Source organism: Gopherus evgoodei, chromosome 2, assembly GCF_007399415.2.
Source record: "Gopherus evgoodei ecotype Sinaloan lineage chromosome 2, rGopEvg1_v1.p, whole genome shotgun sequence".
Classification (NCBI taxonomy): domain Eukaryota; kingdom Metazoa; phylum Chordata; order Testudines; family Testudinidae; genus Gopherus; species Gopherus evgoodei.
Genome location: NC_044323.1, coordinates 138,154,925 through 138,299,103, shown reverse-complemented (window position 1 = coordinate 138,299,103; position 144,179 = coordinate 138,154,925). Strand labels below are relative to the sequence as shown.

At 41.8% G+C, this 144,179-nt stretch overlaps 1 protein-coding gene and 1 long non-coding RNA gene across 4 annotated transcripts; both read right to left on the bottom strand.

The window, feature by feature from the left end:
- Positions 1 to 26,595: 26,595 nt before the first annotated feature.
- Positions 26,596 to 42,901, bottom strand: LOC115644946. The gene is made up of 4 exons (XR_003998643.1): positions 42,891 to 42,901; positions 42,417 to 42,419; positions 32,184 to 32,189; positions 26,596 to 26,868 (listed from the first exon to the last, which is right to left on the bottom strand). It is a non-coding gene; the product is annotated as an uncharacterized LOC115644946 (long non-coding RNA).
- A 26,513-nt stretch (positions 42,902 to 69,414) lies between these two features.
- On the bottom strand, positions 69,415 to 142,931 carry BASP1 (brain abundant membrane attached signal protein 1). Of its 3 annotated transcripts, XR_003998961.1 has the most exons (3): positions 142,368 to 142,931; positions 142,151 to 142,153; positions 137,283 to 137,292 (listed from the first exon to the last, which is right to left on the bottom strand). XR_003998961.1 is itself a non-coding variant. In XM_030551746.1 (2 exons), exon 2 carries the CDS (start codon positions 70,992 to 70,994, stop codon positions 70,257 to 70,259), a length of 738 nt encoding a protein of 245 aa, XP_030407606.1. In that variant the 5' UTR covers positions 70,995 to 71,004; positions 142,368 to 142,571; the 3' UTR covers positions 69,415 to 70,256. The 3 variants fall into 3 exon arrangements, 2 of the variants coding, with proteins under 2 accessions (XP_030407606.1, XP_030407605.1); XM_030551746.1 differs by lacking the exons at positions 137,283 to 137,292; positions 142,151 to 142,153 and adding an exon at positions 69,415 to 71,004 and having other exon boundaries at positions 142,368 to 142,571; XM_030551745.1 differs by lacking the exons at positions 137,283 to 137,292; positions 142,151 to 142,153; positions 142,368 to 142,931 and adding exons at positions 69,415 to 71,004; positions 136,763 to 136,827.
- Positions 142,932 to 144,179: the final 1,248 nt, after the last annotated feature.

Here is a 144,179-nt window from a genome sequence, read left to right as displayed (position 1 = left end):
TGTGGAGGTGTGATCGCTAACACACACTAGGGTGTTGCTCTTTAATTGGTCCACGTAGACCCTGCTGGTATGCTTTAACATAATGCTGTTCTAAATAGTAATATACTAAGGCCAACTAGGGAATCCTTAGTGCACACTAGCAGGGCCTACACAGACCAATTAAAGTGCAATATATTAGTGTACTTTAGAAATCACATCCCTATGGAGTGGATCAGCCCACTGTGGAGATAAGCCTTAAAAAATAACTCATGCTGATTGCACTTGGTACATAAGTGACAGTGGTGATACAGCAGAGTGCAAATGCAAAACGTCTGAAAGCCTGCAATAAAGCCTGTTTTGCAGTTTTTCTGATAGTTTGTATTTCTTGGGTAATTTCAAGCAAAATCACAATGGGTTGCTAATCTTCACTGCCAAGTTTTTAAACTCCTAAAGGAAACTAACACACACACCTAACCTTGTGGCCTGCTCTAAACAAGCAGCAATCTCTTCTCTATCACTAAATGAAGCAAGTAAATATAGGAAGCTTTTTAACGATTTAATTCAAAAATATTACTGTATGATATAGCAGACATGCCTCATGCCATTTGTAGGACTTTCCAAAGCAATTTAAGATGATCTACCCACATTTTCGCTGTTTCCTTATTGTAAGTTGCTGAGCAATAGTGTATACATAACTCAAACACGGTTCAAATAAGCCAAATCGAACAATGTTTAGTCAAACTACAGTAAAATAAAGACAGATTCTCACTTGCACCAAAATATACTCAGCATACTCATCTCCCTCATTTAGTTAATTGTATGGGCTCCTGATGGTAAACAATTCACACTATTATCTTACTAGTGCTTACTGTGATTATGCACAGAATGGATGAAATACCTTAAAAAAACAACCTAGGGCCCTGGGCCCAATCCTGCTTCCACTGAAGTTAGTGTAGGTTTTGCTATTGACTTCAGTGGGAGCAGGATTGGGCCCCTTGACTCTTTAATATTAAAGTTGTTGTCTGTGTGGACTGTTGCAGTGAGTCAAAGGGTAAGGCATTCAAACAGTTTTCCCACCTAGAGTCTACCAATCTGATCTTGTAATTCAAAATGAAAGTTCAAGAGTATGTATTATACAAGAAAATGCTTAAAATAAAAAAAGAGAAAAAATAAATGCTTTCCACTCAACACAAAGAATGCCCCTTACCAGAGAGACAAAGCAGTCTGCTAGCAGCTGAACAGCATGTAGATCAAAAGCTGTGATTTGCATGGGATTCAGCAAAGGGTATTTTTGGTTTCAGTTCCCAGGGATTTGTAGCGAGAGTTTCAGATAAAACTAAAGACTTTGAATAAAACCCAGATAAATAGACAAATTTCCCCTAATTTTGGTAGAAACCATGATAAACCACTGGGTTTTACATCAGTCAGCATCCTTTAGGCTTTAGTGAGGAGGGAAAAACCACCCAGGCCCTCGGAGAGGCCAGCAGGGGGAAAATTAAGGACTGGAGCTTCTTTCCCTCAGGCCACATTTTGAACAGATACATAATAGCTTAGTCTCCTGTGGGCTGTAATATTTTGGTCAACTTTTGGTTGTTGGGTTTAATTTGTGAATGTTAGGTAGCGTTGGAGGCCTATGACATACAGGAGGCCAGACTAGATGAGCTGGTGGTCTCTTCAGGCTTTAAATTCTGTGACAAGCTTCCCCACTCTTACTTTTGCTATTTCCGTGGGGAAGATCCCATCATCTCCAGTGACTTTTCACTTCCTCCTTCATCCTGCTTCTTGGGTAACTGGACTCACTCTTTTCAGCTTCCAGTCCCTGGGAGGTACTTAGTGAGTGGGGCTACCTCGGTAGCTCTTATGTTAAAAAGAAGCGAGATGGAGGAAGTCAGGTATCCTACCATCCATTTAAAATGCTAGGAGTTATGAGTCTCCTCCCCCAATAACCTCCTTCTGAACCCACAAATTAAAAAAAGACTGAAGAATTCTTTCTATAGAACCCCCAGGACACATTGGCTGACTTATGACTTTGTACCACATGACATGTTGATTACAAAATTAGAATATGAAATTAGCCTCCATTGGTGAGAGAGGCAAGCTTTCAGGCTATACAGAGCTCTTCTTCAGGTCTTGGAAAGGTACACCTAGCATCACAGCAAAATGCAGATTGTGGAACAGATTGTTTAGCATAAGTAGTTAAAACATATTTAAGGGACCATTCACAGGTGTCAACAGGCCACTCTGGCAGTCATAGGACAAGAAGCGGGGATTAGTGGGTTACAGATCGTTGGAATAAACCATAAATCCAAGTCAGGGCTATACTACAGACATAAATCGTTATAACTACACCACTCATGGGTGTGAAAAATCCACATCTCTGAGTGACTTAGTTATACCTCACTATATGCTCACTAACCTAAGCCCTGGTATAGACAATGGTATGTCAACAGGAGAGCTTCTCACATGAATATAACTACCTGGCAGGTGGCTTAACTATGCCAACGGGAGAAGCTTTTCTGCCAGCATAGTAGCATCTTCACTAAAGCACTACAGTGGCACTGTACATGAAGACAAGCCCCCAGTGTCTATGGGCTTGTTTACACTTACAGTGCTGCAATGGTGCAGCTGCGCCACTACAGAGCTTAATGAAGATACTATCTGCGCCAACGGGAGAGCTTCTCCCATCAGCGTAGGTCCTCCACCTCTTCCAAGAGGCTGTAGCTATGTTGATAGGAGATACCCTTATGTCAATATAGCACTGTTTACACTAGTGGTTAGGTCCTGCAGTGACTTAGTTATACCGACATACGTTTGTAGTGTCGATCAGGGTTATTTCCTATGACTGCAGAGGTGTAAACAGGCCACTGTACTTTGAATGATCCCTTAAAATATGTGCTAACTACTTATGCTAAACAATCCATTCAACCTTGCATTTTTCTGTGACGCTGGGAGTACCTTTCCCAGACGTGAGGTAGAGTTTTGTGTAGCTTGAAAGCTTGTCTCTCTCCAACAAAAGTTGGTCCAATAAAAGATATTACCTCACCCACCTTGTCTCTCTAATTTCCTTGGACCAATGCAGCTATAACTACATTGCATACATAAAATTAGCATGGCAAACATTACATGGATTAAAAGCTGGCTAACTGATAGGTCTCAAAATGTAATTGCAAATGGGGAATCATCATCAAATGAGCATATTTCTAGTGGGGTCCTGTAAGAATCTGTTTTAGGTCCTAAGTTATTTAGCATTTTTATTAATGAAATGGAAAGAAACACAATTGTTGATAAAGTTTGCAGATAACACAAAAATTGGGGGAGTGGCAAATATTAAAGAGGACAGGTCACTATTGCAGAGCATTCTGAATCACTTGGTAAACTGGGTAAAAGAAAACAATGTGCTTTTTTTAATATTACTAAATGTAAATGCATTACATCTAGGAACAAAGAATGTAGGCCACATGTACAGATGGTGGGGTCTCTGTCCTGGGAAGCAATACATCTGAAAAAGATTTGGGGATCATAGCAGATAATAAGCTGAACCTGAGCTCCCAGAACAATGCTGTGCCAAAAAATGGCTAATGTGATCCTTGGATAGATTAAAAAGGGCAGTCTTGAGCAAGAGCAGAGAGGTTCTTTTATCTCTATATTTGCCACTGGTGTAACCACTGCTGGAGTACTGTGTCCAGTTCTGGCACTGAGAAATCAAGAAGGATGTTGATAAATTGGAGAGGGTTCAGAGAAGAGCCACAAGAATTGTTAAAGGATTAGAAAATCTGCCTTATAGTGATAAACTAAAAAGATTCAGCTTCTGGAGTCTAACAAAGAGAACGTTATGGGGTGGCTTGATTACAGTCTATACGTATCTACATAGGGAACAAATATTTAATAATGGGCTCTTTAGTTTAGCTGAGAAAGGTATAACATGATCCAATGGCAGGAAGTTGAAGCTAGACAAATTCAGAATGGAAATAAGCTGTACATTCTTAAACACAGAGTAATTGACTGTTGGAACAATTTACGAAAGGTCATGATGGATTCTCTCTCTTTGACCATTTTTAAAATCAAGATTGATTGTTTTTCTAATAGGAATGCTCTAGGAAATATTTTGGGGAAGTTCTATGGCCTGTGTTATATTGGAGGTCAGACTAGATCAGCAGTGGGCAACCTGTGGCCCGCGGGCCACATATGGCCTGTCAGGGTAATCCTGAGGCCTGCGCCACTTCCCGCAGCTCCCACTGGCAGGGAACGGTGAACCCCCGCCACTGAGAGCTGCAGGCAGCCGTGCAAATGTAAACAAACTGTCTGGCGGCCCACCAGCAGATTAGTGGCCACGTGCGACCTGCAGGCCGCAGGTTGCCCACCACTGGACTAGGAATCTATGAAATTATAAATTTATGATGGGGCTGCTTTTCTCACTGATTCGTAAAAGAGAAAAAACTTAAATTCTTTCCAATGGCCAAGCTTCTAAAGGATCCAAAGTAATTGCCTCCAAGTTCAAATTTGCTTGGGGATTCTGGGACCTATTAGGAGGGATTGTTTTTGTATACTTTTCCTTGAACCTCTTTCACTGCACTTTCTCACAGTTCTTCATAATTTAAGGCCCCATTTGTTTAGATTAAATTGGAACGTTGTGTTTATGTCCATACAGTGCAGTACTAAACAAAAGCAGAGTCACATGAAAGCTCTTGGAATAAGAAGAGAAAAAATTAGACCCCTGATTTAACTTTGCTGTGTCACAGAATGAATTTATCTTAAATCTCCAAAATAGCAACACTACTTCAAACTAACCAAGTTATTATATCAAAGAACAGGCATTCAGAACATATATTGGGAAAAAGTTCCTCCTCTACCTTGGTGGATCCTGTGCTTATTGGCAGATTTGCTCACTTCAGTTATCTTCCCCTCTGGTGGAACCCAGAGTTTGGGTCAACTCCTCCTGTGTCTGATCAGGAGTTGGGAGGTTTGGGGGGAACCCGGGCCAGCCCTCTACTCCGGGTTCCAGCTCAGGGCCCTGTGGATTGCAGCTGTCTATAGTGCCTCCTGTAACAGTTGCATTACAGCTACAACTCCCTGGGCTATGAGCCTGAAGCCTCTTGCTCCCAGCTCCTCACACCCACACCTCACTGACTAACTAGGAGGCTTTTAACTAGTTCCAGCCACCCCTTGATTGGCTTCAGGTGTCCCAATCAATGTAGCTATCTCCACTGCCTTCTAGAAAGATCTTTATTGGCCCTAGGTGTCTTGATTCAGCTGGAGCAACTGCCATTTGGTTACCATGGTACCAGGGATTTGTTTAGCCTGGGGCTAACATACCTGTTCCTCACCACTGTACTGTAGCCATCTGGCCTTGCCCCATCACAATATGGAATGGATATATTCATTCTACTGAGTATTTACACTTCTCATTGTCTGACAATATGGTCACTGCTAACCCCAAAGCTGAGCTCCTCACTAAGGTCTTCTTCATACATCCAAACAGATTCAGCTAACTGAAATGAGAGTGTCTACCCAAACATGCACTGGTTTAACCAACACAGTTTAAAACACGCCATGCTAAAGTGGTGCAAGTTCATGTCTGTACAAGGTCTTAGATGTTGAAATTGGGGTTCCCAATTATAATAACTGATCAACATACTGGTTGTTCCCTATCTATTAACTATACCTTTCAACTATGCCCATCTGTAAGCACCGGTCTTAGAGGAAAAAGTAGTATTCAAATAACCATTAGCTGCACATTCATGTTTTTGTATTAGTAGGGCTCTAGTCTAAACATTCAGAAACCTGTGTAGTGGCAGGACAAGGAAGTGAAGGTTGAAAAATGAAAATCTATTTTCACAAAAAAAAAGTACATTTGTTTTCACGTCACAGGATTTACTGTGGAACTGTTTATCATTTTTGTGGACTTAAATTGAAGAAAAAAAATATTTTCCACTAAATACATTTTGTGAAAAGGACATTTCTGATTAAAAACCTTTCAGCCAAAAAAAACCCCAGCTAGCCGTAAGCAGAAGGTGTGATGAGTAAACTGAGAATAAAACAGAAAATAAAATTATTACCTTTTCTCTTTCCCCGTAAGCTTCTCCTCTAAATTCCTTTAACCAGGGCAGTTTTTTCCCCAAACTGTGGTCTGTACACCACCAGTGGTGCACAGAACAGTTTCTGGTGATCAACAGAGATATATGATCACACATGGCTGAGTTTCTTCCTCATCATGCCCAGCTGCTAGCCTGCATTAAAGGCAGCTCAAATACTAAAGCTGGTAAGAAATTTTCCATCCAAAAGGGTTTTTTGCCCAGCAGAAAATGTAGTTTCTGCAAAAATTGAGACTTTCCAAGGGAAAACATCAACTTTGCCAAAATGTATTAATTTTCCTTTGAGAAAATCAAAACAAAATGTTTAGTTTCAGGCTGGTTCAACATTAATCTGTGCCCCCAGGACCTGCTGCACTGTGGAGCTGTAATTCAGGTGCATTTTTATTCTGACTTTTTGTCCTAATTCAAGCTAAAAAGAAATGTCAAACTATCAGATTTTCTCACAGGAAGAAAATTCTGATTTTCGATCAGGTGTAAATATTTTCCTAATACTACTTTTGCGTGGAAGCCATTGCTGTAGTTGCCACAGGGATGTTATCTGAGCACCAATATAAGGCCTAGTGGCCCACAAAAGAGTTTCTTGATTAAGATGTGGTTCAAAGTTTTAAGCTCCAGCACTAGGGTGTCACATTTCATATATTCTAACTTGTTCATTGAATTCTTACAGCACTGTGTAAACTATGCTTTGTATATTCAACCTTCTTTTAGCCATAAGGTGTCATCCATTGTGTACATGTCTACATGAGAACTGGAGGCACCATACAGCATCACCAATAACCAAGCTCACTTGCCAACCTACAGACAACGTTACAAAAAGAGTTAATGCAAACCCCAGCATCATGATCCAAGTGTCTCATACAGATTGGCTCACACCTAGACAGACCAGTGTTATGTGTACCTGAAACTGCCTAGAAAAATCTAATACCATCATAGTATTGAAATTCAACCAGAATCCGTATAATGGTGTAACATATTTGTGTGGGAAATATCAAGGTCAGAGGATTTGGCAATATGAGATAAGAAACCTTTCTCCCGTTAGCACTAAGGTCAGTGGTGAATAAGAACTTTCACTACCTGAACATTCTTTCATGGCCTAGTGGAAGTGAGCAGGCAATATCAGTTCAGTCCCTAATAGGTATCCAAATCACTGAAATCTCAGCTGTTGGCAATTTCAACAGCATTCAGGACTGAATGGGCATAGGGCCTTTCCTACCCTCCCACTCCAAATGGTCATCCAAAAGACAAGTGAGTCACACTGATGGGATAGCAGAAACCTTCATGTGTCACTATCTGCACTATATCAGTTACATGGATAAAGAGAGAACTTTGGTTTTCAGGGCTGTTGATCTAGCTGCCAAGAACTTTCCAATTCTGTACTCACTGGATGGTTTAATGGCAGACAGCTTATGGCACTGCTATGTTCCCTTCAAAACTATGCTGCTTAGTTGTGCAAGGTCAGGTTTCAGGTTTCTTAAGGTCAATTCTGTTGTGCTCAGAAAAAAAAATAGATAGAAATCAAAATAATCTAGGGTGGCATTGTAAGTGACCATTCCAATCCTCCCTCTTATTTGCTTTAGTTTTATTAGAATTATTTATCTATATTCCATGACTGCATTTATATTCTAGTTTTACAATGTTATGTTATAAATCAGAGGCTGGTTCCTTGAATGCTGAGTAGTATTCAGAGCCCAATTCATAAGCATGCCTTGCACAATCATTTCTGGACATAGTTCAAGTTAGCTATGCCATCTATCACATTTCTTAACCAACTTGCTAAAAGCTCATGAGTGACCATTTTATTAGCCATTCTGTATGCGCTCTATTTGTGCAATTATACAATATACATATGTATATTTGAACTGCTTTATTGAGGAAGCAAAAATCTTGTAATTTTTTCAAAAGAATTGTTTGGATTTTCCCCCCACATCTGATGCAGTAGTATGTATTGTGCAGTATCTGACCTAATATTTTAGTATTTAGAACTTGGTAAAGCTATAATCCTAACAAACAATTACAGTGCTCACCCTTAAAGTCTTACCAACTGGTTTCAAAAGTAAATACATTTACAGTAGTCAAGGTATTTCCTGTAGGAGGTATGGGAAGTACAGGGAAATAATATAGATGCGGAGATAGCTTTATGAATTCATCCAAAGTAAAATGGGCAAAGTTTTAGGGGTGACCACTGTATATTAATGCCAGTGAAGCTGCTCGGTCAGCATCAAAGACTATAAGCCCAGTCAATGGAAAGAATCAGTGGGCATTGGCTCAGGCCCTGTGAGAACAGCCAATAGTTGCCTCTTATGAATCACTACTACACTAGGAAACAAAGAAAAAAAGCTTGACAACTTTGATTAAACATGCTTAAAATAACCATTGTGGGGTTAAGGCAACTGTTATAAGCTAGTTGAATATCAATCCAATGAAAAAGAACATTTGCTGAGAGTATAAAAATGTAAATCATTGTACAGTTTAGATAATGGACGTATTCTAATAAATGAACCCTATATTTTCAAAGCATTGCACTAGGGTTTAGCCAGTCAGTTGTTATGGAAATTCATGGGATCAACATGTCTAAAACCCCCATGTGTCTCTTTGAAAACATGCCCCAACGTGCCTAAGCATGTCTCCAACTTAATGAACATTCCCAGAAAACTGAAAATGTAAGTAGTAGTGCATAGGGTTGTTCCTGTTATGGACATTTGGATACATGCATGCACCATAGTGACTGTTTTAGACTTTAGCTTACCTTGGAAACAGGAAAATAGTGTAGACTGTAAAATGAAAAAGCTAAAATATAATATATGAAGTCTGTCAAATCAGATAAAACACTAGATATAGTAATTGTCATACAATGGAGAACGGTGCATACAGGGCCCAGTCTTCTGGTGCAGATGAGCTGCATTCAGCACAAGGACTCAAGAAGAGGGAGGGCAAAGGTGATTGTCAGCCCCTAATCTCTAGGGCTACTGGGGGTTTAGTTGGGCCCCAAATAAATATTAGAACATTCCTGAAGTATCCTCTTCTGCCCAACATGCCAACTATGCTGGTGAAAGAGATGGCACAGGCCTGGCTACATTGATTCTGCACCATTTGAGAATTCCTCTTACCCTAATGGACACCTCAGCTGGCTTCTTAGGTTAGATGTGAGTCTGTTTGGCAGCCCTCAAGTGACTGAAAGCAGACTTCATATGAATCTGCCTACCCATGGGCTGTCCCCTGTAACCCAATATCTAAAAGGCCTTACCAGGCCTGCAGCCTGGGGCTTTCTTAAGCCAGAGCTCCCAGCTCCTCTGGCCGTTCCCCAGTCCTGCTCCAGTCTAAGGCCAGGTCCACACTACAGCGTTAAATCGATTTAAACAGCATTAAATCGATTTAACGCTGTAACCGTCCACACTACAAGGCACTTAAAATCGATTTTAAGGGGTCTTAAAATCGATTTCTGTACTCCAGCTAAACGAAAGGAGTAACCCTAAAATCGATATTACTATATCGATTTAGGGTTAGTGTGGACAGAAATCGAAGTTATTGGTCCCATTCTTTTACTGAGCTACCCAGAGTGCACCGCTCCGGAAATCGATGGTAGCTTGGGACCATGGACGCACACCACCGAAGTAATGTGCCCTAGTGTGGACGTGTAAAATCAATTTTATAAACCCTGTTTTATAAAATCGATTTTACTAATATCGATTTTAAGCTGTAGTGTGGACGTACCCTAGGTTCCCTTCTTGGAACCTTGCAGCCAGCCCTTCTCCCTCTACAGGCAGAGGGAGACTGACTGCGCTCCTGGCTCACAGCCTCTTATAGGGGCCAGCTGGGCCTGACTGGGGTTTGGCCACAGCTGAGCCTACTTTCCCCCAATCAGCCCAGGCTTCTTGCCCCAGCCACAGCCCTCTCCTGGGCTGTTTTAAGCCTCAGAGGACAGGAGCAGGTAGCCACCCCGCTAGAGAGGGGAAAGTATCAGTTGGCCGCTCCTTCATGGGGCCGTGAGAATGGTCGTGTATTTGGCACGGTTTACCCCTGTCCCAGACACCTGCCCCTTCTGCGGTGTGAGGGAGACCCTGCCGCACATTTACTTACAGTGTGCCAGGCTGCAACCTCTGTACCAACTCCTCACCAGTATCCTGTTACGTTTCTGGCTGCACTTTTCCCCTCACCTCCTTCTCTACGCACTCCCTATCCGTGGCCCCACAAAGTCCTGGGACCTCCTGGTCAACCTCCTCCTCGCCCTGGCTAAAGTGGCCATCTACGCAACCAGAGAGCAGAGGTTGGCCGATGGAGACTCCGGTGACTGTGGGGCTTGTTTCCGATCCTTAGTCCGTTCATGTATCAGGGCGGAGTTCCTCTTAGCGGCGTCCACTGGCTCTCTTGATGCCTTCGAGGAGCAGTGGGTGCTGCCCGGGGTTCTCTGCTCGGTGTCCCCGTCAGGCTCCCTTCTTATGACCCTTTGACCTCACTCCTGTCCCTGTTCTTTTATTAGTTGTCCCCCAGAATTAGTGGGGTTCTGAGATCCTGTGGATCCTTCCCTTAGGATGTGGGGGGGGATCTGTTAGCAATGGGTGGGCTTCTGCCCGCCCAGTTCCCAGAAACCCAATAGGTACAGGGACCCTTATAAACAAAATTCTACAGCACTTGACTAAAACACCACATTATTTTACTGTATAGCAACTTCACTGTTGTGAGCCACAACTACAGAGGGAAAGTATCAGTTTGCGGCTCCTTCATGGGGCCGTGAGCACGGGCGTGTATTTGGCACGATTTACCCCTGTCCCAGACACCTGCCCCTTCTGCGGCGTGAGGGAGACCCTGGTGCATGTTTACTTAGAGTGCGCCAGGTTGCAGCCCCTACACCGGCTCCTCACCAATATCCTGTTACGTTTCTGGCTGCACTTTTCCCCTCACCTCCTTCTCTACGCACTCCCTATCCGTGGCCCCACAAAGTCCTGGGACCTCCTGGTCAACCTCCTCCTCACCCTGGCTAAAATGGCTATCTATGCAACCAGGGAGAGGAGGTTGGCCGATGGAGACTCCGGTGACTGTGGGGCTTGTTTCCAGTCCTTAGTCCATTCACATATCCAGGCAGAGTTCCTCTGGGCAGCGTCCACTGGCTCCCTTGACACCTTCGAGGAGCAGTGGGCACTGTCCGGGGTTCTCTGCTCAGTGTCCCCATCAGGCTCCCTTCTTTTGACCCTCTGACCGCACTCCTGTCCCTGTTCTTTTATTAGTTGTCCCCTGGAATCATTTGGTTTCCAGGTCCTGTAGATCCTCCCCTTAGGCTGGGGGCAGGGGGGCTCCTTCAGCAGTGGGAGAGCTTTTCCCCACCCATTTCCTGGAACCCAACAGGTACAGAGGGGAAAGTCATAGATGAAATCAGCAGATTGGTGGGACTACACAGAGAGGAAATTGCATAGACAAATGAAACAGATAACATAAGGGCTAAAATGGGGGAGTGGAAGGAAATGTTAATAGAATTTGTTTTACTTCAAGAAATACAGCTGATTTCATCTCCCTTCTTCTCTATCCTTCACCGCAAGTAATAAAGTAAGCCATTTGAAGCTCCCATATTGCCAACACATACAAAGAGAACCCCTGTGGAAATAAGGAATGTACAAGGATATGATATGGACACAAAGGGAGACTGAAATATGAGAAAACACTGAAGGCACGGTTGTTTAGAACAGCGTTTCTCAAACTGGGGACTACAAGGGTACTCCTGGGAGTCTGCTGGCCCCACTGATCAAATCCCCTCCCTCACTCCCAGTATCAGCAACTTCAGCAGCCCGAAGAGTGCCACATGCAGGTGCAAAAGGGACTGGGTGTTGCGGGGTATGCTGGAGTTCCCTTGAGGCCCTGGGACCTGTGCTGCCAGCTGCACTACTAGTCCTAGTTGAAGTGGGCGGAGCGGACCAAAAAAAAATCCTAAGCAAGGAAATGGTCTGGTGCAGGGAGAGGGGTCCCAGTGCTGATCCTGCTGTGCCTCCCTCCTCCTTGGGGCACATGGTGGGGGCTGCTGGCTCACCTCTCCCCCCCCGAGTCTCCCCCACTCTCCTGGGGTGGTGGGGAGCTGGGAGCAGCCACGGTGCTGTGACTCCCAGATGGTGTGCAGCCCCCCAGTGACCCTGATGCCCATAAACTGCCACCCCCCGCACACTCAAGAGAGGGGAGGGTAACAGTGTGGTTTGGGGGGAAGGGACAGTTGTGGGACAAGTCCAGGTGCGATGCAGGAGCTGGTGGTGACTCCGTGGGGTGGGGGGATAGGAGAAGCAGGGTGTTAAAGTGGGGGGTGGGGGTAGGGGATGGAGGGAGGGAGAGGAGAGTCTAGGTTGCAAGTGGGGGTGAGGGTGGAGGTGGAGGGAGGTAAGGGAGAATCTGGGTTGCAGGTGGGGTTTGGCTTTGTGGAGGGGGCAGTGGGAGGGAGGTGACAGCCCTAGAATGAAAGATGGAGTGTGCTCGGGGGAAGGGTCAGAAAGAGGAGGGGAAGAGGAGAGGTGGGGTGGAGTGGGGGCAGGAAGAAGTGGGGTGGGGGCAGTCTGCGAAAAATTTTAAATCAAAGTGGGAGTCCTTAGATTGCTAAACTTTGAGAACCACTGGGTTAGAACACACTGGAAAGAACAGCGGGGGAAGAAAATGGAAGAATGAAGAATCGTATATTTGGACATATGTTTTCAAACTACAAATAGAGGGCCAGATTCTATCATCCTTGTTTACACTGAGTAGCAACTCCATTAATAGTGTCACTGAAATCATTGAGGCTGCCTGCAGAGGACGATGCTATTCAACGTAGAGGTTGCAGAATGTGTCCCAGAGAAACATTGGTTGTTATCAAGCACCTAATCAGAAGGAACCTAGTATAAGAAAATAATAAAGGTTCTGGGAGAGATTCAACAATAAGCCGGTAGTAGCAGGAGATTTCAACTAACCAACCAGCAATTGGGACACCCATTTGGAAGGAATAAGTTGAGAGAGACGTTTAGTACAGCCACAGGAAGGCTGCCTTGCACAACACACAGAAGAAGAACTGTGATAGGAAACAATCATAAGGAATAGTTTTGAGTAATACACAAAATAGAGTTACAGTGTGTGTCAAGACAGAGTGGTGGGGAGGGAGAAGCGTGTAAATATTATGTCCAAATATCAGTCCCTGGATCTCACAAAACAATATGAGGAAAGCAAAACAGAGAGGAAGGGCTAAGTGCGCTAAACAATTATTTTATTCTCAAAGGAGTTGCTCATCATCCTACAAAATATAACCCAGGGTATTAATAAAGGCCCATGAGGATGAATAAAAAGCTTCAAAAACTAACTAAATGGAAGATAGAGAAATGTGATGTATGTAATATCAGGAATGGGAAGAAGCAGGAAGAAGAAAATTTAAAGGGTAACAAGTAAAAAAGAAGACAATGAAGAGATGATTGCACAAATTAGGACAATATGTAGTAGACAGATGTATGTATGTAACAGATGGGTATGAATATTACTGAGCATTGGATCAGAAATTATGGATGGAATGCATTACTATGAAGGGCTAAACAAAAACCCCAGATCCAACGTACATTCCCTTCTCCCAAATTTAGAGAAAATTCAGATCTTGAGCCAAAATTTGCAGCTCAGACCCATCTGCAGGATTTAAGGAGGATGTACTAATAGAGACTTCCAGGGATGGTATGGAAAATTCAATGGCAGTGCTGTCATTTTAAAAGTGATGCTCTCCAGTCATTCAGTACAGCTGGCATTTAGCCCTGCATTCATGACAGCAATGGTGATGGTGGCAAATTATGCCATGTCCACTTGCCAATTTAAAACAAGTGTCACTTCAGAAAACATGGATTTTGAAGGTGGAACCTTCAGCCCTTTCCATCAGAGCAGTTAGAGGTATTTAGGCCTCAGCTAAGCAAAACTACTTAAGCCCATGCCTAACTTTAAAGCCCATGAGTGTTGCTGTGAAGTCAATACAGTATGCCCATTGAAATCTTCATGGTCACAGACTTCAAGTTAGGTATGTGCTTCAGTGTTTTATTGAATCCAGGCCTGTTTGGGAGGAATGGGGAGTGGAGAAAATGACAAAAAAAAAAGACCAAAAAAACCCAACCCCACCTCATTGTAAGCACAGGAACAATGTTTCACTTCTTCCCAACCGCCCACCTCCCCCCCCCACACACAAAATTAATAATACACCTGCAGTCAGGGAACATTGAAATGGGTGGATGGTCAAATTTTGAAGCTACACTATACTTTGACTAGGAATGCACTCTACATATTGCTGAAAATTCAATGACTCTTTACCTTAAATGTTCACAGATAAAGAAGGAGGACAGATAGTTGAAAACTACATGTTTTCCAGGAAAAAGAAGGTGAGAAAAAATGCTTTATTTAAGTCATACCAAAGATAATAGTAATAAAAAATTGGGAACATCTAAGGACTGTCCAATGCAGCAATTTGAGCAAATGAAAGAAATATTTTAAAGGAATTCAAATAATATTTGAAGGAAAAAGAAACTAGAACTGCATGATGTTGGCTGTTGATTCGTAAAGTGTGATAGACTGATGGGATATGTAGTTTCCCATCCATTATTATATTTCCTTTTTCTCTCTCTCACTATACACAGTGTTACTATAATGCTTTATTGGCTACTGCCGCATCCAGCAGTCCTTTGGCATGCACAACTAGCCAGATACTTCAAAGAGAAATATGCATGGAGAATAATGACACAATCAAATTATCAGAAAATAAGAAGATGCCAGTAAGGCAAGTCAGTATTTGTTTCTATGATTACACGAATACAGCCTATTGTGAGATCTCAGAGGGTAATATAATGATCACACAATGAATGTGGTTATCTTGTCATTATAGCTCTGGTATCTTGCTCAATAACAAATTGTTATCTAGAAATTAGGCTTTTTTCTCACTAGTTCAGATTTCATTTAAGTTGGACAGAAATTTCATAGAATGATCCTTCCATCTAGCTTGCATGGGGTGTGCTACGCCTCAGTATGTAAGCAGAACTCACGGCCAACAAGTAGGTGTTGATATTGGGGAAGCAAAAATAGAGAAGACAAGTGGAGGAAGAAGTAATGTGAATGAAACAAATTAGAAAGATAGGAACAGAAGATTTCCAATACTAGATCAAACCATTTGGCCATTCAGTCTGCTATTTGGTTTCCCTCTCAGAATCCTTCACCCCCTCACCTCACCCTCCTACCAACAACATCTGGAAATTAGATTGATTACCAGGGGTGAAAGTAACTTTAAGGACTTACCGGTACTCCAGAGTCCTGCAGATGGGGAGGGGCCTCAACCGGAAGAGGTGTGTCCTCTATCGGAAGAGGTGGGGCCTTAAATCCCAGGGCTTTCAAATCAGGATTTAAAGGGCTCGGGGATTCAGCTGAAGCTAGAGGCTGGGCCCTTTAAATCACCCCCAGAGCTACCAGCCGCAGAGGCGGCTGGGAGCCCTAGGGTTTGGGCAGGAGTGAAAGTAATTTACATTTCTTACCCATATAGTCTAATTGCAAGCAACCCAATTCTCCTACGTACTTCATGGATCCCTACCATTGCATGACATAGATAGAGAAAATAAAGCTATTATTACTATTACCAGAACTGTCTGTAATAAAACTTTACTATTGGAATAAGCCTGAAAAAATGAAAACTCATTGTCACATTTTTCTCCATGTCTTCCCTCCTCCTCCAGCCAGGCTGCTGACACTAGACTCCATGATTTCTCTCTGCCTGGCACTGAGCAGCAGCTGCAGGGGCCTCCCTCTAGCTTGCAGCAAGGAGCAGGGAGACTGGCTGAGGAAGGGAGAAGCCTGCCTCCTGCATAAGAACAATTTAAACTCAGCTGTTCCCTGTGCGGTTCAGTGACATTTCAAAGAGGATCTGCGAGCAGTTTGAACATCACAACCATGATTCTCTGCTGGGGAGGGAATGAGATAGATTTTAACTTGGAAATGGTTCCTGATTTTGATTGTGTTTTTTGTGTATAGGAGATCCCCTCATCCCGGGGGCAGAAAAGAACTGCCCCTGCCATGGTCACATACCGCCCCTCCCCACCCCAACAACAACTGAGAGTGAAATTAAAGGATGCCAGAAATAGCTTCTAACCCTGGGGGCTGAACTGCACATGGAACAGCTGAGTTTAAACTGTTCTTATGCAGGCAGCAGCAGCAGGCATGTCAGCCAGTGTCCCTACTGCAAGCTAGAGCCTAGGGAAGAGCCCCCTGCTGCGGGGTGGGGTGAGGAATGCAGAGCCTTGTCTGCAGCCTGGCTGGAGGAGGGGGAGGGAGGAGACGAGAAACCAATGTGACAGTGAGTTTTTCCCTTCCACCTGCTTTTATTAGCTCTGGATTTAAGCTGTGCGGCCAAATGCTTGTATTTGTTGTATATATTAGTACTGGAGAGATCCCCTCATCCCAGGGACAGACAAGGACTGCCCCTGCCATGGTCAAACACACCCTCTCCACTCCCCCCAGCTACTGTGAGTGAAATTAACAAGGATGCCAGAAACCACTCCTAACCCCGAGGGTTGAACCACTCAGAAAACAGCTGAGTTTAAACTATTCTTATGCAGGGGGCAGGTTTCTCTCCCCCCCTCAACCAGTCTCCTTTTCTTATCGGTCCTCCATACCGGCCCGTACCAGCTTACTTTCACCTCTGTGATTACCATTACCTTAGCTAGCATAATTATTGATGGTATCAAGAGTTATGCAGCCAGGGACACCCAGAGGGGCGGGGCAAGTGGGACAATTTGCCCCAGGCCCCGGGCCCCACAGCGGCCCCCAGGAGAGTTTTTCAGGACCCGTGGAGCAGCGTCCTTCACTCACTCCAGAGACCCTGGAAAACTCTCATGGGGCCTGGGTCCTTGAAGATTCTTCCACTCTGGGTCTTCAGCAGCAACTTGGCAGTGGGAGGTCCTTCCGCTCTGGGGCGGAAGGACCCCCCACCACAAAATTACTGCCGAAGCAGGGCCCACTTCCAAAGTGGAGCCTGGTCTTCGGCGGTAATTCAGCGGCGGGGCGTCCTTCCATTCCGGACCTGCTGCCGAAGGGCCTAGAAGACCCACAGCGGGGACCCCCCCCCACCGAATTACCGCTGAAGACTGGGATGCACTTCGGCGGTGGGTCCCGCTTCAGCGGTAATTCAGCAGCAGGGGGACCCTGCCGCCAGTCTTCGGGGCACTTCAGCGGTGGGTCCCGCTTCGGCGGTAATTCAGCAGCGGGGGGACCTTGCCGCCGGTCTTCGGGGCACTTTGGCGGTGGGTCCCAGAGCGGAAGGACCCCCCCGCCGCTGAATTACCACCAAAGCAGGGACCCCCACCGCTGAAGACCCCAGGCCTCCGGAATCCTCTGGGCGGCCCTGTATCCAGCCTCTTTCAAAATCCAGCTAGAATAATGATCATGATGATTTCTGTTAATGAATCCTCTGGGATGACAATGAATGTTTTTCTATTGACTTCAGTGGGGCCAAGGTTTCATCCTTTGTGAGAGCACATGTAGCTTTTTTATTTCTTCTACTTTACTCCCTTTTCATTTCACCACATGATCCTTGATTTTCATATGGTAAAAAAGGTGACAATTATCCATTTTCACTCTACGTTTTAGAAATGAGCAAAGCAGGTTGTTGGACTGATGTACACGTCAAAGCAGCCCCACTGCTGGTCTAACTTTAGCAGTTGTTAATATCTGTGAAGTTTTAGTGTAACCTTTCAAAGCACCGCACTAGGTTTCATTGAAAAGACTCTCATTGATTTTCATAGGAAGTCGCATGGATATATACTTTGCTTAGTGCTTTACAAATTTAGGGATAAGTGTTTTATGAGAACCAGACAAACACTGAAATTGAGTTTTGTGTTATGCAAAATAGAAATCATAAAGAGAATAATCGAGCTTGTTTTCTGAAATTGTTGTACCTGGAGCTAAGAAAAGCTAACTGATTTTAAGAAGACGCTCAGCTTGTATGCCTTTTCAATCAACACAGCGTTATTAAAATCAAACTTTTATACCTTGACCCGATATCTCTGTGATATTCCCCAGGGTGCAACTTGAACTGCTGTGTCCCCTTAACTCTCTAGCTTGGGATGCCTTTTACACTTGTAACAGGGTGCTGGCCAGGAGAGCCTGAGCCAGGCCTCTGTTAGCCTAGCTCCAATTAAGAGGAATTAATTGGAGCTGACTGGGTGTGGCTCACATAAGGGCTTAAGAAGAAACGCCTGCGGACCTTATTAGCAAAAGGGCTATATAAAGCTGGCAGGAAAGAAGGTAGGGAGGGGGGAGAGAGAAAAGAAAAAAAAAAAGCCTATGGCTGTAGATCCCTGCTGGCTGAGGAAGCTGGCCGCCCCCCATGTGCTGGGTTGAAAAGACTGTATATAGATAGTGGTGGGAAGTGACACTGCAAATAAAAGGGTACTGGTGCTTGCACTCTAAGCGGTCACCGGCTGATTTGTGGCATGAGCAGCACAAGGCATCATTACACACTTCTTCACTAGTGAACAGCAAACCCCTCCAGACTCTATTCACTCACAGCCGCCAGCATGTAATCCATACAAATGTGATGAACTTGGTCAACAGGGTGTCACATGGGGTACAGAGTGTCACAATCTCCCTCTGTGATTTCAATGAAAGAATCTAGGTGTTCACTGCTATGCACACTTGTGATGCTGTCTGATTGAAATATGATCATTTATATCATTGATATTGCCAGGGTTAGACAATAGCAACAAATGTTATACGAAGTATATCATGTAAGGTATCAATGGAAAAGAAACAATCTATCAAAAATGATTATCCTGTTTGTATGCATTTATCATCTTTGTATCTAAAGTTATGAATATTGACTATGTAAAGTGTTTGCTCCTGGGGTAAAACCCACAAGATAGTTTACATCCAGTCTCGCCAGCACACTGTGAATGCACCATTCAAGCTGATGGCCATAGAACACTTAACTCTCACAATGGGTCGTAGAAGCTTGTCCCCAGCTGGTGAGCCTACCTGTGGATGCCTTAGCCAGAATACAGGTAATGTCTGCTCCTATACCTCACCAAAGCATGTAAGAGAATTTGCCTTGTTCAGGTGATCCTGGACTCCATCTTGTACCTGTAATTTTCCACAAACTAAGACTGAGAACATTCCTTCCACAAGGGAGAAGGTATAAAGTATCCTGGAAGCATCTCCATTTTGCCTCTTTCCTGCTCTGATGTCTGGACTATGGACTTACTCTAAAAGAAGTGTATTGACTAACGTCCTTCCAATCGTTTGGAAGTTACCAGAAACAGCTACAAACCTGATATGTATATGATTTCTTTGACCATTTTAACTCTCTTTCTTTTCTCTTATAAATGAACCTTTAGCTAGTAGATACTAAAGATTGGCAACAGCGTGATTACTGGGTATGATCTGAGTTATATATTGACCTGGGTATGTGACTGATCTTTTGAGATCAGACACACTCTCTTTGATGAAATTGGTTTTCAATAACCAGTCATCATAAAGTCTAGTGTCTGGGTGGTGAATTAAGGTCTGGAATGCCTAAGAAGACCACAGTTTGGACTTCTTGTTAACCAATGTGATGAGACAGAAGTTTACTTTTGTTTCTGGCTTGATTATCTAATAATAGAATGACCACCGGTTTGGGGTGAATCTGCCCTATTTTTCAGCAGTTTGTCCTGAAACTGCCATCCTCATCTGTGACCCACTGAAGCACAGAGACAATCATATAATAAAAAATTGTACAGGAAAGCTGAGACACTGGACATATCAAAAGGTTCAGTTGCTTGTACAGACCTCTTTAGTCAAGAAGTCAAACTGAATCTCACAACCGCTTGTCCAGAAAGGCTTTTAGTACATCCATGTTCTGAAAAAGTTGAAATGATAAACACTGTAATGACCACATTATGACTTAGAGCCAAAGTCCATTAAAGTCAATAGGAATCTTTCCACTGAGATCAGTGGCTTTGGATCTGGCCCTCTGTGTGAAGCAAGAGTCAAACAGATTATGATCACATCCCATAAAAGTCAGTAGGGGCTTTGCTTTTGACCTTTATGGAAGCAGTAGCAGGCCCTAGAAGCCCAAAGGTGAAACAAACTATCAAGTTTAACTACGGCTTGGTTGAACAACACATGGTGGGGAGAGACCACCTGATTCTCCACTACCTTGCACCTCATGCAGTTACTTATACCTGTGCAGAATGTTGCCATTCTGATTTGGTAACATTTTACACTCACTTTACATTGGTGTAAATGACTTTAGAAGGTGCAGATCAATGGGAAAAAAACAATCTTCTCTGAGTTTCCCACAGAAAACACCCTAAATCCTCCAACAGGATATCAAGTGTCAACATACTCACACTACCAAGTCATAAGCATTGTGTTATCAGAACAAATTCTCATTATCCGATCATGCCCTAATGAGCTAGACATTAGAAGATTTCAGTCTTTTCCAAATTAACCCTTCTATCGGTATCACATACAGCACAAACCTCCACACAGTTTGGCAGTACTTCCAGTTCTGACGTTAGCTGGAGCCAGGAAGTTCAGAGACTCACAAATACAAAAGAAGAGTGTCTATCAAACTTCTTAAACCCAAAAGGAAAAGTGTTCATTTGGATTTGGTTCAAATTTACAGTGAAGGCTCCAGTTGACTCATTTTATCTGAGTTTGTTCATCCAATGCCTAATAATTATAGAACCTTTGAAATCTAAATAATAGTTGATGGCTGAAAAAGGGTTAGTGCCCTTCGCTAAGACCTACATGCTTAACTGAGAAAACTATTAACAATTATCTGTTTCACCCTGATCATAATGCAGTATTATACAGAACAGTAAGGTAGCACTTAGGGTATTTTTTTGGTTTTAATAGTGATTAAGTATGCAAGAGGAAAACTCATTATTATGGGAAAATAATGAGCAGTCATGGGTCTTCAACCTCTTTTTATCTCTGGCTGACATGCCCCACGTCATATTGCTTTATAAATTCTTACTGATCTCCACCAACATGTCCCATTGATGTTTTAAGTCTCAGCTGGTGTCACAATTGTAAGCCAACATTGCCTTTCAAAATACTTCTGTCCTTTAATATGAGGCTCAAAAGCAGTAACAAGACAACATTCAAAACTTTTTGGCACATGGCTTGGAGCAAAATCAGTATTTCTGTTATTGCATGTTTTTTTCTAGAATACTTTGCACCTTATATAGTCATTTGCATCTATGCAAAGCAAATATTTAACTCTCAGGGGGATAAGGCCCAATTCTCAACTCATACTAGTATAAATCAGAAATAACTTCACTGAAGTCAATGAAAAATCATTGATATGAAACTTGTGTAAGAGAAGAATCAGGTCCATAATGTTTTGCACAGTGTAAATGACTACATATGATGCTAGGTAGTGGAGAATCAAGCCCTATGTATATTAAATATACTCAAAGATAGTCTTATGAAAACTCCTATGGAATTTAGGATAGGACTCATTAGAGATTAATCTAAAAGAATGTAATCTAGAATGGCATCCTTTCTATAGAATTTATTAATCAATCTGTAAAATTCCATAGCAGAGGATAAAGCCTTGCATTAAGTATTATAGGGCTTTTCAATAAGATATGCATATTATGTATATCATCATAGAGTTTGTTTCACAAGAGGATGTGACACTGTTAAGAGGTGCCTGTGTACAGTGTGAGGCTGGTAGCAGCCCCCAGCACACTGTCACCAGGTCTTCTTGGAGTCAAGTTGCTTGGGAATGCAGCCCAAAGCTCGTGATAAACTCTATCTAAGGCTAAATACTGGCATGAGACCAATAGTCAACAAGTACCGTAAGGGAAAGTTGAAAAGAATTTTGAAGAGAGAGTTCAAGAGGGCGTGAAACTGTTAAAAGGTGCCTGGGGACAGTGTGAGGCCGGTAGCGGCCTCTGGTGTACTGAGACTGCATCTCCTTGGAGTCGGGTTGCTTGGGAATGCAGGCCAAAGCTGGTGGTAAACTCCATGTTTCACAAGAGTTTTCCTCTCTCCAAATGGGCAAATGCTCTGCAAACTCCACTGACTTCAACAGAGTGAAGCCAATTTACACCAGCAAAGAATTTGACTTCACATTTATGGTCCAGTTATCACATGGATATCCACCCAATTTGATGCTGAAGGGTTGTTAATTGGGAAGAGAGACGTGAGTCCTTCCAGCACCATCAAATAGAATGGGGGCATGAGTAAGAAGACAGACAGACACAGAGTGCTACCCCAGAATAGCCAATAGGCCAGTGCTTAGGACAATCACCTTCTATGTGGGATACCCAGATTCAAGTCCCTAGTCCAGACCTGGGACTAGAACCTGGCTCTCTCATATCTCAAGTCAGTGCCCTAACCTATTCTGGGAGATGGGGAAAGGAGTCTCTCTCTCTTTTTTCCTGATATGTTCACAAAGATCTCAGTTTCATTCTAAAACCTCAAATTATCTTTTTAATTCTTGTTGTCCAGCCAGTCCTAATTGTGACATAAGAAAATAATGCCTGCTAAACAGTCAGGACATTTACTTTTTATTTGTCCCCTGTGCCATAAAAGCCCCACCTATATTCAATCTACAGTTCACATATATAGTCCATTATTATTCTCTTTATGTAACAGAAGACAGGAAGAAATGTAAGTGCCCTAAAATTTCCTAGACCTGCTATTTTCTTCCTTCAGTTCTCCCCAGGTTCTCCCTCAGAGATTCAGCTTCCCAGCAAATGTCTTCCAGCACTCCAATTTGTAAAAATGACCATCCACTCTGTAAGTAGACACAGTACCATGTGACGTTGATGACCAATCACACAGTTCAAAAAACAAATCTCAAACAATTTGCAGCACTTGCTATGAAGAGATTCCTAAACAATATGTAGGCCCAAATAGGCAGATAGAACCTGCTGGAGAACAAATTAATAGCAATTGACACATCAAATATAGAGCCAAATCCAAAAAAAAATAATCTGTACACAATGAAAAGTCTGACCAGCTCTAAGTACAATACAAAACAAACATTAATTTAGATGGAGTGTGTTTTTATGGCTTAAATTCTTTAGTCTCACTAACTATAGGAATCAGAGCATTCTCCCATCCCCCAAAACTTTTGCTTAATTCACTCATCCTTAGGTCAACTATTTGGCTAATTAATTTATGAACAGCTGAAGAGAGGATTTCCTGACATTTAAGATAAGTGCCAGCCCCTTTATCTCACCTATAGTTGTGGTAGTAATTTCACTAGCCTTATATTGATGGCTTCCTGCTGTGATGGAAAGTTCCAGATAGGAGTTGCAGAATGGGTGGCCAGTTGCAGGACAGAAGAAGAGGGACATGATCCAAAACATTTGAAGGCAATTTTTTCTGACATTCAGGTTCTAAGGTACAGCTCCATACATATCTCAGATTAACTATATTTAAATTCTGATTAATTCTTCATTAGTTATTAATTCCTTAACAGACAGCATAATAAAAATCCCCTTCACTGCAGAACTCCATCCAACACTTCACCTCAAAACATGCATTTTGCAGTGTACCCTGGAAATGCCCAGATTTTTGCTATTTTAGACCAATGAGGAAAGTGAAATCCAGAGTCTGGGGAATCCCTGCTGAAAATACCCAGCAGCTATTTTGTAAGGCTGTGGCTGTGAAGACATCAAAGGGTCACCCTTCATCTTGCAAGGGCCCTGGACCACAGAATGAGCTGATGGCGATGGTGAACATGAGGCGGTGTTTTCCATCCTATTAGAATAGAGATAATCCTTATATAAAAATCATAATAATAATCCAGCTGTTCAATACAGTCTTTCACTGCGTTAACTGAAAGAGAATACCTACCAGTCCTGACCACTCACCCAAAGCCAGCCCCAAAACAGAACTTCCTGTTCTGCCACTCAAAACTTCCTTTATTCTAACCATTCTGTCATGCCTGAAAAGATCTATAGAAAAGTTCCATGGTCAGGACAGGCTTCCCCCTAAAATATCTCACTCTCCTCTTGTGACATTCTCATTCTCTGAAGGGAAGTGAGTATAACAACACTCCCACAGCATTGCCACTTTTGTTTGTACACCAAAGACTGATTAACATGTTGCACTATTTGGAATTCCCCTCCACCACAAGTTTTACATGACTTCTATGTTCTTCTCTATTCACTAGTATACAGCCTCAGCAGTCTGTCCCATGAGCAAAATCACTTTAGGAAAGTGGTCTGTTGTAGCATAATCTGCTCCATTTTAGATGGCTCCCTATTAAGGTACCAGAGATTCCCATCAGAATGCCCAATAGATTCAGATTAAAATGTCAGCAGAGTCATCTAGACTCATGCCAATAGGAAGTCTCTAACTACCTTATGGAGAAAACAGCCAAAGAGTTATTCCTTCCTTCCTGTGTTACTACACTGTACAAAAATGGCTAGGAGAGAACTTAGCTGTGTTTGAGGTAGACAGAGAAACAACCCAGGGTGCCAAGGGAGATTCATTCCTCCACCCTGTCCTAATCCTGTACTAGGTTCATCCTGTTAGTCTTTAGGGACTGATCCAAAGACAAGTGAAAAGATTTCTATTGACTTCATAGGCCTTTGGATCAGACCCATAGCCCCAGTCCCACTAGCTGATCTGCATGGCTGGTCCCTTGCACCCACAAGAAGCCCCATTGATTCCTGTGCAGACAAAGGTTCACCAGAATCAGAGCATACAAGAGTATTTCATACTTACTGTGGCTTGTATTTATAGCTTACAACTCCCTCGTTCCCACTTTTTGGGGATGTGCTTTTATGCTGAGCTTGCCTGATTCCTTTTGCTGTGTTGTTAGGTGCTCAGATGAAACAGTGATGGGGGGGTTATACAAGTAGATCTGGATTAGATAACGTTAGACTCTAACAAGCATGGGAATAGGTTTCTATTCTCTTAGTGTGGCCTTGAACCAAGTCCTCAAACCCCAGCTCTCCTGCAAGTCATGAATCTCATTAGATTCCAAGTGGGGAGGAGAGGAGAAACACAACATGATACTAGTTGGCTACAATCCCAATGAAGGGATTTATTTTGGCTTATCGGGCCTATTTATTTTGTATGGATTTTTGCACACATTTATTTCTATATCCATGGTATCTTTCTTTTGCTGTACAGTGTATGGCCTCTTCGTAAAATAATAAACACTCTCCTGTTCTTACATAAACTTTCTTAAATAAGCAAGACTCTTTTTGGTTATAACAATACCTTTCAGACAAGGCATGACCTCCACAGTATCCAGCAAATTGTCACATAGATAGCTCACCATGAGATGTGCCTGTGTATAACATATTGCAATGACCCTGCTGGCTCATTACTGGGAAACTCCAATCCCACTCCAGAAATGAATGACCCACAGGTCACTGTGGGAGGGGCAAGGTCCCAAATCAGTATCTAGCAGGCCTAATCTTGCAAACACTTCTGCGTGTCAGTGACTTTACTTGTCTCATGGAACTGTACTCATTGAATAAATCTCATGGAGCAGGTAAAGTTACATGCAGAATGTTGGCAGGATATGGCCTTTGCCTACTAGAAGCTCTATAGCACTTTGACTTCTGGCCAGATTTTCACAACAGCTCAGCACCCAATGTACTGAGCTGTTGTGAAAATCTGGCCTAGTTGTAGGTTCTGAGCACTTTTGAAAATCTGGCCACATATGTCTTGAAAGCAAGGAATGCCCCAGTCACCCGGAACAGTCCTATTGTACTAGTCAGCTTCACCAACAAAAGCAAGGTGTTGTGACCCAATTTTCATAAAGCCCTGCAGACACTAAAGTGGGGGTCAGCAACCTATGGCATGCGTGCCAAAGACAGCATGTGAGCCGATTTTTAATGGCCCGCTGCTGCCTGCTGGAGTTCCAGGAGGCAGCAGTGGGCCATTAAAAATCCTGTCCAGCCCGGCCCGGACAGTTCTTTTCTGCCCTCCGCTCCCTGCCCCCATCCCACAGGGACAGGGGGCAAGGGGCAGAAGTTTGGTCCTGCCGGCTCCCCTGCCTCTTCCCGTAGTGTGCTGGGTTCCTGCCCCTCCTCCGCCTCTCCGTCCTTCCCTCCCTGCCAGCCGATCAGCTGATGGCCTTTGCGGCAGTAGGGGGGGCAGGTTGAGAAGGCACAGAGTCAGCATGCTCGCTGCTCCTGGCAGAGGCAGAGAAGAAGCAGAGGCAGGGCCTTGGGAAAGGCGAGGGGTGGAATAGGGGCATCTCCTCTCCAGCCCCCTGCCCTGACCTGACCCCCCCTCACACACATCCCAGCCCTCTGCCCTGACCCCCCTCACACACACCCAGCCCCCTCCCCTGAGCCCTGTACCCCCCTCATACATACCCAGCCCTCTGCTTGACTCCTTCAACCCCCCTACAACCCCAGCCCTGACTCTGGCACCCCCACACATACCCAGCTCCCCCTCTGCCCTGACACCTGCACCCCCTCATATGCCCCCAGCCCTCTGCCCTGACTCTTGCACACACCCCATGCACACCCCACATCCTGAATCTTGCACCCCCCACTCCCACCCTGAGCACCAAATGGGAGCTCCTGCACACATACACCCCACATTCCCACGTGCATCCCTCCCACCAAATGGGAACTACCCAGATAAATGCCCCACACCCAAACCTCCTGTCCCAACCCTGAGCCCCCTCCCTCCTTCTAGCTCCTGGCCAGACCCTTCATCCCCAGCCCTGTACTCTGTGCCACTCCCACCCTTAGCTCATTGCAGAGAGAGGAAGAGAATGGGCCAGAACCAGGTAGAAGGTAGGTACCCACTGTATGTGGGCAGGGCCGGGACCCCAGACCATCAGCAGCTGAACGGGTCCAGCAGCCGGGATCTGGCGTTCTGGCTGACAGACCTCTGCCAGTCGGGGTCCTGGCCACAGGCCCCGCTCAGCCCACTGCCAGCCTAGGTGAACAGAATCCCAGACCAGCAATGGGCTGAGCGGGCCAGCAGCATAAGATCAACATTTTAATTTAATTTTAAATGAAGCTTCTTAAACATTTTGAAAACCTTGTTTATTTTACAATGCAACAATAGTTTAGTTATATAATATATAGACTTATAGAGAGAGACCTTCTAAAAAACATTAAAATGTATTACTGGCACATGAAACCTTAAATTAAAGTGAATTAATGAAGACTCGGCACACTGCTTCTGAAAGGTTGCCAACCTCTGCACTAAAGAGTCTCCCTCATAATCCTCCTCTGCATAATTCCTTAAGCCAGCTCTCTCTACATACACACAGAGGAATATTCGCATCATACAACATTTTTTCATCCAAAAGTTCTTCATGAAAAAATTCTCTTTCAAAATACTGACAGTTTCAGTAGAATATTTCCAGTTTGAAAAAAATGTGTTTGTTTTTCAATAAATTTCTAAATGTAATATTACAAAATTTCATTTTGGTGTGGAAAAAATCCCACTGCCTTTTTTATTCTTCCTTTCATTCACTGGGGGGGGGGGAAGTAAAAGTGAGGAGGAGAGAGGAGTCCAATGAAACTAAACAAATTCGTAAAAATGAAAAATTTCCAACAAAATAAAAATAGTTTTCATTTCTTCTGATTTTTTTTTTTTTGGTGAAATATACTTTTTATGATCAACTCTAAAGGTGGAGAAGGAAAGGAACAAGTATTGTGTGGCTGAAAAGCAGAAAAAGGGATCATTTGCTCACCTACCCCTTTTTCCTGACTGTCTAAGTAGTCTGTGCATGACTTCATGTACTATTCCTTGTGCCCGTAACAAATTCTGTCCCTTTTTTCATTTTGAAAAGCCTCACCACTCTGTGCTTAGTGAACAGGAAAAGAAGACACACCAAGAAGAAATAAATATCAAGATCAGGAGAGAACCAGAGGACTGTGTGTGAGTTGCAGGCAACAACCTGGTACCTGGCTGCAGAGGGAAGGCCAGGTAGCAGGCAGCAAGAACGAGAAGGCTGGGTGAGAAGCTGAGAGTCAAGCTGGTTGTGTTTATCAGGATCCAACCAGCAACTTGTTATTAGAGGAGCAACCTGTACATGGGATATGGGAGGCAAGTGTCACAGGACAATAGGGGATCTATTCAGGAGCGGTGCCAGAGTTTCTGGCGCCCTAGGCAGAATTCGGGGGGCGACATTTTGTTCTGCTCCCATCGCGCCACCGAAGAAGGGCCCTCCGCCGAAATGCGGCAGGCGACAGCGGCAGTCATTGAGCTGCTCAATTGCTTGCCGCTGTTTTCCGTGGCACGTCAGCAGAAGGTTCTTCTTCGTCAGTGCGATGGGAGCAGAACCGGAAGCTCCCGCACGCCCCATGGGGAGTGCACAAAATGCCGCCCCCCGAATCCTGGCGCCCTAGGCGACCACCTAGGGTCGCCTAATGGAAGTGCCAGCCCTGGATCTATTCAGTGAACCCAGATATGATGAGACAGGACTTAAACTGGCAGGATTTATGGGCCAAGACTAAGTTACAATTAAACACAAAGATAGATTGAAAGTGGCACCCTAGTTACTAGGCCTCAGGAACCTCCACAGACAGTTACCCTTGTATTCTCAACAGGCTGCTGCCTAGTGATAAGTTAGGAACTAGTGTGTTCTTCTACTGAGTACTAAAACTTATACCTAATGTATGTGCACCCCCTCTTTCCTGTCAGCCTTTCACAGGCATCCCTTCAATTACCCTATAAGTATCACTTTCTTGTGGTATCCTAACCACAAGCATATGCAGGATGTTTCCCCTTCACCATGCATGCTTTTAACATTCGGCTTCAAAGCACAACGGAAGGAACCACAGGTATGCAGCAGGAGGCAATTTCCACACAACTTATTCTCCTCTTCCCTGCTCACTCTCTGAGCACTTCCCTTTACTTCTCCCAATTACTGAGCCAATTGCCTCATGAACCCAGCAATTGCTACCCAAGTGTCAATAATCCCAAACAGAAACTGGTTAATTGACTTCAGTAAAGCCGGCAATCTTCTCAGTGCTAGGACAGCCTCAGTGACCAGGATGCTACAGATAGCACTCTGTCACACAGCCCTAGAAAAGAATCCTCCTATACTTACTAACAGTGTGAGAATGACCATTGGGAACCTGCTAAGGTCTACAGCCTAGTGAACAGACTGCCTCAGATACTTGCCTGTGAGCTAGGGTTGCCAATCCTCTAATCGCACAAACCCAAACACCCTGTCATGCCCCTGCCATGCCCCTTCCCTGAGGCAATGCCCTGACCCACCCCTTTCCCAAGGGCCTGCCCCCACTCACTCCATCCCCGCTTCCTCCATCGCTTGCTCTCCCCCACCCTCACTCACTTTCACCAGGCTGGGGCAAGGAGTTTGAGTGCAGGAGAGCATGAGGGGTGCGGGCTCTTGGAGGGAATTTTGGTGCAGGAGGGGGTGATGGCTCTGGGCGGGAGTTTGGGTGCAGGAGGAGGTTTGGGGTGTGGGCACTGGGAGGGAGTTTGAGTGCGGGCTCTGGGCTGGGGCAGGGGGCTGGGTGCAGGAGGGAAAAGGGATGTGGGCGGTGCTTACCTCGGGTGGTTCCCGAAAGGGACTGGCACATCTCTCTGGCAGTGGTTCCAAGGCGGAGGGGGGGGCAGGGAGGGTCTCCCCATGCTGCCCATGCCTGCAGGCATCACCCCTGCAGCTCCCATTAACTGCAGTTCCCAGCCAACTGCCCCTCCCACCCCAGGGGCTGCAGGCACATGCTGGCTGCTTCCAGAAGGGGCACAGAGCCAGGGCAGGTAGCCTGCCTTAGGCCTTCTGTGCCACCAGACTTTTAGTGCCTAAAATCTCCAAGTTTGGCTTCAGTAGCCTCTGGGTGATAGAGCCTGATTCCAGGAGACTCTTGGTGAAACAGTGAGGGTTGACAACTCTACTATGAGGTCACAGGACACAGAGCACAACACCAAATATCTAAAAGTGTGTGTAGTACTCTGCTATACAGTGATACTTTGCAGTCAGTGGCACTCTTTCACTCCACTCATATCTCAACAGAGCTGGGGGGAAAATATGTAAAGAATTAGTTTTCAGCTGTAACTCTGTTGTAACTATCTTTAAAAAAATAGTCACTTTTTTTCTTAACTAGAGATTTACCATGTCTGTCATGAAGTGAGGCCCCCGTGAGTGCAATTTCTCAGAAACTGTATTGCGAGCCTGAAAGCATTTAAAGTTGCAAAAGCTATAAATATATCCAAGCCCTGGATGTTTCAATGAACTAGAGTTTTATTGGGAAAGTAAATGAAAACCAAAGAGAGCCATATAAATGTACATGCACCTTTTACATGGCTTCTGGTCTTCTCCATGTTTACTTCTGGTTGATTCACAATGGTTGTAATTAGGCAACAGAAAAACAAGTGCCCACTATAAGGCAAAAATAAAGGGAGAAATGATGGGTCATATTTAACTTGGATGTAACTTCAGGGAAGTCAATAGAATGACACCAGGAATGTGACCCCTCATAACTCTGCCAGCTATTATTGTACTACCTGCAATATGGTGATACTTTGCTGTCAATGGCATTCTTTTACCACAGTTATATCTTAAGAGCTCTAGGGGAAAAGATGTAAAGACCTATTAAAGCTGCAGTTCAGTAAAGCACTGTCTTAAAGAGATTTTGGCACATGCTCATATGTTTTCTGACCTGTGACCTAAAGATGGATAAACAAAATTAGTAAGAGTTGACTCTGCTTGGCAAAAAAAATTGAAGAGAAGAGCTAGGGAACATAGGGAAGCTAATTCAGTTATTTGCTCATTTGACAGGGTTCCTGATCTACCATATACACATCAAGTTTCATACATTAAAACAAAAAAGTGCCGAAACACACAAATGGGTTTTGGCAATCTCATCTACTTCTTTTCATGGAAAAAATGCATGCAGTAAACCGCTTCCTTCAAAGGGCTTATTTGCCTTGCCTTTGTTAAGTAATTTCAATGGAAATTGGATTGGGCCAAATGAATCAGGTGATTCATCTAGAAGTCTAATTTCAGACAGCTAGCTTTCGATGTCTGAAACAAAGCTCATACTTGTCATTGAATATCTGCAAGCTTTCTTTAAATAAACAACGAAAACAAATAAAAAGCATAGTAGGTTTTGACCTTTTGTGTTAAAAATAATATATCCCACCAAAGAGATTCTTAAACGGCCAAGGCTTTGACTTCTAAAGATACTGCAATTAATATAATTTATTAATTAATATTTTATATTATCAAACCTCATCCCATTTGACTAAACTTATCCCAGAGACAGTAAGTAAAATAAAGTTAATGTATTATTAACACGTGCATTTCTAACACATTCATTACTTCAGAATGTGGAAACTCAATACAAAACCAGACTGGGGGTGGTGGAGATTACTTTAGTTTGAAGAATAGAATATTTCTATAGATCTAAAAGGAGTAATTTTAAGACTGCATCTATTTGAAAATAAGAATTTGACTTGAGGCTTCAAATTCAAAGTTAGAAATCAGACATGCTGCATGCTAGTGGTGTTCCCACCCTGCTCCTTACATACTGGATCTAGTCCAAGCTTACCCCTTACCTTACTGGACTTTATTGTTAGCAAAATATCTAGAATCAAACAACTTGTTCCTTTCGGCGCTAGAAACCTGAAACAGCATGAAGATAATGAAGATTAGAAGATGTCTCACCATTTATCCTTATAATCTTAATTCTCACCATTCCTCTGCTGTCAGCAAGGGTCTATGAAAGTCACTGGCAAAGTGTGCATCTCATCTCCTTCTAATTTTGTCCACATATAAAATGACAACCTACTATTGCTGTCAGTTACTTTGTTAGCGCAAGGGGCAGAGATCTGTGCCATTGATCTAGTTTCCTATCCTGATTATGACATATAAAGGTGTCAACATGATTCCACATTGAAAACCCCCCAGAAATTCCATCAGTTTTTTTTAAACCTAGTGAATTGCACACAAAAATCCTTGTTAAAAATAATTAAGAATGAAAAGTCAAGCAAAGTTAGAAAATATTGGAATTAAGGTTGCCTGTGCAACCTTCCTTGAGCCCCGTTGTGTATATGCATTATGATACAGACTTTAATTACTGTAATCATTACGATCACGTACTATTTTTCCATAGGACCCTGCCTCAGTCAGTACACAGGATAGAGCAGCTCTGGGGATGAAACGCAGTTGTATAGTAAAGAAATTATTGCCTGTAGAACCCCGGCCTCACTGACTGTACAAGTAACACATATTTAGGTGTTTCTAACTAATTTATTTTTGTTTCACTTTCTCTCTAATCTTATCTAACCAATCTGTCTTTTCCTGTGGTTGTACTTTGAAGTGTACACTGAAGAAACTTTTCAATAAATAATTTGCTTACCAGTTTGTAGAAGCTTGGCTGTGTGAACCAGCTCTGTGAACTTTGACCTCGTGAATATGAAATTCTGCAATCTTTCATTTTGCCGTAAGAAATGGCATTTTGACCTACTTCTAGCCTCAGTACTACCTAATTACTAGTAGCAACTCCACAGTTAAGCCTGCTCAGCCTTTTCTATTCTACTGGGAGTGAAGCCAGAGAGCTCAGTTACTCCCAAAAATGTAGGCCAAATTCAGTCCTGAAGTGTGATCGTGTGTAAACTTCCCATTGACTGCCGGGGCAGGCTGCTGGTGTGAGCAAGCACAAAGCTATTGAGTTCAGTGGAATTGATCCTGCCTGCACTGAGCCCTGGTCTACACTACAGAATTACTTTGTTATAACTAAGTTGCTCAGGAGTGTGAAAAATTCATACTTCTGAACAACATAGTTATTCCGACCTAAGCACTGGTGTAGACAGCACTGTGTTGGAGGGAGAGCTTCTCCCACTGACATAGCTACAGCCTCTCGTGGAGATGGATTAAGTGTAGAAGTGTAGCTGCAGTAGCATGGGCAGAGGTGAATGGTGGCCAGGATACTCAGGGTGGCTACCCATGCCACTACTCGGCACTGCCCATGCTACCAGGGCTATACTATTATTTTTAGCATACTAACTCAGTGGGAACTAGCACAAACATGTCTATGTGAGCTAGGAATCATATCCCCAGCTCCAAGTATAGATGTAGCCTCAGAGTAGTATTTTGCATTTGTCTTCATTGAATTTCATATTGTTGACTTCAGAATAATTCTCCAATTTATCAAGATCTCTTTGAATTCTAATCCCATTCTCCAAAATGCTTACAAATCCTCCCAGCTTGGTGTCATCTGCAAACTTTATAAGCATACTTCCCCATCCCATTATCCAAATCATTAATGAAAATATTGAAGAGTACAGACCAAGAGAGACTCCTCTGGGAACCCACTAGTTACGTCCTCCCAGTTTGACAGCAAACCATAGATAACTACTCTTTGAGTATGGTTTTTCAACCAGTTGTGCACGCATCTTACAGAAATTTCATCTGGATCACATTTTCTTAGTTTGCTCATGACAACGTCATGTGGGACTGTGTCAAATGCTTTAGAAAAATCAAGATAAATCACATCCACTGCTTCCTCCCAGCCACTAGGCCAGTAAATGTGAGTTAAGCATTTAAAGCTGTAAGAAAGATTTTCTTTGCTAGACTTCATTCCCATAGTAGCTCAGACGGCAGTAAATTAAGTATCTTCACTCAGGCAATAAATACAGAGCCTTTTACATGGTAACCAATAGTCTAATTACAGGAAATACTGATGGGTCCTTTATTTCTGTTCATTTCAGCTTTTGCTCAACTGACTGGAAAACACTGTAATACTTTGAAATATTGCAGAAAGTTCAGTCATTTAGGATCCACTGTTTTATCGCTAATGTGTCAGTGTGAACTCACTGGGCCAAATTCAATCCTGGTGTAACCACATTAACTATAGCTGATATCAGGACAGAACTAAGCCCTCAAATTTTAGGGTAGTGTAAATGAAAATATTCAAACAGCAGTATTGCAGCAACAATTTGGTGTTCTGTGCATTTTCAGCATCTAACACAATGGGATCCTGGTCCTTGACTGGGGCTGACAGACATTATGATAATACAAATAAATAAAATAATAAATAATAATTAATACAGTCACAATCCTGCCAATGAGAAAGAGCAAAATTGATCCCTCTAGATTGTCTAAGGGGTCATCCAGGACACAAAGAACATGTGTGAAAATCAGTTCTAAAGGGCTCAATACTTTACTTGCAATATATATTTTAAAAATTATCCAATTAAAGATGGGTTAAGCAAGTTCAGAAAAGGTTCCCTGCCTCTCTGTGCTGGCAAGTCAATTACACACCAATTCTCCACCATCAACAGTTTGGGTCTGTGCACCCAATTCAAATCTACAGTACTTTGTGTGTCTTTTCTTTGGCTCAGGGGGTTCCTTTGTTCTCTGACCTCTTTTAGATTTTCTGGCACTAGGAGTAGCAATTTCAGTTGGCCTTTAAATCTTTGGGCGAAGACTGGCTTTTGGACTGGTGAGAAAACTGTGAGGCTAAGGACCTCCAAGGGCATCGGAGGTTCACATTCCTAGATCAATATTCCTTTGCACCCACTTAAAGTCCACCTCACCTCTTTCATAAGCCCTCAGTTTGCCAACAAATGAGTTTGGGTACCCCATGTCCTTAGTCACTTTAACCTGCCTCAGAAAGAAATAATTGCAGAGCAGAGGAAAAAGGGAAATGAAACAACACATAAATAGAAATAGATTTGTTCTTTCTCTAACCTACAGTGATTACCATTATATTGTCAACCACATGGAGTGGTATTTGAGATGCCACAACTTATTTCTATTCTAAGTACAGAGGAAATATTGTGATTTTTTAAAAGCAAGAATGGTACCCCTCAAGACTATGCCTTAAAAGCAATATCAAATGATTAATTTCTATGGGAATGCTGGATGGCTGGCATATTGCGAATAAAGAAATATGAGCATACTTTTTCCTAGACATATCACCTTAGGAATTAAAGGAATTAAAATTAACTCTTTTGAAAAGACGGCATGCAAATTGTAAATACTAAAATCAACTTTTGTTGAAACTTTGGGTAGAGCCCGGTTGCAAGTTGGTTTGAAGATGGAAGAGATGGTTGTCTCTTCAGCTTTGATCCTTAAACTCTAAAGCTGTTTAAAAATACCCCTCAGCAAGCAATATCCAATACTTCCCCGCAAAGCTAACAAGCTGTTAAGCTCAACGGTCACAAAGAAGCTTACGCCTCAATACTGCGAAAACCTATATGCGTGGTTAACAATGTCATGTATTGTTAAACTCTATGTGTGATGCCAATGTTACTAATACAACTGGGACTATTCACAGTGCATTAAATTAAGCACATGCATGTATCTTTGCAGGATCTGGGCCTTAAGTAAGACCAGGGGTACTGGATGGGAGGACATATGTTTCTCTGATGGTGTCTCGTCTATCATTTTTTCCATGTATTTATTGGGAAATACCCCCATTTCAAATATTTCCCCTCCTTGAGCAGATTTAAATATTTAGGGGGTTTGTTTGTTTTTTGAGGGAAGCCCAAATAGAAACATACAGATTGTCCTAGTGCCAAAACAAACAGGTCCCAGTATTTTACAAGATTTCAAACTGTAATCTTGTTTTAAAATGAAATATGTTTGTATTGTTATGCATGATTGTTAATCACCTTGACACAGACGCAGTTTTTGCAAGTTTGAGGGTCAGGACCTCTGCAAGTTTCTAATATTTACAATTTTCCCATAACAAATGCCTGAATGGAATCCATAGATCTTAAAAATTTACTGCTTCCTTCAGTTACTAAATTGCTTGACCTCAGTTGGTTTAGTGATAAAGAGTCAGATGGCCTCTTGAGAAAAGATCCTCTTAAAACTCAACCACACATTAAACAAACCCTTCTAATAGGATACTGACAGACACTCTCTGAAGTTTAGAAAATACAAGACGTTTAATTAGCTACATACCTTAAAGCACGGCTTAAATTCAGCTGCAGTCCATCACAGCAGAGCTCCAGAAAATATTTTCAAACCCGTAGAAGCCCTGGTGCGTGCCATGTACCAATGGGCTGAATCTCCAAGCCCTGGTGCCTACTACAGGGTTAAATCCCCAAGCTCCTGCACCTCTTCCCCCCATGGGGCTGAAGTCCCAAGCCCCCCACACTCACCCCCACCCCCATAGGGCTAAAGCCCTGAGACCTCCCACCCTGCAGCTGAAGCCCAGATTCCCAAATGCTGGGGGTGAGTGGGCTCCATGAAATAATCTCTCAGAATTTGAGCCCTGTCTTAAAGTATGCCTCATCCCTTGGGAAAGGAAGCACCAGCAAAGGGACAGGATTTCAGCCCAAGATCTAAGATGTTTAAAGAACTGCACATGTGTATTGTTCATTTCATTTGGTACATTACCCTCACCTCTTTATTTCCTCATTTTCTAAGTTACCCCATCACACACTCACTCACTCTTTCTCTCGCTCTCTCTCACACTCTCTCTCTCTCTCCCCACCTAACTCCAGCTCCTGTCTCCTCCATTTCCCTACCCTTACTTGGTCAAGGAATATGTCTTTTGAATGCTTAGCCTCTCCCTACATGCAGCCCATGTTCCCATGGATAAGGTACTGGAGCATAGAACCTTCAAGCTGGATGTTTTCGGATGTCCTCCCAAATCCCCATAGACTACCTTTATTAATTCCTACTCTAATCTTGTTATATATATGGCTGGATTTTCAGAGATGCTGAGCACCCACAATCACCAATGAGGTCAATAAACTGAAGATCACTAGCACCTCCACAAAGCAGCTCAGTTGTTCAAATGTGCCTCTCATCAATTGCTCAAATGGAACCTTGGCATGAAAGATACTTACTGTACAAGTGCCACAGCCATGCTTCAAAATTACAGGCCTGGAAACTGGTGCGTAAAACAATCATAATCAGCAAGGGTTTTTCCTCAAGAAAGTAAACATAGAAAGGAAACAGAGACGCTTCTCAGCTTGGAGTTCATTTCATTGCTATGATCTGCTAGGATCTCTCCATTCCCCAAACCATACCCCTTCCTCACTACAATAGCCATCTCCCTGGGCACCTGTGTTAGGGGAAATTGAGCTGAAGTTAACCCCTTGTTCACCAAGGACAAGGGAGTGCCCCAGAGTCTTATCTTACCATGAATTTTTATGCAAAATTTTCAAAGAGAATATCACTCTTCTAATAATGACAGGGGAAAATAGTCATTTTGTTAATGCACCAAATCAGAGTGCCCCCTTCCTCCACAACTGAGGTGCTGCATAACATAGTAAAATGGAATTAAAATACAATAAAAAATATTTTTAAGCATCTTTATTAAAATTCAAAAAATGTAGAGGCTCACAAAATTATATAATTGACAGTAAGACTTTCAGACAATATACAGCACACTCTGTGAGAACATGGTCCAAAGAATATGGTTGACATTTACCTGCTAATTCTGACTAATTCTTCTCAATATCGATAATCCAGGACATGAAAGAAGATAAAACATTCTCATAACAGCTACTTTTCCCCATCAAAACACAATTTCTGTTTTCCTATAAGTGAGGACAAGATAGCTGTATTGTATACAGCTGGAAATATTGTCAAAGCATTTTTCCACAACAAAGACTGAATTAGTAGAGTCAATGAGACCAAAGAAAGAAAAAGAGAGAGATTAGGATATGTTATGGATGAATTGTAAAACTTCTTATTTAAAATCAAAGCAATTTTGACTTCCAGAAACACAAAAAAAGAATCCTTAGCTAGTTAAAGGGACACTGACAGAGCAAATCTGGCCCCAAATTTGTAACAGAAATCTTTGCATGCTTTTTATAAAAATAAATTACCACTGGGAGGAAAAATAAATATAAGAACAAACCAAATATCTCCATTAGTATAAGCAATCCAAACTTTACAGCACAGTGCTAATAGGTGAAACTCAGAATCTTTTTCTGCCCCCGCCCCCAAAGCAAATAAAACTAAAACTAAAACTGACTAATCTATTCTCCATGTTCAAAAAGTTAAGCATACAAAATAATAATGAAAAGTTTAATCAGAAGTTTAAGTTTATTAATCTAAGGTTCTATTTAAATGGTTAAGAGTATTTTTAAATCTATTATTCTTAACCTTTAATTTTGTATTGACATCTCTCTTTTTATTTACATTGTTGTATAATTTTGAAATTAACATAAAAAATATGGGGAGAAATCCTGGCTCCACTGAAATCAAAACAACCATTGACTTCATGGATTTTACCCATTGTGTTTTAATTAGATGGGATAAAAAGAAAGGAAAAGTAGCTCTCAGATGACAGTATCATAAGTGTAGTTTCATCCTAAAGTGAAGCTTTACTCTGAATAGACTGACTTTTATAATGAAAACATCTACACATCTTAATTCTAATTATGCACATTGTGGGTATATACCTGATGAAAAAATACCCATTTTATTCTTCTGCTAATTTTTCAGTTATAACATCTGAATAGCTCACAAAGTATTTACCCTTCATAGTTAACAGATAAAAAAATTATTCCATCCCTTAGTCTACCCTCTGCTCCTCTTCCAACCCACGCAAATGTCTCATACTTTGGTATCTGGAGCGCTCTGTCATTCCTCATTATGATGGTCCTGCCAAAGAGTGGACTTTTTTACTCAAGTAATAATACCAAGACATCATTGGTTATCATGGTGTAATACCATTGGGTCTAATAACATCCTATGAGTCCTGTGAGAAGACAGAATTGATGCTCGGTGGTCAGTGGCCTCCCTCTGGTGCTAGAGTCTGGGTATCCACAAGGGAAGAGGGAATGGAGAGTGCACAGGCTGGGATGAGGCCTGGGTTACCTCTAAAAGGCCTCATGGAGATTACTGAAGGCTCTATAAACAGGGCTGAAATATTCCTAGAAAGACAATTCTAATGGGATTCCTGGTGAGGCAGAACCAAGAAATTACTCAACAACAGCCACATTTGCCATTTTTATATTTTAGCTTTTATTAATCTATAGGAGTTTTTTTAAGTTAAGAGAACCAAGTTACAACCAAATTAGGTGTAAAGAACTATGAACTTCCCATACTGAACTTTGCATATATCACTGAGTGAAATTCCATGGCCTGTGTCATGCAAGAGGTCAGACTAGAGAATCCTAATGGTCCCTTTAGGCTTTAAAATCTATGAAATTGAATTTCAGCCCAGGAACAGTTCTCCAAGGGTCACAGATCACTCCCTGTAAAAAAAAAAGAGCGCTGGTTTGGGTATGCAGCAAACCCTTAATCACAGCAAAGTAAGAAGACAGCTTTATAATGAAGAGTGCAGTAAACTGCACAGCCCATGACATTTACCCTCTTTTGTTGTTAACATGCTGTAAATATTAAACTCAAAAAAGGACTGCAACAACCAGGGGAGAAAGCTAATGATGATTTGGAGTATTTTTCTTCCTTCTTTCTCCAAAACAGTGATGGAAGCATTTTTTCTATCTGATAAGAAACTTGAATTTGTATCTGTGTCATTATCCTGTCAGCCTGTACATGTATTGACAGGAACACTTAAATAAATAAAATATGCCCAAAGCTCTAATGTCCAATTAAACCTGAAACTTCAGCAAACTTCAAAGTGGAGGTTCTACTCCAATCTCCAGTGCATGTGGCAATTGCCCCTGTTGGAATGTTGAGATATTAGGAAAGAATGATACTGGGGCGCTTTAGTATCTCATATTTGACTTCAATCTGCTCTAACAAATACAGTTTTTCATTAGCTAGGACAAAAAACAAAACCACCCAAAACACCTTACTCCACATTGTAATAGCAACCAATATGGGTGGATGTTTTTTTTCTCACAGACCTTTTTCATTCAGAACACTTTATCTCATGCTAGTATTCCATGCTGCAAAACCTGACTTCAAAACTACATACATTATGGAAAGCACAGGTAGCTCTGCCTATACTTGAAGTTATCAGACACTTTTTGTTATAAGGTCATGTTTTCAGTTCCTTAAAACTTTGCCAGATGTTAACCATTGGCTGAAATTTTCCATGCCGTGTGTCTGTCTCAGGTTGAATATTAGTAATTATTAATTTATGGATTATTAATAATTATATTATTATTATTGAACATTTCAGGGAAAAGTTTGTTTCTCAGAACCAAGTTAATAAAAAATACATTGTTTTGCCCATGATAACAAATTCTCCAAGCTATTTCATTGAGAACTCTAACACCTTCATGCTTTGGAGCAGTGACTTAATTATCTGGCAGATGGGTCACCCTGGTGTCAGGGGTTCATACCATCCCCATGAAAATCCCCCCAAATTTGACCAGTTTATAAGCCTTCAGTTCACGCATGCTCAATAGAGCCTTGTTACTGTTTGAGTGCTAAATTCTCAGAAGATTGCATCTGCACTGAGCATGCTCCAACCGAGGTCTACAGGGGCTGAGTGTGACTTTCTCTGCAATTGTACCTTGCAGGGCTACTGTGGTGCCAGCCATGGGAACTGAGAGGAGGGAGCCTGTCTTTCCTGTGCTCAGTGACCTTCCTACTGTCATCTAGGCAGTGTGAAGGAGGAGGAATCATTCACTGAAATGCAGAGGGGTGAGGAGCTAGGACTGGGAGAGTGGCAAGGAAGGAGACTGACATGAGGACCCATGAGGTGGAGGAGGCTGGAAAGAGAGAGGGCCTGGGACAAGAGGGTGGACTGAACAAAGAAAGTGCTACAAAATCATAAGTTCTCTGAAAAATCAAGTCCTAAGCATTGAAAACTGGAGAACGCTTTTAACATTAATCTGTCACAGGAACTCAGTTCTCCAGCTGTAAAATGGGGATAACATCATACAGGTTTGTTGTGAAGATCATGTCATTAATATTTCACTCACTCAGATACTCTAGTGATGAGCCCCTTAGAAAAATCCACGAGGAAATGAATAATTCTGTCTTCAGAACAGTGTTTGAATAGTGTGCAGTAAATAAGACCTAGGGCCACACATTGAACGAGCATAAAACAAAATACTGAAAAGCTGCTCATGCAAACACTGTCCTATCCCATGCACAGAATGACGCAGGGAAAAAATAGTATGTGATCATATAATTAAAGAGTGCATCATAATGCACATGCACAACGGGGCTGAATCATGGCTGCACAGGCAACCTTCATTCTGGTCCTAGCTTTAGAGTGCTTGACGTTGCAACCTTAACATCCTTTTAAGGTAGTTTATATAATAAATATGTAGGAAATGTGTTGTGGGGGAGTGCTAAATTTGACCCACAATGTTCCAACATCCTCCACTGAGAGAGCCTCAAATGTGTCTTTCCATCCTACAACTTCATTATTGTTTAATTTCTCGCCAGTTGTTACAAAGTGTAAAACCACAACTGGATAAGGGAGTATTTGAACAGACAGTATTTTCAGAATCTACAACAGTCTTTTTTAAATGCAGTGCATAAGCAACAATGTTGAGACTCCTTAGTTTTATCTTAATGTTTGAAATGTGTTGTTTTGCTATTCCACTGCTTGGAGGTGACTTGCTGAAATTTACCAGCTGTTAATCTTAGAAATAGTTGCCACAACAGTGTTATCAGTTTACCAATATTAATGACAATTTTCCACGTTATGTTATTTAAAATCTGACATGACTGTAATGCCAGAAGCACACATTCCTTCTAAACCTGTCTCTAACACCTGGCATTATCATGTGATATGTTAGGGAATCAAAATCTCTGCTACACATGGTTTAAAACAAATAATTATATGAGGCTTGATTCTGCATCTCTGAAGTCAGTGGAACCTTTTGGCATCATTAGGCACAGTAACAGGCCTTTGAAGAGCAGAAATATAAAAATGCATCAGTCCTGAACAGAAGGATCCATGTTTCCTGCCTAACGGTGGTATATGTAGTTTGTATCTGTCATCATTACTCATTTTCTGTGTATTGCACCTTTCCGTCTCTGGCAGAGGCGTGATCCTGGCCCCTTTACACTGCTCTGGTGGAAAATAGGGCTGTAAATGAGCCACAAAGGGCCAGGGGATATTTCCCCTGTGTGACGGGGTGTGCATACCCCGAGCTAATGGCGATCTTACTTTTCTTTTTTTTTAGTTTTGTAGTTCTCTTGATATATATAATACAGGCCAATCTGACTACTTATAACGTTGCACTTAGGAAAACATAATAAGATTAACTCTGCCCAGGAAACACTACAGCACCTTTCTTATCAGCCCCCCTCAACTCCTTCCTCTAGCAAGCCTATCTGATCTGTTAAGGCTTCACTCCATTCTTTATGTAAAATCCCTCCTCATTTGCCACCACCAAAAGAATAGAATCTGAGATCTCTAGCACCAAAAGTATGGGTCTGCACTTCTTGAGTTAAAGAAGTAACTCCACTAACTGGTAGCAGTAGTAGGCTTAAGATCATTTCAGTTGAATAAGAGATGACATCACTTCATTGGTGGGTATAAAAGCAAGTGGAGAGTCTAAGCCTGAGCCAGCTTTTTCTGACACTGGCTTTGCACTTATGTCAAGCCATTCACCAGTGGACCTACTACCAATTTACACTGCTGTAAGTTAGAGCTGAATCAGGCCCTCCTTAATTTTCTTGTTACTCCTAAGAGTTTTGCCTTTGTTGGGATGGTTATGGATATATGCATTGAACAGGCTTCAGTGTATCCCTACAGTTAAGTCCAGGACCAGCTGCAGGCACCAGCTAAGGAAGCAGGTGCCTGGGGCAGCCAATACAAAGAGGCAGCTCTCTGTCCACTATTGGGGTGGTCCGTCCAGGTCTTCAGCAGGAATTCGGTGGCAGGTCCCTCTCTTCCTCTTTGAGCTGCTGCAGAAGTGCCACCAAAGAGGAAGAGAGGGAGTGAAGGACTTGCCGCCAAAGTGCCGCCCATGAGTGGAGTGGCGTGATTGAGCTGCTGTTGAAGTGCCGCCGATTGGCTTCTTTTTTTTTTTTGGCCGTTTGGGGTGGCAGAAAACCAGGAGCCAGCCCTGGTTAAGTGGACATATTATAAATCCCACCCCATTTAGAATAGTAGAGTCTTCTGTAGTAGTTCCTCTCTGTTCCAGAAATTACAGGGAATGTGTAAAGTAACAGCAGTAAATTAAAGTAAAACCATCTGTTTATTTCATATTTTTTCACAAACCAGAGTACTAATGACTTACATGCTTTATTGTATTTGTTGCACTGAGGGTTTTTCAGATGTATTGGGCAGGGTGTTAGTTGGATTGTTCACATATAGTTTAAATTCTCTACTTGTGTAAACTGGCAGAGCTCCATTGAATTCAGCCCGTAATGTTATATGCAGATTCAAAAAGAGTCTAGTTAATGAACCAAATTCTGCTCTGTTGCAATAATTCCGTTGATTTCAAGGGATTGTACTCTGGATTCATACCAGTGCAATCAAGAGCAGAACATGGGCCAAGGACACTAAGGTAAACAACTTTTCAAAAACGTTTGACTAAACCCTTAGCTACAACTCATCACATTTCAGGCTAATTCAAAATATTTCTACACTGCACACAATTTTCTGGAAAATAGCTCTGGTATTTCCATGGTGTTATTTGCAGAACACCATGAAATCAATGGTCCAACAGGTCTTATGAAAGTTAAGCTTTTCCTTGTAAGGTAAATACCATCAAGTCTCTTTAATCTAGTTTGACAGTCCTATATTTATCCATTTCATAGTGCACTGAAGGTATAACTCTGACGGGATTTTTCCTCATTTTTTATAAAAGTTTCAGTGCTGCTGTAAAGCTTGCCGATTTTCTCTTTCCTTGGAAGTGCAATTCTTTTATGGCCTCTGCCCTCTTCCACCCACTGCCGCTTCTTGCTGGCCATTGCCATCTCAGGTGAAAGTGAGAAAGTGCCTCTTCTAAACTTAATAGGAGAATTCTGTGCCTGCCAAGTCTACAGGGCTCCCACAACTTGAGGCTGCATTTTGAAGCTGATGTCAGGTTCTTAAAAAGTACCACAGGACAGCCATAATTAGGGCAGTTCTTTTTAAAGAGGCAGGGTGGTCTTGTGGCTGAGGAACAGGAGTCTATGTCTGTATGGAAACATATGTACTATTCTTAGTCTGCCACAGACTTCCCGTGGGAATTCAGGCAGCTCACTTAAGATCTCTGAATCTTAGTGTCCATCTTTAAAATACCTCTCAGATAGGGCTGGCTGAAATTTTTCTATCAAAAACTTGTTCAAGGGAAAACTGTTTTTGACTAAACTAAATTTTTCGCTCAAAGTATTTGCTTTCCTAGAACAATTTTGATTTTTTTCTTTGGAGAACTGAAAATTCTTTTTTATCTTGTCTCAAAAAAGTTCCTTTTTTTGGCAAAGTCAAAATTTTCCAGGAGGTTGGAAAATTCCGTTTTCCTACAGCTCTATTCTCAGTTGTGCTGTGATGTGAACCTCAGTATTTGTAAATTATATTGAACGCTTCAGTTGAAAAGTGTCATATAACTTAAAACATTATCCTGTAATTAAATACTGCTAGTTTTTTGGCCTGCCTCCACCAGCAACCAGTTGAGATTTAAAGTGGTGCAGCCCAGACTAATTAAATTAGTTTTTCAGGTGGAGTTGATAGCCAGACCACAGAAAGGAGTGGGTAGAAGCTACTGAGAGACCACTGCTCCATATGTTATGACAGAATCATTAGGAACCAATCAATGACTGCTGGGTTCTGAGAAGAAAATACTGAGGAGTTTTAATGAAAAAGTTTCAAAATGAATTTCATTTGGCAGATTTCAAAGGATTGATTTTTAGATTTATCCACATTTTTCATAAGAATTTCCACTTTAGGAGAGTTCAAGTTTTTAATACTTTTTGGTTTGTTTTTCCCCCTTCCTCCCTTCTACCACAGAAAAGGGATTGAAAATAGAAAAAAAAATTAAAAAGATGAATGTAGTTTTAAAAATTGGGTTTGGGTATCATTAAAAAGTGGAAAATAAAATAAAATTTTGCAAAAATATCTTCTTCTTTTTTCCAAGCAACCATTTTTTCCAACACAGGTCCCATGAAGAGAAAAAGAGACAAAAAAGACTTAGGAGCATAGAAAAAAAAAACACCTCTTAATTTTAAGATCCATGGGAACGGAAATAGTTCAGGTTACAAAAATGCCTATACAAGTTAATGACAGTATAGCTCCCAGGTAAAGCAAAAATAAAAAATAAAAAAATAAAATAAAAACCACTCAGACTTAGAGCAAGCCTTTTCCAGGCTAAGCAAAATGTTTTCAGGCCAGTACAGGCATCTGCCTTAAATCAAGCTTCCCCTGGTAGACTAGAGCAAGCTTCTGCTTCAGTTAAATCCCCAGGTTAAACTGAATCTTAGGTTAAATTCTCAGGTAAGCAATGTTTCATAACTGGAGCAGGAGTCCGCCTTTGCCAGATTTCCCAACTGAAGCAGGCTTTATAACTAGGGCCCTACCAAATTCGCAGCCATGAAAAACATGTCACAGACCATGAAATCTTGGTCTCTTCCCATGAAATCTGGTCTTTTGTGTGGTTTTACCCTACACTATACAGATTTCACGGGGGAGACCAGCAGTTCTCAAATTGTGGGTCCTGACCCAAAAGGGAGTTGCAAGGGGGTAACAAGGTTATTTTACGGGAGTCACTGTATTGCCATCCTTACTTCTTCACTGCCCTCAGAGCTGGGCAGCTACAGAACAGCAGCTGTTGGCCAGGCGCCCAGCTCTGAAGGCAGAGCCCAGCCAACAGCAATGCAGAAGTAAGGGTGGGGGTGGCAATACCATACCATGTCATCCTTACTTCTGTGCTGCAGGGCTGCCCAGAGGATTCAGGGGTCCTGAGGTCTTCGGCAGGGGGGCCCCACTGTCAAATTGCCACGGAAGACCCAGCACTTCAGTGGCGGGTGCTGGGGCGGAAGGACCCCCTGCCATGGGTCTTCAGGGCACTTCAGCGGTGTGTCCCAAAGTGGAAGGACCCCCTGCTGCCGAATTGCCACCAAAGACCCGGAGCAGAAGAAGCTTCAGGCACACTGGCCCCATGAGAGTTTTCCAGGGTCCCCGGAGCGAGTGAAGGACCCAGCTCTAGGGGCCCAAAAAAACTCTAGTGGGGTGCCTGGAGCAAATTGCCCCACTCGCCCCCCCCCAGGAGACCTTGCTGTGCTGCTGCTGGTGGCAGCTATGCCTTCAGAGCTGGGATCCCGGCCAGCAGCCACCACTCTCCAACAGCAGCACAGAAGTAAGAGTAGCAGTACCACAACACCTCCCTACAATAACCTTGTGACTCCCACCCCACACAACTCCTTTTTGAGTAAGAACCCCTACAATTACAACACTGTGAAATTTTAGATTTAAATAGCTGAAATCATGAAATTTATGATTTTTTAAATCCTATGACCATGAAATCAACCAAAATGGACCATGAATTTGGTAGGGCCCTATTTATCACACCTAGTCCCTTCCCTTCAGGCTCTGATCAATCAGCCCCTTCCAACCTACTCAAAATGGAGTCTCTCTGCAGCCATCTGCAATTCCAAGGTGCCAGCCTGGCTCCTCCAGCATAAATCTATTAGTTCCAAGAAAAGGAGAAACCAGTTCTGCAAATCACATCCTTCATTTGGTGTGTACCTTTCCATTTCTCTTAGAAACGAATAACCATTTAGCTTTAGACAAACCAACACCCCCTGGTTCTCCCTGCTCCTAATGACAGAAAAGCTCAAACAAGGTCTCAATTCAGAGCCCCACTCAATTCTGTGGGGGTTCATATCTGAAACCCTAGATTAAAACCAATCTGCACAACTTTGATTCTGGTTCAGATCCAAAAGCAAAGTCGTCTAACTTTAAATCTGATTATGTTGTGGCCAGAATAGCAAAGATCTTGCACGAACATTGATCTCACAAGAACTTTGCCACTCACGAGAACAGAGTGGAAGATTTTAGCACTGCATAAACCTAAATTCAAATCTTAGCCCTCATTCAAGAGCCAAGCATGAACCTAATTAAGGTTTGACCAATGCCTTGACCTTAGCTTTCATGTAGAATCATACATTATCAGGGTTGGAAGGGATCTCAGGAGATCATCTAGTCCAACCCCCAGACATATTTTTGCCCCAGATCCTTAAAAGGCCCCTCTCAGGGATTGAATTGACAACCCCAAGTTTAGCAGGCCAATACTCAAACCACTGAGCTATCCCTCATGCAGAGTACAGCACAAAACTTTATAAATGCGTAATTATATTTGAGGGTAGTACCTGGGAAAGCTTAGGCTCTGTATTCAAACTCTCCTTGTAGAAAGGCTGTTGCTGAAGAAGGAAGATATGCCTATTCTCACTATTCCATCAGTGTGCCTCATGCATATTCTGGAGGGTCTACCTATAGATGAGAGGATCGGTCAGTTTCTATGTCCAGTCACTCCTTAGAATCTCATTTGAGACTGCCAAGAAGATTCTCTCCAGAGTGTAAAGGACAATAACACTGGGAATCTCTAAACACCCCTTTTCCAGTAATGCAAACCTACAGCTGATTTATTTCCATACAAAAGTCCACATATCACTGCTCTCAATCTGTGCCAGAACTTCCACTGATGATACTTGGACTTCTGTGCACGATGGAAGAAAAATATAGCCATGGCTTGCTAAATGATCTTTGCCACTGGAAGCTGTTAATAGTCTTAGCCTCAGTAATGCCAATTAAAACATAGCAATGAGTCCAAAAGGGAGCCAACTCTTTCCAAGCCAAGTTTTACATAATGCTTCTGAACCTTGAGTCAGTATCAAGGTTCTGGTTCAGAATCCTTGTGTTATAAGGTCTGGTCCACAATTTGGCTCCAGAGGTAAACTTTTCCTCTGACCGAATAGTGTTCAGAGCTAGGAAATATGAGTTAGCTACCTGCACATAAAGACACACAACTGGGACATTAAGATATTCTTTTAAAACTGCAGTATTTTAAGTGAACAGTTTCCTGTAGTGAAGAAAGAGAGCATCCATTTAACTTGTTTGTTCTGCTAAGAGTTGCCTACCATTTGCCACTGGGGTATCTGTATGAACATGATGCTCTCCAAGGGTTGTAATTTAAAACTCTGAGCAATGCATTCATAAGTCTGATGAATCACACAATGAACACTTGGGAGCTGCAGCAAATGCTGGAAAGCTGATGTGGCTACAAAAAATGTCTCATGACTGAATTGGATTGCCCTTTAAATGAGTCACCTGACCTCAAAATGAGAGCCTGCCAAGGCTGGATTTTTTTAATTCTGGGTTTATTGTTTCTTAGGTTTTATATTGCTGAACTGCCATTCTAGAAAATGACAATAACTGATGGCAGCTTCTTCTAGGGGATTGCCAATGGCTCATTCTGGGTGCTGTGATAACATTGCATAAATGCTTTTGTTACTAAATAAATAGGTGACTGTGCTTGCAGAGTTATGTAACATGGTGCTGGGAGATCCTGTTGTATATTTGTGTTAATGCTTAATCTGTAAAATGACTAATTTTGTCACACACCAAAAATGCTTGCACCAGAACAATGAGTCAATACCACTTGAATTATGAGAACAAAAATTCCTCTGCTATCAGGAACTGGCTTTTTTGCCCAACAGATATTAGCAGTAATAGGGCCCTGGCGGTAATCAGACATTGTGCTAACAGAGAGCAGGAGTCTTTCAAAGCAGCTTGAATTATCAAGAATTTAATTTGCTTATCAGGGGGATATATTTCACATGGTCAGCATATTGACATGCCTAACTCAGAAGGACATGAGCCATTAGGAAAGTCTTACTGCAGTCCAGAAGACCATCTTGACAAATGGCAGCAGAAGGCATAAAATAAGCAAAAAAAAAACCTAGGAGTAAAGGGAAAAACTCATCCATATCAGTCCCTTTTATTATTATTATTTCCAGATATGAATTCTGGCTCAGCCTGACTCACATTTATACTAAGGGACCGTCTGCACAGCGATAAAAGACCCACAGCATGGCTGCAGCTGGCCCATGTCAGCTGATTCAGGCTTGCAGGGTTTTGGCTATGGGACTAAAAATTACACTGTAGATATTCAGGCTCAAGCTGGAGCTTGAGCTCTGTGGTCCTTCATGCTCACAGGGTCCCAGATCTTGGGCTCCAGCCCAAGTCCAAATATCTACACAGCAATTTTTCAGTCCCAGAGCCCAAGCCCCATGAGCTTGATTCAACTAACCCAGGCCACGGGTTTTTATCCCCATGTAGATGTTCCCGATGGGACCTTTACACAGTTCTGTCAGTCTAAAGGCAACCTAAAGTGGGGGTAAATGTAACTTGCATCCACTTTAAGGCCCCTTTCATGAACCAAAACATAACAGATCTGAACACTCCCAATATGGAACATGAAAAATACAAATACAAACCTTCCCAAACTGCAGCATGTTCACATTCAGCCCATTCCAGATTGGTTTGAAATGTAAACTCTAACCCTGAGCTGGGATTTTGTTTGGTCCCATCTCTACTTCCTGTTAACCTTGTTCCTATTTTTCCTTTCTTTTTCAAACATATCCCTTTTTAAAAAAATGATATGTTTGTCCCCTGGAACATTTTCATTTATTTTAGCTCAGTGAACACTTTGCTACTCACAGCCATATGAGCTGTATTTTGCTTAAGCACTCATTCTTTTTCCACTTCAACAATTTTGCCCCAATTGATGTTTTCATAGTTAGTTATTTTGCTTGGGGGCGCGAGAGGGCATCTCTAACTTCTTGGGTCTTTCTCGGGTATAAATGTTTCTGTGAAATAGCCACAACTCTGTTCTCTTCCAGGGCAGAGATACTTTGGTCAGATCTTTAGCTGATGTAAAAGGATATGTGCTAATTCACGCCACCTGAGGACTGACCTTTTAATTCCTGTTGCACTATAAATTTAGATTTAATGCATTGAAAATCTGATATTTTCATGGTCACTTTTTTACATTTTGCTCCTCACCTTTTACCACCTCAAAAAAGAACCTAAATTATTTTTTCAAATGTCCGGGGACAGAGAGTTCAAGTGAATTTAAATATGATTTACATGCCAAAAATAATATTATGTGTTTTTCTTTTCAATGGTTCCTTTAAACAGTGTAGCTCAGTACCTTCACTTAAAGCTTTCAGCTCATTGTGCAATTGAACTAAGGATTTTTCCACCACTATGCCAAGAATTTTTCTTATCATTGTCCTGCAGTAGTTAACCATTAGATAGACCCTCATTAAGACTCTGATTCAGCAAAACTTCCCCGTTCAGAAAAGCACTGTTCTGAGTACAGGCAACAGTTAGTGAAGTTAATGAATTTTGTGAGTGCTCAGAATTTCTCTTGGCCTTTAGTTCTTGCCCTAAAACATGCTCTTTGTTTATCTACTTTGCCATCTATTAGCAAAGGAATATACAACTATCTAAGGGATGGAGCTGGTTGAAAAACTTTCAGTGGAACTCTTTTCCATGGAAGAAGAGTTGAATTAAAATCTAAATGTTTCACAGAGATGTGTTGATTTTGGCAAACTTTTGATGAGGGGGAGAAAATAAACTAATCATTTGGGCTCTTTTTTTCAATAATGTCAACATTTTGCTTCCAGTTTCTTGTTTCAATGAATTTTGCACCTACTTTTACATTATATCAAAATAGTCATTCTAAAATTGTATCTCCTCTAATATGCTGACAGTATCAAAATGAAACATTGATGTTTCCGTATCAAATTTTTTCAGAATTTTCTTGTCTCTGGGAATTTTTTGTTCTGATTGAGCGCAACAACAAATTTCAACATGTCAGAACTTTCTGCAGAATGGAAATTCTGTTTTCCAACCAGCTCTACTAAGGGGTTGCTAGGAAGAAGCTATGCAACTAATATCTGCTGGTCCTTCTAGTTATTGTCATCAGCAAACATGGAAATCTAATTTTCAACACCCTCATTTACAACATACACCCGTTGTGTAAATACAGTCCCACCCTTGCCAGGTTTCTCAGTGTTCACAAACTAATTTTGCCTTTTAAAGGCAACAATAATTTCCTGTGTTCAAACAAGATATGGTGCATCAGATATTTGTGTTCAATGGAAACTCATAAATAGGGATTGATAAATCTCAAACTTCAGAGATTGGTGGTAGGGCCATTTGGATGATTAATAATAAAGTAAAAATATCACTTGTACAGTGTCATACATCCTCAAAGCACTTTAGTAGTTTTCAAATACCTCTTACAAGGTAAGTAAACAAGTGGTATTGCCACGGCTCTGTGTACAGTGTGGCAAGCCAAGTTAAATTCTTCAGGAAGGGCCCCTGTTTCTGGAGCCTAATGGTAATTTTGCAGCAGTTGAATTAAAGGTCAGATTCTGAGCTGATGTCAACTGGCATACCTCTGAACTCAGTGGAGCTACATTGATTTACAGCAGTTGAGGATTCATTTAATTAAATATGAAATTACATGTCATGATACAAGATTCAATTTCATTTGCACTGTCCACACATTTTCAATGTGCCAACTTTTTTTTTCTTGTATAAATAATGCATTACCACATCAGAGAAGTTGTCAAGAGGAAGCTAAAGGTTTTGGCAGTTGGGCATGGGGCAGTTGGGGCTTTGCATCCAAAAAAGTGTGGGAGGTGGTTTGAGATTGAAGAAAAACCACAGTAACTGAATACTTCTGCTAAAATGATCAGTGAAATATTACACTATTCTGATATTTAAATTGCCATTTTAGGGTTTCACTGTTAACATATCACTGAAATGAATGTGGCAATTCTCAGCTCTCAGAGTAATTGTTGAAGGCTGTTTGCAGAAAACAACTTTGCTACAATGCACATTAATTCACATTTTTAAGATTTTCTTCAGAACCGTGAAGGCTAGAAACAATTTTTTTAAAAAAATTGAAAGATGAGATTCTGGATCCTAATTCCAAATTGATAAATGGATTCCAGTCCTGCAGAATACATGTGGTCTTGATCATCTGATGGCCCAGCGTATGACAGACTGTAATAAGTAATCAAATGACAACTGTGGTTATTCTGCACATTAATTCAGATTTCTACATATCATTGTCCAGGCGGACATAGCACTTATCTATTTGTTTTGCCTTTCATTGTGACAATGAAATGAGCATCAGCTATTACCTCAGGTAAAGGTCAAAGGAATTTGGCAATCAACTCTTTTAATCCCTCTGTCCTCCTCCATTAACCCTTAGTGCCCTCCACTTTTTTTACAACTGTAGCTCAACTAGACTTCGCTAGCAAATAAAATATGGTGCTTGTAAAATTCCTTATTTTATGAGACTTAGGGATTGTTCTGCCACCCACTAAAATTAGTGGCTACACTTCCACTGGCCACCATGGTGAAGAATCAGACCCTAGTTTATAAGGACCTCATGTTGCTGTTGTTGAAAGCAATGGCAAAACTCACATGGATCTTAATGGTTGCAGGATTAGGCCACTTAGTCTTTATTCACTGTACAAAGAAGTACCACATAATACAGAATAGGACAAATATTGACAGTTCAGAGAGTAATGGATCATATAATAAGTACAGTGGATCCTTCTAGAATGTGAAGCAGAACAACTTAACTGAAATCTTATAATTGTCCTCACAAAACCCAACTACTCCTTTTTCATGCAGAGAAAGCAGTCAAGTCCCCATATTCAAGGTTTCGTGGAAAAGGCCATACAATGAGAAATCAAAAGAGAATACCCTCTCCATCAGTTTACCATTACGACCTTGTACTTCCAAATATTTTCATTCCTTTTCTAAGAACTCAGTAAATGTGAGCCATGTTTCTAAACCTCTGACTTATGCCTCTTTTGTTGACTTTGGGCCTAATACATCTATTTCGCCCTTACAACCACTTCCCAACTGTCCCATCAATAACTACTGACCAGGCATCTAGCTAACACCAAAAAGATGTGCTATTCACTTGTTCTTTATTGGCCTCATTTGTTCCCATATCTCTCTTATTCAGATCTACTTTTACTGAAAAAAATTTCTCTCCTCCCGACATTCTTTCAATACCTGAGGTACAAGAGTCTGAAATGATTATGTCTTTGCTACAGAAACATAAAGCGAACCAGTAGGGACACATGGTCAGTGCGGGGAAATGAATATTTCAGTTGTGGTGTATTTGGAGGATTCAACTGAAGTAGAAAAGAATTGTCAATCAGGAAGGCCAGGGAGCGGGAGAAGGGTATGGTACAAAACCAAAGGCTGAACTAGGAATCACCCAACAGTGGATTTTAGAAATATTATAGAGGGAGAAGTGTCAAGAATTGATGAGAGCCTACATGTGAAGAGAGAGAAAAAATAGGGAGTTGTAGATAAAGTAGCATCCTTCTCTGTTTCCTCAGTTTATCTTACACCTTCTGAGACCCTGCTGTTCATTGATTTTCCTGATACTCCCTATCCTCCCAGGTCCTCAGCAGGCAAATTAAATCAGCAGACATTCATTTACGCCAATGTAATTCACACCACCACTTACGTCATTCCTGAATTCAACCCAATCATTTAATCTCTATTCCAAATATTGGCTTATATTTTACAGATATGTGCAGGAACAACGTAGGTACAATAGAAAAAAAGGTTGACACAGTAACACGTACATAGACACAGTAAATTCCTACATATGGGGAGAAATCAAGGGAATAAATACTACTAAATATGCAAGAAAATAAATATCTTAAAGCTATTCGAGTGCAGCATCTCACCATCACGGTTTCTCTTCCAGGATGATGCTTTCCATGCCAAACCATAGGCCAGACCAGAAATAACAATCTCTTTTTTTTTCTCTCTCTCTAGACCAATTGGTTTAGCCAGACTGCTGAATCTTAAAACCAGAATCCTCTTGGACTCTAAAGATAAGGTACACTCAGAACAGTGCACTATGGGATGGGGAGTATGTGGATGAGAGAGAGTAGAAAGTATTCCTGAAGAACTTCTGCTTCCCCCACCCTAGTATTCAGCCAAAGAACTTCCCTTTGGTTCAAAATGGCTGATCTCTCATCAAATGCTGTGCAAACACTGGATAAACTAGTATTAACTGGGGTAACGGTTGGCAGAACATCCTTTTATTTTTCCTGCTATCCAGCTCTTGGCATTCTGACCTTTCCTAGCCCTCAGACCTGACTACTTCAGTGATCTGACAATATGGAGGACTGGTTATATGCTCTTTCAGAATTTCACAGTGTGCAGTGATCTGAGGCAACTTACAGGGTTTTATAAAAACATGCATAAAATTTCTCCCGATATCTGTAATATGTAATTAGACCAGTCCTTCCTTTTATTATTCATATGACAGTGTCCCAGAATACACCACTTTTGTAAAAAGTACTGAATAATATTACCAATCTGGCTCCCATTGAACTCCAAGCTGTATCTTTGCCGTACTGGTCTAGGTGAAGAGATCACACCACCTGAAAAGAAATGTATTTCTATTAGTACTAGCAAAAAGGACTTTTTTTAACTATTGTGTAGCAGCACACTGCCCACCCTTAGAACAGCAGTTACAGTTAATAAAGAGCATTTTACTAATGGAAACAATTAGGGACATTTTGTCTGACATGTGGGCCTTTTCAAAATCATGTTGCTTCCAGTTCGTCTACATAAGAGACAAAGTGGAACAGACTACATTTGAAGGTTATCTGTTGCTGCTTGCTGTAGACTAACTTCAGGTTTTCTTCTTGTATCGATAGAACTTTGCTGAACACTGGTGGTCATTTTCTGACTCATTAAGGGGCAGTTCTTACTTAAGGGGTAAGCCAAACTTAAGCCCTTAAGACCTAATAATTAAAAAGATGACTATTAAGCACAGTGCCCTTGTGAAAGAAACAATCTTTGTAAAGACACTGCCCAATGTTGAATAACCACAAAAGCATTGAAAAAAAAGATATTCCTCTTCCCTCCCAGCATTCCTTGATAGCATGTATCATTATCCGCTTGTACAGTGGTTTGAGATGTAATTGAAGCATAGGTGGGAAATACAAACTCCCATTTTTGAGAGTTAAATGCCTCATTAAATTAAACAGAATGGTAATATCTTCCATTGTGTAGGTTATTAGCTACAGCAGGGCTGGCTGTACTTGTCACATGGCAGCATGGGATTCCAGTTGCCACTTGCCACCATGACACAGGGTGCAAAATGACTAGGCCTATCATGACAGCTATTTACAATGGAAGCATATGTATTGCCATTTACACCAGGAAAGCTAGGACTTAGAGATCCTTTATATTCCATCTGCAGATGCACTGATCTCCCTGTAAGTTACCAGGTGCACCTCTTAAACAACTTCACTCCATTAAGACAATATTGTGTTGGCACAAATGAAGGATAATTAGCATTAAAGAGAGCTTAGAATCCTTCTTACTGATAAATAGTGAGCTTGTAGTGGGAGTTTGGGAGTTTTCCATTCAGCAAATTATGAGCATTTGAGGGACTACAGAGTCATTTTACTCTTCCCCCTACAAAAAAAGTAAAAGCATTGCAACTTTCACGAGAAAAAACAGGGAACAGTGGTTTTCTCATTGCCAGCCATTGGCCATTGTTCAAAGCATCAGAGAGAAAAGCAGCTCTGTCTGTTCTCTTTGTGTGCTCAGGTTTGATAATGGCTCAGGGAACACTGCTAACCCTTCCCTCCATCCAAGTTATTCAGTAACTCCTCCTGACAGGTCCAGTTGTAGAATCCGTAAAACATTCATGTTTCCTATTTGAAAAAAGATAAAGGTGTTCACTAAAGATTAGACACTTTCTGTGCATCTTCTAAATAGAGACAGACAGGAACTGAAATACTACACACCCGCTCATGTGTCCACATTTACAAAGAAAATATCTATAGAGTGATAGGGTCAGACACCCACTTGTTCAGATACTGAGTTAACTTAGTAGGAATTTGTAGCACCTAAGTATCAATGTGCCAGTGTTATGTATAACCACACAGAAAAGCCCTGCACAGTTCTATTTTTCATTACAAAACAGAAACTTGGGCCTTACCTACACACACAAAACTTGTACTTGGTTCACTAAAAATGGTTATTAAATTGGAGGGCTTATTCTAATTAAATTTTAAATGATTTTAGTTAAACCAAGACATGCTTTGCATGTAGGCTGGCCCTTAGGCCAAATTTTCCAACCTTTCAATGAACTTGGCTCACATGAGAGTGAGGCAGTTTATAATTTCAGGTGGGAAATATGCAAAAATATGGTGGCTTCAAATGTTTGGACACAAAACCAAGGAAACACATGGCTGTTCTAGCAGATGTTGCTTTGAAGTTTTGGGGCTGTTGGAGGCAAGACATCAAAGCAAATTGCAGCAGTGCAAACCCACAAAACTTTAAAGTGAAAAAGTGTTTGCAAGACTCCTCAAAAGCCCCAGATGCTGAGTTTCAGACAAATCTAATTATTGTACTTCCAGATGAATCACTTCTGAAAAGTGTGTAGCCCTCCCTTTCTTTCCACTCTACATAGTGTAGAGAGAGATACAGGTTGTTGAGAAAGTCTAACTAGAGCTCAGTCTCTTACCTCACTACTCCCCATACACAAAAATCAGAGGTTTAAAAAAAAATTGCATTTGTGTGGGGTTTTCCCCCCTGCTCTCTGTTAACTCAGCATTAATATCTCTGTGCACAGCCTAGCACAAAGAAATTGCTGTCCTGTGGTATGATACTCAGCAGTCAGCACTGTGTATCATGCAGAGATTTTCCAGGTCATTTTTATACAGTTCATCATTGCAATTTGCTGCCCCGATTGCCAGATCAGCAGATATGCTTCTTAAAAGAAAGTCTCACCCATTTTGCACAAGGCAGAGCCTGAAAGTTCACAGGGTGAGCAGCATTTTGCAACAGCTATGAACTGTGAATTGCACTGCACATAAAGCTCATTAAAATAGCATCAGGCCTTCCCCTCAGCTGATACAGATCAGCATAGCCACTTGCTGATTTATACCAGCTGATGGTCTGGCCCATTGTCTTAGTTTTTCCTAGCAAGATGGTCATTGCCAACAGCAGACTTAGAAATGCCAACTGTAAATCTAAAAAATTATTTTCAAACACGTCACAGCTAATACAAGGGATAATGTTTGTCATGCTATGAATAATCAATGTGTGGTTTGGTTGAATGTAAACAAGAGAAAACTGAGTTTGCACATTGTTCTCTGGTATTTAGGCAGAGTCGGAAACAAGGATCCATTCTAGAGAAAAAATAAAACAAGTTAAGAAGGCATTATTCTAGGTGTACAGACCCTTTTATTAAAAAAAAGTACCTTGGTATTTCAGAGTAATGGTCCAAATCTCTGCAACAATTGTAGTGGAACACGGTGATATTTATTTAAGGCTTGATTGTAATCCTCTTTGTTACACTGGCTAGTTCCTTAACCGTGAGTATTCCCACTGAAGTCAATGGAACTACATGCAGAGTACGTCACTTCTCAGTGTACAGGATAGTCTAGCCTTTCTTTATTTAGCTAATGGTAACCAGGGATCTGCAGAGTCTTTTCTAGTTGTTTTCAGAATGAAACATTTTAACGCTCTAACAATGAGAGTGGGGGGAAAAAGTTTTTAAAAGCCTCCATTTAAAATAATCCACATAATGAGGAAGTTGCAATATCACTGTTTCTTGCATGAACATTTGTCTAGGGCAAGCTGCTTCTTTGAGCAAGGATCCTCATGCAAACCTCTCCAGAAGAGTGGAGTGCTTCACCTGTGTTCCTCCTCTGCTCCAGGAATTCCCAGCTAAGTCTCAGGCCTCCAGCTGTTCTTCTCTTTGGGCAGGGACCCGCATACCATCCCCTTCTGTCCAGGGTTTTAAGGCTGCACAGTGCTCTGCCATGCAGTGTGCATACTGGCAAGAGCCTATTCTGTGCTTTCTCTCAGAGGGCTATGACCACTGTATGCCAATAGTTATAAGTTACCACACAGCTCTTCCAAAGCAAACGTGTATTTAGAGACAAAAGCGTACAGAGAAAATATAAAAAAGCAATCAAGAAGTCCTATAGAACATCAGGGTTGGAAGGAACCTCAGGAGGTCATCTAGTGCAACCCCCTGCTCAAAGTTAGACTAATCTCCAGGTAGATTTTTACCCCAGTTCCCTAAACGGTCCCCTCAAGGATTGAACTCACAACCCTGGGTTTAAGTAGGCTAATACTCAAACCACTGATCTATCCCTTGCCCCCTACACTTAAAGATATCAGAAATAGACCATCAGTCCAGGTAGGCCAAAATCTTTCTATACCTTAAACAAGGATTAGGGCCCCCTGTATGCTAAAGCCAAGTCTCTTTAAACTCAGCCTTTATACCAAAACTCTTGCTTTGTCTCCTAAAAACAGGTAAACCTTCCCTCCCCTTTATTCCACAGGAGGACAAGCTTCAAAGCCAGCCTTGGGATTTTGACTTAATTACCCCCTACTGATTCTAGGAGCACACAAATACACATCACGTGTATCAGTCCAAAGGGCTATGAATATTCTACAGCTCACACCAACTGGCACATCTCAATATAATGGTTTTTCGAGGTTTTCATGTTTTAAATATTGATTGCAATATGGTTCCCATCAAGACATTGCAGGAGGTTGTAATTCCTGTCACAGCATGCTCTTCTTTCCAGATATAAGCACTGAGCAGTTGAGGAAAGTGCTGTCTGGCATGCATAAAGCTGTGATCATCTTCAAGAGAGGAGAGAGAATAATCTCATAAAGAGTTGGAGGGAGCTGATAGAAGCTGGACTGGGGGAAGGAAGGAAGGAAAGGCAAGCAAATAGATTTTGTAGTACTGAAGCTTGGGAAATCTGGCACATATGTAGGGAGTTTGAGAGGAAAGAGCAGCATTGCTGTCACCTAATTAGGTGGGTGAAATTAGAGAATGTCTGAGGAGGAGTGTCACTGAGGACAGGGAAAGCAGGAAGCCCTTGGTCTTCCCCACCTTAAGCCCTCATCCCAACTTCCTTTCTCAATCACCGTGGACAACAGCACCGTCCTGCCTGTCACTCAGGCCCATAACCTGGGCCTTATCTTCTACTCAGATTTCTCTCTAGGTCCTCATGCCCAGGCTATGTCTAAATCTTGCCTATTCCTTCTGCATAACATCTCTAAGATTCAGCCTTTCCAAACCATCCACACAGCTAAAACTCTCATACACGCTCTCATCTCAGTTACTTCAACAGCCTTGTCTCTGTCTGTGACAAAACACAAGCTTGCCCTGCTCATGCCCATTCAGAAAGTTGCTACAGAGATCATTCTCCTAGCCCATCTCTTTGACCTTGTCCCTCCTCTCTTCGCAGCCCTTCGCTGGCTTCCCCATCTCTACTGCATTAAATGTAAGCTGCTTGTCTTCACTTTCCAAGCCCTCCACAGCTCCCCTCTCCTCCCGCCATCTATCAACCCTCAATCAGTAATGAGATGCCAGCCTCCAGCACCTATTTCTCACATTTTCAAGTGAGCACCTTTGTACGTTCTCCCAGGCTCACCCTCACACTTGGGAGGAGCGCCCCATAAATATCCACAAACAGGGCCATCCAGAGGAGGAGGGGCAAGTGGGGCAATTTATATCCAGTAGTGTGGGAGGCTGATCAACATGTGCTGCAACCTCTTTGGAGCACTATGAAAGAGCCTTGCCATTGTTGAGTCTTGGGGTTTGTGGTCTGATTTAACTATTAGTGGGTGGCCAGAGGTGTACTGATGGAATTGCTTCACTCCAAATACCATAGCCAGAAGCTGTTTTTCCATTTGGGCTTACCCCTGTTCAGTCTCTGACAGGGCATAAGTGATTGACTGCCACTGCAAAAGAGCTGCACCCAGGCCTTTCTCTCATGTATCACACTGGAGCATCAATTACTGTCTTGATTGGTATCATCTGTTACAGGATGTCCAATGTTTTCTTTGAGGACCATCCCAGTCCCACTCAACAGACTGCCTTCTGAGCTCACATATGTGTTCCACTGCTGCAGCCAGGTGTGGACAGAACTTGGACAGAAAATTTATCATTCTTTGAATTGCTATTACCCTGTCACATCTACTGGAGCTGCCCACTCTCTGACTGCTTTGCTCTTGTTGGGCTCTGCGTTCAGTCCCTCTGCTGGTGAGCTGACATCCAGTGTAGGTTGCCTCATGCTGTTTGAGCTGTGCTTTTTCTGAGTTGAGTTTTATGTTCTTGTCCCTGTATCGCTGAAGAAAAACTTGTCGTTTTCTGTCATGGTCTCGTTCAACTGCTTTGTCACTGGTCCATTCCACTGACAATAAGACTATCATTTGTAAGTATTTTCACCCCAGGCAGTCCTTCCAGCACTTGGATGAATCTTCTCTGAAACACCTCTGGTGCTAGGCTTACGCACATTGGCATGCACAGCCTTCTGCAGTGACCAAACAGAGTTTCACAGGTTGTCAGCGTGCTGGACTCTTTATCCAGGATTCTGTGTGATAAACAATTCCTCACATCACAGACTGGATAGTGACATCTTTTCAATACCCAGTTCAGTGGCTTTGGGTCTATGCAGATATATAATTTGCTTGATGGCTTCTTTACCACCAGCATGCTGCTTACCCAGGTTGTTCTGGCCTCGATGGGTGCTATGATATCCCTGCTTTGCAGAATTTTAAGCTCCCTAAGTGCTGGATTACATAGTGCCACTGGAATTTTCCTCCATAGTAAGCACACAGGTTCCACTGTGGGGTCTACTTCCAGTCATACTTTTCCTTTGAGGCACTCATCACCTATGAAAACATTCCCATAACTTTTAAAATTGTCTCCTTTGTCCATGGGATTCCCCCTATCGCTTCTTGCACTATAGCTATAAATTCTGATGATGTGCCCTGATCAGATCCATGGCTTGTATGACTGTATTCCCCATGAAGGAACAGCCTGTTGTTTTTCAGGTTAGCTATTATGAGGTTAAGTTTTCCTATAGGCTGCATTATGCTTTCATTGTACATTATTGGACTGTGGATGCTCTTCGTAATGGGTGTGTTCGAGTCCAATTAACCCCAAGGATTCACACTGCAGAAGGCCCCAGTATCCAGTTCAAATACCGCAAGGTGTTTCCCTATTAACATTGTTGCATGCATGGAGGTTAATATTGGTCCTTGTTGCTTTCCTTTCCTGAGAGTCTGATCCTGACATGCTCTTGGAGAGAGTCAAGATGTCTGATGCGTCTTCCCCCTCTTGTACAAGTTTGACTGAATCTTCCCAAGACCTTCCTCTGCTCTTACACACTGTACTGAAATGGTTCAACTAGTCCTATTCTTTGCAATGTTGTCCTCGTGGGGGCACTTCTCTTTTCCCCATTAATATTCTCTCTCACAGGAAATGCATCTTACTATGGATATGGAACCATGGCCACCTGCTCTCCTTTACTGTTGTCTCACAACATGTACTTCTGAAGGTGAGGAGCCTCCTAGGGCTTTCATCCTCTCTCTTGAGGCTTCCACTGCATGCCTCATGTCTAAGTGTTGTCTAATATCAGCTTGCCGTACCAGAGCAGCCACTCCTGCAGGTTGTGATCTCAAGCATGGCAGACTGTCCTGTCCCAAATTAGGGAGTCTGTTCAATCCCCAGATTGCACAAAGCACTCAGCAGTAAAAGATGACTCTATACCATCCCTTCTGAATTGGTATTGAGTGAAAAACCTGTGTCACTGCACAGTTTCATTCTGCTTTTTATTTTTTATTTTTTGGAACAATAGTCCCCCAAGGCTGCTAGGACAGCTGTGTGGCTTTAGGCAGTGATGAGTTTCAGATTAGCACAGACCTCTCTTCCTTGTTCCCCAGTTAAGTAAAAGAGGAGCTTTATTTTCCTGTTGCTGTCGTCCTCCTGCGTGGCTAGGTCTGTACACAGCTCTAACTCCTCCTTCTAAGTTTGTGCCTGCAAAATCCAGGCCTCGGGGAAGTTTCAAACTGGGTTCCATAACTCACTTGCCAGATGCTGCACTGCAGAGAACTCACCCACTGCCACCAGGCATCATTCACAAAGAAGGAAGCTGAATGCAGATTAAATTGAACAAGCAGAACATTATTAAACCCCTTGGACTGTTCTGTCTATGTGGCTTGAGCTGCTTCCAGTCTAGTTCCCCATCTTCTCTGTTATCTTGCTATCTCATCACTAACAATCCCCCCATAGACACAGGCTCTCTGACTCCAATTCCACTGATAATATTACAAGGCTCAATTTTTAAAGATATTTGGTTGCCTAATTGGCTTAATAGCCTACATTTCATTTTCAAAATGATTTGGGCCCCAGATCCTCAAAGGTAACTGGCTTCTATTTATTTCATCTGATCAGTTGTCAGTGATCATTGTGCTCACTGTATGCAAAAATGACACCTCTCATCCCGCACAGATTTTCCTGAGAAACATCATTGTAATTTCATTTCTGGCATTTCATGGTGCAGAAAATTTTCTTTTTGTCAAAATGGCATGTGTTGCATCCTATGCAGCGTTGTTGTAACCATTTGTGTCACACTGATCTATTTGAATAGATGAATTCTCCTGTGGGCATGACATTTGTCAATTAAATCTCAGATAAGGACAACTCCTTTAATCAGTGTGCAAAATTAAAGTGGCTTCGGTGTGCAAAATTTTCAGATTTTATATGAAACGGTCAATTTTAGAAAATTTAAGCCTTCAACTGGAAAACCTGTTGGTAGGCTTCAAATCTGGATCCTAATGCTGCAATTGACTGAAGGTGTGAGTATATCCCTGCGTCCCTTTAGACCTCACTGGGGCTATGCAGACAGCATAGTTCTGCTCCTATGTAACAGTCATTTCTCATTCTCAAGATTGCTACATCTCTGCACCAGGAGTCCTCCTTTGTAGCATCCCACAAGATTCAATTTTTACCCTTCTGTTTTTCTCTAAGTACATTCTACATCTTCATCTTTAAGTCTACCTGAAACCTAAATCATCACTTTTGCGCTAATACCCAACTACCTATGATGGCTTTCATGATTCTTTCCTTTCTGTTCTCTGCTTGCCTTGACCAAGTAAATTTGTGGCTTCTCCAGTAAACATTCAAGACATAGAATGTGCTATTTCTCTTTCCCAAAGGAACTCTCTCCTCAGGTCAAACCTTTCAGTTACCATCACTTGTCCTATGTTTGGAGTCATCCATGTATGATACTCACTGCCTTAATTCCAGTTTTGCTGAAATCAGAATGCAGGATTTAATTTCTCATCTTAACTATTGTAATTTATTCATCTAAGGCTTCCCCAGATCCAACTCCTCTCCAGGTAGCAGCATGTGCAGAATGTTGCTTCCCATGTCAAACTACTTCACTGGCTTCTCATTCATTTCCCAGATTGCCCCAATGTTTTTTTTAAAAGCTCTCTGTGAACTTGTTACAGCATCTGAGAGACCTTTATTTCCCTAGCTCCTCCACGCATTAATGTAGTGGTCTCTTCTCTCTATCTCCATGCAATCTTACCACTATGGTGAAAGACTATTTTCTCCTGCATCTTCTACTATCCAGAACCTTCTTACTGTGCCTCTCTGCTTCATTAATGATCAATTTAATCAAATTCCCAAACACTTGTCTTTATCAATACATGATAATTTCTCTCCCGTTTCTCACAGAACCATAACTGTACCATTTATTTGAACTAAAGATGTTTTGGGAGGACAATATCAAAATTCCACCTGAGGATCTGGTCCAATACGTATTGTACAGGTAAGCTATGACAAACCATAGCAGGTGGAGTGGGGTAAAATTCAAACCTGGAGTAATAGATACAGCTTCACTGCTCAAATAATACCGCCATCCTACAACCCATGCCTATAAAAAACTTATATATCACTTTCTTCCCTTTATATTATGAATTTTCTCCCCTCACTCAGTGTGCATGGATTTGTATCCTTAATTTTTCCCACTAATTTCATAGATACATATAATTTTCAATGTTCATAAAAAGCAGATTATGAAAAGTCTTGAATAAGTTCTGAAATCTGCTATGAGACTTTGTGCACATTCATATAATTAGTACTCAGTAAACAGCTGCAATTCAGATCCAAACTTATTAGTAACTAAAGTTATCACCAAGAGTAAGAGTTTAATTCTCTAGCATCCTGTGACTGTGATGGCATATTGTAATGCAAAATGATAGTTATGAGAATATTTTTGCACAATTGTGTGAAGTAGCTCATTTAGGGTGACCAGACAGCAAGTGTGAAAAATCAGGACAGGAGTGAGGGGTAATAGGAGCCTATATAAGAAAAAGACCCAAAAATCAGAACTGTCCCTATAAAATCGGGACATCTGGTCACTCTAAGCTCATTAAACTAAAATGGAGGACAAGTTTTGAGTACAGGGGGCCCGATACTGAGCTGGTGTAATCAGTGTAGCTCCCATGACTTGATTGAAATTATGCCCATTTACAGCAGCTGACTATGTGGCTCAGAATCTAATTAGTAAGAAGCTAAATGGAGTGTCAAATGCTTAACTATGACTAATCTTTGAAATTTTGCCTTTCTTATGGATTGATCGGTACCATTGAAGCTTCAGTCAACAATGAACATGTTTTAAATGTCAGAGAAAATATTTAAATAATACATTTTAGAAGTTCTTATACTATGAAAGGTTATTTAAGTTTTAATGGGATTGAAATTGTTCCTGTGCACCATACTGATTATGGGCTACTGTAGTTTGTCTTTTGAAACACAAAAGGCTCGCTTGGTAATACTTCTTTTTATTTAAAAATAAAAATAAAGTGCAGCTGACAAAATTACGATAATCAGATAGGGCAGCGGAGCTTAAAACAACAATATGTTTAGCACACAGACGTGATATCTTTTGAAATCTATGCAGGGTCTTTTAGCTTACAGCATTCCATTTCCGAATCCAGGGCCATCATAAAACAAAAGGTTTGCTCTTTCAACCTTGTACCAATTTTCATCGATATAAAAATCTTTGACCTCTCCAGCCCACTGGATCCACTTAGCCACATCTGATTAATGAATTGTATGAGATCTCATTGGTTCCAATCCCTAGGTCACTGAAATTGTCCAAACACAATTGAGAAGCAGGGAAAAATCTAATTAGTGGAGGGCAGGTATCACGGAATTCTCCTATCACATGTAGTTGAAATATAGGACCACGAGCCTACCTTCTAGTCTAGTTACATTGAGACTTTGTGGTCTCAGGTACAGAAGTCAATCTCATTTGTAGATTTCCCCTTGGAGGTACTATAGGCAAACAACCCATTTTTCAGAGATCCACTTTGTGGATTGTATTCAAAACACTAAATATTAAGAGCCTCCACCATTCTAATGCTATAGGATTTACAGCATGGGCACCACTTGTTCCAATTTTTAGTTAGTGAATATTTTTGAGAGTTCCATTTTTTGTCCAGATTTGGGATGGGGAAAATTTTTGAAATCTTAAATTCTCATGGGATGAGAAAACTGTTTCCTGCCCAGCTCTAGCTGTGATTGTAAACCAGTTCTGTTTACCTTGATGGTCTCTGGTTCTACTGCCCACAAGGAACTGGAATGTGATCACCAACTCACTTCACTTTGGTCCCCAAGACACGTAACAGATGGTAAGTACATTTTGGTAACATTGGTGTGTTCACATTTTTTAATGTCTTCGCAATAGGCTGGGTTGTTCCTGAATTTACACCAAACTTTCGGGTAAAACTGTGTATACCTGACATTATGGGCCTGATAGGCCTCCCATGAAAGTAAATAGAAATAGTCCCACATTAACTTTAAATGGGAACTGGATTGGCCTCTAGATCTCCTCAAAGTCTCTGAGTAAATGATAGTAGCAAAGGCATGAGACTGTGCATGCTAGTGTTACTTTGCCAAGTGCCTCCCTGCCCCATAATCAACATAACCTACATTACAAAATGGCAGCACCACAGAGTGTTGCTGACGGTCCAGAAGAACTATTTAAAAATGATTTCAGGGTATAAAAATATAATTACACTTTTAAATCCTATCATTTTTTCATGTGAATGATAGCACATACTTCCCTCCCCACACCTTTGAAAAGAACCCAGTGCGATTCACTTATGTTCCAGATTGAGTCTGTCACCTGTAACTTATACCGAAGTTAATTCTGTAATGGACAGATACTGAAATACACCTTTTGTTTGCCAAAAAATTGGCACACCAGTATGAAACACAGGAGCCATTGAAGATGCAGTTGTACAGAGTATGACAATTCCAAGACCTTACTATAGTGATAAATTTTGCAGTATGAACATTTCAGTGGGGTTATTTCAGAATTACCCATGGGTGACAGAGCAGAATTTGGCCCATACATATTAAAATGCAGAGCAAGATCCAACTGGTAAGCATTAAGACATCTCAATATTTTGATGCTTTGCCAAATCTTTTGACATTTTCCCAACCCTTTTGTAAACATGACAACCCATTTTTAGGCTATGTAGGTTCTAGGTACAGCAAAGGTCTAGTTGACACGTTATGGTACACCTCTAACGTACTGCAATATAGGATTTTAATTTTAAATGAAATCTGTCCTTGAATGATGCCCAAAGTAATGTAGTGGTTTAGCTAAGAAGAATGTCACACTACCTGCAGAAGACACATCTGTAACTAGGGTGACCAGACAGCAAGTGTGAAAAGTCAGACATGGGGTGGGAGGTAATAGGTGCCTATATAAGTCAAAGCCCCAAATAATGCCCCTATAAAATCGGGACATCTGATCACCCTATCTGTAACCATAGGCATATCAATCTCTGTGCTTCAGGTCCCCAGAGGAAAATCAATTCCTTTTTCGCCACCTGATGTCTGCTCAATGTGTGTGCTCTTTGGGGCAAGGGCTGTCATCTAATGCAAGAGTACATAATGGAGCCCAGATCTCTGTGGGATGTCTAGGTGTTAGTATAATACATACAAGTCACCAAAAGTTTTGACTGCAGTGACAGAATCAATTTTGCAACCATATGTACAATAGCAAAAGAAGTGCCCAGCCATATCAGGTTAGTTAAAACACCTACTTGTGGCTGCATTTTCCTCCACCCCTCCCCATTTTTCAAGCACAAGCACGTTTGCCTTCTTTGCACATGCCTCGTGATTAACTATCTGCAAAAGTAGCTCATACCCATTGTCATCTGCAAGGTTAAGGGGGAAACAGCCATCTCCATATTGCAAAGTCTGTTGAATTTGTGGGTGGATTTACTGCCAAATGTTGCTGAGTCTGTCCAATGTGACTACTGCTGTGGAGTGTTTGGGTTTACTTCATTTGTCTCCCATCACTAATGAAGCATTAATGTGTGGAATCATCTGAGTTCTTCTAATTACTCTGTATCCCAGGGTAAATCAAAAGCTAAAGTATTTGTTCAGTCTGTATGAAGTTGGGAGAGATTAAAATGCTTTTCTATACATTATATAGAAGGTGAAAGTGTAGTGCTGGATTATGACTGTTACCAGCCATGAGGTGACACATGTTTGAAGAAGGAATATGCTTATTTGAATATCGTCATAGTCAATAAGTTACATACCTATTCTCCTTCAGCATCTGCTCTCCCATTCAAAGGCAGCAGGGTCAGAGTGCAGATTTTGTCCCAATAAATCCAGGTTGATTCACGTACTACATTAACAGAGATAACTAAGAGAATTCAAAGCTTAAGGCCAGAAGAGACCATTGTGATCATTCTGATCTGACCTTCTGATAAGACTTCTCTGAATTAATTCCTATTTGAACTAAAATATAGCTTTGGGGCACGAACGAAGACAATCTTGACATAAAAACATCAAGTGATGAAGACTCTACCACAACCCTCAGTAAGTTGTTCCAGGAGTTAATTACCTTCACCGCTGAACAATGCACACCTTATTTAGTGTCTGAATTTGGGTAGCATCAGCTTTCAGCCACTGTGTCTTTTTGTACCTTTGTCTGCTAGATTCAGTGCATTACCTCTTTCTATCTTGAATTAGTTGCAACCAAAGTAAGAAAAAATAGTTTGGGGTTCTGGTTTTAGCTTCTCCCTCTCCAGGATAGAACAAACACTTCATGACAAGATGTGTAGTCACACTGATTAATGCACTGAAGATGCTTGGATATAATGGCTATGGGCACTGGAGAGAATTTTAAAAATCTCCAAAAATGTATCCACATTGGTGCAATAGCCTTTGCAGGGAACCCTAAAGATTGACTAGGAAAGGCTGTGGCAGGTGTATTGACAGAACTTGGTGGACTAACTTGCACACTGGCTGCCTGAACTCTGCTATTCTTTAGGTATTGTCATTCAGTAGAAGACACATTTACTTTGAATTTTTTAAAAGTAATCAACAGAGAGTTGTTTGAAGTTTTGGTACATGAAAAAGCAAATCTGATCTTGCCATACTAGGAGTGAAATTCACCAATGTGCACAAGGATGCATTGGTCTTGTGTTGGCCTTAAGTTCCGCTTAGCCTCTGGAGCCAGATCAAAAGTCACTAGTCAATAAAACTAACTTCTGTTGACTCCAATGGGCTTTACATCAGGCCCATGGTGCTTTGTTCCCTCTATGTGAATGAAATACATAAACCCTACAACATGTTCCGAATGCAATTTTAAGATACTTTTAATCACAAATGAACCCCTCCTTCCCCTGTGTAAACCCTTCAAGAATAAACACAAAGGAAGCATGTTGAGTTATGATTTCTGATATTTGGATTTTTTGTGTGTGTATTATCTATATTACCTTTAAAAACAGGTGCCTGTTTAACATATCCATTCATGCATTTGGTAGGTCTAAAAGTTACTCTGTTTTTGTTTACTACTGCCCTACTTCTCTCATTATCACTGAACAGCAGATTGAGTATGGTGAATGACAGACTATGATGCCCCTGAATAATATCTCAGAGCAGGAATCTTTCTATGTTTTATGAACTTAGATTGCATATGGTAATCTTGAGCTGCATTAGACAGGGATACCTTGCCTGTGATTATCTTGCAGCTCAGACTGATTTTAAAAATGACATGAAATGGAAAATTCTATTGAAAGAAAGATTTGATAAATTCTATTCACTTACACACCTATAGCCATATTTGAAAGAAGAAGCATTTGGCTTACTGTAAGTCATGAGCTCAAGGTCATCTGCTTTATACCAGCATTGAGAAGTTAACCAAATGTAATAGTGAAAGAAGTATTTTAATGGGACTCCAACTAATCTAGGATTAAGCTCTATTGCATCATTTTAAAAGATGCATCTTTCACACACACAAAAAATGCATTATATCATTGTTTTTTCTGATGGCCTATTCATCTTGCACCAAGTAAAACTTAAAATCAAAGAGGACACCTGTAGCTGTGTATAACAGCAAGTGAGGATATTCAAAAGCATTTATTTCCTGTTCACTCACTATCTCTAAACTCTAATGGAACTCTGTGCCCCATGTGAGAGTTTATGGCAAAATATCTCTAGGGTCAGATTCAAATATCCTTACTGATGTTGAGTAGCGCTTTATACTGGAACTCATTGTGAATGTGGGTAGCTGAATCCTGACCACAGTGATTTTGATTTGCCCTCAAATAATCATCCTTTTCCTCTGAATATGTGGATTGTGGATGCCAGGCTGTCAGGGATTAATATGAAGAATTAGTCTAAATAAACTATCAATCTTTACACTTTTATTTTTTTTAAATTATTTAACTTTTATTACTGTTGCACCATTTATACAATTACATATAATTTCAATGCATCCATTGTACATTTTATTTTTCATTTATTTTCCAATGAGTGGTGTGTTGGTGTCTGTGACACAGAATGGAAGAGAAACTGGAACTGCAATGAACGCAGACTTTTTCATTTCCACTGACCAATAAACAGAACTACAGGTGCACCCAACCACAGACATGCATTAACTCTTCATGAAAAATCTAGGTAGGCTAAGTAGGATGAGAATGCTGTTTACTCCCAAAAATATTTGGAGAGGAAGAAGAATTGGAGGATTGGCATTGAGAAAAATGTGGACAGCTAAGTGGGTTTTGTCTGAAAGTTGGTATTCATCCACTGCATAAAAAATATATCAAAATAAGAAAGGCTGTAAATTAAAAAAAAAACACCCACAGAAAATACTGCTTTCATAAAGATCTGATTGCCTTGGCACAAGCCTAGCGGGCAGAATCAAAAGCATCACTCCCAAACCCCATTACAAAACGAAAAAAATATTTTGATACATTGGTGGAGTGCATTTACAGCAGTTCAGATACAAAAGATGTGCTGTACTTTCAGACATCCATATTTTTCATTATTATTTTTAAATCCTGGCAGAAAGTATATTAGATATTTCCCCACAAAAATACTATTTGGATTCTTCCCCCCCTCCCTTGCTCCCTCCCAACTTGATGGGACATCCTTTTTTTTCCCCCTGGGCAATACATATTGTTATTTCAGATCTGAAACAAGTTAGTATAGCTGAAAAAATTAAAAAAAAAAAGACACAGGTTGTTTTAAGTGGTTAATTTCAACAGGCTGTCCAATTTAATCTTGCACTGCTATGGTTTGATCCGAATTAGTCGCTGGAACTTCAGAAGATTTTGCTTCCTCTGGTGGGGCTGCAGGCGCTGAAGCCTTGGGAGTAGAACTAGGTGCTTCTGTTGCTGCCGGGGTCTCCTTGGAAGAAGGTGCAGCCTCGCTGCTGCTAGGTTTTGAGTCTGAAGCTGGGGCCACATCACTTTTAGTTTCTTGCGCTGCAGGTGTTGTGGGAGCCTCAGTCTTTTTGGCTTCCCCTTCCTCTTTGCTCTTGTCATCCGCTTTACTAGTAGCTGTGGCTTCTGAAGGCTGGGAAACTTTTGCATCATTGCTGGGCTCAGAAGTTTTAGGTGCTTCACTACTGGCAGCAGGAGCAGAGGCTGAAGTCTGTTCCTCTTGCTTAGGTGCCAGTTGTTCATTGTTCTTCTGTGGCTCCACTTTTGCATCAACAATGGCCTCTGGCTTCTCTGGTTCAGATTTCTGGACTTCTTCCTGGCTCACGGCTTTTTCTTTTTCCCCTTCTTTGTCTTCTGTCTTATTGGCAGCAACCTGGGACTCTTTATCACCCTTCTCCTCCTTGTTGTTCTCCTTCACTTCTGCGGTCTCTGTGGTTTGCTGGGCATCCTCATTCTGTTTTGGAGTCTCCTCTTCCTCAGTAGCTGCTCCCTCAGCCTTCTTGTCCTTGTCTTTAGCTTTTTCATCATTCACATTGTATCCCTTCTTCTTCTTGCTAAGTTTGCCTCCCATGTTTGGAGTTCTGCAAAAAAAGAAAAAAGATGGTTAACAAAAACCTCCTCAAAGCTAAATTCCTTACTACTTCTCACACCAGCAGCTGGAAAGTTTGGGTGCTTGACTATTCCAGCAGAGCATGCAGTAACTTGATCACTGATTAGCTACTGAACACAGTGATCCACTAGCGTGCCAAACACCTATCAGGGCACTACCTGCCCTACCCCAGAGGACCTGCAATACTTGGGCCACCGGATCCTTAAATCATCACCCCACGAAGTCAAGAAGAATCAGCTGCTAGTGCTATTTACTCCTCCACTTTCCAATTTCTGTCAGGAGGAACTGAAAAGGGAGGAAGAGTCTCAGAAAGGTATTCAAGGGGAATAAAAGAAGAAGAGCTCAGGAGTACCATTCAAGTTAGACAAATACTAAATTTGAATCCTTACAAAGCCTAGCTGCTATATCCATCTTTGCTAGCACAAAAATCCACTATTACTCAGTCTCTAACAAAACTTGCTATGGATTTACTAGAATAACAGTGGTCACTGCTTCTCAGTGATTGAAATGAATCCATCACATACAAACAACTTGACAGCACTGATCCATACTGTGGCTGCTTGGTGTAACAAAAAACACAAACAAGCAGTGCATGTTCAGTAACCAGATTTCAAATGTTAATAACTTGGCTATTTATATTTTGATCCAGAGCTTATGTTTTCCCCAACATAAAAGACTGCATATACTTCACAACAATGTCCCATGACTTACAGAGTTCATTCCCACTAAGAAGGCAGCTTGCCCAGTGGGTGTGGATGCACAGAGGACAAAAATGTGCACACAAATTCAAGTTTGATTAAGTGGACATGCCCACTACATTCAAAATTAGAATGGAATCAAGAACCAGGAAGGACTTTGGAATAAGGACTGAGCTGGCTTATTGTGCAACTTATCCTGTTGTTCCTTCATATTGCAGCACATATGGTATGTAAGAATCTCCCACTGTTTTAATTCTGTCACATAAGGAACCTTATGAGCTGCAATACTTGGGCACAGCAGGTTGAGTTAAGAAACAGCAACGCTGACAACCTGAAATACAGCAAGGCTATTACCGCTCTTCTGATAGAGAGACAAACCCAACGTGGGGATTTTTTACATGCAGGTTTATATGTAGTACACAATGTAATATAACATTTTAAACAGGTTAAATACATTATATCTCTTTCTTACAGCCTCTCACCAAGATTTTTAAATGTATTAGTGATTGGATCCCCAACCTGAGTCACCGTAAAGAGATCCAGCTTTCAGAACCCCCAAGTCCCTGCCCTTAGTCAGGTCCCTTTAAAATATGCCTCAAACTGGACATGCAAAAATGAAGGCACCCAACATCACTTGTCATTTCTGAAAATCTTGGCTTCTGTCAATAGGTGTCTACATCTGTGTTTGATGTGAGGATTTATATCTTCTTGGTAAGGAGAAAAGACTCAAGTATTAGCTAACAAGATCTTTAATCCTGAACTATACATTGAAACACAAATTTGGTCTGGTTAAAACAAAGGAAAGATTGAAAGGTGATGTCATTATTAATGGGCCCCAACTTGAAAATCTACTCTCTGTCTTAAAAATATTTACTCACTATTGTTGCCAGTAGTACTACTGTTGCAACCTGGAGATCATCATAAGTGAAAGATTAGAGCAGGGAAATTCTCTCTTTCAGTTTTATATTTAGAAGACAGCGAAATGTACTGTCAAATACATGTTCCATTTCAGAGCTTCCTCTGTAGAGTCAAATTACTAAGTTTCCCTTGTTTGGGTGGTTCTTTCACACAGCTATAGGGGAGAAAAAATATATGAATTTTTTTGTATTTTTACATTCACAGTTATTAGGGAAAATCAGGGGCAGATATAATATCAGGAATTACTCTTAAGCCATTTTTAAAAAGTGACTAGCTTTCAAGTTGATTACGTCCCTTTAACATCTTGGTCTTCCTGAAATTCCTTTTGCAAAAATATAATTTAATTTGCACCACCTATACTCTTAATCCATTCCATCCTTCTGCATGGTGACCAAGATATCCATCATACACTCAAGTCATTCATAGATTCATAGATTCTAGGACTGGAAGGGACCTCAAGAGGTCATCGAGTCCAGTCCCCTGACCTCATAGCAGAACCAAATACTGTCTAGACCATCCCTGATAGACATTTATCTAACCTACTCTTAAATATCTCCAGAGATGGAGATTCCACAACCTTCCTAGGCAATCTATTCCAGTGTTTAACTACCCTGACAGTTAGGAACTTTTTCCTAATGTCCAACCTAAACCTCCCTTGCTGCAGCTTAAGCCCATTGCTTCTTGTTCTATCCTTAGAGGCTAAGGTGAACAAGTTTTTTCCCTCCTCCTTATGACACCCTTTTTAATACCTGAAAACTGCTATCATGTCCCCTCTCAGTCTTCTCTTTTCCAAACTAAACAAACCCAATTTTTTCAGCCTCTCTTCATTGGTCATGTTCTCAAGACCATTAATCATTCTTGTTGCTCTTCTCTGGACCCTCTCCAATTTCTCCACATCTTTCTTGAAATGCGGTGCCCAGAACTGGACACAATACTCCAGTTGAGGCCTAACCAGCGCAGAGTAGAGCGGAAGAATGACTTCTTGTGTCTTGCTCACAACATACCTGTTAATGTATCCCAGAATCACATTTGCTTTTTTTGCAACAGCATCACACTGTTGACTCATATTTAGCTTGTGGTCCACTATAACCCCTAGATCCCTTTCTGCCGTACTCCTTCCTAGACAGCCTCTTCCTATTCTGTATGTGTGAAACTGATTTTTCCTTCCTAAGTGGAGCACTTTGCAATTGTCTTTGTTAAACTTCTCGCTGTTTACCTCAGACCATTTCTCCAATTTGTCCAGATCATTTTGAATTCTGCCCCGTGTCCTCCAAAGCACCATCTGGTAACATTCTACCCATTTCCTATCAGATTTTGAAATGCAAACCCCTTTAATTAGTACATTACTTGACAAGTAGCACTGATGTGCCATTTCAGTCCTCATTTCTTTAGATTAGCATATTACCACTGATCTCAATGGAGGACCATTCGTTTTCAGCAGCCTGGACAAGGGACCTTTCTTCTGAGAGGTAGATTTCCTGCTGTTGTAACAACAAGGTATATGCACAGTCTAACAGTGGCTCCCCTGTATATGTTCAGCTGAAATCGGAAATTATGATCAACAGTGACCTTTCAGGTCTCAAGCCTCAAACAGGAGAGTAATCACAAGGAAACTATTTATGTGAGTAATGGGGAAATGTGGAGTCCCACAACAGTCATGTATCTTAAGAGCCTTATGCTGAGAAGTAATATGCTATTCCCAAAGAGATTGAAAGGTGAACCACTGTAAAAGGATTCTAACCCTAGGTGAACAATACTGGAGGATTCTAAGGACTACTTTTGTTGAAGGAAATTAAACCTCTTAGTTATTTAAAAAATAATTTAAAAAAAAAAGGCCAAGGACTTTGTTTGCTATCTGATAACATCATGGCCTCTCCAATTCTCACTACTTATTAGTCTAGTCCATCAATTTCAGCTCCAGCACTTCTTATAGAAACAAAAGGCGGTTTACATGTTCGTACAACTGGGGAGCTTCAGAGGGTTTTTGCAATTCAGCAGGAACAGAGATTTATACCAGAGCTGTGTGCACTTCCAGATTTCCAATCCCTAACTAAGCCTCTGTTTGTTTTCCAGTACTAGTGTCCAAATACCATGAGCCTAATTTCATTTTCTGCACCTTCTGTATTTTTCCAGATTTTACTATAGCATGTATTGCAATTTGCCAACCTTACTTTTTTAATACAAATTATTGTGCTCTGAATACTGCTAGTCACAAAATGCTTTAGGGTAGAGGTCCTTCAAGAAGCAGAAATACATGCTTAAAAGATAAATGCATGCTCAAGAACCTATGAAATAGATTTTATTTGTTCTGATGTATTTTCTGTGTGGTTCCTATGCCCCAGATTTACCTGCAGCCAATCGGTATTATGCATTAGGACAGAAATGCCAGGGAATGATGTATAAACTATTTTCAGATCTATTTATAGATGCTTAGAGCATAAAATGGACTGCTACTTTCTAGCCTTGAGAATAAGCTAACCAAAGCAGATAAGGGTTTTTTTTAAAAAAAAGACAGATCACTCTGGAATTTGTAGGCCAGCTTATTAGACAGCTGTTTCCTTAGCTAGGAGGCATTGCTACCAGTCATGCAGTAACAGTCATTTACTTAACTGAAAGTGCTGCATGAAGATCACTCATCCTCTCAGTAAGTTTTCCAGTTGCCTTGTTTCTATTCATTTTATAACCAAAGAGACTGTTGCTTTTCCTTTCCTGGCTTATCAGGCTATAACACAAAATGAGGACATAGGAACCATCAGTGCTACCATGGAGGTGTATTTATGCTGAAGGTAAAGATGGGATTTGATGTTCTTCTCCACAACCCATCCTATCTTCCGCTCAATTACTCTTTCTCTCAATGCACCAAGTCCCCTCTCGCTTTCTATCTCTGATTTCCTCCTCCAGAAGTGGGTCTTTATTTCTGTTACCATTGTCTGAAGTAGGTGCTATTATCCCCAGAACCCTTACCACCACCCTTACTTCTAGCCATGCTTCAAAGAAGGCTCTCAGTATAGTGTAAAGAATCCTGTGGTACATCAGACACAAAAGGCTCCTGCTGCACATAACTGAACAGAATATTAAAAAAATGTGTAGAGCAGGAACCAGAGCGGAAGAAACTTAGCAAGCAGAATTCAAGACTGGTCTGTTGGTAAAAGACTACAGCAGAGCCCATGATGTCTGGTGCCATGTAACCATGTGTCTAATGTATATACAAGGCTTCCTCTTGAGATCATTCCCATACAGTATTGTACTATAGAAGGGTCAAATACTAGCTTTAATATCCACATTTGGGTCAATTCAAACCAAAGGCAAAAAATATTCCTTAAATATACCCTTAAATTTAATGACAACATCTAAAATCTTAAATTTACTGACAACATCCCAAAGTCTGCTTTATTTTTGACCACCACACAGAGTCCCTTCTGGTATGAGAGAGAAAAGGAGGAGAAAAGACTCATTTATGGAAATAATGCTGGTTTTAGACAGTCTCATTATCAGAGCCAGGAGCAAAAGGCAGCCTTTTGCATTGGTATTGTTTTCACGTTTAGGTAAAGAAAATGGTGTATGTTCAGAGACACATTCATAGCTTCCATTGACCTAAGTGGGAGCTGTGAGTGCTCAGCATTGCTAAAAGTCTGGCCACTTACTGCAATTCCTAATGAGGGTTTGAGTGCCTAAATTTAGGCAACCAGGTTCAAAAATCTAGCCCCAACTGACTATGCTGAAAAATGTGCTACATGACATTCTGGAAAGAAAAACAATCTATTCTAAAGAATAATCTATTAGAGCATGTTGACTCAAGGATCAAAGCCACCCCAAATGAAAGGTGGGAGAAAGCTGATGCACATGTACATGTAGAGGCCTTTGCCCTGAACTTTCCAGTGTGCCAACTATGTAGCCCATTTGGTTTTCTTTAATTTTTCAATTTCAGAAGAATGAGAAAATATGGAGAGCTATATTCAACGCAAGTAAATTTATTATAGTGTACTTGTATTGTGGTAGCATCCACAATATGCTAACCACTGTCTATGTATCTGGGAAGATGGTCCTTGAAGAGTTTACAAATCTACAGTGGTTAATATCATAACTGCTTGAGCTACAGTTGAAAGATATTGGTCTCAAGCCTCAAAATACATGTTTGGATCAAAACACTCCCCAAACTTTGAGGGGTACACAAAATCCAAAGTTTGGTTTTGGAACTCTCTCTAGCTGTTACCAGCTGAATGTGGTGAAATTTAATTTGTGTAATCAAAGAGTGTTGTGAAGAGGTCCCTTGAATTTTGATGTCTGTGCTCTTCCATTGCTGGAGAGAAACAGGAAAAGCAAAGTAGTACATAGGCTGGTTCTATACGAGTAGTGAACAGCAATAATTTTCTGAAGTTCCAAAGCAGTAGTTCAGCCAAGTAGAATGAAGTAAAAGACTTACAAGTTGCATCAGAGATAAAAAGCATTTCAATCCATTCAGAATTTTTTCACTGTAGTGTTCATCCAAAGGTAGAGGAAACATTAAGAAAAAATAACCCGTCTGCAGATATTTGAATGAAGATGTTCTAAAAGAAGATCAGAGTATATGTATAGGCTTTGATCAACTCCTTCTAAAAGCTTCTTGGGCCAGATTTTTAAAAATCTGGGACCTCATCACCCTGAAGTTTTCTATCACTCCCAGAAAGTAGCACCAGAATTGAGTATCCTTCACAGTTTATTTTTTAAAAAATCATTTTTATATCAGTAAATTAGCAACTATCCTTCCCCTTCCCCTCTATGTACTGTCAAACACTCCCCCAAGATGGAATATACATGAATAGCTGGATACCTAGGATGATAGCATCACAAAATGTTAAATCTAAGATCATGGATTACAGTAATGTATTCACAGAGTAGAATGTTTAAAAAATTCAACTGGTCTTTAAATAGGCCAATATAACTGACCCTGGAAAAAAGTAGAGTATAAAAATCTGACTGAGCAATTTTTAAGAGTCATAATTAAATTGTGCCTCTATAATGAAATTGCATCCTTCTGAAAAAAAGTCAATAGACTTCTCTCTTTATATAACCATCTGTTTCAGGGTTTTATCTATAAAGTTATGACTTCCTGTATATACATACATATTTTATATAAAGCATCATTCAGGAAAAGCCTTCACATTGCAGCAAAGGGTCAGATCATTTAATGAGTGACCAGACTAGGATTGACCATTACCAATAGCCTTAATAGAGAGAACTGTACATTTCCAGGATGGATGAAAGGCTAGAAAGACTACAGGCTGGAAAGGCTATGACCCCATAACTAAGAGTCTGCTTCTGAGAGAAACTACACACCCAAAGTTCCCACTCAACTTCAGTGGGAGTGTGAGGTGCTCAGCACTGCCAAAAATTAAGCCCCAAATCCCACTTCAGGAAAGCACTTAAGAATCTACTTAAATCTCATTGAAGTCCATGGAAAATAAGCATGTGCTTAAGAAACTGAGGCTTAAACTAGCATATTTGGCATACCATAGAAGAATGAAACTAATCTTCAACAGATTATTTGGAGGAAGTAACAGGTCAGTTTCAGTCATACCAACTACAAAAATCAGCTGCCAAGCTACCTCAGCATCAGCTACTTCCCATCTCATTCCCTCCTTTAAGTATTGTACAACAAAAGTTTACAATTCAAAGCAGAATTTCAACATTGCAAAATAAATAGATAGGTATCCTTCCTGCAGGTTACCCAGCCAACTGCCATTTAATAAAGGCATTGCAACAAACTGTAAGTAATCAAACATTGATGGAGCTCAGTAATTCAAAGACTTGCTATACTCATGGTTTTAGAAAAAGCCATAGATGTTTAACATAAAAAAGTGCGCATATTAAGAACTCAGTTCTAGTGTTTAAAGCATTTAGTCAAGAAGCAGAGTTACACAGATTTTCACAAGTACCTCAGCACCCAACAGCTCCCACTTCACACTTTTGAAAATCTGAAAATTGGGATCCTGATGGTCTCCTTCTATTGCAATAGAAAAAAAAAATTACTAACTTGCTTTTTCACAACGTATACAACAAAGCCTAGGTTAAAGTACCAATGAGTCTTTCTGCAATTCCCACCACCACCAGTACAGGGACATGAAGTGACTAGTCCAGGGGCGGGCAAACTTTTTGGCCTGAGGGCCACTTCGGGGTTCTGAAACTGAATGGAGGGCCAGGTAGGGAAAGCTGTGCCTCCCCAAACAGTCTGGCCCCCGCCCCCTCCCCCTCCCACTTCCCGTCCCCCTCAGAACCGCTGACCCATCCAACTGCCCCTGCTCCTTGTCCTCTGACCACCCCCTCCTGGGACCCCCCCACCCCAACCCCGATCCACCACCACCCCTGCTTCCTGTTCCCTGATCCCTATCCACACCCCTGCCCCCTGACAGGCCCTCCGGGACTCCCATACCTATCCATCCACCCCCTGCTCCCCATCCCCTGACAGCCCCTTGGGACCCCCAGCCCCTTATCCAACCCCCACTCCCCTGCTCCCCACCCTGATACCATGCCGCTCAGAGCACCAGGACTAGCAGCTGTGCCCCCCGGCCGGAGCCAGCCACACCGCCGCACAGCCTAGAGCACCGGGGCAGGCCGGCAGCTCTCGCAGCTGCACTGCCCGGCAGGAGCTTGTAGTGTCACCACCCAGAGCACTGGCAGCAAAGCGAGCTGAGGCTGCAGGGGAGGAGGCTACAGCAGCGGAGGGGCTGGGAGCTAGCCTCCCCAGCTGAGAGCTCAAGGGCCAGGCAGGACAGTCCCGCAGGCCATAGTTTGCCTGTCAAAGTCAACAGAAGTCTGTCAGAGTCAGATTCCCAGTCCTGATCCTTAGCCAAAAGCCCATGGCTCCCCACCCATTCACATTTATCCTCAATCACCCTTATGCTAACCCTGATCTAACGGCTTAACGTGATGAAGATGATTAAGGTTGCCCTAGCTCAAGTTCAGGCTTCTTAAGACAAAGAAATTAAATAGCTTTGAGAAATTTTAGTTGTCAAAGTCTGGAGGTATATGACCAAATTATGCTCTTACTACATTGACGTATATATGAAATAAATCCATCAACATCAGTGGACTTAATTACATGGCTGTAACAGAACAGAAGGTGGCCAGCAGTCTCCAGATGCCCCAAATTGTTCAATTTAAGTCCTTAAAATCTAGCAATTGTATTTGTTTATTGCAGTGGGAAATAGGATAATAAAATGAGAGATCCTTGACTTTGGCCATCATTGAATAAAGCGTCAGCCTGTTTCTTATATTGGACACAAAGATCTTTTTTGCGCTCCCTCAGGCTGCATACACTCCTGCCGCTGGTACTCTCTCCCCTCTTCCTCATGGGCACTGTTTCAAAAACGTCATGAATTTCCAGGTCTGGTAAGGAACTCTATTGTATGGGGAGATATCCCTTAAAATACAAAAGCAGTGGGGTCACCTAATTTCCCACATGCCATATTAAGCAGATATAGGCCGTCCTTTGTTCCTTTTCGAAGCTGACTTTTTTTTCCATGGGCAAGCCAACATGGCACTACCAGCAGGCAGTATCTCAAGACTAGGTGTTTAGCTCTCAGATGGATAAATTTCACTCTTACTTCTCTCCTTGTAGAAGTGGAGTGTGTCTCCTCCACAATTTTTAAAAATACAGCTCCGATTAATTATTGAAGGTAATTTACTATTCCCCCCATACCGACACACTGTGATACATTTAATTTCTTCTGAAAAATACCAACAGAAGAGCCAGTGCAGGGTCATGTCATCCCTTGTAGATTATGGAAAAGGCTGAGTGAGGATTTATTTGGATATGGCCAAAACGATTCTGTTATGAGATATTCTAAATTCATGGAGATATTATTACTACCAGACAAAAGCACAGTGACAATGATCCATCTAAAAATCACAGTATGTAAGAAATGGAATATCAAAAGTCCTGTTATTGATAATAGACCCCAACTGTCAAATGCAGAGTTTCAAGAATTTGCCAAGTTCTATTAGTCCAAATACAACATCTCTTCATATAACAATATCCACAAGGTACTGAATAACCAGCCCTCCTGCGAATGGACAATTATAGCTTGAAACCAAAATAAACCCCTCCCACACACGGCAAAACTATCAGTATTGTGGGAACAGGTCAAAAAGGAAAAAAATACATGAGATATTATCCAGATTTATTTGAAATACTTGATTTCAGATACTTGTTGATACAGTAATGAAAAATAGGTGAGGAATCTATTATTCAAAGAACAGAGATGAAACTCTGTCTCAGGGCCAGCAGATTCATTAAAAACACTAGACTTGCCAAAACCACCAAATCCAATTAGCACCAAACTGAAATCACATGTAATCTGCTCGAATGAGTCATGGTCATCACCACGTCTGGAGAAAGCCAGCCAGCTAGAAAGTACTCAAATAAAGTATAATTGATCAATTAAGTGACTGAAATATTTCAAGATATACTAATCAAGTGTGTTACTTCAATATTAAATGATGAAGTGAAATTAAATTAGTTAAATATACATATGTATTTCAGATTATGATAGCCTTGGCTCAAATAGCAACATTCTTCAAGCCCTGCTAATAGGTTGTTCTGCTCCATGTAACATGGCTTGTTGGCCAATGCTGCAAGGTTGTTTAGTTTTCCCAACACCGTTCACGTTTCAGGAGCCCTTTCAATGGAATAGCTGAATATTGTGGCCCGTATGGTCACTGAAGACATAATATACTTGGCTTCAGACACTCAACTATTTTGGTCTTCAGAGAAGCCATAGAAACAAGCAAGCATGTTTGATTCTATCAGAGGAAACCAAAAGCTCAAGGTGTTTGATTTTGTGGTTTCATATTATTTGTCACCTTGCATTCAAGTCATATTGGTCTGGTACTGTACAGCCTGGGCCCTATTTTCTCTGATCGCATCATTTGTTGCAGAATCCACAACCTGTTGTAGAATTGTACTCCAGAATGTAACCCATCATTCATTACTATTTATTTTTGGACCAGGTCCAGATTGTGGTAGATATTACACAAACAATAAAAAACAATCCCTGTCTCAAAGAGTTTACAATCCAAGTATAAAACAAGAACAGAAGGATTACAGGGGGGTAAAAAGAAGCAATGAAACTATATTGGTCAGCATAATACACAGTGGTCTTTAAAAAAAGGTTATGTTTCTAGCCTTATGGTTGCAAAGAAAACCTTGAATACATGAACACAGTGTAAACCAAATGTGCCTTCCTGAGCAAACAGGCATCCTGAAACAACAGCTCTGCTAGGTGTGAACTGCTGCATTAACCTCACTGCATTTTCTACAACAGAGAAGTCATCTTTAAATGTCACCATTGTTAACTATTGCACTACCGTGGATTTTAAACAGAATCAACTAATGTGTTCGCCATGCAATCCCAGACTGCCTCCAGTGACTCTCCATGTGCCAAAAATGCACCATCTGCCCCCAGCACAACTGCCAAAGACTCCAATTTCCTCCCCCATAATTTCCACAAGGCAGTTATGCGTTGTCCACACAAAAGATTTGGCACATGGAAAACTGTAAAGTGAAGGAACAGCATAAGACATTATTTTAACAAATACTGTGCACGGGCTGAATTATTCATATTCATGTTTAATTCATTCAAAACTTCCTTTTTTAATTTAAAGCAAGCAGCCACAGAATTTTCAGTTTGCTACATCAGAGTGCTGCAGAATTTAGGAAACTTGCTACACAATGGAGGTCCAGCTTGCCATCAGCTATGCAAGATGTTGGCTACAGTACTGGATGTTTCAGGTTACAGGATCATTTTCTTTTGTCAGCTTCCAATAAAAGGGCCCTTTGCACCAAATTAAACATTGCAAAAATGTATGGCCAAAAAGTCAGTCTGCCCCAGACCAGAGATCTTAATCACACCATTGTTCACAATTGGAAGCAAGGGTTTTGACAAACTCCTTCTTTTCAGAGGATTTTAATAGAAATAGATTTTACAAGAAAACCTTTCTGAAAACAATTTTGTTTGTCAGGTCTTTGACAATAAACTAAAACAACAGCCAGAAACTGGCACATTCCTTTTGCATACTAATTACAAGCTACCATATTGGTTTGTTTAGTGTGCATTTCTCCCCAAGAAATATTGTTTAATAATTTCACATTAGCCAAAGCTTTCAAATCATGATGCCTAATATTAGGCACCCAAATCTGTATTTGGACTTCTAAATAGAAACAGCCTGGTTTTCAGAGGTGCTGAACACCCACAGCTCCCAATATGGGTCTGAGCCAAAGAATTTTCCCAGTTAGTGGTGAAAAATAGATCTGGTCAGAAAAATTCTGATGAAACAGTGTTTTGTCTATTTGCTAATTTGTCAAAATCAAAACATTCCACAGAGACATATTTCAACAAAGCTCCTCTGGAAACCAGACAGGGTTCCAGGCCAGCTTCCATTTATGGCCAAACCACCTCTCTAATACTTAATATACAATCCAAATGTCTAGCTAAAGAAATATTTAAGATAACAAGAGCCTCAATGCTTCGGGACAATTCCATCTTCACAAGTATTCTATTCATATTGTGTCCTGCACCCACAATTATTGACACATCTCTAATATGTACTTGCCAATCTTATCTTTTGGATGTCTGAAATTGGGCACCCAAAATCACCAGTCACTTTTGAAAATACAGTATAAGGCTTGGGTTCAGCCAGAGCTGAACAGGAAGTTGCAGGATGCAGCACTGGGGAAGAGCAGAGATGTGGTGAAGACCTCAGTTCTTGAGGGACTCCTCAGAGCACTCTAGTGCCTCTGTGTGCTGGAAAATGAGGGCAGAACTTCCAGCACACACTGCCCACATTTCCCTACCCTCATCCTGAGCAAGTGATGTGCAGTCGTAACTCAGCCCACAAATACAATACACAAGCTTTTTCAGAAAGTTATGTTAACCGTTCCCTCAAAAGAATGTATGTTTTGGGATCTAAGTAATTTGTTATTGTATCCCTTTAATGTTTCTCACTTACAACTATATGTAACTTTATGTATTTACTAGCTAGACCAGGAGTCAGCAACCTCTGGCACATGGCTCGCCAGGGTAAGCAGGCCGGGCCAGTTTTTTTTACCTGCCACGTTGGCAGGTTCAGCCAATTGCGGCTCTCACTGGCTGCAGTTCGCCGTCCCAGGCCAATGGGGGGGCGGGAAGCTGCAGCCAGCACATCCCTTGGCCTGTGCTGCTTCCCACAGCCCCCATTGGCCTGGGACGGTGAACTGCAGCCAGTGGGAGCCGCGGTTGGCCGAATCTGCCGACGCAGCAAGTAAACAAACTGGCCCAGCCCACGAGGGTGCTTACCCTCGCAAGCCACGTGCCAGAGGTTGCCGACCCCTGAGCTAGACCATTCTATTTTCTGCATCAGCTTAGGCAGAGTTCTTGGAATATAAACTTTGGCACAATACTGTAAAGTAATCATTTCTTTTTTTTTTCTCAGATTTCAAATGGAAAAATTAGTTGTGGAATATAATTTTAGATTTTCAAAGTAATTATTAAGTTCTTACAAAGACTTTTCCTTTCTGACTACAGTCTGCTCTCATACAGTGCTGGTTGCCTGAAAATGTCATGTGTGAGCATACGATAAGGAGATGGAGCCAGTAACTGAGACTAGGATTACAAAGAGGTAGTGAATACTTGCAGTAGCTCCCAAGACTCCTCAAACTATATTTTTTCTTCTCACTTGTGCATCATTTTAGAGGACTTTCTCTCAATCCTCCCATTTCCCTGGCTCTTGTCATGCAGACAGCAAGCAGCATAAAGCCAGAAGTTTGAAGCGCAGACAAATGTGATGTTTATTGGGGTTAGTTTCCAAGTAAGCATATTTCAAAGCCCTTCACACCAGTCAGGCTTATCTCTATACGCCAATAGAGTCTATTCCCCAGTGTCCCCCTTCCCAGCTCTGACACTGCAGACCCTTGCCTGTGTCCTTGTTCCCCATTCCACTCCACTCCCCCTTAGCAAACATGATTCCAATTTCCCTTCTTCCCACTTCCTGTTTGACCCCCATTTATATAGTAATAGTCTCAGCTATTCCTTAACCAATCATTTTACTGAAATTTAACTAACCAATCCTAACATATTGTAACATAATTCTCTAACCAATTATATCCCACTACCCTAATTAACTTACACCTAGCAAAATTAATTATACAGCAGACAGAAACAATTAGAGAATCAGACAGATTAACAATAGAAAAGTGAGGGCCATAAAGATAAAACATACAGAGATGAGGGTTTCACAACCACAACCATTGATAAGTGATTTCTTGCCAGACAGGATGCTATTAAACTAAGTTTTCTTTAACCATTTTAAGTTTTGTTTCTTTATCTGGTGATGGGCACTATCAAGAAAGGATCGTCTTCCTAACAGCCCAATACCACCTTATTTCAATTTGACTTGTTTGGGATGTAAGGATGTGACCATACGCTTCCCAGCTGGCTGCCCCTGCTGCTTAGCCAAAGGCCTGAGCCTAAGAACAAGGTCTCAGGGCTTGTCTACATCAGAAAGTTGCAGCGCTGGTGAGGGAGTTACAGCGCTGCAACTTAGGAGGTGTACACATCTGCAGGGCACCACCAGCGCTGCAACTCCCTGTTTGCAGCGCTGGCCGTACTCCCGTTTTGTCTCAGGTGTAGAGGATCCAGCGCTGGTGATCCAGCGCTGATAATCAAGTATAGACACTTACCAGCGCTTTTCTTGACCTCCGTGGAATAAGCAGGTATCCCAGCATACCTGAGGAAGCCTCTGGTAATCAAGCTGGTCTCCTTCCCCGGCTTGCTCTCGCGTTCCCCGAACCCCGAACAAGCAGGTCTCCTTCCCTGCGGTTTGCAGGGTCGTTCGGGGAACGCGAGAGCAAACCGCGGCGAAGCTGGTCTCCTTCCCCGGTTTGCTCTCTCGTTCCCCGAACAAGCAGGTCTCCTTCCCTGCGGTTTGCAGGGTCGTTCGGGGAACGCGAGAGCAAACCGCGGCGAAGCTGGTCTCCTTCCCCGGTTTGCTCTCTCGTTCCCCGAACCCCCGAGCAAGCAGGTCTCCTTCCCTGCGGTTTGCAGGGTCGTTCGGGGAACGCGAGAGCAAACCGCGGCGAAGCTGGTCTCCTTTCCTGGTTTGCTCTCTCGTTCCCCGAACCCCCGAGCAAGCAGGTCTCCTTCCCTGCGGTTTGCAGGGTGGTTCGGGGAACGCGAGAGCAAACCGCGGTGAAGCTGGTCTCCTTTCCCGGTTTGCTCTCTCGTTCCCCGAACAAGCAGGTCTCCTTCCCTGCGGTTTGCAGGGTGGTTCGGGGAACGCGAGAGCAAACCGCGGCGAAGCTGGTCTCCTTTCCCGGTTTGCTCTCTCGTCCCCGAACAAGCAGGTCTCCTTCCCTGCGGTTTGCAGGGTGGTTCGGGGAACGCGAGAGCAAACCGCAGCGAAGCTGGTCTCCTTTCCCGGTTTGCTCTCGCGTTCCCCGAACCCCCCTTGAAGCCGCCCAACAGCGCTGCAGTGTGGCCACATCTAACACCACTTGCAGCGCTGGTTGCTGTAAGTGTGGCCACTCTGCAGCGCTGGCCCTATACAGCTGTACTAATACAGCTGTAACAACCAGCGCTGCAAAATTTTAGATGTAGACATGGCCTCAGACTATCCTAGTGAGAGAAGGCTCATATACAGGCGAACTGTGATTTTGATTCTTTGTTTTTAGCTACTGACTAGAACTAGCTAAGTCATAAAAATACACCTGAGTTCTTAAAGTATAGGCCTTTACAGGCAGGCCTGAATATCTATATTCTAACACATGGCACTGGGAGCCACATGTGTATCCACAGGCAGAATTTAACTCCAATTATATTACAAATCAGCACTCCTGACTCCAGCATACTGACATCAAAGCTGTACCACAAAGAAGGAGGGAAAGAGACACGGGAAAAGAAGGACGGATCTTAGATGCCTACCCTCATGTGAATGCTCTTCACCCCTGAACACAAAATGGAGGAGTCTTACATAATTAAAACAGATGCAGTGTCACAGAATTAAGCCATGTTCCTCTTCCAGTTAATATGGGATTATTAACAAGTATCCCAAATAATTGGTTTAATTATTGGAATATGCTCTGCCTTAGTCCTCAGAGACCATTAAGCTAATCGATAGCTCATGGAAGCTAACCTTTGTCCTTAAATAATGGTTTCTTAGGAAGGCAGGATATATTTAAATCTTCAGAATAAGGCTATATATCATGCTATTTACACATACACACACTGGTGTATGTACTGTTGTGTGCTTCTAATACTGTTAAGTGCTTCATGTGCATCCATGTTGAAATTTACACCTCTATAGAGGGATAGCACAAAGCCTATGCACCATTAAGTGGTAATTTAACCATACAGTGGGACTTATATGCTATACAGACTCTGAAGAGGCTTACATTTCATCTTTGGAATAAAATCCTTAGCCTTTTAGGTCTGTCTTCAGTACAAAATTTTATGCAAGCATACAGCGATGAATTAGGTGTACACAAGGCAAGTCATGTTCTGCATGTACTTGCAATTAAGCCCTACTGGGATCTGAACTGAATCATAAATGGTTTACACGATGCTAAATACCACTCAACTTTATGATGACATCATCAAGGGTCAGCATCACATTAGCTACCTCAACTCTACACAGTTGCGTTCTAATTAAGTTTTGTAAGACAAGGCCAAAGGTACTGAGAACAATGCAAGTCAGAAATCTTAACATCTTAGGTTATTAAGATCTTTGAAAAAAAAGTTTTACATTTATGTTTCATGGCAGTCATTTGAGCGGTTTCCATTTTTCACTTCACTTTAGCGGGGTCAATTATACGTATTACGCTAGTCTATTTGGTGCATTTCATTTCTGGTTCTCATACATGTTTGTGTATTTCCAGCACCATAGAAAAAACAATCCTGTTTCTACTTTTTAAATTTTGATTCACACTGAGTTTTGACAAATTTTACAAAGCCTACATTTTCTATCTGAACTACCATAGTTACCAGTGTCACTTTGAAAATCTCCTCCAGTATTCTAAAGGAACAAAAGGAAGGAAAGTACCCAAATACCACCAACTTTCAATGGGAGTTAAGCACCTAACTGCAAATTCTCCCCTATTATCCATTTCAGATATTCATTTTAGAGAAGATTCCATATGCATTACGCTAAGCTCGTTTAGAATTGACTCTGAATGGCAAAGCAGAAATTATTGTGCTGAGCAGTGTACCGCTTCACCCTTTCTCCTGACTCCCACTCAAAGCAGCAAGAGATCCAGCAGCATAGATCCACCAAAATATCCCTCCTGATCAATTGTACGTGTGGGTATTGACACAACTCCTTGGGCCTACTCTATTATAGGCAGTATGGGGATTAGGGAAGTGATTGTAAATGGTGACTCCTGTTCCTCCATCCTTCTGATTCATTTAGCAGTAGAGAGATGAAAAACAGAGAAAATTAGTTCTGGGTGAGCTGTTTTGGGGCAAAAAAGTATGCTTCCTGTGATGAAAAAACAGCCTGCCACCAGTAAAAAGAGCACACAGCACTACAGGAATAACACCTACAAACAACCAGTCTATTCACTGCAGTTATCTAGGGTGACCAGACGTCCTGTTTTTAAGGAGACAGTCCTGTATTTAAGCCCCCTCCCAGGTGTCCCAACCAGAGGTGAGTGCGGGGGAGGGCAGGGGGTCAATAATGGGGGTGGATGTGCAAGGCTGGTGGCAGGAAGTTGCAGCATGTGAGGCTAGGGGGCTCCCCCCAGCTGGTTCATGAACACAGCCCCCCAACCTCCATCCTGTTTCCCACCAGTGCTGGCTGTGTGCTGCGAGCTGCGGCAGCTGGTCAATGGGAGCAGGTGGCAGACTCTGGCGGGGAAGATGCAACACCAGGTACTGGGAGAGGTGGGCCTATCCTGGGGACCCAGTGGGGCTAGGAGAGAGGAGGACACCAGTCAGGGAGGGAGGATTCGATCGGTCAGTCACCCCCCAGACCCCCATGTGTGAGAGAGGGGTATAGGTGTGTGTAGGGTTGTCTGGTGTCCTTTTCAACTGAAAAGTCCAGTCGAAAAGGGCACCTGACAGTGTCTGGTCAGAAACAGTGACTGGACACCCAGAATTCAGTTGCTGCCTGCAGGAGTGCAGAAATAGTTGGGGCCGGGCTGACGGGCAGGAAGATACTGTGAAGGGATCGTGGTACCGAGCCAGCAGCGGGGGGCAGCATGCAACCCTGCCCACCCCCTTTGGTTCTCCCAGCACATGCCCACACCAGAGTTTTCCTTGCTGCTTCCTCCAGTGACAGCAGCAGCAGGGATGGGCAGCAAGAGCACTCCCCCCACACACACTCCCACTGCTCCTCCTGTCCCCCTGCCCCGGGCAGCACCCCCACCACATCCCCACCAGTTCCCACCTTGCACATGTGAGTAGCCGGGGCATGGTGTGCTCCCCACCCTCCACACACCTCATATGCCTCCTGCCCAGCACCTGGGGCAGCCCTCTGGAAAGGGGTTCCCTGCTAAGCCCCAGCAGGAGGATCCCTTCTCCCCTGGGCAGAGGGGCTCCTCTAGCCCTCTGGCAGGGGAATCAGGCTGCGAGCAGCATTTTCACTGCACATGGGTGGGCAGCAGGGTGGGAAGGGTCTTGGAGGACCAGCCCCATGCACAGGCAGGCAGTGGGGGGGCTTGGACCAGGACCATGAGGGGGAAGAGAGGTGCAGGTGGACAGGTGGGCTTCGGCTGTCCCCAGGTGCAAGTGGGGAGGGGGATCTCAGGCTGGTCCCGCATGGGCGGGAGGCAGGAAGGGCTTGGGCCAGCCCCACATGTGAGGAGGGGAGGGGAAGAGTGGCCTCAGGCAGCCCATGTGCAGGGGCAGGCTGGGGGGACCTCAGCCCAGCCCTGTGGGTGGGAGGCAAGGAGGGCTGGGATGGACCCTGCAGAGGGGGAGGTGGAGCGCTGCAGGTGTCTCATTTTCCCTTTGGGAAAATATGGTCACCCTATTTACATCCAGTTTAAGCACTGAGATCAACACTTTCCACACTGGGAGCCTAAAGTTAGATATGATTCACGTGCAAAAAGCTGAGCCAATATTTCCAAATGTGGATGCCTAATAGCCTCAAACTGCTTCAGTGCAAATTAAAGAAGTGAGCCAATTTATAGGAATGAGAAATAGGACCATTTTAGAAGCCCCCTTACCCAAACACATAATTTGCATTTGTCCCATGTACTACTTAGAGATTCTAAGAAGGGTGTTTCCAATCATGGAGGCATTGGCAGTAACCCCATATTGCTGTGCAATTTGCATTTAAAGCAGGACAAAAATCCTTTGTATTTAAGTGATTGCATTGCTCTCCACATTTGGCTCACTAACTCTTCATAGGACAATTTTAATCCTGCTAGGACAACAGCTTCTAACTTTTTCAGCAGAAAGATTTTTAAATATTTCTTTTTGGAAAATTTGTCTTGTTTCCTCATATTGCTTTAGGGGGGTTACTAACTAAACCATCACAATCCTCAAACTCAAAAAATCTCTCTCTGCCCTTCCCCCACCCCTAAATAACTATTGGGCATGAACTACTTTTGAAGTACTAAAATTAGATGCATTGGGAGTTATGCCCCTTATTCAGGATAATCCAACTGCATTAAGCCAAGACTACCAAAGTCACCATCAAGTTCCATCATCTACTCCCATTCTCACCTGCCACTTCTCAGAGGGACAATGGGCAGGTGGGGGGGGAAGGAATGAGATTGGGCAGTAGAAGATTTGTATGTGAGGACTGTGCGTGAGCCCTATGGTTTGCCTGTAGATGCCTGCTGTGACCTCTGCTTCATTAGATCAGAGTTCCTCTTCACTTCCCACCTTTGCAACTTAAGCCCCAATTCTTCCCCATGCACCACCTCACAACCCTGCTCCCCACTCGACTCCATACCACATCCCTATTTATCCTTCTCAAGTCATCACCAAGCAGCCCTGGGGTGCATAGCCATGTAAATGGGGAGCTAGAGGGATTGGGTGGGCACAGGAAGTTCTACTTTGATGATCCTCAGGCAGAGGTGAAAGTAAGCTGTTATGCCCCGGTACGGCAAACTGGCAAGAGCCGGTGCACTGTACCGGGGCAGCCCAGCTTCCCCAGGTGGCAATTTAAAGGACCTGGGCCCGGGCCCTTTAAATTGCTGCCAGAGCCCTGTTGCCAGAGCCCTGGAGTAGCGGCAGCGGGGCTCCAAGGTTTATTTGAAGGGCTGGGGCTCCTGCTACCTCTACTGCCCTGGGCCCTTTAAATAGCTGCCGGAGTCCTGCCACTGCTACCCTAGGGCTTCGGGGGCTATTTAAAGGGCCAGGGCCAAAGCAGTGGCTGAGCCCTGGGCCATTTAAACTGCTGCCTGAGTCCCCAGCTGCCATTGCTACCCCGGTGGGGGAGAGGAAGGGCACTTACCAGTACAGGGTGGGCCGGGGCTGGCTCTGACCCCCCATCCCCAGCCCTTCTGCCCAAGGCCCTGCCCCTTCCAGGGGCCAGAGCTGGCCCCAACCCAGCCCCGTACCAGAATGTCCCTATTTCTACTTTCACCCCCGTCCTCAGGGGGGTTGTCAGAATCCAATTATTCTCCCCTTGGCTCCTTCACAGTTCAAACCTATCTCAGCTCAATTCCTCACCTCCTCGATCCACTCCTCCACCCACATTTGGGGCAGGAACCATCTTTCCAGTATGTGCATATATACACGCAGTACCAGCCTAATAGGGCTCTATTCCCTTACTGTAACCTCCAGGGGCTACCACAATTCAAATTAGTAAACAGGATTTTCCAGTCCCCATTATGGCTCCCCTATTACTTTCTGCTTTTAAGCACTGATCCAAACAGAGCACTGAAGGGGGATTTAAGAGCTTGGATTCTATTCCCAACTCTATCACTGACCTGCATCAACATTTGGCAGGTCACCTCGCCTCTCTGTGCCTCAGTTTCCCTATAGTGTTACTTGCTTTCAAAGTACTTTACAAAGGCAGGTAACTCATGAGAACTGTTATATACAAGATACTGACTTTAAAAAAAACAACAAAAAACAACCTATTCCTATCTGAAAGACCCACATAATTCTATTCATTAAAAAAATCCCTTGTTTTCTAACCACACCACATAGAGTTTTGATCCCACTTCCGAGAACACCTCTGTTTGGAGTATGCACAGCTATCGATGCAAGCACCATGTTCTGTGAGAAAGGGTCTAAGAACAATGTAATGTGCTACTTACAATCCAAATATTATAGTTGCACTGATTTATTATTACTGTGCATATTTAGCAATCATATTTACTCTAGTCATGATAAAATCTAATTAAGCACTTTCCATGCTAGTGATATTGCATTAATGATGCAAGTCACAATATAGAGACACATAGACTCATAGACTCATAGACTCTAGGACTGGAAGGGACCTCGAGAGGTCATCGAGTCCAGTCCCCTGCCCTCATGGCAGGACCAAATACTGTCTAGACCATCCCTGATAGACATTTATCTAACCTACTCTTAAATATCTCCAGCGATGGAGATTCCACAAATTCCCTAGGCAATCTATTCCAGTGTTTAACTACCCTGACAGTTAGGAACTTTTTCCTAATGTCCAACCTAAATCTCCCTTGCTGCAGTTTAAGCCCATTGCTTCTTGTTCTATCATTGGAGGCTAAGGTGAACAAGTTTTTTCCCTCCTCCTGATGACACCCTTTTAGATACCTGAAAACTGCTATCAGGTCCCCTCTCAGTCTTCTCTTTTCCAAACTAAACAAACCCAATTCCTTCAGCCTTCCTTCATAGGTCACGTTCTCAAGACCTTTAATCATTCTTGTTGCTCTTCTCTGGACCCTCTCCAATTTCTCCACATCTTTCTTGAAATGCGGTGCCCAGAACTGGACACAATACTCCAGTTGAGGCCTAACCAGCGCAGAGTAAAGCGGAAGAATGACTTCTCGTGTCTTGTTTACAACACACCTGTTAATGCATCCCAGAATCATGTTTGCTTTTTTTGCAACAGTATCACACTGTTGACTCATATTAAGCTTGTGGTCCACTATGACCCCTAGATCTCTTTCTGCCATACTCCTTCCTAGACAGTCTCTTCCCATTCTGTATGTGTGAAACTGTTTGTTCCTTCTAAGTGGAGCACTTTGCATTTATCTTTATTGAACTTCATCCTGTTTACCTCAGACCATTTCTCCAATTTGTCCAGATCATTTTGAATTTTGACCCTGTCCTCCAGAGCAGTTGCAATCCCTCCCAGTTTGGTATCGTCCGCAAACTTAATAAGCGTACTTTCTATGCCAACATCTAAATCGTTGATGAAGATATTGAACAGAACCGGTCCCAAAACAGACCCCTGCGGAACCCCACTTGTTATACCTTTCCAGCAGGATTGGGAGCCATTAACAACTACTCTCTGAGTACGGTTATCCAGCCAGTTATGCACCCACCTTATAGTAGCCCCATCTAAATTGTACTTTCCTAGCTTATCTATAAGAATATCATGTGAAACTGTATCAAATGCCTTACTAAAGTCTAGGTATCACAGCTCAAGGTTTTCAGATGCTTCTGTAAAGTTGCCTTTGGAGTTGAGCTTTTTCATTCTTGTTCTTGGCCCACAGGCAAACCCACGCATGCAAATTTCAGTTTAAAACTGCAAATACACACATTTCTGTCAGCTTTTAGTTCTACACTAGAAAAGGGGGATGTTTTCACAAGATAAGAAAGCTCAAGTGGATAAGTCAAACTGATGTTACATTCCACTAGCCCTTACTGAGGACTATGGACATAAGGAGGCTGAAGTGATTTTGATCAAAGATGAAGTTCTGAATGTTTGAGAATAAACTATGACACATCCACAGTAAGCTGCTTTCCTTATGTTTCCAGGAATCAGTTTGAGAGGTTGTGAACAGTGCTATGCTGTATGGATGTTTATACCTATAGAAGTTCACAACACTATTAAAAAGGCATTTGTTTCAGAACGATCATTTGAATACAGGCAGCGTTGTATGAAGAAGTTCAGAAGTGCTTCAAGATTCCTTCTTTTTTAAATTCCAGATCAACACAAATGTTAAAAATCACACAAGTTAGGAAATTCAAAGTTATGTATATAGCAGCTTTTCTCCTGCATAAGGTGTTGAGCTGTAGCTACTCCATACTTGCAATAAGGCAGAATCATTTTGTAAACCAGAAGTTTTAAAGTTTCCTCCATTTATGTAATTAAAATCTCAATAGTATAGATGCAGCAATGCAACACTAGTCACCCTGATTTCAAGGACAACAACATCAACAACAGTCACGGTTTGTACTGATGGGTCTTTGCACAGCTCCAGAGATCAATCTGAGAACTACAACGTTGACTGCACTGACCACAGTCATTTGCCTGGTTGCGTTGCTTAAACTGCATGTTATTTCCTTACCCAGCGCTGCACTTCCAACTGAGAAGAACAGCTGTGTGCAAAGTCATGGACACCCACCCTTACAGCGCAGCACCGGGCAACATGATCAATTATCAGTTGCTCAAAGATCAAATTAGAAATATTTACCTTGTGCAGCTTTTGTTTCAGGGTATCTTTGAAGCATTTCATCTGCCCTCCATGCTTACAGTTGCCAGAACTTAATTTGGAATATAGAGTTTGTTTGGACAGACAGGTCTCGGGCATATGAATTACATGTCCGGGCAAATCAAATCAAATGAATCTCGATACTGACTGAACCAGCTTTGGCCAAGATTTCCGTGTTGGACACCCGGTCCCGCCATTTGATGCCAGCAGTTGTAGGTGTCACAAATCGAAACTATCACACCTTTTAATGTGTCATTGATAACAAGTCCATGTTCTCATGGCATTGCTCTGTGGTTGTGAAATAACAGCATTATATGCTTTGATTTTTGTTTATAGGCAGATTTGGTATTGCTTCCAGATTTGGTGATAAAGGGGACCATATACAGTGCTGGCTTTCTTAATTCACATGTCTACTTCATAAGTGATTGTCATTTCATTGTTTTACATGCTGCCAAGATAAGGAAACAGTTTGACTGCTTGGAATGTGGTAACTTCCAAACATTTCGATAGATCTTGCTAAGGTTGTTGAGAAGCTGGCTGGTACAAAGCCTCCGTTTTTGTTCAACTGATGGTAAGGAAAAGTTACAAGCTGCCCCAGCAAAGCAGTTTGTAATATCTTCAGTGCTGCTTCAGAGTGTGCTACCAACAGGAAACCATCAGTGTAGAGCAGTTCCTGGATCAACACTTCGATCACCTTGGTATTTACACGTAGATGAGAGAGATTAAAAAGCTTGCCAGTGCAAAAGCATATAAAGACGTCATTTGAAGAGCCATGGAGGGATTTCTTCTAGCATAGCAGTGAAAAATAGACCAAAAAGGCTAGAAGCGAGGACACATCCTTACTTCACCCCATTCGTGATCAGAAATGGATGTGCTAGATCACCATTCGACACTAACACTGCCAACTAAGCCTTTGTGCAATTGCTGAGCGATGTTAATAAATTGGTATGGACACCCAAATTTAGCAAACAATTTCCAGAGGGCAGTGCAGTTGACCATGTTCAAAGCTTGGTTAGATCAAGAAACACAATTACAAAGTTTGATGCTACTTGTGACATTTTCCCTGTAATTGTCCAGTGATGAAATTATGTCAGCAATGCTCCACTAAGCACAAAAGTTGCCCTGTAACTCTGATTTGGGCCAGGAGCTGGTTCAAGAGGATCTGTGCAAGAATCCTGCTGGCCACAGAGAACAAGGCCATGCTGCGGTAATTACCACAATAGCTTTTTGAACCTTTGCACTTATAGATAGTGAAATGTTGGCATCTATCAGTTGTCGTGGTATGATTTCTTGAAGCCAGACATGTGAGAAGAATTCAAAAAGTTTGTCAATGAGAAAATTTCCTCTGTGTTTGAAAACTTCAGCTGGAATGACATCAGGATGAGAAGACTGGTTAGTTTTCATTGCTTGGACAGCCTTCAACACCTCAACTCATGTGGAGGGATCAGCAAGTGCATTATATATCCAAAGCAATCAATGTAGCATTGCTGTGGATATGCCACATGGCTGCTAGACGAGATGCTTTACCATGTAGCTACAGAACAAGGAACTGAAATTTCTGTTGCAATGCCAAGTATCAGAGGGGTAGCCGTGTTAGTCTGGATCTGTAAAAAGCGACAAAGAGTCCTGTGGCACCTTACAGACTAACAGATGTATTGGAGCATAAGCTTTTGTGGGTGAATGCCCACTTCGTCAGATGAATGCAATGGAAATTTCCAGAGGCAGGTATATATATGGAGGCAAGAATCAGTCTAGAGATAACGAGGTTAATTCAGTCAGGGAGGATGAGGCCCTCTTCTAGCAGTTGAGGTGTGAACACAAAGAGAGGAGAAACTGCTTTTGTAGTTGGCTAGCCATTCACAGTCTTTGTTTAATCCTGAGCTGACGATGTCAAATTTGCAAATCAACTGAAGCTCAGCAGTTTCTCTTTGAAGTCTGGTCCTGAAGTGTTTTTGCTGCAGGATGGCTACCTTTAAATCTGTATGTCCAGGGAGATTAAAGTGTTCTCCTACAGGTTTTTGTATATTGCCTTTCCTAATATCTGATTTGTGTCCATTTATCCTTTTAAGTAGGGACTGTCCAGTTTGGCCATTGTATATGGCAGAAGGGCATTGCTGGTATATGATGGCATATATTACATTGGTGGACTTGCAGGTGAATGAACCGGTGAGGTTGCGGCTGATCTGGTTAGGTCCTGTAATGGTGTCGCTGGTGTAGATATGTGGGCAGAGTTGGCATCGAGGTTTGTTGCATGGATTGGTTCCTGAGTTAGAGTTACTATGGTGCGGTGTGTGGTTGCTGGTGAGAATATGCTTAAGGTTGGTGGGTTGTCTATGGGCAAGGACTGGCCTGCCATCCAAGGCCTGTGAAAGTGAGGGATTGTTGTCCAGGATGGGTTGTAGATCACTGATGATGCATTGGAGAGATTCTAGCTGAGGACTGTAGGTGATGGCCAGTGGAGTTTTTCTGGTATCTTTCTTAGGCTTGCAGGAGGCTTCTGGGTACACTTCTGGCTCTGTTGATTTGTAATGCACTGGCTCAACGCTGGTAACCTGGATAAATTGCTTTAAGGAGCAGCAGGAATGTTACGGTATGTTTTCACATACTCTCTCCACTCCCAATTTGAGTATCCATTTTAAAAAGCTTTGATCTGTATGTAAGTGAGCAGTCCATATATGCTGAATCAGAGAATAGTATTGGTAGAGCTGGAAAGCAGCAAATCTTGCTTGGAAGCCCCAACTCCCAAGCAGTTAAATATGAACAGCCACCAGTTATAAAGGCCTATGCTTTTAAAGACTGCAGCTGTGAAGTTTCAAATGAACTTTCTGAGATCTATTCAGCTCTAACCCCAGGGCCAACTTAGGGAACCTCTAAGTCTCTTCTTCCCCTTTGACTTTTATATAGAAGTAGAAGTGTTGTAAGCATGACACAAGAAGTAATTCTTCTGCTCTACTCCACGCTGATTAGGTCTCATCTGGAGTACTGTGTACAGCTCTGGGCACCACATTTCAAGAAAAATATGGACAAATTGGAGAAAGTCCAGAGGAGAGCAACAAAAATGATTTAAGGTCTAAACAACATCACCTATGAGGAAAGATTGAAGAAATTGGGTTTGTTTAGTCTGGAGAAGAGAAAGCTGAGGGGAGACATGATAACAGTTTTCAAGTACATAAAAGGTTGTTATAAGGAGGAGGAGAAAAATTGTTCTCCTTAACCTCTGAGAATAGGTCAAGAAGCAATGGGCTTAAATTGCAGCAAGGGAGGTTTTGGTTGGACATTACGAAAAAACTTCCTAACTGTCAGGGTGGTTAAGCACTGAAACAAATTGCCTAGGGGCGTTGTTGAATCTCCATCACTAGAAGTTTCTAAGAACAGGTTAGACAAACATCAACCAGGAATGGTCTTGTCATTACATAGTCCTTCCACAAGAGCAGGGGACTGCACTAATTGACCTCTCAAAGTTCCTTCCACTCCTACTTCTATGATTCTATGAAAATTGGGCCTGAAGTTTTGACATGAAATATATTTCTTTTTACATACACGTAGTGGGTATTTCTGTATGACTACAAAGACAGTTACTGCAAACTTAAATCTACACATTTTAAAAAAGTCAAGAAATGCATTTCTTGTTTGGACTCTGTTCAAAAAAAACCATCAGGGATAAGACTTTCAAAATCACACAACTTTGGCCTAACTCTACTCCCATTAAAGTCAATGGGAGCAGAGTTAGGCCAACAAAATGCTTTTGAAAATCCCATCCTGTGTTTACTGAGCATATTCAGAACTTACTTTCCAGTTGCCAGCTAGACAGTCAAATTCTTTTTCAAAATTTGAATAGGCTTCAAAAATAAGTACTATTTGCAGGTCAAATTTCCAGGTTCAGCCTGTCACAGAGTCCCTCGGCAATGCTTTGGAACTGCTCCCCACAAAGCCAGTCAAGACTTTGGGGAGCCTCCTCTCCCTTGGAGCAGACTGTCTTCAGGGCAAGAAGCTCACACGGCTTCACCTTCCTGGGTCTGACCTTGAAGCATTCAGCATATGTCCCTCTGTGCGCTTTCCACAGCAAGTCTGCCCAGGCGGGGTCCTGGGGAAGCCAGAGGGTCCTGCACACACCCCCACTTCGCAGTCAGACATGACTCTTAGCCAGTCAGTAAAACAGAGGTTTATTAGATGACAGGAACACAGTCTAAAACAGAGTTTGTAGGTACTGAGAACGGGATCCCTCAGCCGGGTCCATTCTGGGGCCCAGTGAGCCAGACAACCCCATCGGCCCTCACTTCCTGTTCTCAGCCAGCTCCAAACTGAAACCTCCTCCAACCCCTCCCCTCCCTCTCTGCTGAGTTCCTTTTCCAGGGCAAGTGGTCAGCTGATCTCTTTGTTCTCCCACACCTTTAGCATCTCCTTGCAGGGAGGGGAAGGGCATAGGCCATTAGTTGCCAGGAGACAGAGTGTCAGCCAGAAACTGAGGCACCTACACAGCATTCAGAGGAAACATTAAGAACAGCCCCACTTTGTCACACATCCATCTGTGTTATGTAAGTGCAAAAGATTAAAAAAAGAGTAGATTTTTTTTAAAACTGAGGGAAACTTATAAAAATGGATGAAAAAGTCAGAAACAAGCATGGAAAATGTCGTGCATACCAAAAAGAATTTGTAGAGGTTCTTGAGTAAGTGAGAACGTGGAGTTCGGACTGCAAATCAGCTTGTATTATAACTGTGGTGTTCAGTTCCATGTGAACTCTCTGGTTATATTAAAAACACACGCACAATGTTACCACAGGATTTTATCACAAGTTTCATGATATCTGGAGTTCTTCTTAAAGACCAGCTCCAGGAGTCATTACAAAACAATCTCAACTCTCATTTCTAGACCTTACAGTTGCAGAGAAAAATTTGAAATCAGGAACCTTAAAAGGTTAAAAAAAAAACAGAAAAGAAATATATAGATTTTTTTTTCAGTTGAAGTCTCATGATTTTTAAGCTACTCATGATTCTTGGAGCTGTGACTAATTTTTGAATGCTTAGGGTTGGCAGTGCTGCATGCATATGGGGGAGCGGAACAAAACGTGGAACCTTCATAAAAAGTGAATTGGATATATTAATGTTTTTACACAGAGACACTATCACTACTAACCTGTCATTCAGTAGAATATTGCAAAGCACAAATAATGTGCTAAGTAACTAGTCAACTATTTAGAATCCATATGTATAGACTACATATGCCTCTGTTTCTCTTGAGATGAGCACCAAGTAAAATGAAGCAAGCTAAAGAATTAATTAACCTTTGCATTCAAGAGTCAGATGCAGCTGGTATCATTCCTAGTCAGTAGAAACAAGCCTGACAAAGAACCTCTGAATAAGGCCACAAAGAAGGGGTGCAAATGGAGAAAAAGGAAGCTGAAGTGCCCTGTATGTGATATGTTCAAAGTGTGGAAGGAGAGAGAGGCTGCCAATGTCACTGATGCTAGCCTAAAGAAAGAACATGCTTACCAATTGTTCATCCTCAAATTAACATGAGCAGATCTTAAAAAAACATCACCCTCAAGTGACTATAATTTCTAGAAAGATATGAATTTTTTAGTCTTGAATCAAAGATTCTTAAGAAGTCTCTGTGGGGAGCAGAGAACACCAATTGAGTCTTACCATCCCTCACTTGTGACATTGATAAGGTATTCTACTAACTAGTTATTGTAAATGACTGCAAGATTGCATACATAATTCATTCTCATCCATCAGTCTTCTGAGTTTTTAAGAGTCTGTTACTATATGCCTTTCATTGTTCACTTGCACTTTCTGTTGCTCTTTAGCTTTCTTAGAGCATTCTAATACATTAGTCATTTGAAATTTACTGTCATGTTAATTCGGTATGGAGCATAAAGGAACCACAACTGAATCTATGAGAACTTGAAATTAGCTGCTTGGTAGGCCATTTTGACAGTTTGTTCCAGACATTCAACTCCACTTCTTCCCCAACCTGATTACAATTCAATTATTAGTTAATCAGCAAATCTGTTTTGCTACAAGTAGCTGCTTTCTATTGTCTAGATTAGAAAAAAAAAAGTTCTGAAATCTGTTCAGAGTACTGTTGCCACTTCTAAATGGCATATTTGTATTATGTATTATCCTCTTCACTAGGTAACTAACGTATAAATCAATGTGTTATCACAATGCTGCAGCAGAGAGCAGGTTTCTTCCACGGAAGGAAGAGAGGAAAGATTCATTTGTTTTTTGAAGTACTCATTTTTATTTATATAGTGGGGAAATGTCAAAAGCACTTCAGTCACTATTTAGTCTAAGTCCCAAAGATTTGTGTGCCAAAATCTTTAGGACTTACGTGCTTTTGAAAATTTTAGCCATGATCGGTACAGTTCTTCCCACCTGCCTTACTGGTTATACAGTTAATACTGCAAAGCTGAAATACAGTCTTTACAAAAGGACACTGTTAAGAATAATTGCGTTGCTTAACTCAAATAGTAAAAGTTGTTAGCAATGCTAAACACACATTTCAGTAATCAGTGACCAAAGGATGCAATTCTGTCATTTTATGGGAACTGTTTCAAAGGGTGATGATTCAAAATTTAGAAGACTGAATTTTAACTGGGACCTTAGAATAAGCCCCCAGTATTTTGTTCACGGTTGGATGCTTTGGAATTGACAGTGTCCACTACTGTAAGCAGCATGTAGGGGAGGGACATCTGCACAGGCAAAGCCCCATTGATTTCAATGAGGTCTGCCCACACAGAGTAGCTTTACAGGGCTGAGGGCCAGTGTCCCTAGTTCAGAAAATGGGAGGATTCTGCTCTCAGGATAGGATGAGTCAGGAGTGGATTACTGGCGTGGGTTCTGTCAATGATATCCCCTTCCAATCAGTCTAATAAGGAAGCTGGCTGAGGCCAACAGAGGCCCAAGGAGACCCAGAAGACTTGATGTGTCAGGGTGGGTAACTGAATTATGGGCTGTGAATTAGGAATACCAGTTCAAAGACACTATAGTTGGTTTTGCTTTACTAAAGTCTAGATTTAACAAATTTACCAAAAGGTCACCAGGGTATTGCATACCAACATGTTATATCACAGATACTGTTCAGGATCCTCAGTTATTGGCGATACGCTTTGATGAGAAGACTCAAATACCAAAATGCTGTACCTAGATGAAAACCAAGATCTGCTCCCTGCAAGCTAATAGCCAAAGAAAACAAGTTTTACAACTCTAGAGGGTTACTTTCCCATTGTAGAACCAGGGTGCATATTTCAGACAAACATTGTGAATTACAACACTGCCTCAGCAAACATCTCAGCAATATGCTGCAAAGTGTTATCAGACGTACAAATTCAGAGTAATTGTTCAAAAAGTATGTGTAACTAAAGCCTTCACTATGAGGCCACATCACATCTGACCTTCCAGAGATATAAATCACAGTGTGTGGAATACTACAGTGCCGTCAGATGGTAAAATTAAAAACCTGACTTCATTTACAGTCTGAACTTTCTCATGGAAAATAAATAGTGGGCTGAACTAGAGAAACAAAGCCCAATCCTCCTTCATATAACATGACCGATCTATTGGTAGATCTGCTAATAAAAAAGATTAGGGGCTGATGGAGAATAGCTTTTGTCAGACACATTTTGTATTTTAATCAATGGAAATATAAGACCACAGCTGAGATTAGATTTACCAGGAAAGAAAGTTTTCCATTATCTGAAGGGCATTTAAATTTTGTAAGAAGGAAATAAAGCTACTGGATGGAAAACTTTGTTCCCTCTCTACAGAGCAAATTCAGTATGGGAATGGTGCAGCAAACTTCCTCAAGCTATCCTGCCATTTTGCCTCAAATCTGACCTGAAGCTACTCACCTTAGGAGTAGAGCAAAGTTAATTCTGCATTCCCATGCAGAGTCCTTGGCCTCTCTGTTTAGAAATTGAAACATGCCAGTTTTTATGTACACACCTGCTGATCAGGAATAGGCTGAGAGCAATAGGGTGTATCACAAATATCCAAAGAACTATTGGCTGTGTACTTTCCAGCTACACCCTAACCAGCCAGGATTACCAATTACCAACACCTCTAGGTTTGCCACGTCAGTTCAGAAAGCAAAAAAAATTGCTTGAGCCCCAGCACCTCTTTCATTGCAAATTAAGCACTGTTTGAAAGGTTCCATATCTCATCACCCACCCTTTCACAAAGGTGAGGTATTATCACTCCTAAAGACTATTTATTCTGCTTTATAGGCAGAACTTCCAGCCACAGAGTAAAACATCTATTCCATACTGAAACAATGTACACTAAGCCATTTCCTCAAACATAGTGCATGGACATATTCAACCTTTAGTTATGTATTCATTCTTCACAAATTATTAGCAGGTCTCCACAAAGCTAAGCAAGTCTAATCCTTATCAGATATTTAAGTTCTTAAAAGAGTATTATAGGTCTATGTGGGTTTCTGTATTCTCAAGCAACCCCTACTCCTTCTCAGATTTGAAGTTTCAACTACACTCTGAAATCAAAATACAACCAAAACCACTTTTGCCTGAGTTTATTTCCTCCACCCCTCATAAGAAAAATAGCCCATCCCACAGGCTTAGAAATGTAGCAGGAGTTTCATGATTGTAAAGAAACCAGTGGATTTTTTGCATAGTTTGGTTAGATGATTGAACTCATTTTGTCTACGTTCTACTTTTCCCACAGTTTTCTGTTTTACACTTGTCTATTGAAGCATTCTGGCTCTGTTACCTACAGCATTGTGTTTCGGATGTCAAGCATATTAAGTCATTTGGGGTCACAGCTGGACACTAGAAGAGGATTGGTTGCCAAGAAAATCATGTGTGTTGAACTTGAAGGCAAAAGATTTGATGATGCTGGGTTACAAAACTAAAAAGAAGTTCTGAACAGAGGCTAAACTAAGACTGTATAGTGGTGCTGTGGCTATTCTATTGTGAAGGATGAATGCGCATTGATCAGTATGCTTCTAGAAACTGAAGTTCTATTTTGCAAGATACTCTACAGAAAATGAATTTAATGTGTAATTAGTTAATGTCAGATAAGTCATATCAGATTAGCACTGATATTTCTGGGGGGTTTATGCCAAAAACACTGTCATTTTCATTGTTTGATGGTTTTCTAAGCATTAAGTCAAAGTTACATCTTTGCAGCCCACCAAGGCTTTCAGACACCACTGATTTTGGTAGAAGCCACTTGGTTGCTAAACAGAGGGTTACTTAAAAACTGAGAGTAGTGCGCAGTAGAGTTTTGTATGGTTTTGGTCTCATTTGAGGGGTTGTGTTTGTTTGTTGGTTGTTTTCTGGGGGAAGAGAGCCTAGTCTCTGGAGAACATTCCTAGAAGGGCTATATCCCATCTCTTTTTATATATCAAACACTGTCACAAGCCAGATCACCCTTCCCATGGCAAAAATACAGAGAAAGGACCTGAGGAAGGAAAATCCAATGAGGTCTTCCTTGTGGAGTTTTCGACAGGTCATTCCATCTTGTGCCTCACACAGAGCAGGCAGAAGTTCAGCCCTGAGCTCTGCTAAGACCTCCTCTCATCTCCATCTCCACCAAGGGCCACACCCATGCCTACAGAGGGCCTGCAGATATATGTTTCCTTGTGACTTCCTAAAGCCCCATCCCCAACCATTTCCCCCTCCTCTGCCCCAATAATCACAGCTCTAAGCCATGCCAATAATGGTCTCCCCTCACCACTGGATGCTTTCTGTGTAACTCACAGCATATGAAAAACCTGATTCTTTTCTGCCCGCACCAAACAATATAATTTTATATTCTCTTTGCACTGGCATAAATCCCTACCGAAAAGTACAGGGCAGTGGGAAATTGAGACCAGAGGTTCTACATGAGAGGGAAAACCAAAGGTTTTATTTGTCTTAGGCTACATCTATACTGCATGCTTCTTTCAGCGGCATATTAAGTATGTAGGCGGGTAGCCTCCCTGCCAGGGTTTAAGTAGCAGTGTAGACAGTGAGGCACAGCTTAGGTGAGTAAAGACATGCCTGAAGGGTGTGGGTATGTACCCAAGTACATGCCCTACATGTCTCTCTCTACTCACCCAACCTGCATCTCCCCAGCTCCAGTGCTACTGGCTCACCCCTGCACGAAAACGCTCCAGCAGCAGGGAAAGACTTCACCAGCTCCCTGCTGCTAGAGCCTTCCCCTGCCAGAGGGAAAGGGTCCAGCAGAAGGGAAAGACTCTGGCATGGGGGTGGCAGCAGAGAGCTGCTGAAGCCTTTCCTTGCTGCCTCCCTCTGCCAGAGCCTTTCACTGACATGTGTAGCTACACACCACAGCATGGACGCAGTTTGCTTTTCACTGAAATGTGTAGATATGTGCAGTTTACCATGGCGTCGGGCTCAGAGTCAGAAGGGGCCCTAGCCAGCCCAATCCCCAAGACAGCTGAGCCGCCCTTGCTCCGCCCCCGCCCCTTCCCTCACAAGCTCACCTCCCACCCCCGAGCTATCCCTGGGGGGACTGCAGCAGGGGTCGGGCCCGCCCTGCACTCACCAGGCAGCAGGAAATGGAGCGACCCCAGCCCACTCCACTCCAGTGGCTCATGCTGGGGGGCAGTTTCCCCCTGCCCCCTAAGCCTGGGGAGGAGATAGAGCGGTGGGGAAGAGGTATGGGATAGGGGAAGCTGGAGCCCAGCATGCAGCATCCCCTTAGCAGAAGTTGGAGCTCCCCTCTTAAGCAGGCCCATCGAACCCTCACCCCAACAAGCCCCACCTCCCCTGCATCTGTATCACCATACACACCCTCCCCACTAAGCCCCAACCACCTGCACCTGGACCCCCACCCAAATGAACCCCACCTTCCCTGCACCTAGACTCTCCACCACTGAGCCTCAAACACCTTCATCTGGATCCCCTGAAGAGTCTCATTGCCCCTACACCTGGAACCCCCCAATGAGCTTCTGTGCATCCAGATCTCCCAGTGAGCCGCCCGCACCCATATTGCCCCACAGAGAACTCTCTTACCCCCATCTGGCTGGATCCCCCCACACTAAGTCCCTTTGCATTTGGATCCTTCTGCTGGGCTGAGCCTGCTCAGCCACACCTGGTGCACCTGGCACAGGGAGACAGGGACCCAGGATGTTTCTGGGCCAGGTCTGGCCCTTGCACTGTGTCAGGGTTGGGTGAAACCTCACTGCCAAGTCCGTGTCCTGGGGTAATCTCCTACCTCCATGCATCCAGTGGCCTGTGCTCCCCACTGCCATGTTGGTGTCTCCACATTTATTTATTAACAAATAAAATTTACAGGATTTTAAAATATTGTGCACAGAATTTTTAATTTTTTGGTGCAGAATCCCCTCAGAAACATGGGGTGCTGTGCAGCTGTGATGGTGGGACTGTGAGGAAGGTGGTGGGCAGTGGCGAGGTCTATGGGCAAGGGGCACAGGGCGAGCGGTGTGTTGTGCAGGGTGCTGCGCAGTTGTGGTGGGAGGCCAGCAGGGGAGGCGTCTAGGAGGGGTGGGGGCTGGGCATAGAGATCTGTGGTGGAGGTCTCTAGGTGAGGGGGCACTGGGCATAAGGGTGGGGCACTGGGTAGGGGGGCAGCGTGGTGCGGGCCCATCCTCAAGGGGAAGGGGCTGGCAGCACAGGGCTGGAAAGGTCAGTGTACATCTGGCAGCTGCAGGTTTGTAAACAGTGCCCCCCTGCTGGGTTGCGCAGAGCAGGGCTGCTCCTGCTGTGCTGTGCCTCATTGCCTCCAGCCCGCCCTTCACTCTGGAGACTAACCCTCCTGCCCCCCTGCACCATGCCCCAAAATATGTTTCACGCTGGGCCCACAAAAAGTTAATCCGGCCCTGGACATGCACCCTATATGCCGTCAAAAGTGGTGTGTAGCGTAGACACAGCCTAAGTGGGTTCTCCACTGGTTTCTGGAGGTAGGAGTGAAATGCAGCTAGTAGGCCTGCCCATCTCCCTCCTCACACAGAGATAAGTTATATGCAGCCCACAAAGGCAGAGCGCACCTTCCTATGGTGTGGGAGTTCAGTACATGAAGAGTACCCGCCATTCATGGAGACAGGTGGAATAATGGCTTCTTTGTGCTAGGCACTGCACAAACACTCAGGAAAGCAGTCCCCTAACCTGGACAGCTTACAATCAAAATAGTTGGATGAGAAACATACAAATTTAAACATTAAGGCATTATTATCTTGTAGACTAACCAGTAGCACTTCCGGCGTTGGGGAAAAGCACTTTGCAGTCTTAACATATTTGTTTCAGCACTGGCAACATTAAATATATTAATCTTCCTCTTTAAGAAGGTTGGCTGTTGAATTACATTTATTGGCAGTGGGGTGGCATCAATTACATTAGAACAAGTACCTGCAAAAAAGACATCTAGGTGCAGCGTAGTTTGCAGCGGAGTTCATGGGAAGCTAGAGTATGCATGTTCACTCCTTCTGTTAATGGCAATGTTATAACTAATAATATTATGCCATCGGGTTTAGATTTTCAAAGCTATCTAAGGGATTAGAATAACCCATTGCCATCAGATCTCCCAGAGTTAATGGAAAATGGGTATAAAAATCGTTTACATCATTTTTTAAATTCTCAGCCTTAATTTCATCCATAGCATTTAAATTAAATAACCTTAGGCATAAATTTAATTACTTTAGACTAATAATTTGGCAACACAGCCAATGTTCGAGAACTTTTTTTGTTTGTTTTTTAAAGAGCATCTGAGATTAACTTTACTGAAATACTATACTGTACCAAAATACTATACTATACAACACCTTTCCACTAGCATAACTGTGTTTACACTAGATGGTTACACTAGGTTAGTTTTATATAGGTTTCTACGCTTAAATGAGTAAAAGAACTATGTGTAGACCAGCAACCCTTACGCAATATGCATTCTTGATTAAAGCCACAGTTTTCCCCTGTTCACTACACTTGCCATAATCACATTTTGGCTCAAAATATCCTTCCATTTCATGTACAACTCACATTTATTGACAAATTTACAAATCAGAAGTGTGCAGGATTTTAGAATCAGCCAGAGAACTTCTGATACTTTCCCATCTATTAGTATTTCCTGCTTCACTGCTTTGTTATGTTCTCACACCTGCATCTCCAACATTCCATATGTCAGAAAAACTAATCCCACCGTTTAAACATAGCTGGCTTAGAGTATAGCTGCTGCTCTGCATTGCCAAGGACAGTTTTAGAAAAACTTGTTTGTAAGAGTTAGAGTTGAAGAATCTTGCCAACAGCTCATCAGTGCAAGCCTTTTGTACTATCTTTGGAGGTATATAGATGGAAGAGAATTCTGCTCCAAATATTTAACCAAGATAATCTCATCTATTCCTCCCTCATTACCATTTGGTCAAGTACCCAATGTGACCTAGAACCCAGAAGGTGCTCTCTGATTTTTCACTGGAGGAACATAATGGGCCAGATTTCCAGCTGGTGTGTATCATAATGTTGATTATGATTTCCTCCATGTAAGATCTGGCCTGATATTTCTAGTTTGTTCATTAAGGGCAGTCTGACTAAGAGGAGCACTAGTGTACATGAAAACTCACAGCCATCTATTTGAGAGGCTTTAACAGGACAGGTAATGACAGCCCCTTGCTCCTATGGTGGCATTTCGATTCCTAAGAGATAACATATGTAATAGTTAGCTAACGTGCTGAGCCATTAACTACCTTTTCTGACTGATGGGGAATATTGAGTGGGCCTCCTAGAATCCTATACTAAAACATGAACTTTTCAATTTGGGAAACTGGGAGGGGTTCTAGACTGTCACTTCTGAGAAGACATGCTTCTATATGCCGATAGCCTGATGGTTTGGGAACTAGCTTGGGCTGAGGCTGACCCAGGTTCAAGTCCCTGCTCTGATGGATTTGGTATGATCTGGGATGAAAAATTTTGCTGCAAATTAGACAGAGAAAGGATTTGGTTTTCCCACATCCAGCATAGTGCCCCAACCATCAGGGTGTGTGTGAGACAGTCTCTCTCTTTCCCATCAGAAATTACCAAAGAACCCTGGATCCAAATATTTCTTCCCAATGAAGGCTGTCAGGACAGATAAATGTTTTTTGTGGAGATGTAAGTTTAGATGAAATTTTATTGAAAATGTTCCAACCAGCTCTGTTCAGCACACTAGTCTTTTGGGCACCCCACAATAACCCAGCAGTTTATGGGCAAACTGCACTTCCCCACCCCCAATGGTATGATTAGAAGAAAAAGAAAAGAAATGTATCAATGCAAACATCTTCCCCTCTCTGCCAATGTACACTGCTTGAGAGACTGGGCCACAAGCTGGTGTTACTGCCATAGGTTGAGGCCCCATCTGAGTGCTCGCTTCCCTCCTTCCTCAGCTGATTTTCAGCTCATCTTATTAAGGCCTTCACTGTAATTTTGGAGGAAAAATCCATGTCAGCATTGTTGCAGTTCTAGGTGCAGTGTTTAACTTTTGCAGCTGTAGACAATCAGTAGAAGTCTTGCAAGATTATAGGGATCCTGTATCCTTGGTGATTTTTAATAAGAAATCCTTTTTGCTTAGACTATATTCAGAAACAAGGAACAGCATATCAGACTTTATGGATGATAGCTGCAAACATTTATTTCCCAGGAAACAGGATATTTCTGGTTATGGATCTGACCCACACCCAAAAATCATGCAGCTGGATTTAGTTCTGGCAATTCAAACCCAACCATTCTCCCCACCAAAACAGGAAGAGTAGGTTGTGAATATATTTGTGATCTTGCTTTGGATTAACCTCTACTAAAATTCCTACCCAAATTGAAGATTATGGGTTAGATCTTCTTTTCACAGGAGGTAAGTGTATAATCCCATTCCATAGCTCTTTCCTAATGGAGTATTTGGTCCATAATTCATGAGCATGCTAAGAATGGACTCTGGTTATCCTGTGTCCTCCTGTTCTCTTCAGTGAGTTATTTATAGATTGTTATGTGAAGGTCTGAGCCGCTCATTCTGTAAACAGTAATATCATAAACACCAGCCTCATACTTCACCTGTCTCATGGTTCTTGATATGTTAAATTTTACTCTATCAAAGTGTGTTACTTCTCCCACACACACACACACACCATGTTTATTTAAGATTGTTCTGATGAGGATAGTCTCATAAAACATACATTTTGTTTTGCCACAGTTCTTGAGGGAGGGAGAGACAGCAATGCACAGTATAGCGTATCTGAGACACCAATAGTATAATGCAGGACACCATCTAAATATCAACTTACATTTAACAGTCAAAGTTTAAATTTTATGCGGACAAGACTTTTTATAGTAAACTGGGCATTTCTCTTTATATTTAGACAAAGAGTTAACTTTCAAGCACTTGTATATATATTTACCATTGAGTTTGAACATTACATAGTTAGGAAGTATTTTCTTCTTCCAGCTCCATCACTTCCAAAAAGCTAACTGGCAACTGCAAGAAATAAAGGAATACAAGCATTTATTTTTAGGATTTATTTTGTTAATCCACTCTGTCCAGGGAGCTACATGGTCTTTTCCACCATAGTATGTGAAACCCTATGTCACTGTGACAAAATTTTCTGATAGCATGAAGATCATATTAAGCTGTAATAGTAAAGCTATTTCTGATCATTCCATTTTTGTTTTGTTTCGCAAGTTCTATAACTGCATTTTATTTAGCCAAGCCAAGAAATGGTAACCAAGAAAGCCATTATGGACAGAGCTCTGCTGGCATTTGGATGAAAGGCCAAGCATACAGGGGAAAGGGACTGACTTGTTTTGGGAAGGAGTCTGTACCAGTGAGACAATCTTAAAAGAGTCTTAGAGCTTCAGGCGCCAGAGATGCAAGTCCTTAGTGGACATGGTATCAGGCATCTAGAAAAGGACTCAAATCAAACACTGATATTTCTGATCTTTTTGCAGCATCCGTTAGCACTGTTCCCATAGCAACAAGGAAAACCAACATCCATGTCGACTTAAAGATTCACAATATAGTAAACTCTATTTTCCCGCAATTTACTGAGAAAGATAAATTTAGGTATTTTGGTTAAGTGAAATTTTTCTAAAGGATTAATAATCCCACTTTTTCTAACTACAGTACTATAATAGAAAACCCGCCCCTCCTCTTACATACCCACCCACTCCCTTATGGAGTATACAAGTTGCCTATTCCTATGGTTTCTCTTTCAACACAAACTGGAGATTGGCTATGCTTTGTTTACAAGGGAGGGCTGTTGTTTCATGGGTGGAGAGGTGATTACCAACAGGCTATAGGCTTGTGGCTTCTGGTAGTCTGGGTTCTTTTTCAGGTCCCATCATTCCAATTCCAATCCAAATGAGCAGTAGTGCTTTTCACTAAAGGCTATTCCTGACAGATTTGCTGTTGTTTTTATTTTGCTCACTGGGCTGGGTAACTAAGTCAATCAAGCTGCAGCAGAAATAACTACCATACAATACACCCCCCACTTTTTTGGGAGGCAGGGGGTCAATAAACCCTCCTTATATCCATGTTTGTTTCCCCCTTTTTCCCATGCTCTCTCCCCAAAATCATTCCCAAACAATGCTTCTCAGAATATTTACAATTTTAGTGGCAATTTTGTGTTCCTCACTTCAAATATGCTTATTTCCAACACTAAGAGAGCAAAATGAGCCTCATCAAATATTTCACCAAACACAGAATACACTGTCTCAAGTATAGAGTCTTCTGATCTTCAGTATGTTGTGAGTCAGCTAATTAGATAATGTTTGGCTAGCCAAGAGTACAGTTTCTATATAATCGTACTGCTGTTGACCAGCGTAAAGTTCAACCTACTGTAATGGATTCTGATTTAGGGCCCCAATCCAGTTTCTACTGTAGTCAATAGGAGTCTATAAGTTTCAATAAGATTTAGCCTGGTCCTTAAGGTCTTTAGTCCTGCAACATAAATACCATACCACACCATAATACTATTGACTTCAAAGGGAGTCTGCCCTGCCCAAGGTGTTGCAGGATTAGGGCCTAAAATTCAGCTGTTGAGGATATTGACAAATAACCTATTTTTCATGAACAACCTAATTACATCCTCAAATCAAATATAACTATTTAAAAAAAAAATCAGTAGATCACTTGAGTGTTCAGTTCTCACCTTAACAATAAATAGATTAAACCACACCTTAACCTCTACATATTATAGAACAGAGGTAGGATTTCAAATTAGTCTGTAATTCGAAGAAAAGTTTAATGTGTTTAAAAACAAATCCTCAGTTAAAAAAAAAAAAGAACTCTCAGAAGTATCCTTCTGACATTCCAGGAAGATAGCAGAACTTAACTGTATATATTGAAATATTACTAACACAACAGTTTATGAAAGCTCATAAACCCATGTGTGGCACAAATGTTTAACAATTGCATTGTCATTGCTAAGTTTGGGTTGTGTGGATACATGAAAGGTTCATACATGAATTTTTAATACTTGCAAAAGATATTCACTTGACATCACCAAAGAATGAAGTCTTCTGTTCCTGCACAGAACAGGTATAGCATAGGTAGTGACTGTACAATCTTCCCTCTCACCAAGGGGACATTAAAGTCACAGGAATTTTCCTATTGACTTCAATGGACTTTGGATCAGGCTCCAACTATGCATCACATTGCTGTTCTGGATGTACCAGCTCTACGTGAGAAGATACCCTAGGTTCAGTCTGTGTGAAGTTTTTTGTCCTGCAAAGAGGATGAGGACAAGATTGCAAATTAGTATTGGTTGTGATTCAGATAATTTATAATCTGAAGCGTAATAATTTCCAAGAACTCAGTATTTCCCTACAATCAGAACTTGCACGTTAACATGACCTTGTTTGAATTAAAACACACAAGTGTTTTCAGTAAAAGAGACAGTACCTGCCTTGGCTATGCCTGTTATTCATCCCCTCTTATTTTGCCAAAATAGACAACTTCCAGTTGTCTCCCATTCCAAGTCTGCCTAACCTTACAATTTACACAAGGATCCTGTTATGCAGGAAGGTAGGAATGTTATCTTTCAAGTTTGCACATAAGTGAAATTCTGAAGGGCTTTTTAAGGTGGCCATGTGATTTCAAGCACCAAGGAGTTAAGGCATAGTCAAAGTTAAAATAAATGAACAAACAATAGCACCATAGTCCGACCTTCAACCTGTTTTCAAGAAGATAATCAGAATAATCAGACTGAGAGCGAGGAATGTTTTAGAGACAAAAACATTTTAAATTGCTGTTTTTCTTAGCATTACAACATGGCTACCTCTTGTTCATTCCCCAGAGCATAGTTCATAAAGAGGTGAGATTCACAGCCAAATGCCTGTGCGGAAAGATAATGTAATATTGCAAGCAATAGGATGCCAATGAAGTAATCTTACTGTACATTTGTGGTTTCTGCTATGTAGCTGTGTACAAGCTAATTGAAAAGTGGTAAAGGAAGTTCAAACTGATAATATTCACTACATAGTGAGAGGAAAAAAATATAAATGCAAGTTAAAGAAAAAAATTTCAAAACTTGGGGACACCACTAGATTTTAGATTTAAATAATTTCGTAGATTGCCCAAACAGGTTGATATCCTGGACATTTCATTTAACTCAACCAGTCTTATGTTCATAAACAGCCTTAATACACAAGCTCTAACACTTTGTAAAAACCTGTTTTAGACCTCTCTCAAAAAGTGCTGGGCTAACAGAATAAGACTCATGTAGGTCGTTTGGTAATCATTAATCCTGATGTTTTACTACCATGCAAGTACTGAAGTACGTACATATCTGTTTAAGGAATGGAACGGTAAAGTCACATTTCTACAGCTCCTACACATCTTCAAACACACAATCACCAAGGACTCTTGACAAGTTAAAGTGGCATGTCACTCTTGAACTATACTAGATGAGATGCTTTTATATCAACTACATTTGGTGCACATTACAACTTTCCACACATATAGATGATACTTCCTAAGTGCCTAACCTTTCTAAGTGGACTCCCAAAGCAAAGTGGAAATATTTGTCAAAGCCCAAGCAATGAGGATTCTAGTGCCAATAGCAAAAAAAGTACAAGTATTTTTCAGAAGATCATGAAGTTTAATTCGGTCTCTAAACAAGTATACAAGTGACGTTTCACGAGTTACTGCATTGTGAAAGCATGAGGAAGTAGAAAGGGAGGATTCAGAGGCTAGTGAGCTGTGTTTAGTGGATCCTGGGAGAAAGTAAGCTTCAGTACTGGTAGCATATTTGCAACTTTTCCCATGAGGATCTCCAAGGAGAGGGAACAAGGTAAGTGATAAATAATACTTTTTTTTTTCCAAATAGTTCCACAAAATTTAGTCTTCCATAATTAAAAATCAGTCATATAAACAATTCAGTTAAATTCTCAGTACCTCGCCTGGCTCCACTTTGGTTGGCTCTGGCATTGGCACAGACAGACCTGGTAGCTAAGAGTCTCATGAAACGAACAAACCAATCCAAGATTGCAAAAGAACACAGGCTTCCTTCCCATACGCTTGTCATACCAAAGGGAGAAAAGTAGGGGCAGCAGCAAACTATTTCTGCCTGATTGGTGAGCCACACTGTCAGCACCTGCCAATAGAAGTGTGAAAGCGAAAAATACTTCAGCCCTGGACTTCATTAGGGCTGCTAGGAGAAGGGAATGACAAGGTTATTTCTTCTCAAGATGAAAACCACCTGTGTAGATTGGTTTCCAAAGCAGAGAACAGTGGTAAGATAACCAAAAAATAAGTGAATAAATCATCAGTTCAGAGCAGCCCAGAAACAAGAGCTTGTCAAAAAATCAGTTGTTATACTCAGACACAAACAGAACTAAAAGAAACTCCAGAGATCTTAACTACAAATTGCCACACACTATTGTGAAAGCACCAATCTTATTTAAGCCAACTGCTACTTTTGCTCCACTGCAGTTAGTAGCTGGCCGGATCTAGGAGCACGTTTCTTCCATTCTGTAGTAAGTCTACTCTTTAAACTGTATCTTCTAGTCTTTGAAATAAATTAATGAAGGCTCCCTCTCCGTCTGAGTTGTGCATTCCCAGCAGAATTAATTGTTTGGGAAAAGGTTTGGGCTTTCTCTCAGTCACATGCTTGCCTCCAGCCTTGCCTCCAGCAGTGCAAAGTCAATGCAACAGCAGCCTGTAAGCCAGAAAAAGAATTTATAACTGCTTGGCAATCCAGTCCAGACTGAAGTACTTAGTAGCTAGAGCCAGGCTTGTGTTTGGCATTCTTGATCTACTATAATAAATACAATTATTAGTGCTTGAACTGACTTAGCATAAGCTAGTAGCACAGTCTTGTTTTGCATGCCACAACATCAAATCCACTCCAGGAATAGTCATTATATATTTTCAAAGTGTCCCCAAAACTAAGGCTCCATTACCCTACTATTGTCATACTCTGGCTTCAACTTCCAAATGGAAGCCTGTAAATTTAATAGATGTGGGTCAATGTAATCAAGTAGCAGATAAGGCAGTTTATGACTTTGGTACAGCTGCCACTCAATAGGAGAATTCTCAACTGAAAGGTTTTGTAAGAACTGTGTGCCGATCAAAGATTCAGCCTGGGATGTTAGGTCACTAATCCATATCCTAACAGAAGGGACAAATGGTTTATAATGGGTTACAACTTCTAAGTGCGCTCAGCAAACACCTTAGGTCTCACAACTGAGTTGTGAGATTCATGCATTTGAATCCTATCTCTCATACTCATGATTATCTCAAGAAAACTCATGGAGTGCAACCCAAAACTGGGAGCAGGTGTCCATGTGCTGGGTCATAACATCACTCAAATCTGGTCTGGCTGCCCACCGTGCCAGTACAGAATGCCACCCAGCTCTTCTTGCTTCATCTGCTTTGGCTGAGGTGTACCTTGCCCTTGCCCACTGCTGGAGGGGATCTGAGCAGAACCTAATCAACTATCACTCCCAAACAATCAGGAAATGGGTAGCCAATAGCTGGAGGTGAGTGGTGTTAGCAGAGTCAAAGCCTGTGTTGATGGGGAACAACAGTATGAAGCACCAGCACCTTTGTTAAAAACCTGTCCCCCCCCTCAGCAACCAGCTACTTACTCATGTTTCTGTAACATCATGTTACTTATCAGAAAAATGTACGCACTGCAAGTTTGCCAACTTGAGATCTCTGATTTAGATTTCCTATGTGGGCAGCAATGAATTGAAGAGTGATAAGCTAATGATACAAACACAGCTTACATCCATTTTATATTGAGGAAGCCATCCAAACTGCTTTGATCAAGCTGGGGTCTTTTCGTTCTAATAGCTCTATATTTTTCTCTTCCCCGTAGTTTTTTGTGTGCATTTAAAAAAAAACAACATAAATTCCTTTACCAAAAAATGGTCAATAGCATCCAAAGTCTGAAGAAAGATCGAACCACTCACTGCAGACAAAGTTTTTGAGGAAAAACTTATTGGTGCCAGACAACAAGGTGGATAAAAGATACATGATTTTTAAATAAGTTTTAATTTTTTATTTAAATCAGATTTGTTTTATTTAAATTAAATGTAGGCTTATTTAAGAATAAACCAATTTGAAATTGACAACATATATTAAAGCCTAAACTTATTATAATCTATTACATCCAAAAATAATATTAAGCAATATGCGTTTGCTGCCAAGTTTTAAAGAACGTCAAACCACTGAACTGGTGGCAGTCACTGGCTAAGCACCTGAAAACAGAGTTCACTGAAGTGCTAAATCAGCTTTTGACATCAATCTGTTCTGCATGTGCAGAGAATATTTTTTTCATTACAGTTTATTCAACTGATTCAGTGTAGTGTCTAGTTCAATGAAAGTTGAAAAATCAACTGAGAGATGAAAAAGCAGGAAAGATTATTTTCCTTTTCCAATCTGTGAATAAAAACCTAGGTGTGAAAGGATGAGATCTACTTACTAGTTTGAAAAATTTGAAGGACATGGTGATCAGAAACAATCAGTTTAATTCAGTAACTACAGATAACATGCAAACATGTATAGATAACCTTTTTTCCTCATGTATCCAGCTCATTTAAGGTACTTTTATTTAATTTTTAAAAATTAAAATCCTGATTTTGTGCATTAATTGAATTTAAATTTCCATCCAAAGAGAACTTGACACAAATCACAAAAAAAACAAGTTCATTATCTAGTAAATAAAAAATGCATCATTCACCATGTAAAAGTTTCTGGCTTCCTGATTTAAATCATGATTAAAATTGATTATTTAAATCATTTTGATTTACATCAATCCACCCTGCTTGACCATGACAACTGCAGCAATGGGTTTGGTTTAAAAAAAAGGAAAATGGCAAGAGTATGCATGCCTGATGGTGTCAGTCATTCCTGACCAAAGGCTGCCTAGGCAAAACTTCAGTGTGCCATCTTTCTATTTATCCCGAGAAGAGAGGTTCCTCAAACATGGGGCATGTCAGACTTTCAGGGTTGGGGAGGCAAGCAAGCCTTCTGCTGGTTCTGTGGTTATGGTAGAAGTGGGAGCACGAAGCACCAGGTCACACGACCACAGGTTTGATCCAGTCAACCCTCTGTCATGAGTCAGAGTGGCACTGCACCCTGTGTGACAAAGTTCCTCCTCTACCTTGGTGGGTCCTGTGCTTATTGGCAGATTTGCTCACCTTAATGATCTTCCCCACAGTCTGGGTCAACTTCTCCTGTGTCTGATCAGAAGTTGGGAGGTTTGGGGGGAACCCAGGCCCGCCCTCTACTCCAGGTTCCAGCCCAGGGCCCTGTGGATTGCAACTGTCTATAGTGCCTCTTGTAACAGCTGCATGACAGCTACACCTCCCTGGGCTACTTCCCCATGGCCTCCTCCAAACACCTTCTTTATCCTCGCCACAGGACCTTCCTCCTGGTGTCTGATAATGCTTGTACTCCTTACTCCTCCAGCAGCACATCCTCTCACTCTCGGCTCCTTGCATCTCTTGCTCCCGGCTCCTCACACACACTTCCTCTCCTCTGGCTCTCCCTCACCTGACTGGAGTGAGCTCCTTTTTAAACCTAGGTGCCCTGATTAGCCTGCCTTGATTGGCTGCAGGTGATCTAATCAGCCTGCCTTAATTGGTTCTAGCAGGTTCCTGATTACTCTAGTGCAGCTCCTGCTCTGGTCACTCAGGGAACAGAAAACTACTCATCTAGTGACCAGTATATTTGCCCTCTACCAGACTCCTGTACCCCACTGGTTTGGGTCTGTCACACCTGGTGCATGGGATCACAGCACCATTCAGGTTTGGCCCAACTTCCTCAAGAAGAATGTGCTAGCCTAGTTTGCCTCTAGGTAGAGTGGCCCTGCTCCTGCCGATGGAAAATGAAAGCCAAGGTGCAAAAAGAGAGATCTGCTGCAGTAAATGTCCTCTTGGAGGAACAAAAGCTGATCTGGGAAAAGAGACTGTAATTGACAAAGTGGAATTAAATGATGCCTAGAGCCTAGTTACTGGTTAGAATTTTATATTAGAAGCATAAACTGAAATATAAAAATTACAAACTTCTGCATGCAGCAGAGTAGGACTGAGAGAATTCAGGCCTGAATTCTCTCACTGAAACTAAATTGGTTAAGTTCTATTTTATACATTCAAGCTTACACATTGTGTCTGGCCCAAGATCTGGCACATAATTAAATGTATATGAAAGAAGTCTCCTCCAAATATTTAAAAACAAGGCATTTACAAATTAAAACTCCAATCATGGGACTAATCCAAATCTTATAGAGGATTTGAAACTCCTGCTCTGAGGTATTCATTTAGAAAATAATTAACCATAAGTAGAAAAAAAATCAAACCCAGGGGGTTAACTGACCCACAGGAGAACTTCAAAAAGATCCAGTTGACAAAGTGGCACTGGCCAACTAAAAAGAGCAACTGCTTGTTCCAGGATACTCTGCAATTGTTAAGGCATTTAATTGTATGCCTGCCAGGTAACAGTGCACTCATTACTCTATCTTCAGGGTCTGGAAGGTGTGATGCAATACGAATTAACACATGCAAACAAGTAATATATAGAGACAAAAGAGACAAGACCTCTAAGTGTAAGTATTTTCTAAATGAATGTGAAGAGCAAAGAAGTAGCACCAGATTCATGAATTCCAACTCAGTTCTTCCACCCTACCGAATGTTTAATCTGATCCCATTAGAATTATTCATTCTTTAAAGATGGTATTTCAGTCACCACTTCAATATGATGTTTCTGAAATTAATTCAGAATTTTAGTTTCAGCATTTTCCTGTGCCAAATCCTTAAACAAAAAATCCTCAATATTAAACACACATTGGTTCATTTATATACTCAAGGCTTTGGCTTGCAGGCATACTTGACAACCATGATTGTGACTAGACAACAGCAAATAAGTTTAAGGCCAATGATTCAAGACCGATATGTACACTTTGGACCTCTGAGTTGTATACTATTGAATTGCTAGTGGGTCAGTGACCCAAAACGCCACAAACAATGGACACACAAAAAGGTTAAAAAAAAATAATTTCACACATAGGGAATCCATTGACACGATGGTCTTCTGTTCAACTTAAATACCAAGAATAGGCCAATTCAAGCAGAGTAGGCTAAGCTTGTTCAGGAGAAAGCCTACATCAGGCTTTACAATTGCTGGCTTCAATTAACTTACTTCAAACATGTCAGTTCTTCTCCCCCATCCTGCTCCCCTTTTTTTTAAGTAAAGTGAATTGTTTTGTATAATTGCAATAGGGTCCTTGGAGGGCTGGGTAGCCTAGTGACTGGCATCCACCCAGTAGTTGGGGCAGTGGTAGGAGAGCCAAGCCCTGCCTGCTACACCAGGATCTGATCCAGGGCCCTAGATGTTTAGCCTCTAAAGGGGCCTCTAAGTTATTCTCCCTGGGTCACCTCCTCCTGCTGGGGCTTTCCTCCCTCAGCTTCTGGTCCTAGACAAGGTAAAAGAAAAAGAAACCAAATGATCAACCCCAACTATGCTCAGCCTATAGTGCTGTTCCCTCAAGAAGGCTTCTCCGGTCCCTTTCTCAGGAACCCTCCACTCCAGCCTCCCCATTCTAAGCTGGGTTGCTCCCTTTTTCAACCCAGTTAATGTGCATGACCAGAGGTGTGGGGTTACCTTGGCCCAGTACTGTCCTTTAACCCTTTCCAGCCCAATGTGGGGTTGTATACCCCAACACAATGATATATTTAGAACTTTTATTGTCTGAAAAGGTAAGGACTATACATTACAGTATAACTTTCTTTCCGTTTATCTCACGTTTAGTTTTCATGTTGCTTCATAAAGGAAGTCTCCAGTGATGGTCTATTTAAACCCTCAGTAGTTTATCACTTAAGTGTTCAACTTCTCTGTAATCTGTAAGTAACAGAATGAGATATCAGGGCCTTTCATTAAATGCTGATGATGTGTTTTGGAGTATTAATTTCCTCTTCCCTTGTAAAGCATATACACATTATGAGAAAAAGGTTCAGAAGAGACTTGGTAGATTTTCTGTTAGGAAAAATGTGTTTATTCTTTTTTTTTAAATAGTCAAAGACTTTATCTTAGCCGGTCCTGCAAAATGCTACGCATATGAAACATTTATAATTGTATCTGAATTAAATCACTGGTGATCATAATTAAGAGCTGACCATAAAAAAAAAACCAGAAATAGTTAAATCATTCTCTACAGAGATGAAGTCCACACATCTACCCGTTACAACCCAACAGGTCCATCCTCCTATATGTATGCTGGCTCCTCAGGGGTTTACAAGTAAAAAGAAAATCAGCTGCTCTTTTTTTGGTGTGCTCTATTGTAATGGTTTGCTGTTAGATTTAGATTATTTGCTTCACAAGTTAGTGTTTCATTTGTAGTCTGGGAAACAGAATTACACACATGCCAATGTCATGTATTTCTGAACTTTCAGTGCACTGTGTACGGCACATGATGTACTTTTCTTTTGCTGGAAATGTAGTTAAGGTAGTACATCTCTAATTGCAACATTTTGTCACAGTGAAGGCTTAAATAGCGTCTACAAGACTTCAGGCACTAATGTAGGAGTCACACCACTGAGTACCTGGCTGAAACAACAAAATGTAACCTGATCTCTGTGTGGTTTCTTGTATTTTGGTAATGTCCTGCCTAATGTCCCTCATATGACTGCTTTAAATATTGTTCTACAAAAGACATATAGTGTGCTTATTAAGATGGCTTGAGGAAACTCATTCTGAAGCAATATAAGTCAACACTTTGGGCTAAAATGGAAAATGGAAGAAATGTTCCAAAAGAAAAAGGAAAAAGTCTGAAAGTTCTTGATAAACTTTCCATGCATTGTTCCATCTGACCACTTGAGTTAACCTCATTGTACCAAGAGCATTCCACGCACAGAAACCAAAACCACATAATTTTGGCATGATAAACTTGGTCTCCAAAAAGTAAATTCTGGAAGTTATAAACACCTGAAAATAGGTGTTTACAGTTTAAGAGCCTTCTCAGATGTTTTTATAGTGATGCTATATTTAGAGAAGCTCTTGTACTTAAGTCCTTTTAGTTGAGAGTAATGGCTAGCTTCATTCCAATATTCAGATTTTTTTTTTTAAAGTAGCTGTTTCAGCATGGATAGAATAACACTTGTTATACAAAAGAATTAACGCACAAGTCAGTTGTTTGCCAACAATATCCTTCAAGCAGTGCTTCAGCATTAGTTTGTGGAAATGATGGAGCAACCTAAATGAACTCAGAATTTCAACCGAGAGCTCTTTATATCCCTCTAATTGGGTGGACACATCAATCCTTGTTAGAGCACCTCACTGAATCATTTGTTGTTGACTGAGGCATGTGCTGGAAGATTCCATTGGCGTGCCTTCAAAGGTCACCAAAGAACCTCTTTCATTGAAATTAAAAATGAAGTTGTCTTTAGCAGCTTTTTCATAAACAAGATTTGCATTTGACCCACACTGGAAACTCACTTTGTTGCGATTTAGAAAGAAAGGTTTGTCCTTCCAGAAGAGTGCAGGGGACTGTTAACATCCACACTAGATTTTTGTAATGACCAGATACTATTTAAATGGAGTTCTGATACAAAATTTATATAGAATATGTTTCTTCCAGTTCTCACAAAAGGTTCCTTTCACTCACCCAACTTTCTTACTATGATAAGCCATAGCAGCCCTTTGGGCCTGATCAAAATCCCACTGAAGTCAACAGAAGTTTTTCCACTGATTTAAGGTTTTGAATCAGGCCCTTAAGGATACATCTACACTACACCTGAAAGGTGTCCCAGCCTGGGTAGACAGACTTGCACTATCTTAGTTCGAGCTCGCACACTAAAAATAGCAGTGTGGACATTGTGGCACAGGTGGCAGCTCAGGCTAACCATCTGAGCTCAGACCTAAAGGGCATTCACGTTGCCTTAATCGAGCAGTAGACTGGATTACACCATCTGATCACAATCTCCTGAAACATTATTCGCAAAACTTTGATTTCATCTTTGACCATTGTTATTAATAGATTACTATCCCTGACATACATCATGGAAACAAATATGCTCACCTGTACAGTACTTGTTATCTGAATATAAAATTACACTGTACCATTAACATGATTAAGTTCCCTTATTCTTTGGGAGCCAAGCACAGTGTGTTTTATGAATAGGCAGTACTATCAATTAGTGACTAGTGCCTCAAGTGATTTGGAGTCCTAGTCCTAAAACGCCATTATGATATGATATAACAGTATTGCATATGTGGGAGCCATATTAGAGAACTGGCTCCTGAGAAGTCAACATTTATATTAGAGATTGAAAATTGCTCATGTCATTCATTTATACAAGACCTGTACACTGTTCAAGTCTAACATAATGAATGAGCTGGATAGAACAAGACCCCTCTCCTGCAATTTCTCAAGTCAACATATGGATAAAAAATGTAAGTATTCAGTAATTTAAAAGTTCAGACTCATTTTAAGAACTTAGAATGTACAGCCATTTATAGAGAGCTAAACTCACTAAATCAAAGTATTTAAATAGAATTAGAGAAGACACATTCAACGTATTTTGCATTACACGTCTATGCAACACTCACAGCTGGATTATGTACAGTACTTTTTTATTCAGTTTAAACAACTGAATAAAGACATTCAATAGTCTGTATTATGCAGCTGTTATTAGTTTTGAAACACTAATACGGATTTTAATGACTTCAAAGGCTTGCTCCTAACTGGTTTCTCAAAAATTACAGCAGTAGTAATATTTTTTAAAAATCTAGTCTCTGTACACATGTACAAGAAATCTAGCACTGCGTGTCATTGTAGGGTAGACATGACTGATGAGTGATTACAAGAGATGAGCGTGTAATTGCTTGATCAGCCTCATAACAGAGTAGAACGTTTCACAAGGGTTGCGGTATTGCCTCAGTGCCATGGCCAGACTTCAGTTTAGGGAACTATATCCTGCCTAGCTAATATTCTTCACTTCCCTTCTTAAGAGAGATTTGTATCGTATTGCTGGACCAAAATGGCTGACATTTTATTCTAGGGGTGGCTGTGTAATACCTGAATTTGTCTAGGACCAATCCTAGAAATGCTTCTAAGCAGAGTGAATCAGAACTACTAAGCCCTATGCTTAACAATATTTTCAAAATCAGACCCTTCTTTAGTAAAAGTTTCAGAATCTTTCATAATGAATCTGATTTATGTAGACTAAGGAGTATGTTACATTATTTGGTTAATCTATGTTGTCTTTGTTATGTATCAGCACACAGATAGTGTATTTATTGCTCACTGATTTTGTTTAGTTTTATCAAGCAGTATACTTTGAACAAGCTAATGTCTATTGGAAACCAAGAGTTATGGCAGATAAGTAAGCTCTGTACTTCATCTTCTGAAACAAGTTATCATTTGACTTACAGATTTGGTCTTTGAAAACTTACTGCACTCTTGGTAAGTCAATAGCTGAGCTGATCAAGACAGTTTTCTAAAAACACTCAGACATTTGAAATCATTTTCACTGTGTTAGTCTTTGTAACAGAACTTTTTTACTGCAAGTTTTCATTTATTGGTTTTAATTTGCAAAGTAAGGTTTTTTTTAAGTGAAATATTTTTCAAAAACTCCACAATGTAACTAGGACACACTAAACATCACAAGGTCTTTTCAAAATTAATTTTTTTTTTTAAAACCAATTTGAAAAAAAAGAAATGAAAGTTTTTGATAAAAAGTTTTTTAAGGTTTTTAAGGTCACCTTTTTTTAAATAAACATTTTGAGTCCAAAAAGGGATTAAACTACCAAAAAAAAAAATCCTAGAAGTTCTAGAAACAGAGTGAAATTCTGGCCACAGACTTTTTTGGGCGGGGGGGGGGAGGCAGGACTTCAACTCATGTTTTGCCATTTACTTAAAATGAAGCAGTTATCAAGACCTTAGCTAAACGTACATAGTATAGCTAAGGATACACCTACAGATTTTATTGGGAAAACATCTTCTGAGCATGTTCAGCTTGCTATTTTCAAACATTCATGGTATTTTGAAAAGGGAGTGAGGGAAATATATGCCTGGATAGGAATTTGATTTACAAATCCAAGCAAAGCCATTAGCCTTTAAGACGATGTCATTGCCAAATTTCAAATCTCAAGCTTTTTTGGCTATAGCCCTATTAATAAATTAAATAAATAAATAAGTTAGAATTTAAAATAAGTATTTTTATATCACTACTACACTCAAAACTGTTAATGAGATTTTAGACAAATTTGCCTCCCTCAAAAATCCCCCATTGGATCAGAGAACAAGTATGGAAGACTTGGGGCTATCAGGGAAGCCACCAAATACCCACTAGAATTATTCAATTTTAAAATAATTCACTGCATAGTAATTGTATCCCATGAGCTGTCATACTGCTGGGCTCTTTTGGTTTTCCACAAATCCTCATTAGCCCTTAAGGATTGTGCAGTGTTGCAAGTTTCAAGGCCTTGTGTCCCAAAGCCCCCACGAAGATGGAACTGTGGAAAGTGGCTAGTCACATCATGCTGGACTCTCTAGACTGCTGCAGGTGAAAGTACATTTTAATCCTTCAGTACAAACTTCAGGGTTGATTCTAAAGTTCATGTTTATTTTTATTGGCCTGTCTCTTGGCAGAAAAGGCTCTGGTAGGGGCACACCAATTATGTCAAATATATCTGGGTTATACATGTCAGACATTTCCTATGACAAACCAGTGCTGCTTTGCTCTAGAGTTTAATCTTCAGCATTCACATAATACTTCATGGGGAAATGCAGAAATTTTCTAGGGCATGTTAACTCTGAATTCAATTCTGACATGCATTTTTAGCACTTCACCCTACACTCCTGTTGTTTGTGCTACAGCTCTCCAGTAGCACTTACTAAAACCTGATTGAACTTCTTACGAACACACAGGCAGTTCATCCCAGGCCAGATTCGCTTGCTGCACCGCTGCTCAGGCCAACAAATGGACAGATGGGTGGCTGCTGTTAGAACTGTGCTACTAACTCATTTTTCAGTTTACTGGCAGTTCTGGAAGTTGAGTGGAATGGGGTGGAGTTGGGTGAAAGGTGGGAAACCTGAAATCAAATATATTCAGAATTTAAGCAAATCAAAGTATTTGGGGAAAATTATTTTGTTTGGCATTTCCCTCCCCTTTTAAATGAAAAGGTGCCGGACTGCCAAGGAGATTTAGGAACCCCTGGCATTCACAAAATGGTACCCTCCTATACCATATCACCCAAGTGTTGGGCACTCGCGTGGGAAACCCAGGTTTGAATCTCCACTCTGGAGAAAGGATTTGAACTCAGAACTCCTCTCACTCCCAGGTGAGTGCCCAGATCAATGGGATATTGGGTATTCTGGGACAGATCTCTTTTCATCGCTCCGACTGAAGCATGAAATACTTCAATATTTATTGATCCAAAGGGAAAGAGACAGAGAGACAGACAATGACAATAGGCTTGGACAGGACAGGTTCCAGGTCCAATGAATATTTATACAAAGTGGAATAGCTTCAACAGGAGACATTAAGAGCAGCTGACCCCAGAATACCCGACAGTCTGATGGTTAGGGCACTCAGGTGGCAAATCTGAGCCAAGTTCCTGGCTCCAGAGTTGGGATTCAAACCTGGGTTTCCCCAGCTAGGTGCACTAACCATTGGGCTACAGGGTACTACCACCACAACCCTTATTTTATGAATGTCAGTGGTACTTAAGTTTCCTTGTGAATGTAGCCTTAAAAAAGCAAAATGATTTATTCCAGAAATGTCAAAACATTTCTGTTTGCTTAGGTAATAATAATAATAACAGAAGTCAACATGGCTTTGTGAACTGTTTCAGTCAACCCAAATCTGCATTTTTCAGCAGAAAAAGTTTCAGGCAAACAGTGTCACCCACTCTAATCACAGGAGGTTGAGGCAGCCCCAGGGGCAAGCGAGGGCAGCCCTGAGGCTAATCTAAACAAACACCCCTGCTTCAATGGCCTCTGTGCAGAAGTCTATTGCAGGGATGCAGATTACCCTGCCCACACCCCCTACTCTCCTGCTATACACTCCCCTTCCTTCAATACACACCACCATCACCTCTGTTCCTAGTAATACAGGCCCATGCACTGGGGTATTTGAGGGGAAGGGGTTTATGCATGCCCTACAGCCCCTTTATACCCGTTATATGGGCCTTCAACTCTAATACTAGGAAGTGACTGTGTGGACATGGTGCAGGAGACTTTTGCCACTGATCAGAAGAATCCCGTCCTACAGCAGCTTTGTTCTAAGTTATGGCTTTTCCTGACCTAACTGCCCATCACAGCACAATTGCATTGCTACAGATAGGTGTCCTCTAGAAATAAAGGAGCCAACCTTGCTTCTGCTGTCATCAATGAGACTTCTGACCCTAACTTCAGTGGAATCAGTACTGGACTACTACTGTATTAGTTTTTCTTTGACTTTGCATTTAGTGTACTGGAATAAATGAAGGACCATGAACAGAGCTAGTACATTTGAACCTACTAGAGACTGTCTTGTTACAAGTTAATGTAGGAACCTTTTGTGCAAAGAGTCAATCCAGTAGAATAAATATTGTGGGGGAGGGAGAAGAGAAAGATGCACAGGAATCTTTTGTTGGATGAAGATAAGCAAGTTTCTTTTTCCTTTAGCTTTATTGCAAGTGTCTGTATATTGTGGTTACAAACAAACAAACATATTTTGTACTCATATCAGTACTGAGCATGCCCAGTGACTATTTCAGACAGTTTCTTTCTATTCATCCAAAATACAACTGTAGCTCCGAGACCTCATTTTGATTTTATTTGCACTTATTTATACTGGTATAACTCAACTGGCTTCAGTGGAAATAGTCATGACTTACAATGGCATAAATAAAATCAGGGTCAAGCCCATAGCATCTTCTATTTTCCTCTCCCCACCCCAGACACACATACTGTGACAAAGTTCCTCCTCTACCTTGGTGGGTCCTGCACTTACTGGTGGATTTGCTCGCCTCACAGATTCACCCTGTGGGTCAGGAAACAGCCCAGAGATCTTCCCCTCTGGTAGAAGCCACAGTCCAGGTCAATTCCTCCTGTGTCTGATCAGGAGATTTGGGGGGAACCCGGGCCCACCCTCTACTCCGTGTTCCAGCCCAGGGCTCTGTGAATTGCAACTGTCTATAGTGCCTCTTGTAACAGCTACATGACAGCTACAACTCCCTGGGCTACTTTCCCATGGCCTCCTCCCAACACCTTTTTTGTCCTCACCACCGGACCTTCCTCCTGATGTCTGATAACACTTGTATTTCTCAGTCCTCCAGCAGTATGCCTACTCACTCTCAGCTTCTTGCACGCCTCTTGCTCCCAGTTCCTTGCACACACTTCCTCTCCTCTGGCTCCCTTTCGCCTGACTGGAGTGAGCTCTTTTATAGCATCAGAAGGGCCTTAATTAGAGTCAGGTGCTTAACAGCCTCACCTGACTCTTAGCAGGTTAATTGGAATCAGGTGTTCTCATTAGCTTGGAGCAGCCCCTGCTCTGGTCACTCAGGGAACAGAAAACTGCTTATCCAGTGGCCAGTATATCTCCCTTCAACTACTCTGCTGTTCCCAACTGGCCTGGGTCTATCACAATACATATGGATCTGAATGCAATCTTTACAGTCAAATTAGTAGCCCTAATACATGGAAGTAATCCTATCACAACTCTTTTGTTCATGGCTCAGAGACTACACAGTTTAATATTTTCGTTGTTAGAAACTGGCATATAGGTGAACACTTCCCACCTTCAGTGAAACTAAGACATTGGCAAATGCACAAGAATCTTTGCTTTCTTACACCATGTGAATCCTGTAAATGTTTAAGAGCATGCTGCAAATTTCCAATAAGCAAACAAGGTCAGGTACAGAAATTAAATAAATATCAGGTCTACTTCCGGGTCAAAAGGTTTACAATTTTTGTCAATTGTGTAGTGCTATGCAGCTGCAGCATGGTTAGCCTGTGGTATGCAACTGGAAAGATCACTTCAGCCACTTACCTGCACAGAAAACAGTGTTTGTTTTGCCAAGCGTTGAGCCTGTTCAAACAATTTAAAAACACAAACAGGGGATTTCTTTAAGCTTGGCCAAAACCTGTACAAGGCTCAATCTTCAAAACTATTCTTATGATACTATTAATTTTGACCAACCATGTGTTGCAAATCTTTGTGTATCGTTTAATTCTCTTGTTGCTCTATGGACCATCCCAAGAATACATTTCTGCAGCCTGTAGATTAGGCTACAGTGTATGCTACTCTTGCCCTCTCAAATCAACACTGCACAAGTATACAATACTAGACTTCATTCTGAGGTCCAATGTGTGATTGTGTAAAATTTTTCAATGGCACCTAAGTGACTTTAGACACTAAGTTACATTGACTTGCATGAGACTTAGGGGCCTAAGTGCCTCAGAAATTTTTTAAAATGGGGCCTATGTGCTTTTGAAAATGTTACAGATGGTCATTCAGTTTGTAAAGTTGATTTGCTTCACCCACGCTTTCTTCAATTGTGCCTGAAGTTCTGTGAACATTAGAGCAAGATGTTAACTCAAAAGCTCTCAAACACCAAAGTCACCCCTGTGTTTGCATCAGACACATTTGCATGCTCCTGCATTAGGACAACACTTCTGTTTCATGTGGCTTGTGACCCATCACAACTAAGTAACACATTTTGAATATTTAATAGCAAAAACAGAGGAATCCTCAGCTGCTCATTTTGGACAGATTTAAGATTCCTTTGTGCTTTCCTGGTGGTGCAAAGTGCTGTTAGCAAAGCAGTCTCTGGCCCATCATAGGGGAATGGCTGTATCCCACCAAGAGAGTTTATAAATCAAATTTAAAGATAATTTTGATTTACTTGAACTCTCTCACAAATTACTCTCTACCTTTCGCACTGCCTTACGCTCCATATTAATCAGTTAAATTTGATTAACTTGAATGTGGAAGGGGGACAGAATCTACCTCAGATGTGGAGCTTAACCTATTCTGTGCAGAGTCCTCACTAGGAAGTCTTAAGGCTGTGTGCATCCTCTCAAATGATGGAAGCCATAATACCAGTCAATAATTAGCAATACAATTATTTGCCAGTTTCTCCACCCAGAGAACAGGGAAAATACCTACCAGCTTTTGTACAACACTTTTACAAGAAGTGCTAGATGCAAATTGTTCTTTTTATTATGAAACAGAACAATATTTAAGTTAAAAGTGGCACATTTGTATTTCTGGCAACCATGCAGTAAAATTAGCTAGGAAGTGTTCTAAACCTTGATATTTAACGTTGACAACTTAGTCTCTTAGGAACTGCAAGTGGATTTAACTAGCTGGGGAGCCAGTTAAAGTAGTCCAGAATCACAGGATTATATTTAACTGCCTCCCCAGCTAATTAAATCAGAGACCAGAATCACAAAGCTGGTTTAATTAAAGTTTGTCAAAGCATTTACAGTATTTCTTTTTTAATTGTTAACCATCAGGTTTTACTACACGATGCAAGTATTCATTCGACATTGCTACTGACTTTCTGATTTACCACAGCAGATAATGCCAAGCATGCTGGACCAAGTGCTATGCTTGGGAACAATCGCACTGAAGCCAATGTGGTTGCAAGATTGTAACTGAAGTCAGAATTTTGTCTTCTATCTTCAGTTTATTTATCTCAATCAGAAGAAGCAGGGAAATGTTTACTGTACAAGTTTGCCATTATGAATTCATTTGGCACAAGCATGGCATTTGTCTAGACAGTATTCATAATGAATTCTCATAGCAGTCATGCGAATGTCACCCATCATCTATAGATACTGTACTCTAATCAGGCACGGTGGCAGTTTCAAGCAGTTAAAACAAATCCAAAGAAAGTGTGCTACCTGATTTAGTGCAAGCAATATAAGGCAAACAGGATGGAGCCCTTTACTTAATAGCCACCCTGAACAAGCTTGCCAAACAACCCATACCCATTGTAATATGTCGTCAGTTCCCACTACACAGGCACTTTAGAAAGCAATTGCCATTCATCGTGATATAGTTTAATTGCACTATTTCAGCAATTTGTTTAATACACCACAAAAATCACACAGGTCTGATTGTTCTGGAAATTAGTAAGTGTCAGTATAGGCAAGCCACCACGCACAACTTTTCATTGAGGCATGAGCCAGTTACCCTAAAAACCAAAATCAGTTTTAGAAAGGGAAGGAAAAAAATCAAAATGCTGTTCCCTGAACATCTTCAATCAGTAAGGATTACTCACAATTAACATGTCCTCAACTTCTAAAAGATTAGAGATGCAGAAACTTTTATGCTGATTGAAGGGGTGAGAGATTTCTACATTTTGTTAGAAGTGTTAGCTTGCTCTTAAATGGAATTTAAAGCATTTAAATTGACAATATTATAACTTAGAGAATTTTGAGTTAGAAGTTAACGCACACACACTTACTACTATGATCTAACAACTCTTGTTTAGAGTAGAAATGAAATCAGAATTAAGGTTCCATAAACTAACAGCTCTAATTCCATATCCCTGTCACATGGATATACAAGTATATTAATGTTATACAAGAAAAGCTGTCCATTTTGTTTACTATAAACGACAACATCTTATTATATTCTACACAACCGCTGGCAGCTGTCTCCTCCTCCCAACCCTTGTGGGGAGACAGTAAAACCTGAGCCTATTTTGGCACATGTGGTTCTTTAATTTGTAGAAAGTGCGTCACATGAACAGGAAAAGGTCCACAGGCCCAGCTCTGCAAGAGTTGAAAGGACTCTGAAATGGTTAACAGAGCCAGACAAAAAGCAGATTTGGTGACACTGAATATTTCATGAATTCATGTAAGTTTCGCTGAACTGTTCATTTAAAAAAAAAATCCAATACTTTTTCACTTTGACATTTTCAAAAGAAAACACATTTTGATTTTTGGTATGAAACAACTTTTCATTTTGAAATTTTGTTTAATTTTATTTTAAGGGTTTTTTTTAAAAAATGTAAAAAAATAAAAGCTTGAAAAAGGTTTCATTTTGAGCTGAACAAAACGTTTTGTTCAACACAAAATGAATTTCTCAACTTTTCAATTTGCCAAAAATTTTCAAAATATGTTTGTGTTCTGTCTGTCCCAGAACAAATTGTTTTTTATTTTTTTTTAAATTGCCAACAAACTGAAAAAAATTAGTTATCCACCCTACTCTTGTGATCACTATAGTGTGTGTAGACTTTGGGAAGGAACTCTGTAGATAAAATCAGAGTACCTTGTAACATCCATGGTGGTCAGCACCTTGCATAGGGAGCCATAGGATGGGCTGCACCAGCAGGCATTGTAAGCTCTGCCAGCAAAGCCTGCAGACTTACAACCTTACCACTCAGGCCACGTCCAGACTAGGGTATTAAAATCGATTTTAGATACGCAACTTCAGCTACGTGAATAACGTAGCTGAAGTCGAATTTCTAAAATCGAGGTACTCACCAGTCTGGACGGCACGGCATCGATGTCCGCAGCTCTCCGTGTCGATTCCGGAACTCCGTTCGGGTTGATGGAGTTCCGGAATCGATGTAAGCGCGCTCAGGGATCGATACATCGCGTCCAGACTAGACGCGATATATCGATCCCCGAGCAATCGATTTTAACCCGCCGATGCCGCGGGTTAGTCTGGACGTGGGCACAGAGGCAATCAGTTTCTTTCAGAACTGCTGTTGGGCTCTGCTCAACATGTTGATAAAATGTCTGCTGTAAGCTCCTTAAAGTTTAGTTTTATGGAGTTTAGAGAGTAGGTTACACATTCCTGAAGAATTTATAATTGCTAGAGACTTCATGAAGCTCTTTATTAGTAGTAGGGTTAACCACCCAGACTTTTCAAATGTTTTAAAAAGTCATGGGCACCCAGGTTTTGTTGAAAACCAATGAATATTTTAAATAAAAATTCATTGGTCTTCATATGTACAAAAACATCACCATTCTGCCACAAAGTGTATGGTAGTTGGGTGGGTGGGAAGACCCAGGTATATCACCACAGAACAAAAAATTTTGAAGCATGAAAAATGTCTTTACTCTGGCACACACTTTGCCAGTAAAGACATTATCCTTTAACTAGGAGGAAGCCTGAGCTTTCATGCCAAAGAGAGCTTTTTACAGAAAGTTTGGGGAAGCTGCTGTAGGAAACGTTTCTATTATCAGCCTATGGAGACACTGTCAGGGATCCCCTGTGTATTTCTTTACTGGAGTTCCTTTGGATTGCAGTTCCTGTCCTTTTACAGGATTCAGGTTGTTTGGAGGATTTTTTTTTCTCCCTTTGAGGGGGGATGACTAGAGGGCTATTCAACTTGTTGGTCCACATAACCAACTTTATTTCCAAACAGCTGTGGAGGAACATGCAATATAAATTCCACTCCTTCCCCCACAACTTTTGAGCTGCTTCCACATATTGGCTCAAAACAGAGGGGAACATTTGGGCCCAAGTCTAACTCCCCAATGCTCTTATAGCAGCTATACAAGAGAGACCTTACAAAAATGTCTAGTGATTTGTTAACCTGGAGACGTTTGTGCTTGGCTATATTACTTGGTGACGGTACTGTTAAAAGAGAAGTTCACACAAAGAAATACCTTTAAATGTTCTGTGGCGAAGTTTGAGCACTTGGAAACCAGCTACCAACTGCGGGAAATGACCTGTCACCACAAGTGCTTAGAGCTTAAAGGACTCTGTCAATACTGTACATTGTGCAGCAAAGTTTGAGTTGCTATGAGGAACTCCACACTTCTTTTTCCATAACTATCAATAGTTTGTTTATATACCTGTTTGTCAGTGAGTGACTCATCTAGAGAAGAGCATTGACAGCTGAAGTTTCTATGGCCTAATAATTACTCAAATGCCTATGAAAAAAAGCTACTGTGCTGTTCATTCTCTGGAGCTATTCTAGTGACTTTATTCAATGTTCTATTAACAGAACTCTTGAATACCTTCTAGTGAACTACAGTACTTGACTGGGCCTGCCAGCAATTACTGACGTCAGTTCTGAAAAATATATTATTCATTGGGACAGTGCAATTAAGGTGGGGCAATTGGGCTTAAAATTGGATCTTCCAGCTTTCTATTCTGAGATGATATGATGTTCCTCAACTCCAGCATCCTAAGAAGCAAGAGACAGCGTTTACAGAAAGCCATCTACATTTGAATGAATTAAACAGGTAAAGTAATGTGTTCACACAAGCTAGATTCCAGGTTGTTTGTGGGTGATCCTACTGAGGTCTCTAAACTGTAAATTGCCCCTTTAATAAGGAAGAAAGCTTTCTGGAAGTAGGAATGTGGCATGAGAAGGGGACCAGGCCTCCCAGACTCTCATATCCACAGGAAGGACAATACCAAATTCATAGAGATAAGTCATTTACATGGATGACTTGTATCTCCAAGCTGCTCAGCTGCACGCTCTTCATTCTGGCAACATGGCTCTGGAAGTGCCATGGTGCCATTGGCATAGCCCCCTGGAGGTGCTCAGTAGAAACCATGGAGGGAACACAGAGTATTAATGCCATTAACATTTGCATTAAATCTGACATCAAAATCTAGCCAGTCCACAGAGAACATGGAATATGACCAGTGACCTGCTCTTTACTGCCCCAAGACATCTCTCCTCAAACCTAGTCAAGCAGCTTCTGTGCAGAATCATAGAAAAGCTTCTGCAATGTGCCAGGGAAAGAGAGAATGCCACAAGGCAGCACTACACCACATCACCACCCTTTCAGCATCGGTAGTGAAGAAACCTATGAAAGGACAGCCCCTGCCAAAGTTACTGCATGAACACTGCAAATGATTAGTCAGCAGCATGCTCCCATCTTCATCCTCCCTCTTAGATTATGGCAGAGACTAAGCAGCTGCATAAAGAGACAGGATCTTTATTTCCAGTCTTTGACGCAAAACAGAAAATGCGTCCCAGTGAGCTGGCAGACATGAAGAAAAAGAGAAAAAAAGCAGAGATCTACAGGAAACTCTAGCCCATGCCCCAGCCAGGCACATATTCCCAGCAGTGGCAGCATGGGCCATGCCTACTCTGATCTGAGTGCATGCACAGAACTAACTGATGCTGCTCTAAGTAGGATGCCGCTACCCTGCCAGCTTCAGTCTGCACACAGAGCCATACTGTTAGAGCCGCTATTAACTAGGTCGTCCCCATTTACTTCAGTCACATTAGGAGAAGGTGAGAATCCCAGAGGGACTGCTTTCCCCTCTGCACATTCTCTCCTTCCTCCTTATCCAGTGTAATTTTGCTCCTCTCAGAACAAGCATGGAGCAAATAAGGGCTTGGCTACACTGGAGAGTTGCAGCGCTCGTGGTGGGTTTACAGCGCTGCAACTTAGTAACTGTCTACACCTGCAAGGCACATCCAGCACTGAAACTCTCTGGCTGCAGCACTGGCTGTACACCTGGTCTGCTTGGGGTGTAACGATTGCATCGCTGGTGATGCAGCGCTGCTCGTCAAGTGTGGCCACCAAAAGCGCTGTTATTGGCCTCTAGGGTATTAGGAGGTATCCCAGAATTCCTGTCCACAACAAACCAGAAGAATGGCTGAACTCTGAGCTCCCGAGCTCCCCGGAGCTATTTGGAATGTTCACAGCTGTTTGCTTGAGGAGAGAGGGGAGTCCATGTTGAGCCGCTGCTTATGTGGTCTGAAGGCTATTTAGGAGTGCATAATTTGCATTTAGTGAATAAGAGAGGGGTGGGGGAAGGGGTCAAAACTTTTAAAATGATTGAAGGTAGGTGCTGTGTATCTTCCAGTCCTTAGAACTTGCAAGGCAGGGAGCTGAGAACAGTGTCAGCTCCAAAAATCCATTCTCTCTGTCTCCCCTACGCTCCCTGTCACACTCCACCCCACCCCCCTGTTTTGAAAAGCACGTTGCAGCCACTTGAATGCTGGGTTAGCTGCCCACAATGCACCACTCCCAACAGCGCTGCAAATGCTGCAAATGTGGCCACACTGCAGCGCTGGTAGCTGTCAGTGTGGCCACACTGCAGTGCTTTCCCTACACAGCTGTACGAAGACAGCTGTAACTCCCAGCGCTGTACAACTGTAAGTGTAGCCATACCCTAAGGCCATGTCTACATCTAAAATTTTGCAGCGCTGGTTGTTACAGCTGTATTAGTACAGCTGTATAGGGCCAGCGCTGCAGAGTGGCCACACTTACAGCAACCAGCGCTGCAAGTGGTGTTAGATGTGGCCACACTGCAGCGCTGTTGGGCGGCTTCAAGGGGGGTTCGGGGAACGCGAGAGCAAACCGGGAAAGGAGACCAGCTTCGCTGCGGTTTGCTCTCGCGTTCCCCGAACCACCCTGCAAACCGCAGGAAAGGAGACCTGCTTGCTCGGGGGTTCGGGGAACGCGAGAGCAAGCCGGGGAAGGAGACCAGCTTGATTACCAGAGGCTTCCTCAGGTATGCTGGGATACCTGCTTATTCCACGGAGGTCAAGAAAAGCGCTGGTAAGTGTCTATACTTGATTACCAGCGCTGGATCACCAGCGCTGGATCCTCTACACCCGAGACAAAACGGGAGTACGGCCAGCGCTGCAAACAGGGAGTTGCAGCGCTGGTGGTGCCCTGCAGATGTGTACACCTCCTAAGTTGCAGCGCTGTAACTCCCTCACCAGCGCTGCAACTTTCTGATGTAGACAAGCCCTAAGTCATTCACAGCAGTAATCAACTAACACATACATCTGCCAATAGTTGCATACATTTTCCTGTCAGCAAAACAAAAACAAAAAAAATTGTTTGAGGTATTTGTGGGCAATTCCTCAGTACATCAAACATGTGCCCAGTAAACCCCTTAATAACAATAGTGAATTGGGCTTTGTCCTCTCTTCTTTGGTCAATGTCCATTGCCCATTCAGTAGCAATTTACTCTATGCTATTGTGCTTTCTCCCACAATTATACTCTTCTCTGCTTTGAGGAAGTGTTATTATTTCTGAGAGTTTGAAGAAGTACGTCTCTTGCACTCTTGGGTATCTGGGACAGACAAGATGGATCTGGATGCTGCGATTTGGTTTCAGTCTCTGGCATGCTGGCTACCCATTCATAATGCTCTGCATTTCTACCTCCCAGTTGATGATCGCATTCTGCATATTTACTAAGTAGTCCGATAGTAAGGAGAGATGTGTTGCAGCCCTGTTATTGTTAGTCTACTGTGTCTGTAGATTTGTTTTGTTTGCCCTCTGTGCCCCTGTAGCCATTTTAGCTTTGTCTAGAATGTGATCACATATTGCACCTTGCTATTTGACTACTAATTTGATTCTAAACTGGTCAGTAATTTCAACATATAATGTAGAACATAGGCCCCTATTTCTACTTTTTTCCCATCAAGGCATCAATTAAATAAAAGGAAGAATATCAGAGGGGTAGCCATGTTAGTCTGGATCTGTAAAAGCAGCAAAGAATACTGTGGCACCTTATAGACTAACAGGCGTTTTGGAGCATGAGCTTTTGTGGGTGAATACCCACTTCATCAGAGGCATGTCAAAAGGAAGTTACAACTGTCGATTTTGAACTTTCTGTGAAGGTATAAGTCCTTACACACCAGAAGAGTGCTCCCTTTGAATATTTTAGGGTTTACTTAAATGTAACCTGGATATTAGTCACTGAATTTACTACTTTCACATAAGGCAACTTCTATTTTTCACTTGGTGCTGATGGCACATGTTTTTGCCATTAAAATGAATCCTTGTTAAAGAAGCTTTACAGGATTTATATTGTAGCCACTTGACTTTTGCCAGTAGTTGAGAGTTATGCTTCAATGGAGCATTAAAGTACCTCCTATTCAGAGCAAGTAAAGTCACTATAGTTGTTATTCTAACACATTATCAGTAATTCTTCTGTAAGGAGATACCTGTAGAATGAGGGAACAGGAGAGGTGAAAATCTGATTATCTTATTACATTTAAAAGTTTCGGTGTTAGTGCTGAATCCCTTGAGACTATGCGCATAAATAATTAATATTGAAACTCACTTGGCCAGAGCCTATGGTATACAGCACCAGATGGGTGCTGTTCTCTGAATATCTAGACAAGAAATTCACATAGACTTAGTTACAAAAGGATATCCAACTTCCTATGTGGTGGACACAACTAAAATGAAAAATCCCAGGATCAGCAGAATATTCTCACACAAATCATGTGACACTTACATTTCCAGCTTAAAATTCAAACAATGTAGCATGTAAGTGACAGTACCATATGGCTTTCAGTTATGGTGAAGGTACACAGCAGTCTGCAACCTAGAAGAAAGTTGGATAATATATGTATGCAAGCTAGCTAAGTCCATTTTGCAGAGCAGTGTACCAAACAGATCAGAAGACAGTAGTTATATAAGAAGGCAAATCTAAATCAGAAGGATTTTATTAAAATTATTTCCCCAGAATTAAAGTCCATTAAATCATATTTGAGGTAGGAATTACTACACATCTTGCTCTCAGGAAAATTCTGACTATGTCACATGTTGAAAATTAGTCCTCTTTATATCTACTGATGTGCTGAAAAAAAAATTTATAGACATCCTGTGGGAAGAGGGCAATTCTCAAAATCTACCGAATCACCAATTATTATACAAATCCCTTTACATATATGCATAGTGACACATTTTTCCAAATATAATCAGTTTCAATTTTAAAAATTGTTATGAGTTTTACATCAGAAAACCAACATCTACATGTTTGTACTAACCAAATTTCTCCATTTTGAAAAAAGATGCTTAGTTGGCATCACTATTTTGAGCACAAAAGTTATGATTAGCAGGATGCTAAAATGCTGTAGGCTAGACGTGAATCTTAAGTTCTTTTCATTCTCCATAAGAAACTTTTTAAATATTTTGTCTTGAAAGTATTTCCTAATTCATTAAGCTTCCATTATGTTGCATATGGTTTCTATTCTCAGGGCTTTAATGCTTTCACCAATTACTTCTTTGACTTCTATGGTTGTTGGCTCACACCTATTCACACTGATTTCTTGGCTTATTCCTTGTCAGAATCTCCCCCTTAGTATTCTGTTTCTCAAACTCTGATCAAGGAAGAAACTGTTCCATCATATCTACACTTTGGGACTGTCTTGGTCCTTTATGGTCCTCCTCTCTCTCTTCTTTATGCAGGGAAGGGGAGAGAGAATGATTTTGACAAAGCTAAGTAGACACCACTTCTTTGTATTGGAACAATTAGTACTGCTCATTTTCCTGCTTGAGAAACTAAGATCTAGCCTTTAGATTTAAGAAGTATAGAAGAAATTACAGTAGTATCTAGAAACCTAAACCAAGATCCAGCTCCCGAAGGCCAAATGGATGCCCAAGAATGAGTATGGATCTAGGAGCCTATCTTAACTCTTCTTCAAAATATAGCTTTCCTGATTAATTATGTAATATGAACACCGATGTTTCTAATTTCTAATAAACCTGAGCAACTAGCATTATGCACATCTCAAGGAATTTTGTCTGATAAGACCAGTAAAGCCAAGATCGTTGCATCAAGTTACCAGAGTAATCTCCAGTACATTAAAGAATCTACGCCATTTGGTGCTGCAGCTCATTTTTAGATGTTACTTCTCCCACGTTATTTAATTTACTAATTCATATGTATTAATGCCTATAAATTCATACCTCTGTAATAACACTGGATACAAGAACAGATATTCTAGGTAAGTCAAAAGATTCAGCATCCAAAGAGCTATGAAACTACACTGATCAAAAGATATCCTACATAACTACATTGGGCCTATGAAATGCAGGTTTGATTAGTGTATGTTAGTCTTAACTGCATAAATAGTTGATAACTGTCTCATCAGCTGATTTAGTGACTAAGCCAGAAGTAATCTTGCTAAAGAGATAAAGATAAGTTGAGATGGGGACGTTCTGCAGGAAAGGTTTTTGTAATACTGGTGTTTTCAGTAAAGATGTGTCCAATCAAAAATGGCTCTTTCACAGTCACAGAATGGTATTTTTCAGACTAAAAGTTGTCCAGCACGCAGAACACTCTGTTGCAGGTTTTCAGGACTAGTTGTATTTGGGGAAAATCCACAAATGGAAGACAGGACAAATACATGAAGCATTAGTTAGATAGTACAGTTTATTCCAGTGGCTTCATGTTTAAAGGTGATTATACACAAATATTTTCATGGAGATTTAGGAAGGTTCAAAATTCATAACGTCATGCTCCTTATGTAATTTCAGGGTTACATTTTCAAGGTGTGTGGGAGGATAAAAACTGAAATCTTCATTTCAGAAATAGTTAACAGGGATAACATATCACTTAACTTATCTTGCTGGCACACTGTTTAAACCCACAGAAAAACAACCAAAGGCAGAAAAATTACTGCACACAAAAACCAATACTGAATAGTCTCACATTTTAACCTAAATTTTATTTTAATGGGATACAATTATGATATTCTCAGAGGTTCAGTTAGATACAAAAATGCTGTGTGGTGTGCAGTTCCAGCAGCTATGTACTAACAAATTCCCTGAATTACACAATCAGCTGTTTTATATATTAAGGCACACCAAGAGAAAGAACCGCCATGATTTTCCTGTCTCTGCATGGGTTTTTTGGGTTCTTTTTTCCCCCCAAACCATGGAATGTAGATAACATTCTCCCTCTGAAACTGAAACCCCTACATACACAGACTGCTCATTCACTAATCCAGCAGGGAGGAAGACCATAAAGTCAAGCATCTCCTTGATAGGAAATTCCTGTCCTGTAAGAAACAATAGAGCCACAGCAAACGCAAGAACCTTTGTTCCTTTTCTCCCTCCCTACTCCCACCTCCTTTTAAAGCCAGTTGTATTAATTCATTATTATTGTATTTCCCTCCCTCCTTCTCCCACTCTATATTAAGCACCAGAACCAATTGACAGAGGCTGCTGGTAGAGAGGCACTTCTACTGGAAACTCCATCTCTGCAGCTGACGCGGCAGCCTCACTAGCAGCTCCCCCCACCCATGCCCCCAGCCTCCTGCTGCTTCTCCTGCGAGGCTTTTGCTGGAGGAGGTTGGGAAGCAGTTGTGCTTAAAAATCGTCTGCGTGTCTGAAGGCTGTTCAGCTCTGCAGGTACTGTGTCTGGCATGCGTCTGTACGCCAAGGCTCCAGTCAAATTCAAAGGCTCTGACAATGGACAGTGCATCCGCTCTCCCCTCCCCCCCCCCCCCCCAAGTGCCCTTAACGATAGTATTAAAGAGTACGAAGTAATCATCCATTGGGGACAAAAGGCCTGGGAATGTGAGATTTCCAGCCAGTGCTTAGAAGTGAGGTTTGATGAGAGGTAATAGAATCCACAGCCAAGATCGCTCTGGTGAATGACTGCGGCTTGGGGAGGAGGGGATGGCCTACAAAGAACACGTTTTGGCAGAAGCTAATCATACAGATCCACTCCCTCTGTAGCTGTAAACACATAGTCTAAACAGTCGTAATTTACAAAGCCTACAAGAGCTGCACCACCTCCAAGAGTTTCCCACCAGGAAACAATCAGAGCCTGCATCATAATCCTTGACAAGAGTGTGTTCTGAGGAGAGTAGAAAGAGACATACCAAATCAGCTGTCAAGATGCGACAGTCTGAATGAGAGAAAATGTCTCATGGAAACCTCACTAAAATAGAGGGAGGGGCTTTAGAAGTCTGCCTTAAAAACCACGAGTGTCTCCCTCTTCATGGAGTCTTGGTAGGATCTGTCACAGCAAGTGTCCCCCTCCCCGCAGCATGTCACCCCCTTTTTTTTAAATAAGATCGTTAACGTGGACTTTAACTGCAGTAAATAAATTAAACCCACTTAATCGTCTTCAGCCACGAGGACTCACAAATGGATCTGCCTCATTAGTGTTGCTATATAATACTCCTTTGTCTGCGAGTTGGCCAGACAGCAGTTCCCACAAGAAACTGAACATAGAGAGACATGCCAGCCGAACATGGTTACCCCATTTGCAGCACAGACCTTGAAAGGCCATTTTCCTAGAAGATTTACTTTGCAATGATAGCGAATTCTGCAAAACCTCCAACCTAATTTTTCATGGTCCCTTTTTCTTGATCAAAATTTGGGAGGCAACAAGGTTGCCCCCGCCCAAAACATAGGTGTAGTACCATTAAAAAACAAACCAGTAAAATTCTCCTTAGCGTAACGATGGCGTAGTTATCGGGATAAAAAAATTACATGGACTAGGAGGGGTGTGTAATGTTTTCCCTCTTTAAATTCTCCAATAAAAAATTAAGATCCTAGCAAAATAGTATGCTCTTTAAAACATTATTTGAGCTCGTGGGAGAAGAATGTGCTGGAGATTAAATCTACAAACATCCTGGCTTCCATGTGTATATTGCAACATTTCTGGATGCCTTTGTTCCATTGACTCTGATATGAGTTTGATTAATGATGGAGAGATCTTTCTGACTTGTCCCTCTCTCCACACCCTGCTCTCCGGCGCATGCGTCAGGCAAAGACAAAGGAATAGGTAATTACAGTACAGTTTCATTCATTTTCACTGCAGTATTGCTCTGATAGCGAAGAGAACCAATACCCTGGGGCTTATTCACACCCACAAGATGTGGCAGACGGATTGTGTGTGTGTGTGTGTTGGTATGAGTCACTAAAAAGCACAATAAAGACACCTGGAAGTTAGTTGCGAGAGAGTCCCTCATTGTAAATAGCTATTGTGTGTGTGGTGAGGTGATCCTTCCCTGCATAAGGGGCTGATGGAGGGAGAAAATAAGGCAAACAAATTTACATGGACATGTAGCTTTGACTGAGAAAAAAAGATCTGTCGGAGTAGAGAGAAAGCATTCGATGCATATCCATGGGAAAAATGCGTTTAGGAGTCATGCACATTTACTGAAATACAGGCTGCATTAGAAGAGGAGATTTTTTTGTTTTTTTTTTTGTGGGACGTCTGGTTTGTTAGCTGCTGCCCAGACAGAACTAACGCTGCTAAACCTCCAAAAATTTGCATAAAGCACTGACAAGACTGGGGATTAAAATTGTTGCCGCGTATGCTGTCATTTTCAAACACACCCGTGACCGTTAAAGCAAAAAGCAAGCTTTTTTATTGCCTAATCAAGAACAATCCCATTGTGAAAAGCCACAATAGGTTAACTGGCTGAGCTTCCATGTAAACGGATCTGGCTCCCGGTTAGTGAGAGTTTGCGTCAAGATTTATATTTTAATCAAAACACATTCCCTATCTCATCCTATTCCAAAAGCCAAAATGCCCCACAGGTAAAATAGAAAACCATCCTTCCAAATCTAGGACATTGCCCTTGTATCAGCTATATGTTATCTCGCTATGGTGCCTCTTCGCCTCCCTCCCCTCCATGTTCTTAACATGGATGCATTTTCTTCTCTATGTGCTTCATTTCATGAGTAGGTTTGGAGGTGTGTTGTTTAAAGCAACCTTCCTGAGAAAATTCAAACCACTAAAAATTACGCAGTATTACAAACACACTGTTCCCCCACCCTCACACACACACACACACACTCCCCAAAGCGTGGTAACAGGTATTTAAATGTAAGGACTGGATTTTAATCCATTTTTGAGCCGCACATGAATTCATACGTTCTCTCCCTTTCGAGGAATATAACCCTTCACAGCGTGCCTGGTGAGAGACGGGTGTTAAAGCACCTCCCAATCTGCTATTCTTTCTCCACTAGAACTGTTGAAAAAAAAATTAATCCTTTCCCCACATTTGAGACAGATCTAGACAGAAAAGAATCAAATGCAAAGCTCGTGGTGTTTGCCACGGAAATGGCATAAGTGAGACGCTGCTTCTTACCTTTTTTATATTTTCCTCTCTCCCCCTTTGTGTGTTTGTGTGCTCTGGTGTCACAGGGAGAGTCCTAGGTAGCCTAGCGCCCGCTTGGCTTGGGCTGAATTGGTGTGTGTCTCTCCCCTGCTCGCTTGCTGGGACTGGAGTGACTAGTGCTTGTTGGAGCAATGCCGCCGCCGCTACTGCTGCTGCTGCCTCTGCATTTCTCTCTCTCCCTCTCCCCCACCCCACCCCCTCTCTCTCTGTGACAGTCTGTGGGCAGTTCAAAAGCCACACGCACTCTTATTTATTTATTTAAGAAGCTCGTAAGCAGGCGAGGTGCTTGCCCACGCTCACGCGTAGGGGGCGCCCTGACCCAGGGTTTTAAATATAGGCTTGCACGCTAGAGGACGGTTTGTTGGGAAGGTGCATAACCCTCTTTTTCGTGTAAAATTATAGGATCTCAGAAAGGATCCTGGCGGTGGGTTGTTTGGATCCGAGGAACCGTTCTTCCTGCCCAAAGAGATCTCTGACAGCCCGTCTCTCTCTCCAGAGAGAGGGAGGCAGGTGCCCTTTGCGAGGCGAAGCTGTTCCTTACCAGCAGCAGCTCCTAGCCACTTCCAACACAGGATTTGCGTCTGGAGACATCAGCAAAAGAGCCTTCCACCCTGCACTCGTGCGGCAGACCGGCCGGCCGGCAGCTCACAGGAGTACACGCAGATCAGCGGCCTCCTAAAGTTAGGCGGAGCTCGACAAACCTTAGCAGGAGGTTGCATTGTGGTGTTGGGAGCCACGATGGGTCCGTTCAGTTGCATGCTGGGCTGCCTGCCTCAAGGGTCACCTTTTCTGGAGGAGATTAGAAAAGCCCGGTGCGAGGGGCATAACGGGGAGATGAGGAGAGCTCTAACCAGCCGTGCTTTCCTTTAACAAGCTCAGGACCAGGTCTCAAGAGAACGGAGGGGATTTTACTCGATCGCTCCCGCAGTTGACGAACTAGCCTGGAGATCGCAAGTTTCTGTAAGGTCTGACCTCACCGCAGTCCTTGCCATGTTCAGAGCTTGCATAGATCGTAGGGCAATCCTGCACTCGCATCATATCCCCTACCCCACAGGAAAATGAATGCCACACGCATTCTGGATCTTGGTGTTTCCCCAAACACAGAGTTTAGGGGAACAACTTTATTTGCAATTAACTCAGCTGTTTATTTGATTAAGGGTCTACATGTCAACGAAATTGCTACCCAAAAAACCCCCTATTCGCCTGATATTTTGATTTGCAGCACTTTGACGCCCTCTGCGCCTTAAAAGAGGTCAGGACAGTTTGTAAATACAAGTAACGGGATAGGATTAGCTACAGCGTTGATGAGTATATCTTGCGATCTAGTGAAAGGGAAGAAGAATCGGACATCGTAAAGCTGGACCCGTTTCACTTAACAAAATTTTAAAATAGTGGCTGTGGCATCTCCTCTGGGGGACTGACTGTTTCATAGTCACGAGGTGGAATTGACAGGTATGCCAGTACTTTAAAAGGCAGCAAACCAAAACACTAGTTTCTAATATATCAGACGTGGAGGCAAAAAAGAGAATAAATAGCCGAGTACACCAGACTATACTAGCAGGTTTGCTGCAGGGGTATGATTTTATATGCAAGGAGACTTACTTCTAGTGAACTCTAATACAGCGGGACTTGTTTTATAACGCAATAAAATGAATTGTTTCTGGGTACCACCGGGTACAAGCTGTGGCTATTAAGAACTTCCGATTAGTTTACTGTCAAGTTGAATGGAAGACGTCTGTGAGAAGGTTCTACTTCTATGTATATACAGCCCCACTCCAAACA

Bases quoted from the DNA above. Each gene is read 5' to 3' on its own strand.
- BASP1 (XM_030551745.1), bottom strand. From the start codon at position 136,794: ATGCTACATTGTTTGAATTTTAAGCTGGAAAT. The intron at 71,005-136,762 runs GTAAGTGTCACA...CTTTTTTTGCAG, and splicing joins TTGAATTTTAAGCTGGAAAT to AACTCCAAACATGGGAGGCA.